A 132,419-nucleotide genomic window follows, 5' to 3' on the forward strand; every position below is an offset into this window, starting at 1 on the left:
TTTTCTGTAACTAATAATAAAGGGATCACAGTTACTTTTTTGTAATCTGATTATGTAATCCTGTTACATGTAATCTGTTACTCCCCAAGACAAATTCAGCATCATTGCATATAGCAGTGTGTGTGTGTGTGTGTGCCAGAGATTAACTACTGTACCTGCTGAGTTGGAGAGCCATGACACCCGCAACCTTTTCATCTCCCTTTCTGCTTGGAGGCCTAAAGCAACGCATCCTTCCACTCTGGCTGACTGAGTCCTACTGTCTCTCTCACTCCCTTCTCGTCTGTATGATCAGCTGTCTCTCTCACTCCCTTCTCCTCTGTATGATCACCACATCAACATCCTCTGAGGCTTTTGGTCCACGGTGGGTGACATCACACGGTGAGTGACATCACACGGTGACAGCGTCGTTGACCCCGCCTCGGGCGTTGTGACCGGCCTAACTGGATCTCAACACGCCCACTGATGCACAGGCTTAGAGAGCCCTTGACCAAGAAACGCATGTCTTCGTCGATAATTGCCACACTGCTGACTTCAGAACAGGAAGTATCAGCGAGTGACACACCTGCCAAGAGGCACTGTGTTATGTTTAGAATGTACCCCGAGAATTTGGATGTAAAAGGAATCTGTTAGACGTTTATGTTTTCTTGTGTTCAGACATAGGTTTAAACTGTCAAGGTAAATAAAAAAACATCTATAAACCTACGTCTGAACACAAGAAAACATAAACGTCTAATTATAAATGAAGACATGATGAACATCATTGAACTAGGAATCTGTTAGAATGCTCTTTTTCATTCATATACTGTTTGTATTTAGAAAGGAGGATGGTGAGGAGCCCAAGTACAACATTAGTTTTTGTCCTAGAAATGATGTCAAATCAAATCAAATCAAAAAAATACATATTCGTATGAAATCACCTCCGCCAGCAGCACTAATCAATTCTCCAACTTGCTGTTACAACTAAAGGCACCATTCCTGTCACTTAAAAATGTCATGTTAAATTGATTCCTTGACGCTGCAAAATATCATTAGGATCGGAACCAAGTCTCTCTATTTAAAGTGTCATAGTTGTGTGTAATCACCTACTGACAGAAATCCCAGATCCAGATCACCCCCAAAATCGAACAACATGTTCCTTTGCCCAAGGCCTTTCTTATCTATCCATCACATTTCATGGAAATCCGATCATAAGTTTTAGAGATAACTTGCTGACAGACAGCAACCTCCTCAACTTACATCAGCGACAATGTTTACAGTAAGAAGAATAAAACTGACTAACTTTACTGTTTTTGTTTACATTACTTTTCACATTATAAAAAACCCCCATCTCAAAATATCTTAAAGCTTTAAACTGCAAACAAAAGAGGCACTTTCACACACAGACAGTCACACAAATATATACAAGACTCTTCCTGTCCAGTTTCTCAACCCAGATGACAAAGCTGATGAAGAAAAAGTGGAATGGCCGCTAATTAGAACAATTCCACTTCCCTCTAAACATTTGCAAACATAAATGTCTCATGTTAGTGCTTATACATTGGCATTTAATTATCTCTGATTTAATCATAAGCAGCATACAAGCGCAATGCACAGATAGATAGATAGATAGATAGATAGATAGATAGATAGATAGATAGATAGATAGATAGATAGATAGATAGATAGATAGATAGATAGATAGATTTTATTTCTGTGTCATGCACCATATTCATGGTGCCCAACCCGTCTGGGCTTACAAGACACAAATCATTCAAGTTCAAAAATACAAACAAGTTAACAAACAAGCTACAAAAAGCTCAAACATAAACAAGACAAGACAGAGTTGTATATTCAGATGAACAACTTCTCCATTCGGAGTTTCCAAGCACTCCCAATAAACCTGGCCAAACTGAAGACTTCATCTCAATAACCATTCCAACTTAGCATCATCTCCTGACCAAAATAGTTCAGGTTTCTTATTTTGCATTAACGGAAATAGAGACAATCTTGGTTCCTCATATAGCGTACAATGAAACAAAAAATTAAATTCATCTTCCACAACACCTAATTCACATACAGTACAAAGCCTCTCCTCCTCAGCAATAGAATTGAACCTGCCAACCTCAATAGCCAAAGGGAGGGTACCCGTTCTCAACTGGGCACATAAAAATCTTCTGGATCTATACAACTACTTGACCCATAATTCAAATCTCAATGCTGTTCCGTTAGGTGAAGCAAACACAAAGCATCTTACTGTTACCTGTGTCGAAAGGAGTACGGGAGAAAAAACTGAAATTGTTTCAGAAAAATAAGTCTCCTTGTCATTTTAGCCGCGATGGTAAAAAACACAGGAAGGCAATGGCATAGTGAACTGACTGAAGGGGTTGTCAGTCTAACTAGGACCAAAGCATTAGACTAGCATTATATTATCAGGTGGAATGTCCTATTACCAGGTGAGAGAGGTATTTATCAAACACTCACATCTGTATACAGCTACTGTACGCAAGCTTAAAACACACAACTCACTCCTACATTATGTTTGCACACAGATATGTACAAACAGCTGCCACAATCTTCTGTTGTTTAACAGCAAATTGGAGGGCGGGGGGGGGTGCATTTACATTTTAGACCGATGCTCAGACTCCTCCCAACTCTGACATCACCAAAATCAGGATTATCCAGGTCACTTTTACTTTGAGCAATGCACCACAGGGTCACGGGATTCCCGTGGGACTCCAGTGGGATTCCCGCAGGATGGGAGTCAATTTCGCTATTCATCACATGACTGGGAAAACGGGAGCAGGCGGGACGGGAATCATAACAACAATAGGTCATTTTATATACTGTATATAAATATATTTATATACTTTATATATTTATATACTGTATATAAATATGTATATATTTATATACTGTATATAATTATGCAGTTCTTGAATAAATGCAGGAACGGGATGGGAGTCATTCTTTGGAATTTGGACGGGACAGGATTTTTTTTTACTCAAGGCCCTCGGCAAAAGGACACGTCTCAAAGGAGGCAGAGCAACTTTCGAGTTACTTCAAGATTCAAGATCATCATCATGGGTGGGGTCGGCCATCATTTCTTTACTTCTTGAAAAGCTGTGTTTTCATCGTGCATTCCTTTATAACTGGGGACTGGTAATCTTACGACTTCAAAGGTCATGAGCTGGGACGGTGACGTCATCAGAGCTGGTATTTCCCATTCCAAACTCGTAGGAGCTTCAGCAGCCCCAACCTAAAAAATCCAAGATGGCTGCGCCGCGCAACAACAGTAGTAGTAATGTTGTTTAGCACTTCTGTTTTGTTTGTGTCTCATTAAATCAGCTGTACACACAGCACTGCCTAACTTCTATCTGTGTGGACATGAGGCTGCAGTGTTTGTATGCGCAAAATGACGCAAAATGCCATGTTGTCAATTGTTATTGCTAACAATGGCTAGCGACTGGATCTGACCAATGAACAGTGAACTTCCCAGCTCAAGTTTTCTGCAAATGGAACGCTAACAAAACGGATGTGATGTCATTTAGCCTCCACATCCCAGTTATTTTGCGATAAAGGAACGCACGATCAGAGTGGGAGACACTTTCTGTGTAGCCCTGCCCTTTTCTTCTGAGAGTCTAATACAGAACAATGGCGGGCATATAGGGCTGCTGGACAATGGCCTGGAGGTATTGGCGGAGGGGGGTTGAATATAATCTAGGCTAAGTAAGCAGCCATGAGCAGCCAGTGGAAGGAGAGTAGGAGGGCAATGAAATGGGAGAATTTGTGAAGGCGGCTGCAGGATCAGTTGTAGGCGCTTAAACGGAGCGTTTGGAGAAGCCATGAGGGAGTTGCAGTAGTCTAGAGTCTAGACTGCAGATAACTAGAGCTATACAAGTCCCTGAGGAAGGATCTCATTCGAAAGATCTGTAATGTAGGGTGAGCCAGAGAAAAAGGAAAAATACACACTAAAACACTTAACTTTTGTTAAAAAAAAATGGGGGGATATTGGTGGGGTACCTTATACATTTCAGGGCCCATTTATTTTTATTTTTTATGATGTAATTATTATTTTATTCATGCACGTAACTGGCCAAACGTAGTCGTGTTGAGATATTTCCAGCACAGCTACAATGGAGTCCGATAGCAGAAACGTTTTCAGCCTTAAAGACATCAACGGTAAACATCCGCTCTTGGTGTGAAAGACTTTGTGTTATAAAGCCTGCTTCTCCATCCTTCAGGCTACCGGCCGCACAGTCTCAGTGCAGACTAGACATGTACCACATTCACACACAATGACGTCCACAAATACACACACTCATCACGGCGGACCTGTCACTTTAGTGAGAATACCAAAAATATATTTAAAGCCCACTAAGGCCATTTGTATTGAGATCACTGCAAGGGGATCCCAAAGTAAGGTCTCCATCTAGTGGCATTACATTGCATTGCCACACAACATGCAACCTAAATACACCCTAGGCCTAGAAATACAAACTATTATGACTATAAGGTTCATGTCTGTTGTCTCATGGCTTATACATCCTTTTTTGGCTTTTTTATAAATAAAGATCAAAACACCTTTGTAAAGAGGGCCATTTTGTCCGTATTTCTGACCAAAAGCAGTTGAATGCATGACGAGTTGTATTACAACTTCCAATCACACAAGTACACTTGAAGGCAGCATGTGATTTACAACTTTCCTAGTGAGTGTGCCAGCACTGAGGCCAAAAGAAGACAGACAAGGCCTACAAAGACATGTTAAATTGACCAAACCATGAAGTGCAGGACTATTGTTTTATATGTCATACCCACATGAGGACACAAACACACATTCAAGTGTCAAAGCCCCAAAATATACATTTCAGGGTGACAAATGTATTCTACAGTGACATTAGCCTTTTTCCACTTCTCACCCAATGGGTTGAAAAAGTTGACTATATTATTGTAGCCTATATGTAATGTAGCATAGTATGTAGGGATCTATGTAACATGGTATATGATCTCATATGAAATGATATGGTAAAGCCCAACAAGCTTGTGATAAAGAGCTATATTATGAATAAACGTGACTTGAGTTTATTTCCATATGCCCTTTCGTGACATGAGGGAGTTTTCACCTGAATGGGATGACCAGACAGTATGGCTCCACCCCTCGGCCAACACAAGCACCACTGATCCCGCATGGATGGGAGACATTTTATAGATATCTCTCACACAGAACCAGCTGTAACAACAGACAGTCGAATGTTTTCTTGAAAACCCCTTGCTCTGGCTAATGTTTTGTGTAGGCTAGTAAAATAAATATAATATATAGCCTATAGCCTCTAAGGGAGGGATCATTCCACACAACATAGCCTACAGTAGACAAGTTGCGTTGTTGTTGACCAGGCTACTAATAAATACAACTTTTGGTGGAGTTACATAGGCTACAAATGATAGGACAGATTAACGACCTTGTGTCCTTGATACCGGTTCGTAGTTCGTAGTTATCTTCTACCGGTGCTTACATCGCTGAGGTCATCACATGCGACATAAAATGGAAGATGGTGTGCACCTCTGCCGCCGGGGCAGCCTATTGTGTCACAGTCTAAATAACACGTAAAAGCTGCTTTAGATGATCTGTCACTGGACAAAATGTGTCGACTACCGGGCAGAATATAGCCGATGTGTCGCGACAGACCGGGCAATGTTATGTGACTCGGATTATCTGGGTTATTATCCTGTCTGTGTAAGCACGCCACCAAGCCGCGTAGCTGCGCTGTCCTCGTCGAGTATATGTTTGTTACCGTGCAAACGTCACTTGCACATTTGTAAAAACATTGAATTTAACCGAATAGCCTACGTTACCTGCATAATTGAAAGGGGGATGCTGCCTCGTCTTGCGCCTGTGGTACCGACATGGTAAGCAGCTCTGAGCTCTCTGGGGTTTGTTGGTCTCGTCTTGCAGCGAGGTTCCTTCCTGTGAAATGTAAAGAGAGACCAGACGGACTCCTCCAGTGTCCACTGGCTGCGGCTGTGGACCAATTATCCTTGAGAAATACGAGTCATTAGGCCATATATTAACCATTATGTAACATGTGTGCAAATAGGAAGTTGCATTTATTTGTTAAGAAAAAAACTGGTGCAGTGACTGGCCCTCCACGTGTCTTAAAATTGAGATTATAAGCAATGTAGGATGAAGTGTAGGATACAGGATGAAGAATATACGTCGGCTAATGGCCAATGACGTAAAAAGAGCTACCGTAATCAAAATCAAAAGGAAAACCATTGATATTCTTGTGTAACAGAAACATAAACCATTGTCATGTTGACCGTAGGAGGGCAGCAGAGACCATAGTTGTTTTAAAAGCACCTAAGCAGAGGCAGTAATACATGTTGCCTGCAGGGGGGCGAGTTTGACCACATCTGTCAGGTTAGATGCCAAGAGGTCTCCAAATCACAGAGTAACGGTTTTTTACACCATAAACAAGCTGTGCGACAGACAGACAGCTGTCATCCAGACCTTTGTTCCACAAAGAAAGGCATATCCATATAAGGGAATATAGCCTATATATTATTTATTGTACGACCATTTATGGTTGCACCTTGAACATGCGCAATTACGCACATGCGTAAAGGCCACTATATTCTCACAATATGACCATCTTCAAATGTGTAGACAAAAGACACCACAAGGATTTACTACGAAATCGTAGTTTTATTTTTAATAATACAATGTTTGCTGTAAATAGCAAAAAATGAACACACATCCCAATAAAGATACTTAATAGAACATATAATGTCTACGAAGTCCATTGCACAGACTCAGGACACTGAAGTCATGATGCAAATTTATATACATACATAAATGACCCGTTGGGTCTTACAGGGCGTTTTCAATGGCCCTTATCACTTAGTTCTCAAAGAGGACTAAATATATAACAGAACTACATACATGCAGATTTTAAAAAGTACGACTGTCTAAACGTGTCAACTTATACAGGACAACAGACTCGTGCGCGAAACTTAAGTATACAATACTCAATAAGATGATTTAACGATTAATTTTGCACTTCATTGACGGAAAAAATACAGTGAATCACTGTGTATATTTACAAGTGATGCTATCTCAGTATGTCGCTTACATATCATACACTTCATAGCTTTGAGCGACTATGCCACTTGAGAAATCTACCAAGGTCTCCACATGCCCGCACTGACACCCTGGGGCCCCGGTTGCGCTCGGCTGGGAGCTGCAGCGCGGCTGTGGGACCGGCTCTCCAGCCTGGAGCTGAGGCTGGACTTGAGGCTCAGGAGTCTCTGCTGGATCTGAGGGAGAGTCCTGGAGCTCTGGGCGCAGCAGTTCAGACAGGATGGGGTAACCGTGGCAGACATGGACTGCTGGATGAAGTCGTTCACCCGTTGACGCGCGTCCTGGTCCAGACTCGTTTTGGGAAGCAGAGCGGTGACGCGCTGGAGACAGGATTTGTAGCCTTCCTTATAACTGTCTGATGATGAACCTGAAAAATGGAAATTAAATGTTAGTTTGTCTTTCATTCAGAATAATACAATATTAACTAAAACAATATAAACATAAATCCAGAACAGAAGTGGAACTCACTTTTGGTGGTAACAGGGGGAATGTCGCCGAGGAACCTCGCAGTCATTTCCAGGATGTCGGCTTTCTCCAGTTTGGAGTAGCGAGTCTTCTGTAATGATGATAAAAGCAAATGTTAAACGTCTGAGCCTACGATTTTTTGGGGCAATATTGTGGTAAATAATAAAGCAAATAGAGGTGGTATTGGAACTTACATCTCTGCCAGTGAGGGGGAGTATGAGGCTTTTCAAGTGGTTGAGGCTGTCGTTGATACGGGCGCGCCTTCTTTTTTCCATCAGAGGTTTCATTGTCTGAAAAGAAGAATACACATTTAGAATACACATCGTGTAAGGCATTACAAAATGATAGAAAAATAAAAATATGTAGGCTGCTGATTCTGAAGATGAATCACAGCTCAGTGACTCCTTACCTTTCTAAGCTCAAGCGCCTCTTTTCTCCTGGCCACAGTTAGCCTTGGAGAAAAAGACGGGATAGTTTCGCAGATCATGTTTGGAGACATTTCGAGCTTCTTCTTTGTGTCAGACAGTGTCTAAAACATGCAGATCTCGGTGAAAATGTGTCTCCAACGGCCACGAGCTTCGGTATATATCCAGGTCCGTGGCGTGGGTCCCGTGCGTCATGGGTACGCCCCCAAGCCGCCACAAAATGATTTGGACAGGGCACCTATTCGTATGGAAAAAAACACAAAAGCGTCGCATTTACCAAGATAACCATCTGTCTTCTACCCTAATCCAAGCGTAACAACTGCAGTGCGCGTCTAAGTTATGATATATATCGAACAAATCAAACAAAATCTGCGTCACGAAGCGAAGAGTCTGTGCGTAAAGAAGCTTATCGTTTGAAAGCACGTGCATGCTTGCTTGAAAGTGTCAGAAATTCTGCAAAAACTATTTAATTTACAATTTACATCATATTATTAAGTCCTATTTCATTACATTTCATTATATCACATACATGTGTTGTGGTATTGGTTTATTTGTGTAAAAAAGTATGGATAGCCGTGCGTAATTGCGCAGTGCCCAAAGGTAACCGTTAAATGTACAATATCAAAGAAAGAAGATACATTGAAATAATTAAGTTCTAATAATAATTTAGCCTGATAATGAGTATCGTTATATCTCTAGAATTTCCTGTTGCTCTTTGTATGTGCTGTTCACATACGCTGGTTTAATTGTAGCCAATGTTCCGTGTAGCCTACTGTCAAACTTTTGTTTATAAAGAATACTGAATATTATTTGCAATAAACATATAACCTATATCTAAGAAATTGGGTGCACTACATCTAACACTGGGATAGGGGTCAGGCTTTGGTAGTGGCCACCGAGATACAGACTACTCCAATCACAGATAGGCCTGCCCAAGCCACGCTGCTTTCAAATAACATCTGCTCGTAGATTTTTGACAACAGTTTTGCATAGACGTTTTTATGCAGTTTATGCCATGTGAGTGAAAAATAACATGCCAAATATTTTTCACTCACAGGCGCATCACTAACAAATAACCATCATGCCAACGCCCAAGCGGCGGCAGGCTGGAACAATGGCTAATAATGATGAAGGTTTTTACAACAATAACCCTAACCCAAAATATAATAGCCTATAGGCCTATTCAAGCGATCAGGAATATATTTCGCCTATTTTACTTACACTGAAATAGTGTTAAGATTCGTGTAGCCCATTTTGGAAAACAGCCATATCTTCTCCTGTGACGCATAATATGTTTTGACGGTGTTGGGTTTTTGCAGATTTTAAATAAAAACTCAGGGCAAACATGACGACCCATCAAATACCACGGCATCCATGGGAACCACGCGCATAGCACGCGCCACGGGCACCAGATGGCCGTCTGCCGAGCCATTAAACCACAACCCTACCCCCACCCGCACCCACACCAGCACCCCTCCACAGCCAATCTCCCTGTCCATCACATGCCTTCCACACGCGCGCACGCACGCACGCACGCACACACACACACACACACACACACACACACACACACACACACACACACACACACACACACACACACACACACACACACACACACACACACACACACACACACACACATACACACACACGGAGCTATTTTTCCACCAACTGTATGTCTACAAACGCACACCAGACCAGACACATGATCTCCAAGCAGGTTTGGCGTGGGTACCTGCATCTGCATATTGCATGTCTGTCGATTTGGTCTGTCCAACAGAAACACTCCGTTCTCGCCCCCTGTTCAGATTCCGCCTATACAATTGTCTAGCTTGACTCCTATTTTAGCGTCCAAGCATAATGCAATGCTTGTTTATCAATATTATGGTGACAAAACGCAAAGCCCAATCTGTTAATTGGGATGCGCTGGTTTGTTTGGAAATGCAGATTTCATTAGTCTATCTATACACTTCTTTCATGTGATCTTTTTGGAGAAGTTATAGCTCACACATTCAACAACCATTTGAGGTCTGTCGCATTGAGGTCTGTCAAGACCAGAACCACTCGCCACAAGAACAGAATACACGTTTTTATTTTTTTTATTTTTTGGGGGGGGGGGGGGACTTGCTGGTGGTTTTTGGGAACATGGACTATCAAATATACTGAAATAGAAAACAGAACTTTAGATTAGACACTGGAACAAAGCGCTTCCCTGGAATTGAGAAGCACACTTGCTGCACGCGCCCCTCTTCGCCTTGGATGGCGCTTCTGACAGAGCGCTGGAGAATCCGCATCTATAAGTTTGGCGTCGGGAACCCATCTGTGCAGGCTGTTGACAGGGAGCCTTTGTCTGAAAATGTTCCGATCATGGCCTCTAGCTAGCCTACATGGGAATTAAGAGTCAGGCTTTTGGGATGAGGGATGAATTGATGACATGATGGAGTCAGACTCAAGACAACTTTTCCAGAGTGAATAGAGGAAACAGACAATGTTTGCCTTTTCCCAGAAGCCAGAATGAACAATATAGGCTACATTTTCCAGAAGCAGGCCAGGGCCTATAAACGAGTTCTTCATTCTGAATTCTCTTCACTATCTGCCATCAAAATGATCCATGTGTCAGCGTCTTTGAGTCATTGAAAAGCGCTTTATATAATAAATGAATTATTATTATTTATTATATAATTATTTGAGACTGGTATTGTTTGTGAGGACATGCTCTGAGAAAGGACACCAAAATCAGACTGAAATGCATGGATTCCAGTCCCAGACAGACAGGCAGGCAGGCTCTCTGTTCATGTGAAAGAAGCTCTCCCTATAGACATGGTCCAGACCAGGTAGCCTAATAATACTCTTTCCTAGGGAACTATGGAGGGAGATTAAGAAACCACTGGCCCTAAGCTTCTGCGCCTCTCCCCATGATGGTTTAAGACACGGCCGCATGGATCCAAAGTGATGATGTCCAACTCTTCTGGAATAACAGCAGGTAGCAGTCCATAATCCTCATGATCAGATGTGCAGGCCTGGCCTGGCCTTTTTTTAGAGTGGTAATGTAATGTAATGTAATATCATTCAATATATATTCAATATCATTCTCAGCTGCCTCTAAAGCTGGTTGGGCATACTCCAGTTGTTGGTCTGCAACGGCTTTCTCATGCCTCAATCTCCTTCCAAAGTTTCTGGGCTTTATCCTTCACTTTCTGGATGGCATCCTTATACCTTTTGAGCAGCTTCCACCTCTTTGAGCACCTTTTTGGCTTTGGCATTTGCTACAACCAGCTCTTTCTCCTTCACTTCCAGATCTTTGGACAACTGAGCCACAGACTCACTAGCCTCCATCAGTTTCGACAACCATTGAATTTATTTGTTAGCAGATGTTTCACTTTATATTATAGTGTACACAAAAAGAGTAACTAATGGAAAGGTAATTAAGTAATGGTTCAGTACTCATGAACTACTGAGTATGATGCATCACTTTACAATAGGGTCCACAAAAAGAGTAACTAATGGACAGGTAATAATTAAGTAATGATTAACTAACGATTATACTCACAATTTCAACATTAACTAACCATTAACTAATGAGATTACTCTACTAAGGAACTGACAACTAATCATTAACTCACAAAGTGACTTTAACTCATGTTTAACTAATGATTAACTAATAATTAACTATACTCAGAACTGACTTTAACTAATCATTAATGAATGATTAACTAATGATTAAAGGCCATTCGCTAATCATTAACTATTAATTAACTAAAAGTTAGTTTCTCATTAGTTTAGTAACTACTATATTATTTGTGTACCTTATTGTAAAGTGTTACCGAGGTTGCAACTTGCAAGACAAAAGGTGTCCCTATAATGATTTTTTACACTGACTAATATGGGACATATACGAGTTTGCATTTATGGTACAACTGTGATATAAGTGTATGAGGCTGTAGTGTAGACCAGTGTAAATGACCAGTTTTATGGGGTTAAAAGTTGGTAGCCACAGTGCAGTGGTAGGCTACTTGGGAAATTTGGTTTGGTGCATGATGTGGTAGGCTACTAGCCTACTGGTCTGAAAAGTTTGGGAACCTCTGGGTAGGCTATTTAGTATAGCCTATTGTAGATATATTTTACGAAAAATAGGCTATACATTTGGGAAGGATAGCCTATATCACAGCAAAACATACGTCCATGTAATAAGCATACAAAAATAGCTATAACGCATGACACACTTTAATACCCTATCGTGATTTTTCGTTAGGAATTTAACATGATATTGCTTGTCAGAATTCAATTTGTGTTTTTGGCCTTTGTCCAATCTCATTGTATTGCACTTTATCTCCCGTCATCCTATGGCTCAGCCTATGTGTCCCATCAGACAATCAGTCCAACTTCTTCCCACCGATTTGGCGGCAGCTAAGAGAGGCGCCTCATACTCAACAATAGAACAGCTGGCTCATCATCAGCGTCAATAGGATGCAGGGCTTTACAAATTTGCGCGCCTTTTCTTTTCTTTTTCCCAACTCATATTATGATCACTGTTTTCGTGCTGAATTTGTGATCCGTAACAACAAAATTCAAGTAACAACACAATTTCAGACGAGTGTGTTTTTATTGAAGACATTTTTGTTATTGACAAAACATTTGAAGCATCAAGTGTTTTTCTACATGCTGTCAATAATAATAACAACCCTATTAACACATAGTGTTTACAGACTTATTTTGCACAGACCAAAATACTTTTAAGTCCATCGTGCAAACCTCAAACAAAATAACCCTTGGGGTTTTACAAAAGTGTTGTCTACAACCCATATCTCTGAAACCCCAAAGAGGATTGCATTTGCATTTAACAAAGTTCACAGACTTTATGGTTTCTTCTATATATCTGTGCTCGTTTGGCCTAGCAGTAAACGTGCAATGAGCCAAATGCTGAATTCAATTCACAGCATGCAACAAATCTTTTTCTTAATCTCTACGGCTATGCGAGTATATACTGGAATACAAAATGCATCAATATAATAGTAAAAAAAAAACACAATCAAACAAAACGCAGGCACAACAGAAATGTCCATCTAATCTACCAAGGTCTCCACATGCCCGCACTGACGGCCTGGGGCCCCGGCTGCGCTCCGCTGGGAGCTGCAGCGCTGCTGCTGTGGGACCGGCTCTCCAGCCTGCTGAGGCTGGACTTGAGGCTCAGGAGTCTCTCCTGCATCTGAGGGAGAGTCCTGGAGCTCTGGGCGCAGCAGTTCAGACAGGTTGGAGTGACTGTGGCAGACATGGACTGCTGGATGAAGTCGTTCACCCGTTGGCAGGCGTCCTGGTCCAGGCTCGTTTTGGGAAGCAGAGCGGTGACGCGCTGGAGGCAGGCTTTGTAGCCTTCCTTGTAACTGTCTGCGGGATCTGGATGGAGAAAAGGAAGAATTTGGTTAGTGGCTGTGATTCAAAGAGCACATCTTGGCTTATATAATTTGTGAAATGTAAGGATAGTCGTCGTTAAGAAAAGATGCTCACTTTTGGCTGGAGTGGAGGGGAGGTCTCTGAGGAACCGGACGGTCATCTCAAGAACATCAGCTTTCTCCAGCTTGGAGTAGCGGGCGTTGTCTTTGCCAACGAGAGGCAGAATCAGGCTCTTCAGATTACCGAGGCAGTCGTTGATACGAGCTCGTCTTTTCTTTTCCAGCATAGGTTTCAAAGTCTGGGGGGAAATGAGTAAACCGGTTATTCAATTGCACTGAGAATCAAATCCGAGTAAAAAAAAAACACGTCCAGTAAGATCAACAGTTGTCTAATTTCTCCCTTTTCCTTACCTTTCTCAGTTCGTTAGCTTGTTTTCTCTCGGCCACAGTGGACCTCGCAGGGGAAGGCTGCTTAGCCTCTGGCGTGATGCTGGGACTCATTTCGCTTGCGCTTGTTGTTGTGCTTTTTGAGGGGAGAGGTTTGCTCTTGGAGTGACTGAGCTGAAGTGTGCCACAGAGGCGGAGAGCCTCCTATTTATGGGACTCCAGCGCGTCAGAGAGGAGGGGACACAAGCCATTGTGTTGTGGTTTTGATCCAAGCGGGGGCGGGGGAGCTTGATAGCGGACTGGATCCGCTGCTATCTATCTGCACCATCTGGTCGTGTTGGGGCCGGTGCTAGTTTCAGTTTGTTTCATGTCGATGGTGATGTTGCGCTTTATTGCGTAAAAGCTCAACGCAAATTCATCCAAACACATACAAATAATGTAGACAACGTCGTTATCTTGACTTGACAACTAGAATCCTATAACATCAGCAATCATTTATCTGCAGTAATATAATATACGGTAATATAATATAATATAATATAATATGCCATAAATATGGATTATATTGCTTTTGTTATTAAATTACGCATTATTACGCATTATTACGCACTTTTACATTATTACGCACAATTAAACGGCCGGTTAAGGAAGGTTTTTTCATTGAGGAACCGCCAGAAAGTATCCTAGCCTTTGTGTGAAATCAATAAGATTAAATAATATGTCAGTCCGTTTAATATAGATTATGCATAGGAGCTCAACCTTTGTCTACCCGCCTGAACTTGGGGAAAACACAGAGGCAGATGAGTGATTCTGAGGTAGCAGCAGGAATCTATTCCCAAAATTAATAAAACAGATACCCAAGCCACGCTATATGGATTAACATCTGCTTGTGAGCCGTCAGCATGCAGCATGTTTTCAAAGTCATGATATCTACCTGCAGCAGAGGGCAGAGGCTGTGGGGGAGGAGACTGGCGAGATGGACAACCTGCAGCAACCCAGCTGTGCGAGTGATGCATGCATGCTATTCGTGGGGAAAGAGCAGGCTGCAGGCTAAACGTATATGCAATGCTTTAGCGTATAGCCAATAAGATCGAGCTTTTTTAAGTGATATTCCTTAAAAATATCCCATAAACATATCAAATAAATATCAGGCTTAGGCTACATGATATATGGACTTTATTATACACGTTTTTTATTTCAAGCACCATATTTCCAGGTTATCTGTTGCTTTCCAGAGTTGAATATATATAACCATGTGGTGCAGTGGGAGGACTCGCGTTCGGCACGCGCCAAAACCGCGCAACAGATGGGCATCATCCCCCTCTCCACCATCCCCCACCCTCCCAGTCTCACCACTGTACAGCCCCGCTCTGCAGCCCGCTGCTCCCATCAGCAGCCCATCTCCGCTCCTGTTTCGTGTCTCTTCACCGTTGAGTTTCAACGTTTTTCTTTCTTTGTCTTAAAAAAAAACGGGAGGTTTTCCCATTTGCATGGAGACGGGAGGAGGGGAGGCTTAAGCGCATATACAATGGTGCCGTTATATAGGTCTATAGGCACTGCAAGATAAAAGAGAAGAATAAAGAGTGGGAAACGATCTATAATAGAAATAACAGCAAAAAAGCAAGTCGCATACATTTAGGCTATATGTTTTAATTAATGAGTTAATATGATAGGATGATTGTTGTTCAAAATATCAAACGGTAACAATCAATGTAGCCTATTGTTTTGTCTTGATTTTGGAGGGCATTGGGTTATATAGATGCCACAGACATCATATTTGTGGTTTTAATGACTTCACTGAAAAACAGACGCTTTACGCACAACTTTACGCACGAGATTGTGGTTTATTGAAGTGCATGGTTTTGCAGGACTCATTTAAATATAAAAGCAGGAATATGTTCAACATTAAAATAAGGTAGACTATTTAATTTGGAAAACAGGGATATTAAACTTCATAAACATCGGCATATGGGGGCTGCTGTCCGGCTGCAAGCTGGTCTGCTAGCTTGAGGGTCTTTTTTTTTTTACAACGATGCAGATACGCGGTTTTGCACGCGTCCTGCCCCCTGGGGCCCCAAATAACTGCCACCAGGTCCAGTCTGGGAACGGGCCCTCCGAGATAAGAAAAAAAAATCAAGGAGGCTTCGGTTAGGAGCCTTTTTGTCCCTGTTTCAGCGTGGGTATCCATCTGTGCAAGCTGACAGGACAGTGACCCTTTGTTGAAGGACATACACAAATGTGGAATCACTAGAGTTTTGTCGGCAACTGGAAAGGGATATGCTTAGCATCTTGAGTTTATGCATAAAATATGCAGGGATTGCATTCAATTCAATAGGCTATAAGCCTAGAAACACAAAGGTTTCCTTGAGGATTATATATCCATGTGGAAGACGCACAGCCCTTATTTTCTCCAAATTAGAGAGAGAGAGAGAGAGAGAGAGAGAGAGAGAGAAGGGAATAATGAAGGCACAGATTTTTTCTTTTTTTTTGTCCAATCATATGGTTAAATATTTTAAAATATCGAATGGGATTGTTGGTCATGCAATTCAGAAGACCCGCAGGCTTTGTGTGGAAATCCAATACCTAAATAATTGAGTGACATTTTCGTGCCAGAAAAAGGGGTCATAGAGGCCTATAAATTTTTTCTGAGAGTGCATCATGGAATAGTAAAGTTATAGACTGAGCACTCAATATATTGTATAGGCTAGCCAAAGTCAAAGATATTTGCAGACCATAGTACTTTTTCACAAAAGTGGGATGATCCATGATCCACGGGCATTATCATCTCTCTCTCCCTCATCCCACTCTCTCTCTCTCTCTCTTTCTCAAGCATCTTAAATTCAAATATTTGCGTGTGAGAAACAAAATAACGGCGAGAAGGAGAATTTAAGTCTGAACTCCCTGAATAAACGGCATGAGACCTACACGAGTCACAGCGTGCAGACAGATGGAGGCATGCAGATTTAGTGAGGCGTGAACCCGCGTCGACGATGTTGTCGCTGTCTTGCTGGAGGTGATCCTCTCCATCACGGACCTACATAGCATCCAGACGTCCAGGACCCACCCCCTCACATCGTGACGGTCGCTGAAAGGATGTCTGGCACCGCAAGCCAAAATCTACGCCATGAACTACAAGACATGATTCTGAATCTGCAGCTTAGAGCTGCTGATGGGGGTTTGGGTTTGAAATCACAAACAAGCAGGGACATCATGAATTTAAGGCAATCTGAAGACTTGTTAGAATGTGCATGATAAAATCCAACTTGTCATTGTTGAAAACTGTATCCAAAAACGTACACCTCAGGTTTAGTCCTAAATAATGAGACATATGAGAAATTGTAAACGAGCATGTGTTGGTCTAAGTTTTATGCTAATTTCACATTGAGCCTGTGACTGGACTACAATTTATTTGATAGCTATGCTAACATTGATCAGATCACTATAGGCTACCACACATAGGCTACTTGACTAATGTTATTATTAGCTACTGGTGATAGTAGCCTACACCAGTGGTTCCCAAATGGTGTGCCTTGAGGCAAGTCCAGGTGTGCTTTGGGATTTTGTGACAACCACACCATCATTATTGCAAATATAGCCTATACAAAAAGTGGGTATGTTGTTGATTTGTAGTAATTTTACAAAGTTTCAAATGAATTCCAAAACAATTTCAAATAAATTGTATTTGACATAAAAAAAAACGTTTAGTGATAAAAGTGACTTGTTAGGCTATTTTGCACAGATACAGTATGTGCCTTGCGATTTTGTCTTGCCCTTTGGTGTGCCTCGATCAAGGGCAAAACGTTTGAAAACCACTGCAGGCCTACACCACACTCAGCATTTTTGCATTTGAGAGTTTAGTGTAATGAGAAATACAGAGGTTTGGAAACTGTCAACATCAATTCCCACAATCATCCTTCTCAAACCTGCGGATAATTGGCAACACTTGACAGTCTTGTTATGTGGGAAGATTTAAGGTAGGCCTAGGTATAGACTGACCCCTAACCAAAACGTTTCCCAACAAAGAAGCTTCTTAAGGAGTTAAGAAGCTTATTAAGGAGTTAAGAAGGAGTTAAGAAGGCTCCAAAGAAGTGTTTCCCAAACGCCTTCACCGCTAAAGAAGGCTCTTAAGAAGGGTTCTGTGAAAGGTGCTATATAAATCCACAACATTCTTATTATAAAAGGAATCCATTCTGATTAGAGGAATATAGCCTACGGTAAAACATTTAAAACACAAGTAACCATGTTACATAGAGGAGAGATTTTCAAGTGTTCCCCAATTTTAAACACTAAAGGGTGCATGAAAGAAAGGAAAAAGGGAAAAACACAACAGTGGACACTATATTATTATCTCCTTTTGCCTGACGCGGCTGAATCTGCGAGTGTTTCGTCGTTAAGAATGTGTTAAGAATGCCCCAGACCCTTCTTACAAAACCTTTTTAACGAAAGATCATCTTAGGCTAAGAAGCAATCGGGAAACGCATTGGCTTCGTTGGCTTCTTAGCCTTAAGAAGGGTCAAAGAAGCTTCTTAGCGCTAAGAAGCTTTTGGGAAACGCATGCCTTCTTCACGAAAGATCATCTTAGGCTAAGAAGCAATTGGGAAACGCATTTGCTTCTTACAGGAGCCTTAAGAAGGGTTAAAGAAGCTTCTTAGCGCTAAGAAGCTTTTGGGAAACGCAGCCCAAGGTCACTGCAGTTTCAAAGTGCCAAGACACTGAGTCCCTCACTCATTGAAGACAGTTTGGACAAGACTAAATTAGCAGCAAAATGCCTGACAAATAGAGTGTTTCACTTCCACAGTCTTTGTCAGTCATCAGCCTTGAGAATCAATTAAAGGGAGAAGGTTTGAGAAAGTGGAACAGAGGAAAAACAGGTTGAAAAAGTATCCTGGGAGGTACGGTGGTGTAGTGGTAAGCATTATCGCCTCACAGCTCGAAGGTCGTGGGTTCGATTCCCGCCTGGGACGATGTGAACGCTGAAGGAATGCGTGCCTGTCCGCATGTCCTCGAGTGCCCACCGCCCAGGTGGGGTCGTCGAAAGGGCCTTTCTGTGTGGAGTTTGCATGTTCTCCCCGTGCCTCCCGGGGGTTTCCTTCATATAGGAACCCCCTTCACAAAAACATGCAATATCCTGGTTGCTAATGTGGTTCCTCCTCTGGTCGTTAAGGGCACCTGTTCAGAGGGAGGGGAACTGGTTGGAATAGCGTGAACCTCCCACGTGCTATGTCCTACCGGTGAAGCTTCCTCTGTCAGGTGAAAAGAAGCGGCTGGCTGACTGCCCATGTCTCGGAGGAAGCATGGAGCCAGTCTCGGCTCTCCCCAGATCGGCAGAGGATGGAGTAGCAACCAGGACAGAGAAATCAAGTGAGCACTAATGGGGGATAAAAATGGGATAAAAAAAATTGGGGGGGAAAAATTATAAAAAAAAAAAAAAAAAAAAAAGTATCCTGGTACCTCACCCACTACGGAATGGACAGGTCACACTGGAAATGAGTCCATCTGCACTCCTTGTTCATTCTTGAACAAAAGCAAAAACAGTAAGTAATGCGTTTGGAAAATAAAATGAATGTTTTGCCTTAAGGTTTCATCAGGTTATGATATTAAACATGCACATGACTGTCTTAAAGGGAGATCTGCAAATGGGTATCCAGGTGTCTAGAATTGGTTGGACCCATAATATATGCCATCTGTCTCAACCCTGCATGCTCATTCTCACAGTTGTATAAAGAATGCTAAGGCAAGAGCACATTTGACTACACCTAAATCTTCACAATCACAATCTGTACAATCAGAAATAAATCTACATGTTCAAATTCATAAAAAGGCACATGGCTTTTATGAGTGTTTGAGGGAATATGCCAAGGTGAACAGAGACTCGGCCACAATCCTTTGTCCAGCGCTTTTGTTGGGGTTTATCAACTGCATTCAAGCCAGTAGTCCTTGATCCATCCGTTCAGGCAATACACAACAATACACAACAATACACAACTGTGTATCGTCCTCTAGCTTTTGGATTGCTTCCTCCAGTCGAGAGCAGCCGGCTGGTAGAGACTGTCATAGTTAAATCCTGCTAAGTTTGAACTATTTATTTTAAGAAAGTGGTCTGATTCTATCAATTTCAAAACACTGTTACCCCCAAATAGGCATTTACTATTAACTACTATTATTCAACTGTTACACGTGGCATTCTTACCCATAATTAACCGCTAACCTAAGCAGCCAGGCTCAGCCAACCATGTGATTTTGGTCACAGCACCAATGTAACAAGGCTCATTCATGCTTGCACGAATGATAGCTTGAGGAAACATGGAGTCCTCTGCTTACATGCACTGCATGGGCAGAAGGCAGGGAAACACTCTAGACAGGTTGCCAGTCCATCATAGGGTCAACGTAGACAGACAAACACACTCACATTCACATCTATGGGTAATTTAGAGTCTCCAATTCACTTGCAGGTCTTTGGACTGAAGAACCAGGGCCGAGATTCAAACCCATCACCTCCTTGCTGTGATGCGACAGTTCGAACCTGAGCCACTTCATCGGATCTGTCAATTGTCTGTACCCCTTTTCAATATGTGTTCTTGTGTCCTCCATGACATGTTTCACATAATATCTAACTGCCGATGGGTTGTAACAGTTGGGAAAATGAACAGCTGTGTGTCTTAAATAATCATATGTGCCCTGAAGCACACAGTCCAAACTCAAAGCATTTCTCTTCATGAGAAGACATGATTCTCTCTTCTTCGGAATAACTTTTTCCAGTATCAGCTTGGCCTTAGGTTTGATGGTCAGTCTGTGTGTCAGGTGAACGCTCTCCATGGTGCTGAAGATTGGTTGTTTTGAGCGGTGACTGCTGTCTGTGGTGCTGGATTCTGGCTCTGTAGCCACCTGTGCAGCCATCACACCAGTAACCACTGGCTACACACACTTCTGATAAAACATGGAGGATAGTGTTTAACTGAATGATTTAAATTAGTTTAGCTGGCGTGTCCAACCTATCATACATCCATTTCATCTCTGTGGTTCCCTAATTTAAAGTGGATTAGGCTACAAAGGACAAGCTATACTCCTGTCGCATCTGCATGTGTTTATGATAATCCATAGGCTATGATATGTTTATAGAATGGAGAATAAAAAAATGCACTTGTCCCTTTATGGATGTCTTTTATGTTTGTTTGTTTGTTTGTTTGTTTGTTTGCTTGGTTGTTTGTTTGTTTGAACTGTTTTTGTTGCTCCTTTTGAAGCTGATGATTATCCCAAATTGTCTGTAGCTTTCCATCCCATGTGGAGAGTCAGGTGTGGATGATTGGCTTCATGGGATCTGTCAATTGTTTGTACCCTTTTTCAATATGTGTTCTTGTGCATTCTCGTGTCCATGACATGTTTCAAATAATATCTAACTACCAATGGGTTGTAACAGGTGGGAAAATGAACAGCTGTGTCTGTTAAATAATCATGCGCCCTGATGCACACAGTCCAAACTCGAAGCATTTCTGTTCATGAGAAGACATGATTCTCTCTTCATCGAAATAACTTTTTCCAGTATCAGCTTGACCTTCCGGTTTGATAGTCGGGCTGTGTGTCAGGTGAACACTGCCCATGGTGCTGAAGATTGGTAGCGTGTTTTGAGCGGTGACTGCTGTCCGTGGTGCTGGATTCTGGGTCTGTAGCCACCTGTGCCATCACACCAACATGGAGGATAGTGTTTAACTGAATGATTTAAATGAGTTTATCTGGCTTGTCTAACCTATCACACATCCATTTGTAGTAATCTCTGTGGTTCCCTAACCACAGAGTGTATTTATGATCATCCGTATTATGTTTAGAGAATGGAGAATAAAAAAGGCACTGTCTTGTCCCTTTATGGATGTCTTTTTTGTTTGTTTGTTTGTTTGTTGTTTTGGCTAACCGAGATTCCTGTGTGTCCCTTCAATAATCAGTCATGTGGACTTACCTTTTCCTGCCTTTATTGATGACTCTCTATAGGTTGGGGATTTGTACAGATGACTGTTTTTACGTGTGTTGGCTGTAGGGCTTCTCTTTGTGTTGCTTAGGGGAGGGGTGGAAAATATTGTTGCATTTTAGCATATAGGCTACACATTTCACTAAATATCCATACATTAATAGATCCAAGGGTGCCTGGTTGGTGTGTATGGCAAATACTAAAAGTAAAACGCATGTTTGTGCAGAAAAGCACAATATTCACTCCCTCGCTGAAATACACTGGAATCTGCATCAATTCTCAATTGTCATTTGTGTGTAGGCTATATAATGTAAGCAATCCTAATAATTTAGGTTAGGACACATTGTGCTCTCAAAACTGTAGAATATGTGCATATAGCCAAGTCTCTAAATCCCTCTTTTTGGAAATGTATTTGCAATGCAATAGCAAAATTATAGACAAATAGGCAGGTGTCCTTTGCCATTTTCATTTGTGCAACGTTGTGTTTGTGATCTGACAGCAGACATGCATGCCATAGTGCCTGCATGGTGTGTGGGGGTGTGCGTGCGGGTGTTCCTTGCCTCTGGGGACACAAAAAAGGTATACTAGACCTATCAAAATGTGCCAAGAAGCTTCCGACGCCTAAACCAACGCCATTTCCTAAAGCATCTGCCACAGCATGACGAAGACTTCAAACTTTTTCCTCCTCACGCACGCATCTGCCTCGGCGTCTTCACGGCTCACATGCTAAATGAAATTCTATTAAATTAAGTTACTATAGCCTAACATATAGCCTATTTCAATGTTTAATATATCACTTAATAAGCCTATAGGTTTACAAGATTTCAAAACGCTATCCATTTCGGTGAAAACACTGAAGTGCATTTAAAATCCTTAATGCAATGATTGATAACCCAGTCGTGAAAGTGTTATAATTTTGCAAGGGATTTTATTTGCTTCCTAGAAAACGCTGTTTAAATAGATTTAGGAAAACGTAGCTATATCAAATTGCAGTTTATTGTCACAAATTGTCTTTGGATTTCGGCACCTCGACCCGTTCTCTCAAAATGCAATGATTAAATAAAGGTTTGAAGGATGTCATGAACAAAGTCGACACACAAATTATATCAATTGGAACTATGTGGGCTCCTTAGCCAAGCCTTGTGAATTTATATTCCAACCCAGTTATAATAAATACAAAACACGTCCAAAATGATGGTATATATCTCGATGAATCGGATAATAAAGCACAATGTGGTTATTTATTGTCTGCATAAAGGATTTTATAAGATAGGAGGAGACTGCATGGGTGCTTCTATCATACTTAATTATAGACGTTTTGCTCTTCATGTTAATTCATTTTCCAGAATGACATTATAGAACTAAAGCGTCTACAACACTGTAGTAAGCATCAAGCCTGGCGTCGTTGTGGATTCAGAGGCGGAGAAAACATTTTCCTAATTGTGTATAAATCAGATGGATAGCTCAGACAGGATTTGAATATCTAAAGAGCCAACCCAAGCCAAAACCCAAGCTTCAAGGTACACATCTGGTGGCGTTTTGGTCTTTCAAAGTTGCCCAAGGTAAAACTATAGCGTCGCATGAGATATTTTCCACCAATAGCTATCGTTGCATGCAGCTCCAGCAGACTCTTTACTCATCCACCTCAACAGAAGCCTATATAGCTACAATATAATATACTTTGCCATGCGGATAATAATGATCAAATGACACTGTAAAGTTCCAAGACAAATAATAAGTTTTCTTTATATTTTCGTTAATAAAGAGCCCATATCGCAGATTAAAGTGGCCCCATGATGGCAGCTCCAGTCGAGGTATTGGACAGCCGGCTTGTTGGCGGGTTTTTTGAATATGGATGTCTCGGGGGCTTTGGGCTGAATCCATTGTGAGGTCTTATCAGGGGCACGAGAACAGCACGAGCCAGCAGAACAATGGCACCAGATGGCTTTCCTGCTCCGATGAATTATTTTGAAGTGACTGAGATATTGGGACCATCATTAAGACTTGTTGAGGGGTGGGGTGTGTCTATCACAAAAAACATGTTATTCTCTATCAACACAATGTCGCTGTGATGATAAAAGCGGCCTATATCGATGATAATAAAGGCTTAGAAATAATATTGGTAGGCCTATATATAAATAATACAATTCATATTTGGTATAGGCCTACTTTCTTTTTTTTCTTTACCCTTTACTTTTGTATATTTGCGAGATGTTTATTTATTTATTTGCGAGTTTTTGATTTATTTAATGAAAATGGCAAGTATAAACAGGTTATGAATGTGTGGTCTAATTAGCCTGCTGCAAGCATGCATCACTTTTATCATCTAGCAAAAATAAATTCAACAACTGACATTCTTAATATTCTACGTTTTGCTGTATTGTTGGTCCAAAACAGATCACTTATTATGATCACAGTTGTCGACATGCGGCTGGAGCCAAGCTGAAAAGAGGGCGTGGCCTGTTCGTGGTGTCCGCCCACAGAGAAAACGCCTGTCTCTCATTTGAGCCTCAGCCTCGTGTTGTAAAAGGGCGCTCAATACAACTGCAGATGTCAACCAGCTTCAACCTGCAAGCAATCCTGGGCTTTAAATGATGAGCAGCGCTGCTACGAAGTCATATTCTGGTAGGTTATTTTTCTACTTTAAAACTTTCATGAGTATTTTTACAGAATGGGACTTCGAAATGACACCTAATGAAATCAATTTGTAGCCTAATAATGAACAAATGTTTGACAGCTATGAATGAAATATGGTTATACTTGACTGTTAATATAGGCTAAACTGTCTGTTTCTTATAGTTTTGCGTTTACTTCACTGCATGTTAACTTTGATGGGACTTTGTTTACGTTTGTATTAGTTCTTAAAATGGTTATGCTGAAAGGTTATGTTGCAAAAACAATAGCTTGCAGTGTTGCATTGTCATTAAAGGCATATGTTATATATTTTACACAAACACAGTAGGCTATTATTATTATTATTTTATTTTTATTTACATTATTTATTTATTTATTTATGTAGGCTATACAAACATTTCCAAAGAAGGATTCGGCGACAACGTTGTGTAGCTCAAACATTTTGACTTCCCACTGCATTGTTGAAACGTCTGTCTTAATTAGGCTAGCAGTCCTGTGTCTTTCTGTCGCTAATGAGGCCGAGTGTGAGAAAGTCTGACCGTCTACATTCTCACTGCAGCTCACGGATGACCGGCTCGCTGTGGGAGAGACTCGTCTGCAGAGTGAGTTGAGTTGAGTTGGAGGTGACTGTGCATGAAAGAAGTCGTCTCAGATTGTGATTCAAGTGAAAAGGAGTTTATGGACCGTTGTGACATAAGACAAACGACTAACATCAACAAAATCAATAAAGGCTGTATACTTTCAGAAAAATCATTAGCATAAATGTATGGTTGTTTTTGTCAGTTTGATCTTTACATGTCAGAACCATTTATGTCAGAATAAACTATACATAAATATTGTCGCTAAAATCTTGGCTAAAAGCAAAAGTTATGGATTTATTGTTCCTGCTAAATTGTAATGGTTTAAAGGAACATGCCAACGTTTTGGGAGACTTGCCTATTTGCCATCTTCCCGATAGTAAGACGAGAAGATAGACGCCCTTCTCTGCATGTAAAAAGAGCAGTTAGCATAGCACAATGAATGGTAGTCAATGGTACCGGCTAGCCTACCCCATACATGCTTACCTGGCAGAATAATTTTCCACAAGCCCTGAGATGCCAAGTTCACTTGAAAATATGTGATTTACACCCTGTTTAAGCGGAAATCTTCACGGTAGCCATGTGCTCCGTTAAGAACTTTTGCAGTGGAGCTATGTGAAAATTTCAGCAGGTAAATGATGTATTTTCAAGTCAACTTACATCTCAGGAGTTGGAGACTTGGATTAGGCCAGGTGAGCAGTTTGGAAGCTGATTTTTTGTTTGTTTGTTTGTTTGTTTTTTTTACATTTTTGCTCATGTTAACAGGGGTGGCTAGCTGCAGTACCATTGACTACCATTCATTGTGCTAAGCTAACTAGCGGGAGCTATGCACAGAGAAGAGAAGGGCATCTTCTCGTCTCGTCTACAAACGGGAAGATGGCAAATGGCGAATCTCCCAAAAATGTTGGCATGTTAATGATTATAACATGATCATATGTTATTAATATATTGTTAATATTTGAAAATGTTAATGATAGACTACCATGGACATAGCCAAGATGACATTTGTTCATAACTTGAAGGCTAATGTAAAAAGAGGAAGCTTAAATGAAACTTAATGGCTTTTCAATGATTCAATGATTTTTGAGTCTGAAAAAGGTTAATCCAATTCACTGGAAGATCAGTGAGGAAAGTTTTACTATAGCCTATCAAACAGAAAATTGAAAAAACTGTGTTGCCAGAAAATAAATTAGACACATTTCTCTTGATCAGAATAGCTTCTCAAATCTTTAATAGGGCCTACAGAATTTGGAGCACATTTCGCATTGCAGCAGTATAGGCCTATCATTCACGAAGAGTGTTAAAAAAAATAAGCTATGTTAGAATGTCTGACTGTCTGTATACCTGATCAGTGCATGCTATCAAAAATTGCATTAACTGTAAACCTTACCTTGAAATAGAAATTCGTTCAGCTGTTTTCTTAATGTGATTATGAATGTGATAATACATATGTCCCGAAAAAGAAAAGGAAAGAAAGAAGAAAGGGGGCATGATGCGAGAGAATAAAGAGGTAAAAAAAGAAAGGGGAGAAAGAAAGAGAGAGAGAAAAGGGTGAGAGAACAAGATAGGCATGGATGCAGGAAAGAAAGAGAGATGGCACTTTCTGCACGGGTGAGAGAGACAATCAAATAAAGCCTTTTTCTCTCTTTTTGTGTTTGTCTTCTTTATAAACTGCGCTGCTAAATAAAGTTTTTTGTCTGGTCTCGTTTCTCAACAGCCAATGCAGAACAACAGTTTCATTGTTTTAATGGGTTTTAGTGACAGATAAATAACCGAAACAACTATTATTATTATTATTATTATTATTATTATTATTATTATTATTATTATTATTATTATTATTATTACGATTATTATCATCATCATTATTATTATTATTATTATTATTATTATTATTATTATTATTATTATTATTATATTCTTGTTGTTATTGACATTAGCTTATTAGGCTAATAATAATCATTATTATGCCTATAGCCTATTTATATCGGTTAGTAGTAGCATCAATCTTAAATTATATTCGGGTAGACATATACTTTTCTTATTCGGCTATTGTTCAAATCAACACGGACGGCCTCCTCCCTGCATGCGCCCAGGTTTACTCAAGCGAGAGCAATCATGCACGCGCCAAACAGCTGAGCCGTTGGACAGATGGGTGCGAGGCTACAGCAACAGCGGGGCTATACTGGAATTTCACAGCCTTCTTTTATACTGGCTAACTATCAAGCCTTCGATGGTGAATAAAGAATATTATTTTTATTTTCTAAACTGGGCATAGGCCAGGGCACAAAAAAACAACAAACATTCAACTGATGATGCCTACTACTAGCTATAATGTTTCTCTTATAAGAATACTAATAAGAATAATGTTTATCTTAATATATAGGTTGTTATTTCATATGTGGTCTCAAATATACACAGCAAATTATCCAGTAAGTCTTTTATGTATTTTAGATTTGAAAGGTTATTTATTTTTGAGTTGAAAACGGTTGGTTGTTTGTCCATTCATCAGTTGAGATATGACTCTGGTTAACTCTGAGGTATGGCTGTCTGATTAAAACAGTTACGGGTGTAAATTTTGTTGGTTTAGAACACTGATAATTTATGAATAAATTCACACATTGTTCATTTTTTACAACGCATTTAGGACTAATCTGAGTTTCTCTGGTTATGGACATTTTGAACGAGCAGTGCCAAGCAACATGATCTTTGATTTGAATGTTCCCGCCTGCAGCAACAGATGCGACGACAATAGAGGTCACGCACTGAATAATTGCGACCAATTTGAATAACTGTCGCACGTCTGACGCGTGCAGGAAATATCCCATGCAGCTTTCCCAGGCTTTGGCTCCGCTGCTGTATAGGAAAACCGTTGGCAGGAGCTCCTGCTATTCTATTCAATGGGGATTTACTCATTGCTGAAGTTATGGGAGCGTCTAAAATGAACCATGGGAAAAGACTCCGGATAACCTGTTACCACACATGATTAAACCCTCTGTCAAGCTATATTAATTTAATTATAGCCTATACACAGCCCGCTGCTGCACAAATGAAAGAAGCAAGGTGCATAAATTGTTATAGTTCTATTTATATATATAGCCTATCAATAGCTCATTAAAAAAGCCTGGGCCTATAGCATAATGACGGTGGTTTCACACGACCAAAGCAAGGCTATACTAGGATAGGTATATGAACAGATACAAAAAAAAGTCATAATATAGGCTTAAATATAAAGAGTTAATTTCCAAAAGGCTATATATCCACATTATGGGCAAAAATAGGATTCAGTTTGCTATTGGCTAATGAACGAAACTATAACGAAAATTCACTAAGCTATCCAATCTATAAGAATCTATAAGGCTATCTGGTAGGAGCCAGTGGTCTTTAATAGTGTTATTATAGCCTATAGGAGGGGTCAGCCGAGCAGGATTTTCTTAAACAAACCCCGTTTCCGGGTGGAAACTGCAATGGGACTATGGAGCTAGCTTTGAGTGCTCACTCTAGCCCCAGCTGTGCGGTGTACATTTTAAAAACTGCGACAGTTCACACAACTTTAACTTGACATGCATATAGCCTACATCAAACTCTTGACTCAAGAGAATCTCAAAATATAAGCGATGTCATGTAGCCTATAGTTTTTGAGATATTAACGTTTGTTTGGCACAACTCATAGTTAACTGCCGCGGTTCCGGCCGGGTGTTTTGCGCATTGCGGTGATTTGTTGTTGTGACATCACGCTGATTCCTCGTATAATAGCATGCCTATCTATAGCCAGATAAGGCCTGCTATATTATTATATTAATAGGCCTACAGCATAGTTCCCTTCTCAAATGTAGACTGGATTAGTTCTTATGGGAATTGTAGACCCCTCGTGGGAATTTCTCTGCCCTCCCCTGAATTAATATGGCGCGCGCGCGGTGTCTATGACAGTTGGACTTGTACAACAGATGGTCCGGAGGCACGCGCCGTGCACGAGTCGCCCCCCCCCCCTCCTCCCCCCGGACGGACCCGCAGGCGCTGCAGCACATCGATAAATGACGTGAAGTGACAGTGAGTGGCTGACTGCTGTGATGGAAGACGGACATGGCGCGTTTTGCTGCGGCTTGTTGTTATTGTTATCTCGTAAATCGTAGGCCTATTCTATGCAAATACAAGAAAACAAAGAATGGATATAAATGAACACGAGAAGCTGTTACTAGCCTACTATTGTTATAGGCTAATTGATATAGCCTATTTTGGCAGTGGACATCCTTCTAAGTTGAGAAATGGCCCAACTAATTTAGGCTATAGGGCCTATAGTTAGTGAATTCAGTAGCCTATAGTTTTACTGTCCTTCAATCAGTGTACGAGGTGACATAGGCTATTAAATAGCCTATGAATCATGCACTCGAAATAAACAGACTCCTCCTGACCACCTCTACAGGTGCACCTTTGTGGATATATGCTTTCCTGCCACCGTTTGGTGATGGCAAGTATTGCAATTCATCAACGTCTATCATACAGTCCATGGTCTCTATGCTACTAATGGAAGACGACTGCATGCAAACAGGCCAACCTGACAACTCAGATACGTGTAGGCCTACGACTATAAGCCTATCTAAACTCATATGGATGAAGCGGTTCATTTTAAATAAAATGAATTGATATGCATAATGTAAAGTGAGGAAGCACATGCCTGCAGAGATTTAACTGAGGAAATTCTAAAATGTTTTGTGTAGGCTTGGACATTTTGATTTTCTTTGGTTATAATGGCAATCACCTTTACTTGAAATGAAATGAAAGAATAACAAAGACGATGTATTAATAATAATAGCATAATACACTAGGCTACTACTACTACTATTAGGCTACTACTTCTACTATTACTACTAGGCTACTTCTACTACTACTACTACTACTACTAGTAATAATAATAATAAAATAATAATAATAATAATAGGTTCATAATAATAAAACATGCATTTTATTTGTACCACGTGTTTCATTCACAGTGAATCTCAAAGTGCAACATAAAAAAGCATGCTAATCAAAAATAGGCTAATCACAAACAAAAGTTAACATGAAAAAGGTTTATGACAGTCTTAATTTTTTTGTATACAATTTCATAACCTCTGCTCATCAGAAACAATCACGCTATCCTGAGCGAGGTCTGCCAAAGTGTCCTTGAGCACGACACTGATCCTCTACTACTCAGAGTCATGCCATTGCTCTACTCCCCTAAATATCTAAATACCAAAACCTATTTTGCAGAGTTGCATTTCTCCCCAGAGCCACCAGGTGGCCCTCTGTAGTCTGCTGCAGGCGGTGGATTTCCACGGATGGACTAAGCTGCTGGTTTCACTGTAAAATTAATGCGGGCGAGGAGATGCAAACAAGACTGGGCGTGTGTTCAAAAGCTCCATTGCTGAATGAGTAGATTTGGCCGTAGAGGCTACTTGACTCCCTAGTAGTGCACTTGGTAACTTTCTCTCTCACTCTGATGTAAGTGCTTCGTTCCTCGTAGCTACTGCCCCTTTAACTTTGAGCCGATTCCCTGAGCCCAACAACAGCTATCCTCCCCCTGATGGATTATTTAACAAGCGGTGAGTCCCATGTCGCCATCTGCGATAGGAGGGGAAAACACTACGGGATATTCTCTGAAGCACATGCTACGCAGCAGCAGTAGGCTAATGTGGGAGAAAAACGAACACGATTGGTTTTTACCTCAAGAATACAAACTAAAGTAGCGGTATGGATTTGCAACAGGTGTTTATCATCCTGCGGGCGAGAAAACAGGCGCACAGGTGAGCTGCATCCTCGAGAAAGATAGCCTAGTAGCCTATTGAAAAGGCGCTCGGGTTTTCGATCAGGTCTATGGGTTAAGATAGGCCTATGCGCATTTTTCTCAACATGTAAAAAATGTGTTTTGGTAAAAAAAATTGTGAGGGGAAAACGGCACACGCTGAAGAATTTACCAACCGCTTTTCATGAGACTCTCATGCGGATTGAGAGTTTTACATTGCCCCTAAATTAACCGGATGACTGAACCACAATGCTGACCCCCATCTACACGGTGAACTAATCGGGTTTAACGCAATCAGCCATGGTGGTGGAGAGGACGCTGCTGGCCGCCAGGCAGGGCGACGTGCAAACCCTCAAAGTGCAATTGGCGGAAAACGTGCTGACCGGCGACGTGAAGGACGTGCTGGGGGCTTCACCGGTCCACCACGCCGCCCGGGCCGGGAGGCTCACCTGCCTGCGGTTCCTGGTGGAGGAGGCCGGGCTGCCGGGGAACTGCCTGGCCAAGAACGGAGCCAGCCCGGCGCACGACGCGGCCGCCACCGGCAACCTCGCCTGTCTGCAGTGGCTGCTGACCCAGGGAGGGTGTCGACCTGCGGTGAGTGGTGGTCGTCGCTTTGATGTAAGAGTTGCTGGACTAGTAGCTGAAGGAGTTGACAATAATAATGTTGTTTCTTCTGACATGATGGCTGCCATAGCCGATACATGTGATCGTTGTCAGGGAGGAGGGGACTATGAAACAGCATTTACTAGCCTACATCATGGGATACTAAAGTTAAAAACCCTCCACTGAAATCCAGTCTATTGAAAGTGTTTTTAGGTGGGCAGCTCTTGAAGGCAGGGTTACCCTACTGTGCCTAATGTAGTAGTACACATTATGAAGAATTAACTTACAAAAACATGACTGAACAATTCAATGTCTGGACCTACATAATTCTATGTAGCTGGAGTGGAGTCTGGGAGAAACCTACCTCCATCATATTGCCAGTGGATCACATGATGATAATAGGCCAGGGGTTTTCAAAGTCTGAGACTGGGGGCCTCCCCTCAGACGCTGATGATTAGGCTATGTTATTTGATCCCATAGATATACACTCAACAATTGAGCCCAGATAGCCCAAGACTATACCAAATACATAAGAAAATGTGTAGCCTATCTGAAGACATTTGACTCTGGCAAAGTGGGAAAAATAGTAACATCCCCCCAAACGTCAAATATCTGAACTATCTCTTTAATGAAATCACACACATTTAGGCTATTCTATGTGCACCTTTTGATAACTTATGTAATAACTAAAATGTATTTTTTTTCACTGCCATTCACTGAGCCTCACTTCAAACTGTGTGGCGCCCCCTGAGGAGGCTTGTCTCCCACTTTGAAAAGCCCTGTAATAGGCCATTATGTGATTCAGATTCAAGATTCAAGATTCAAGTTTATTATTATTTGTCCCCGAAGGGCAATTTGTGTGCAGCAGACATAAAAAGCATAGCGAATACATGAAAAAACAGAACATGAACAAATTAAAACAAACATGGAGCATGGCAGCAGTTTTCCAGCAGAAAAAGGATCAAGTAAACACAGGATAAAATAAAATAAAAACAAAAATAAAAACACACCTCAAAGGATCTGTACGATGTACTTAAAAGTAGTAAAGACACGTACAATGTACTTAAAAGTAGTAAGAGACACGTGCATGAACTTAAAAGTAATAAGAGTCCAGGACTATTTGAGCTCACATAAATAGGTAGGTAAAAAATAAATAAAGATATATCTCGAATATAAAATATATAAAGAATATTTATAGCAGCAATACCTACCTAAGAAGAGAGACAAGGAGAGAGAGTGCATCATCTCCTCCGCCCAGCAGCGTTTAAGCTGCACGAGAGACAGAGAAAAGAGAGCGAGACAGAGAGAGAGAGAGAGAGAGAGAGTGCACTATCTCCTCCTCTCAGCAGCATTTAAAGCTGTTATGGAAACAGGAACGAAGGACAGTTTATATCTGTTTCTCGTAGCCCTCGGAACCTTTAGCCGAAGGCCCGAAGGGAGCAGCACATACTCTGAACAGAGAGGATGAGTATCGTCCATGCGAATGGACATGGCCTTTTTAAGCACCTGTTTGTTAAAAATGTGGTCCAGGCTACTAAAATTTACTCCGGCTATTTTTGATGCCGCTCTCACGATCCTCCCGAGAGAGTTCCTCCCTTGAATACCAAGGTTTCCATACCAACAGATAATAGAGAAAGAGATTACAGACTCGATATAGGCACAATAAAATAGTTTCATCAGAGTCCTGTCAACCTGGAATCTAGCAAGCTTCCTTAGGCAAAAGAGACGTTGTTGACCTTTTTTGCACAGCATTTCACAGTTTAGATCGAACTTCAACTTGCTGTCAAAAATAGTGCCAAGATATTTATAATTGGTCACCAAGTCTACTGGTTGCCCATGGACAACACTGTTCTGGGGAACTGGGGAGGATCGTCTAAAATCAACACAGATCTCTTTAGTCTTTGAGACGTTAAGTTGGAGGAAGGCTTCTTCACACCAGGACAGAAAATCATTTAAAACCTGGCCATGACCGACCTCATCCCCATCAAGCAGGCTGACAATAATAGAGTCATCAGCGTACTTGATGATGAATCTGTCGGCATGACGGCTAAAACAGTCATTTGTATACAGAATATACAAGAAGGCAGACAAAACACACCCTTGTGGTGAGCCGGTCGAGGATGTTAAGAAGCTGGACAGAGTTCCGTTTACTTTTACTTGTTGTGATCTATTTGTAAGGAAGTCCAAGATCCATCCAACAAGACCTGCGTCTAAACAAAAAAGGCGTACAAGTTTCTCAACTAAAATGTGAGGCTGGATCGTGTTGAACGCTGAAGAAAAATCCACAAAAAGCAGCCTGGCGTGGTTCCCACTGCCTTCTAAGTGCTTACAGACAAGGTTGAGTAGGGTAGCTGTGGCGTCTTGTACACCTCTCTGTGCTCTATACGCAAACTGAAAGGGGTCGAGCATGTGCTCAGTTTTTGCTAGGAGCTCTGCTTTAACTAGCTTTTCAAATTGCTTCATAACCAGAGAGGTTAAAGCAACAGGCCGGAAGTCGTTCAAGCTTTTGGGACTGATTATTTTAGCCACGGGCACCACTATGGATTGTTTCCATAGGGATGGCACCTTCTGCTGAGAGAGAGACAAATTAAAAATGAAACTAAAAATAGGACCAAGCTGGTCAGCACATGTTTTTAGTAGGCGACCGCTAAGTCCATCGGGGCCAGGACTTTTCCTGGGCTTGCACTTTTTAAAGCCACAGATTACATCGTGTTCATCAAAAAAAGGATTCAACGGTGGAGCCAGCTGGAGATTGTTTCTGATCTCGGAGTGCTTATTGTTAAAATCATGAACATCAAAACGAACATAAAAATCATTAAGGCATTGAGCCAGCTCAGCGTCTGAATTGTATTCCTTGAGCTGAACTTTTTTTCTACCTGATTCTTTGGTCCCCGTGATCGTTTTCAAGCTGTCCCAGGCAGAGCCTAGATTATTCATTCTGAGCTGAGACTCAATTTTATCTTTGTATTTCAGCTTACAGGACCTAATTTCACGTTTAATTTCTTTCTGTAGATTATATAGATCTAGCCTATTCCCTTCTCTAAAGATTTTTTTCTTCATATACAGAAGCTTTTTAAGAGACTTTGAGACCCACGGCTTACCATTGGGATAGGCTTTCACTAATTTGTCAGGAATAATACAATTTTCACAATAAGAAACCCAACTGCTCACAACATCAGTCAGCTCGTTTATGTCATCGGAGGAATCTTTAAACATGTCCCAGTCGGTCTAACATATACAGTACATGTATCATTCATTCATTCATTCACTGCCCTCTAGTCAGCAAATCCTTGAATGAAAGTTTCTCCAATAACTTCTTCAACCATGAACCATAATCCATATTCATCTCACCTACAACAGGTTGAGTTTATCAGACCTGTTGGTAGTGTAGTGACCTTATAAGTGGGACACACAGACACACACACACACACACACACACACACACACACACACACACACACACACACACACACACACACACACACGTGACACACACAGCTGCCTTTCAAAGAAAATATGCTACAAATCAGATGAGCCTGACATTATTACAACTTTTGTTGCCATTTTGATGAATCATCTTGAGAGGGAGCATACCCTTGCATACGCACACGATGATGATTATGATGACAGTTGATTCATAACACCAGATTCCAAAACATGATAATTTGACCATATTCAAGGGTCATTCATAAAGACTTGAGACTGCTGTTCCTGAGGAAATCAGGTAAAACGTCGTCACCACACTAAATCTAGTTGCTTGTGTGATAGTTCTCACTTTAGAGTAACAATGATTTGGCTGGTTTCAATTATTTTCCAAGCTGATCACCCGGTGGATTGGAAATGTTAAAACTTTGCACCCCTTGGAAACGTGTGAGCTTTTGACAACAGTCAGTTACTATGTTGCACTGCCTCATATTAAATTAAGTATGCAGAAAGATTTGCTTAAGTTTAAACCATCTAGCCCATGAAGAACATAAATGCACAATAACAGTTGCATTTAGCATGATGGGGGTGGGGGGGGGGGGGGGTACTGTGATGAGAGATTTACATGCTGATTTAGGCTGATGGGCTCTTCTCATTCAGTTACTTCAGTCCCATGCTGCTGCTGGTTGAAAAGCAGGAAGTATTCACACACTGTATTTATTGATGGCCCAGGTAAGGAATACAGCAGGCACTTTGAAGGGCTCCTACTAAAAGCTTACAAAGGACTACAAAGTGTTCCCCAAAGTAAATCCCAGTATGACATTAACTTTACCACAAAGTCCCCAAAGTACCACAAACCTTCAGAAAGTTGCACAGAATATACTACCAAAAGTACAGCAAAGCACCCAAGAGTACACGTCTATTAGATCAGCTTTTATTCCATGAATCGTTGCCTCTCTGCATGTATTTCTAAGCAGTTGTCGCCCCCCTGAACGGTTAATAATTCCACAGAAGGCCTATAGCATTGTGGTCCAGTTTACCCATTTTAGTAGGGCTACCATAGGTTGAGGCCACGTCTCGTCATAGACGCTGGTTTAGCTGGCTCAGCCTGGCTGGGGGCGTGGTCAGGGTGGGGTAAAAACCCCCATTCTATCCATTCGGCAAAGTTAGAATTTAGCTGATAGCCCAGCCCAGGCAGACACGATTGGGGATTTAACCACCGCAGTAAACGCACATCTGAGCAGGCGTCTTGTGTTCTGCTCTAGAACCCCCAAACCTGTAGTTTAGAGCCGCAGCACCGTCTTTTGGTGAGTCAGCCCATGAGATATATATGGGTGGTTTTACCCCACTCGTGCGCCAGCCGTTTAACATTTTGTGGGCGTTCCCACACATGCCGACTGTCTCTATGGGATTAGTGTAAAAAAATATGAGCTCAACTCAAAGAGGATGTAGTACAACATGTGTCAACATCCTCACCAAGAACCAATCAGGCACTCTATCTGCACTCGTGTCGTCTGTGATTCTAAATTTGAAGCTTGGAGTAATAAGAGCTCTTTCTTCTACTATTTATTGTCCCAATCACTTTGAAGGACTGAGTGCCTGATAGAAGAGTGCACCCACCGTGACGTGACCACGCCACCGACCGACCAGCTGATAACAGACTCTCAGTTACCACTATAGCAATGCAATCTATTTGATGGGTGGTCTGTGTGTGTGTGTGTGTGTGTGTGTGTGTGTGTGTGTGTGTGTGTCGTCGGTTCATATGCTCCACCGCCTCGCCACTGCACATTTAGCCGCTGTGTTGTTTGAAGGCTTAACTGAGAGTTTCAAAGTAGGGATGTAAGTAGTTCAGTAGTTTTTGAACATTTTCAGCAATTCTTTATGAATACCGTGATAATACGATAACCGCGATAATTTTGGTCACGATAATCATGATGTGAAATTTTCATACCGTTACATCTCTATTTCAAAGTCCCTGTTTGAGTAAGAGTAGGATGACAACAACCTTGCGAAAAGCTATATGTCTATCTTTCGGCATTATCTTCTTTTGATCAGTAACGTGGTCATAACTCGTTTTGGTGCTTCCAACCTTTAGATAATGTGACCATCTCCCCTTTTCTGGATACATTGGTTTGCAGATCAGATCACTCGTTACTTTGGGTGCAGTCATCAATAGTGTGAAACTCACTAAGTTTAGTGTTGTGTGAGTGGACACACTGGTAGGGCTTTCACACCGGCAGGGCTCCGTGCCGGTTCCGGTTCCAGAACCGTAATCTGAACTGGCCGGCGCGTTCAGACCGAAAAAATAATTGGTTCGGAACCTGAAAAGTTGGTTCTCAGCGGAACCAAAAAATAGTTGGTTTTCCTTGGGAACCGTGACATCATCAGTGGGCGTGTCTCATTCTAGGCTGTGAAAACGAGCAGGAAGGAGAAGAAGGCAGTGACAACACAGAGAAAAATAATTTGCAGTGGTCTCCTGAGGAAACCAAATGTTTAGTGGCGATTTGGGCATCTACCGAATCTCAAGAAAAGCTAGAAAGCAGTACAAGAAAGAGCAAGTCATATGCCGAACTTGCAGAAGAGAGGGCCAAGGCTGGGTTCACTCGAACGCCAGACCAAATAATTAATAAACTTAAAAAAATAAAAAATAAACTGAAGAAGGACTACCGAATAATGTCCTCCCACTTTGGTTCCGCTTAAACTGGTGTGAACACGGGCTGGTTCGCCAGAAAGCACCAAGGTTCTGAGACTCCAGAACGGAGCCGGAGCCAGAACCAGAACCGTGTCTGTCTGAAAGCGCTAATCTTGTCTCAAACAAGCCGGGACACAGTCAGCTATAAGGACCAGGTTAATTTCCTCCATAATTCAAATATAAAAGAGTTTTAATCTTTGAACCAAATCGACCAGCTGCAGTGGTTTTCCGAACAAATTATTCCTCCCGTACTGCACTGCAAGTGATGTCATTGATTCTGTTTCCCTCATTTTCATCTGTGCTACAAGAGAATAATATACTGCGTACTGTAGTGATTATGGCTTTGTAATGATTTTCATTTGATGCTCTTCTTCTCATCCCTAAGAATCATGCCTGTCGGTAAAGGCATTGCTAGCAGCACCAATCACTGACACAGGTTCCTAGTTGGCTAACGTTACTTCCTTGTGCTCTGGCTACTGACCATGGGCAACTTTGCCAAAGGTAACGTTTCTATGGCAACTGTGACGGCTCCGATTGATGGGAATTGGGAACTCATTCAAACTTGTGGCTACTCGTGTTGTATTTCACATGGAACTCAGGAATAAAAGCAGGACAAAAACCTACATTCTTAATGAAGTCGGAAGTAGATTGACTGATAGCTTCTAGCCTGGTTAAAGGCATGTTGATCATGTGAACTAGCATTCTGTTTCGCTCCATGCATCCGTCTGGACTTCCACCCACCCCCCAGTGATTTCCAGAAGTTAGAATGTAACCAATCAGGGACTTGCGCCGTGGTTGACGACTACGTAACTGGCCAATCGGGGACGCTGCTGGCAAAATGTTAATGCCGTTTCCCGAAGCAAGGAACGGTAACGTTAATATTAGTAGAGTAAACATAGCCATGAGTGCAGTTATTGCAGAAATAGACTCGATAACTATTAAACAAGAACAAGAGTGTGCACCACCAGCAGAGTTTCTCGGCGGAAAAGACGTTTTCGCAAATTCTTTGGAATGGATTTAGATCAGATTTGATGACGCTGATTGGCTGAAGGAGTTCTCTGTCAAGGGCAGGCAAATACTCCCGCCCACTGAAATCGATGTGATCAGCGGCTGTAAATTCAGACTGATACATAGAGTGAAAGAGAATTTGAGATCACGTTATCAGGAGGGGTTTCACCAGGCTAGATAGATTCTGCAGTAACATAATATAGTAGTGTCACATTCTTTGTTAAAGCATTATGGATAATAGTCCAAGTTCTGAATTGGAAAAAATGAATGGAAAAAAAATTGACTTCCAGATGCCGATGTTTGTTCCAGGACAGGGACAGTTCCGGTGCCACCGTTCTCCACCTGGCGTCCCGCTTCAGTCACCACGAGGTCACCGACTGGCTCCTGAAGGGCGGGGACGTGGACCCCGGGGCCTCCACGGACACGGGCGCCCTCCCTGTTCACTACGCTGCTGCCAAGGGAGACCTGCCCTCCCTCCGCCTGCTGCTGGGTCACAGCCCAAAGTAAGAGCACACCAACACAACACGATGCTTTTCTCCTTCCAACAGGCTACAGTCCACTCTCTTCATTTGGGAAGGATTCTAGGGACGCTAATACATGTTCACCACGCACGCCATTGTCCTTTGGTACAGTAGTTTATTTGTATTGACATTGGGAGGAAAGGGAGGTGATACAGGCAGGCAAATAGGGCTAGCTGTGGTTGGTGTAAGATTTGATACCCATTCGCCCAGGGAATGTATCTGCTAATGAAATTTACCGCACATACCTTATTCAAATGTAGTACTGTATGATGTAATGTTTAAATGTTATTATCACTGCTCAAATCTATAGCCTCTCTGTGTGTTTTCCATCTGATTTGATTGATGATTTTCTTTTGGTATTTTGACTAATTGAACTTTAGAATTCTATAAAATAAAGCTGATTTTGTTGCAGTCCCATTTTTACGATTTATGATAACGTTAGAATATGTCTATCCCAATAAGTTTATTTATACTGCATACTGTATGATACAAATCTAAACATTCTTAGTTTCCCCGTCGTTGCATAACACCAGTGTTTTCCTCATTGTGCCTGAAGCAGATAGCCAAACGACTGCTCTCATGGTTGCCACTGAAATCCACACTTTTCACTTTCTGTGAGCTTATCTGCCCTTAGGACACCATAAGGACACCAGCCCAAATGATTCGATTTTAAACGAGCCTTTCGGTTATATGACTGCTTTAACTTCAGCACTAGTCTGTTTTCCTATTTATCTGTAACTGAAACGGGCTGCTGTGGATCGGCTGGTCTGGATTGGAAGATTCAGATTTCAGATTGCTGCCACTTTAGAAGTCTGACATTGTTAGCTGAGGTGTCAGATCTGAGATCTTCAAGGTCAACCAGTCACTGCTTCTGTCTTCTTTCCAGGAGCTTCTTAATAAGCTTTCCAAAGCAATTCATGTTGTGTTGTGTGCTGTGTGTGTGTACTGTACTTTTCATGTGTGCAAGCAAACCTGTGAAGCCGAAGACAAATTTCCACATTGTGGACAACAATGAATTGAATTGAATTGAATGTTAGAGGAACACGGCAGCCAGAGGTTTGGTCAATAGTTTGGCGTTTATGGTTGGTTGGTTTGGTTGTTTATACAAAGGCAGGGCTTAGGGAGGATTTACATACTGCGCTGGGGCCAAGGAAGGAATCTTGTGTGTGTGTGTGTGTGTGTGTGTGTGTGTGTGTGTGTGTGTGTGTGCTTGAGTAGTAGCCAGTCTATCTTCAGTCTGTACTTCAGAAGGTCAGACCATTCAAATTTGGACAGCGGAAGTTGTTTATATTACATACACTTCCTGAAATGCATGGACTTCACACATGACGAAGATCTGAATCAAAACCCTTTGTCTATTAAATGTTGTCCATGAAAGCAGAAGGAAATCTGTGTCGCGCGAGCCCTTCTTTCTCATTTGAATCTCTGCTCTTGCAGTTTGGCTCTGCACATGTTCAGTGTAAAGTTAAGTGTTAAGTGGAAGTTAAGTGTTAAGTTACGTGTTAAGTGGATGTGTGTACTGTGAGTTCCTCGATACTTGTTCTTGAAAGTGTCCAAGGATGGGGGGCATTGCAGATCTGGCAGAGAGTTCCAGAAGGTGGGGGACGCCACACTGAATGCTCTGGTTTGCAGGTGGGTGTGGGGGATGGAGAGGAGACCAGTGTCTGAAGACCTCAGATTCCGGGACGGGGTGTTAAGGCTGAATTATACTCGACCAAGCTCGTTGGGGGTGGGGCCCCGCAAGTCTCCGTGCAGACCCCGCGCTGGGGTTGATGCCATTATACTCAGAAAGTGATCAGCATGTATTGTACAATGGTAAAATAGTGAGAACAGCCCGTGGAAAAGTCGCAATGAAACGCTATTATGTGCAGTACTCAGTGCGCTTTCACTCTCAAACGACCCCACATCAGCACATAAAGGAATCACCAAACTTGTTTTTACTGAATAGCCGTTTTACTTCTCAGCCCTGATTGCCTACTCTGTGATGCTTTTAATCTCTCTCAATGCTCTCAACACAACACATTTACTTGGTGAAATGACTAAAAACAAACAGTTGCAAATCAAAGTTTATAGCCTACCACATGGGTCAAGAAATGTGGCGAAAACACAGCTCAGTGTTCAGGGCTCAGTGGCTTGAAAGCGGCCATGTTTGGAGAGAAGCCGTGCGCTGCTCGCGCTGTTAGAAAAAAAATCATGCACAAGGCGAGCGCCCGACGGAGCTAGCGAATAACCACGCCCAACAAATTTACGTCATTTGACGCGCCCGGCCCGCGCTCCACCCACGCGCCCTTCACGGCAGGGTGAGCATAATTCAAGCTTAAGAGTGGAGGAGGTTGGATAGGTACTGGGGGGCAAAGTGCAGGGAGGGATTTGTACGTGAGGAGCAGGATTTTGTAAGTGATGCGGGACTTGACCGGAACCAGTGGAGGGTCAATGGATGAGGGTGGGGGTGATGTGCTGCCAGGGCTTGGTGCAGGTAAGAACCCTGGCAGCTGAGTTCTGCACATATTGGAGCCTGTCCAGGGCTTTGCTGGGTACCCCGAACAGGACTCCATTGCAGTAATCCAGATGGGAGGTGATGAAGGCGAGCGTGAGGGTCTCAGCTACAGAGTCTGAAAGTAATGGCCGAGGTCTGGAGCTGTTTTTGAGGTGGTAGAAGGTGGATTTGGTGATAGCTTTTATGTGTGAGTGAAAGGAGAGGGTGGAGTCAAGGATGACACCCAAGTTGCGGACTCAATAGTTGTCAGGAGCATTTGTAAATTGCGGATTGCGAATTGAGAGACTAGTGCTTGAGAGTTTGTGGGTGACAGACTGCTTTATGTGTAACCAAAATAAGGTGTGTGTGTGCGGCGCGCGCGTGTGCTCGTAGGCGCCTGAGCTTGCGTGTGAGAGTGATGATTACCCCTAGATGATGATCATGTCATTGCTAATCAGTGCTGTCAGAGGTCCATCATGCCCAATATAGATAACACCTGGCCATATGGCCCATATGATCGGCATGGACACAGAGAGGCATCATGGACACAGAGAGGGCATTCAGGTGCCGTGCTCCAGCAGGCATCAGCAGTGCTGACAGGTTGAGGACTGGTTAATGTCTGATGCAGAGTCTGCATTGCAGAGTCATCAGTAAACAGCCTGGTCATTTTCACGTATTACCTAGTCTCTCCCCAGACTTGAACATTACGCTGAATCGTTGCGCTCCGCATACTGCATAAGTGAGTCTGTGCCAGTTCACAGCCACTGCTGGTTTTTGAAGGCGGGTTGAAATTGAATGAGTGACAGGTCGTAGGTAGCACCGACGAGAGAGCGAAATTCTGTTTCAACTGCTGCTACAAATGATCACGTGCTGTTTCCACCCGGTTTAATGGCTGAAACCACAAGTCAAACTTCTTATCTTTCTAGAGACATCTTGTTTGAATCATTCACTATAGCTGTTTCCTTCCCAGAGTCTGGGAAATGACGTTATTTCTGGTGAAAAAGCTGCGAGCTGAAATCCCCAAATCCTAGCTGATTTGCCCAGCTAGCTGAGCTGATCCCCATTAACAAATTTAAAATATAATGAAGGTTTCGAGGCAGATTCAATCAGAGGTTGTGGGTGCTTCTGTAGCTAGGCCCGTCTTCTCCAGAGCTTCTAACAGTGAGTAAACAGATAGGGTTGAGTGTCTTCTCCAGAGCTTCTAACAGTGAGTAAACAGATAGGGTTCAGTGTCTTCTCCAGAGCTTCTAACAGTGAGTGAGCAGATAGGGTTCAGTGTCTTCTCCAGAGCTTCTAACAGTGAGTAAACAGATAGGGTTGAGTGTCTTCTCCAGAGCTTCTAACAGTGAGTAAACAGATAGGGTTCAGTGTCTTCTCCAGAGCTTCTAACAGTGAGTGAGCAGATAGGGTTCAGTGTCTTCTCCAGAGCTTCTAACAGTGAGTAAACAGATAGGGTTCAGTGTCTTCTCCAGAGCTTCTAACAGTGAGTGAGCAGATAGGGTTCAGTGTCTTCTCCAGAGCTTCTAACAGTGAGTAAACGGATAGGGTTCAGTGTCTTCTCCAGAGCTTCTAACAGTGAGTGAGCAGCTAGGGTTCAGTGTCTTCTCCAGAGCTTCTAACAGTGAGTAAACAGATAGGGTTCAGTGTCTTCTCCAGAGCTTCTAACAGTAAGTGAGCAGCTAGGGTTCAGTGTCTTCTCCAGAGCTTCTAACAGTGAGTAAACGGATAGGGTTCAGTGTCTTCTCCAGAGCTTCTAACAGTGAGTGAGCAGATAGGGTTCAGTGTCTTCTCCAGAGCTTCTAACAGTGAGTGAGCAGATAGGGTTCAGTGTCTTCTCCAGAGCTTCTAACAGTGAGTGAGCAGCTAGGGTTCAGTGTCTTCTCCAGAGCTTCTAACAGTGAGTAAACGGATAGGGTTCAGTGTCTTCTCCAGAGCTTCTAACAGTGAGTGAGCAGCTAGGGTTCAGTGTCTTCTCCAGAGCTTCTAACAGTGAGTAAACAGATAGGGTTCAGTGTCTTCTCCAGAGCTTCTAACAGTGAGTGGGCAGATAGGGTTCAGTGTCTTCTCCAGAGCTTCTAACAGTGAGTAAACGGATAGGGTTCAGTGTCTTCTCCAGAGCTTCTAACAGTGAGTGAGCAGATAGGGTTCAGTGTCTTCTCCAGAGCTTCTAACAGTGAGTAAACAGATAGGGTTCAGTGTGTTCTCCAGAGCTTCTAACAGTAAGTGAGCAGCTAGGGTTCAGTGTCTTCTCCAGAGCTTCTAACAGTGAGTAAACAGATAGGGTTCAGTGTCTTCTCCAGAGCTTCTAACAGTGAGTAAACAGATGGGGTTCAGTGTCTTCTCCAGAGCTTCTAACAGTGAGTGAGCAGATAGGGTTCAGTGTCTTCTCCAGAGCTTCTAACAGTGAGTAAACAGATAGGGTTCAGTGTCTTCTCCAGAGCTTCTAACAGTGAGTGAGCAGATAGGGTTCAGTGTCTTCTCCAGAGCTTCTAACAGTGAGTGAGCAGCTAGGGTTCAGTGTCTTCTCCAGAGCTTCTAACAGTGAGTGAGCAGATAGGGTTCACTGTCTTCTCCAGAGCTTCTAACAGTGAGTGAGCAGATAGGGTTCAGTGTCTTCTCCAGAGCTTCTAACAGTGAGTGAGCAGCTAGGGTTCAGTGTCTTCTCCAGAGCTTCTAACAGTGAGTGAGCAGATAGGGTTCACTGTCTTCTCCAGAGCTTCTAACAGTGAGTGAGCAGCTAGGGTTCAGTGTCTTCTCCAGAGCTTCTAACAGTGGGCAGATAGGGTTCAGTGTCTTCTCCAGAGCTTCCAACAGTGAGTAAACAGATAGGGTTCAGTGTCTTCTCCAGAGCTTCTAACAGTGGGCAGATAGGGTTCAGTGTCTTCTCCAGAGCTTCTAACAGTGGGCAGATAGGGTTCAGTGTCTTCTCCAGAGCTTCTAACAGTGAGTAAACAGATAGGGTTCAGTGTCTTCTCCAGAGCTTCTAACAGTGAGTGAGCAGCTAGGGTTCAGTGTCTTCTCCAGAGCTTCTAACAGTGAGTAAACGGATAGGGTTCAGTGTGTTCTCCAGAGCTTCTAACAGTGAGTGAGCAGCTAGGGTTCAGTGTGTTCTCCAGAGCTTCTAACAGTGAGTGAGCAGATAGGGTTCAGTGTCTTCTCCAGAGCTTCTAACAGTGAGTGAGCAGTGTCTTGGTCAAGGACACTTCACTAGCAAGGCTGCTGATGGGACGCCTCTCCACAGACACGCTGCTGTAACCACAAAGTGAAGACAGGACGGAAAAGCAGATCCGACTGAGTAGCATTAAATAAGCAAGGCTATTGGCACTGGATATTGCTATTGATTTTCAGTTCAGCAATATTGATAGCAACACCTGTCACAGTTATCAAAGAATCAAAATGCAAACTACATAGATAACTGTTGAGCATGTGATGGATGTTCTCTGCGTGCTGGCGTGTACTTCAGTTATCAACAGTGGTCACTGAGCGCTGCCATAAAGTAACGGAGATAGAAATGTAATTAATTGATTGCACGGCCTTCCAGCCGCCATGTTTGTTAAACTGCTTTCACTCTGTTGACCTGAGGAGGAACCAGGAGCTTGTCCAGGCGTGAACCTCGGGCTGCGCACCACCTCCCAATACTGTGGGCTCGCACCCCAGACAGCTGCACTGCTGCTGAAAATTTAATGAGCCCCAGGGACACGCTATAGCTCCCTGATAGCCGCGCTCCATTCACCCCTCTCCACCTCCCCGCCCTCCGCCGCTGTTTACCGCCATCTCCACGGCGACACACAGTAGCACCAACCGGCGATAAGATAATGAGGAAAACAAATACGTTTGAATAGAGAGGCTGCTTTGTCGCCGCCGGCCGGCTTTGTTTAGGATAGAACTTTGTGCCGGGGGGAGATAGCTTTCTTGTTTCAGGGTTTATTACAAGCTGTAAATGTTGTCTTGCTAAGTTTTAAGAGGTAATTGGAGGGTTTTTTGGAGATTGTTCTACTTTAGACATCACAAGGATAGCATGGTGACAGGTGGCCTAATAGCAGTACAAACATTATGAGTGATGAGGGGTAACGGTTCATACGCTACTGAGGAAAAAACTTTAGACAAGCTAGAATGACAGCCCACAGGTTTCCTTCCATGTTTTAACAGCCTTTAGGCAGTGTTGTAGTCAAGTCACTATATATCTCGAGTCCAAGTCGAGTCTAGAGTCCCCAGTTTTTGAGTCCCAAGTCACCGAAGAAGAGCCACTCCCCAAGTCACTAAAGAGTCTAGGTCAAGTCCCAATTCCCTGAGTCCGAGTCCAGAGTTAGCCTACTGAACATGAGCGGGAATCCGCATGTAGTGGAACACGCGTGCCTGCCCTTGCACAAAATTTAATAATGTCACAGTATCAATATAGCAATCAATATCTTCTGTATCAATATAATATCTTATGCATCATCAATATAATATCTTATGTATCAATATAGCGATCAATATCTTATCTATCAATATAATATCTTATGTATCAATATAGCGATCAATATCTTATGACAAATTATTATTATTATGATCAATATCTTATGCCAAATTATTATTATTATGATCAATATCTTATGCCAAATTATTATGGCTGCCTATTACAAAAAACAAGAAAAAAAAGAGGGGGGGAAACAGTTAACAAGTCATCTCCAAACGAATGCATGAATGCGGGAGTCCAAGTCCGAGTCATCAGTGCTCAAATCCAAGTGGAGTCACGCATCCTGAAAATGTGCCCAGGACTCGGGCTCAAGTCGCACTCGGCTCGACTGCAACACTGTCCTTAGGACACTGAAAGACTTCCTCACACTTGACACTGGGATTTGATCAATCAAGACACAGATAGTCAATATTTTGCCATTTTCATGTAAAAAGATATTACCCGAATTTCGTGCCTCATAACTGTATCCTTGACAAAACCATACTGAATGAAATTATTTTAGTTGTAGCAGCTCCTTAAGCCAGAGTGACCAACCACATGCATTCAATAATAGGGGAAACTCTAACTCCAACCCTTTTAAATGAATAAATAACTTACAAAAAAACATAGCTGCTGAACAACTATCCCTCACAAAATGAAATGCACAAAGACAATCGAATTTAATTGCCTCTTTTACAGACTGTTATGTAACCATAACTGGCCGCTATCTGCTCTTTATTGGGCTTACCTTACTTGCAACATCCACAGACAGCATTGCACTCAACATTGATTTATCATATAATTATTATATTCCTATCAAAGGTGTTTACAAATGCTACACAGTGTCTTTGAGAGAAGGCCTGCTAATGGCTTACCCTGCATGCAGACAGGTTTACTACGCTCTGTGAAGTGATGCCAGGAGCAGCGACGAGTGCGTCACCATAAACATGTCACAGTGTCCTACTGTCTGCAATGTGTTGCTCTTTAGGGCTGGCATTGTTTTGTCGTGGTACAATTTGGACGGTCACAGATGTTGGATTTGCTCGCAGATAGCGATTGTCGGATTTACGAGTCACTTCTGAATCAGTGTTTTGTTCAACCCGTCCATCCCAGTGAAGCTAAACCAATAGGCTAACGCGCTGTGTCGCCGCCGATAGCCTTGCCACACAAAAGGCTGAATGAATGAGAGAGAGAGAGGGGGGGGGGGGGTAGAGAGAGAGAGAGAGAGAGAGAGAGGGGGGGGGGTAGAGAGAGAGAGAGATGGGGGGGGGGGCGTAGAGAGAGAGAGAGGGGGGGGGGGGGGGTAGAGAGAGAGAGAGAGGCAGATTATGCAATCAATTAGTGCAGATTAAGATTTTTGGCCTCAGCATAATTCCAGCATGAGGTTGAGAAGGGTACAATTGGAATATTTTACAACAGGGGCACACACACACACACACACACACACACACACACACACACCTGCTAACATTAGGCTGTGAAAAAGAGGACCCCTTTGTAAAGGTTTTTTTCCCCCTCGCCAAAATGTAGCCTAACTGTTATTTAGCGATCTTCCTGACAAACTAGCATGACATGGTTGGTGCAAATCGATTCATTAGGTCTCCTAGTTTCATAGGATACCAGAAACTTCACTCTGGCTTTAAAACTGAGCCTGCTGCAGTCTCTGAAAGAAAATGTTCCCAATTTTGATATTTTAGTGCAACATTTCCGAAAATCTGCCCAATCCGGCTACTCCTCAGGGTTAATGTGTATTATGTAAAAACAGTTGAATTGAAAAAAACTGTTGAATTGAAAAAAAATGAAAAAAAACGGTTGATTTTCTTTCTTTTTTTTCTTTCTTTTTTTCAATTTTCTGGCGGACCACCAGGTGGAGCCCCGCAGACCACGACCACAGTTTGGGAACCAATGTTCTAGAAAGTGAGACGTTCAAACCGTATTGTTGGACAAACGTCTTACAGGTTGGACTATAGCTGCGCAGGGAAATCGCCGGTTTTAGGATTAGCCTATGAGCCTTGGAATTTCCCCACCTCTTCTTTAGCACACTCAGCACTAAAGGAGAAACCCACTCAAATGGTCTTCACATGCTCTAGGATAGTACGGTTTGTAATGTAATAGGAAATGCTTACATAATGTACCCTCAAAAAGGAGATAAGTCCTCCCAGAGGTTTATCTTGCATACAAGCTTCTGATGCTGATAGAAAATTAGACAACGGTGATAAAGATGCCCAGAATATGAAGTCAGTCTGCTGTTTATTATAATGTAGCAGCTCAGAAAGGAGTCTTTTTTCTGTTGTTTGCAGCTTTGGGAGAGTTGTTCAAGCTCACGAACGTGGACTGAGCTAGCGCAGCAGCAAGAGGTCTAGGCCTACAGTATATGCATTTGTAAGTTGGGTGGTGTTTTGCTTTAAGCTGGAAGAGTATGAGAGGAAGGGGCAATAACAGTGGGTACTTTATTTCCTTCAGGTCTAATCTTCTTACTAACGTCTTGGTACAAGTTGGGGTAAAACCTGCTCAGTTCTGCCTCACAAGAGGAGTGAACTCATAAATTGCAACGTAACACATGCTGATGGTTGCTTTTATGCAAAGTGCTTGTATGTGCCTTGCTGTTGATGATTTACATGACATTATATTAGGGCTGGGCGATATGGTTGAAATCAATGTCATGATAATCATTATGTATTTTTCTCTATCAGAATACATCATAATATGGTTCATGTATGCAAATTCACGTACTGTATACTGTATTCTTGACATCATCATGATATGATTCCACTGAAAGACGATCAACAATTTATTATCGCCCAGCCCTACATTATATTACATTACATAATTTAATAGACGCTTTTGTCCAAAGTGACTTACAGTAAGTGCATTTTGTCAACAGTATTCAATCCAACTGCATATCTCATAATCGTCATCAGCTAAACCTTTCATAGGAATGGGAATTTTAACTTAAACTGAAAGATTGCATTTTCCTCTATGGGACACTTCTGCAGTGGTTGGGTCTTTGAAAAGCTTTCAAAACCCACTGGATCTGTTTTCCCTTAGTTCCTGAAAAGCATATGTGCTGCTGGCGATGATGACGATGACCATGTCTCAGCTGGAAACATCCCTCTAACCCTGGCAGCCCTCGACACAGACAATGAGGATCACATCAAATGTCTTGTTGTTCTTCATGTATCTTCTGAGATCTCTAGACTTTGGAGAAAACTGTTGCGCCTTTGTTTGTCCCTTGTTCTGGTTTGGCTGCAGGTGCGGTGGTCCAGAGAATATGAAGGAAAGCTGACAGAATAGACTCGCTCACTGCATAGTAATTTAAGGAAGACTCCTTAGACTGAGACTTGCGAAAATATAATTTTCTTTTATTTGCCCATAAAGTGCTCGGTGCTCATAGTGAAAATAAAAAAGCAAATGTTTCGGTCCTAGGACCTTCGTCAGTGCTTGGTACCAAGCACTGACGAAGGTCCTAGGTCTCAGTCTAAGGAGTCTTCCTTAAATTACTATGCAGTGAGCGAGTCTATTCTGTCAGCTTTCTTCTGAGATCTCCCCTGTTTTGTATGGACACTGCCTGGTTGATCTCATTCTGTTTTGTATTAGTCTTGCTGGCCAGCCTCCCCTCCCTACAGTGAGAGGAGTCTGGCGCCGCAGGTCTCCATAACTGGGATAAATCCTCCCCTGCTCCCCTGCTCTACTCTGCTCTCCCATTGGAGCGACTGTTTCAGTCGCTGCCGGATGTCCGCTCCCAGGTTATTACAAGCTCTGTCATTGGCTCCGACCATGTCAATCAGAGCGGCTTCCGCTCCCTCCTCCCTGTGTGTCGCTGTAAATAGTGCCCTGCCGTCGCAGTGAAGACAACAACGCTAACTAGCTAGCAAGCTAACGGCAGAAACCTACACGCTAGCTCGTTGCTACACGCTGAAAACGGCAAGTTGGATTGTTTGAAACTATTTTCCAAGGACACTGCCGCTAAGCGCCGCCCATCGCAATCCCACTATGGAGACCTGCGGCGCCAGACTCCTCTCACGGTAGGGAGGGGAGGCTGGCCAGCGAGACTAGTTTTGTATGGACACTGCCTGGTTGATCTCATTCTAAACTGTATCTAGCCTCAATCGGAAGATATAAAGGCCAAAGAGAAAATGAGAAATAGTATATTGCCATAGTGGATTCTACAAAAACACACTTATGTCAGACTGTTGAGGATGATTCTTGTGGTTGGTGCAAAGCATAAAACTGTGTCTCACGACCACGCCACTCTTCATTATTGAGACAGAAAAGCAACCAAGGAGGCAATAAGCCTGAAGTTATCATGCGAGGAGACCATTAGTGCGACATCAATTACTTTGCTCGTAATGAAGATAACCTTAGCCTTTGTCTGTGGCGATGGTGGAGGGGAGGGGGACAGTGTGTACAGACAATTACTGAGGTAAATTACTCATCGGAGCTGAACTGGAAATATATCAAATGTCTTAATACTTTGTTACTCGAAGGGGGAAAAGAACACACGGTCCAAAGTGAGTGACGAGGTATCGGCCGTCGTGGCACTTTGTCTTTGTGTCGTCACACAAGGCTAACCTCTTTCATAGGCCCTTTGAAAGCTACACCTATACTTTAAAAGCACTTCTTTAGCAGTGTTCAAGCCTGTGTAACTCTGACAACAACAGTGGTGCTTGAAGAATGGTATCAGTTTGACCATGGAAACCCTCGACTTGGTCATTCCCGCTGTCTTATGTGGTTTGTATGAATGATAATAAATGTGAGGTTCTCCCATGGTTCTGCCATGTACAGACCCCAATGTGCAGGTGAACTCCGGGCCCACTTTGGTTACAACACTCATGAATAATTAACCCATCTGCCAACTTCCTGATGACAGAACCGCAAATGACTTCCCCCTTCTTATTCTTCTTATTTTGAAATATTTAAGAAGTGCTTAATTTTAGATGGGTCCTTTCCCTCAGTCACTCGCCCAAACATTACTCGGCACATTTTTGTAACCCTTTTCCCCCCAAAAGACACGGAGCTGTTCATGCCTCAACCACATGTCTCATTCAACTTAAGTCTGTGTCAGCATTATCTGCAAAATACATGTTATTTCAAAGCTGTGCGTCTCCTTTCTGACAGCAAGCCAACGCAACCACTGGCTGTCCAGGATGCAACACTTCACCAGAAATAAACAGAGCTGCTGCTTAAAGTGTTGGATTTGGACCAGAACGTAACCTCATCCACACGTAGAGTTACTGCGGGGTCTTTAGTCTGTGCAGTTTTTGACCTCCACCTGCAACCTTTTCAGGGAAAAGCTGGCAGGGTCGTCTTGGTGTCTGCAGGATCCGCCCCCTTCCGCTCAGCCCTACCCTTCATCATCTTCATCACCTTCCCTCTGCTGATCTTCCTCTTGACCCTACTCACTCTCTGTCGGGCCATTTGACGACACTGTGTTAAGCGCAAAGCAAGGCGGGCCCCGGGCAAGGCCACTGGAGTGCTGCTAATCCTCTTACTTAGGAGACACCTTTGCTTCTTTGTCCGTGTCCAAATAAAGCATGGCCTTATGGGCTTTAGAGTCCCTGACCTCCCGGCTGCCGCTGTGACTCGGACAAGAGGGTGAACCGTCACTGGATGAGCTTCCCCAGGGCAGACGGGGGTAAGGACCTTTAGATATGAGGGCTTGATTTGGCTGTTCTTACTGTCTGCACTCAAAATAGCTCTGTTGTGTATGTTGAGTTCAACAGCGGCACATGTTTCTTGTCACACTTTCCCGCTGCTACCATGTAAGCCTTTAATATAAACCAGACATTAGCCAGTCGGTGTAGACCAAAGCCTTTAATATAAACCAGACATTAGCCAGTCTGTGTAGACCAAAGCCTTTAATATAAACCAGACATTAGCCAGTCGGTGTAGACCGAAGCCTTTAATATAAACCAGACATTAGCCAGTCTGTGTAGACCTGACCAAAGCCTTTAATATAAACCAGACATTAGCCAGTCTGTGTAGACCTGACCAAAGCCTTTAATATAAACCAGACATTAGCCATTCGGTGTAGACCTGACCAAAGCCTTTAATATAAACCAGACATTAGCCAGTCTGTGTAGAGCTGACCAAAGCCTTTAAGATAAACCAGACATTAGCCAGTCGGTGTAGACCAAAGCCTTAATATAAACCAGACATTAGCCAGTCTGTGTAGACCAAAGCCTTTCATATAAACCAGACATTAGCCAGTCTGTGTAGACCAAAGCCTTTAATATAAACCAGACATTAGCCAGTCGGTGTAGACCAAAGCCTTTCATATAAACCAGACATTAGCCAGTCTGTGTAGACCAAAGCCTTTAAGATAAACCAGACATTAGCCAGTCGGTGTAGACCAAAGCCTTAATATAAACCAGACATTAGCCAGTCTGTGTAGACCAAAGCCTTTCATATAAACCAGACATTAGCCAGTCTGTGTAGACCAAAGCCTTTAAGATAAACCAGACATTAGCCAGTCGGTGTAGACCAAAGCCTTAATATAAACCAGACATTAGCCAGTCTGTGTAGACCAAATCCTTTCATATAAACCAGACATTAGCCAGTCTGTGTAGACCAAAGCCTTTAATATAAACCAGACATTATCCAGTCTGTGTAGACCAAAGCCTTTAATATAAACCAGACATTAGCCAGTTGGTGTAGACCAAAGCCTTTAATATAAACCAGACATTAGCCAGTCTGTGTAGACCAAAGCCTTTAATATAAACCAGACATTAGCCAGTCTGTGTAGACCAAAGCCTTTCATATAAACCAGACATTAGCCAGTCGGTGTAGACCAAAGCCTTTCATATAAACCAGACATTAGCCAGTCGGTGTAGACCAAAGCTGATATGATGGAGGTGAGGATATATTATTCACCAGCTTCAGATGTGGCAGCTTGTAAAACCTGCAAGGAAACCTCCCTCACCAGTCATCATGCCTTAAGGTGCTGATATGATAACCAAATTAAAAGACCTTTGTTAGTATGGCTTTCAATGGGGAATTTCACTGTTCGATGGTTGACATGGTTAACAGCCTCGTAATTTGGAAATATTGGTACTGGCGTCAAACATTCGTATCAGTTGAACCCTAATTATAGGAGATGGATAATGGATACTGTACATTTTATCTGACCGTTTCCAGGCACAACAAAGAAGCGACATGGTGTTTTCTTTCTTTGGTATCAGTCGAACCCTAATTATGAATCGGAGATGGATAAATGATACTGTACGTTTCATCCGACTGTTTCCATGCTCAACAACAAAGAAACAAGATGGAGTTTTTGCTTTCAATTATTTAAATGCTGTGTTGTCATTTGCAATCCACGCAGATGTTGCATGTTGGTTGGGATCATCTCAATCATAAGCGACCACATGTCTTTATTTGTGGGTGTCTCAGATCTAACTAGTTTTATTATAAAAGGAGGATGGCTGCAAATAACTGAGCATTTCATTCTGATCCAAACTTCTACTGGCAAAAGTACAGAGTAAATTATGGATTGTCACACTGTTCATTTGCTGTACTTTTAAGTGGCTTGTATGTTAATTAAAACTCTCGTAACGGACAAGCCCGTCTTTTATTGTCACACGAACACCACAATACATGCATGCGGCCACAACACACTCATGCTGACGGTGGCCGGTGAAAAGTGTCCTCTGCATTTAACCCATCCAGGCATGTCCTTTCCTCCGGGGGGCAGGCCAGGAGCAGTGGTCGCTTTCTCGTACAGCGCCCGGGGACCAACTTCGGATGTTGTCGTCACTGGTCGGATGACGATGACGATCTGATCTTCTGCATGTTTTTAGCGGGGGCGTTATATACGGAGGAACCCCCTGGGGGGTACGGGGAGAACATGCAAACTCCACACAGAGAGAAAGGCCCTTACGACGAGATAACCCACCTGGGCAGTAGGCACTGAAGATATGGGGGGGAACACAACCACAGCGCTCACAGTGTCCCAGGCGAGAATCGAACTCAGGACCTTCTAACTGTGAGGCGACAGCGCTACCGACTGCGCCACCGTACCCCTAATTAAACACCTTATTAAAACCCCAATGCAACTCAATATTGTTGGGGTGTGTTTATGTCTTATTGTGGCTTGTCTGTTTTCTGATGTTTTTATGTCTTGCTTTTTTGTGCGTTTTACTATTTTCTGGTCTTGTGTTTTTACATCTTGTTTTTGTTCATGGTCTCATTTTAACTATCTTGTGAAGCTTTATGACTCTGCTCTGTGCAAGGTGCTAATTGCTTTATGACTTTGCTCTGTGCAAGGTGCTAATTGAACTTGATTTACATAAATTGCACACTGGAGTTTAACCAAGGTGCTTTGAACAGAAAGTTCGATACACCACTGGCCACCTGCTGCTATGCCACCAGTCCCAGGAGCTTCTTCATACAAACAAGGTCCTCATCTTCCTCTTCCTCACCTTCCTCTTTCTTTTCTCCACAGTGTTGTCAATTCCCAAACAAAGAATGGTGCCACACCCCTCTACCTGGCCTGCCAGGAGGGTCATCTGGAGCTCGTCCAATACCTGGTCAAGGAGTGCGGGGCGGATCCAAGCATCAGAGCCAATGACGGCATGACGCCGCTGCATGCCGCCGCCCAGATGGGCCACAACACTGTCATCGTCTGGCTGGTATGTGTGTTGGATAAAATTGAGTAAGGGCTCTGTCTGTCTGTCTGCCCCACTAATGGATGTCATCAGTGATGTCATAAATTGTGACATCATCAGTGATGTCAGAGGCATCCTCCTCCTGGTCGCTCGGGGTGCCTGTTCAGCGGCTGTTCCTCCGCACGCACACCCCCAAATCAATAATAATAATAACAATAATAATAATCATCATATAGATGTCTGATCTATTGGCTCTGAAGCAGCCATTTTGGATGTCATTGAAGTGATTGTCGACTAAGCATACTTTATATTGTAATTCTGTAACCCTGACAACGGCTATACAGTAGTTGTAGCTGAAACATGCGTTTTCATCCCTGATGTTTCAGAAGCTGACAGTCATTTCTCTCGACCATCAGGTGAGCTTCACAGAGATCAGCCTGGCGGACACAGACAGCGACGGGGCGACGGCCATGCACTTTGCCTCCAGCCGCGGCCACGCCAAGGTGCTCAGCTGGCTGCTGCTGCACGGCGGCGAGATCACCACCGACCACTGGGAGGGGACTCCGCTGCACGACGCTGCCGAGAACGGGGAACTGGAGGTGTGTGTGTGTTTGTCTTAACCCATTGATACCTGATGCACCATTTGTGTGTGTATCCCTTTAAGACCGCGAACCGCGGTCTTAAAGGAATACACACACAAATGAGGGATATACACGCAAATGCTGCATCAGGTATCAATGGGTTAATACTACAGTGTTGAGCGTTAAAACAGACTTCATTTCATCGTCACTCTTGAGACACAGATAGCCCAAGTTTCAGTTTAGAAGTGGAAAGAAACATGGTCAAGCAACCAGATGGAGAGGTTCCTCCCAAAGTGCTTAAAGTGAGGTGCAACGCTCTCTCACAGTGTCCAAACCTTCAGAGTTAATTACGTCAAAAACGTGATATTTTTGATCAATTTTGGGCCTTAAATCACCTAAAAATACAAGAAGGAAAGGGTTGTACAAATATACTAGGGCTCTTGGTGAAATCTTGAGTCTTGTTATCAGTTTGCAGTTTATCTGTAGATGTTAGTGTGTGACTGTATAAGCATGTTGCATTTTACATGTTATGTTGTGGATGGTGTTTGATCAGATGAGTTTTTAGCAGACCAGGGAGTTTGGGCAAAATAGGCTATTGTTCTTTATTATTGTTATAATTAGTTGTAGTAAAAGCACAAATGCATACTGATATATCCTAGAAATAGCATTGCTATTTATTAAGTCTTATAGGTTTAATTATAAGATATACCTTTTTACCTGCCACAGTAGGGTTAGCATTATGATTCTGGCTTCGCTGTCATATTTGGTTTCACATAGGACCATCTGTTTTGAATGAGCCACTGGCCGATGGTTTTGCCACAAACCTGCTGCTTTGACTAATGTTTAGTTGTATCCTGGTCTGGTCAGTCAACAATATCAACACAAGCTTGACGTAGTGAACCTAGAGAGAACGCCATTCACTCTATGATATTTGCATTGTAGCCTGGCAGCTAAAGGGAAGTGACCCTGACCCTGACATGCAGAGTACTGCTCCGGGTTTAGGGGATTCATTGAGGTGGTCGTTTTCAGAGGCTAACTGAAACATCCGTCACTATGGCAACACAAAGCTCGTTCAGTCTGCAAACTTCCCCCCCCCCCCCCCCCCCCCGATTTTTTATCCCATTTTTATCCCCCATTTGTGCTAATTTTAATTTATTTATCCTGGTTGCTACTCCACCCTCTGCCGAGAGCCGAAACTGGCTCCATGCTTCCTCCGAGACATGGGCAGAGACATGGGCAGTTAGCCAGCCGCTTCTTTTCACCTGACAGAGGAAGCTTCACCGGTAGGACATAGCACGTGGGAGGTTCACGCTATTCCAACCAGTTCCCCTCCCTCTGAACAGGCGCCCTTAACGACCAGAGGAGGAACCACATTAGCAAGCGGGATATTGCATGTTTTGGTGAAGGGGGTTCCTATATGAAGGAAACCCCCGGGAGGCACGGGGAGAACATGCAAACTCCACACAGAAAGGCCCTTTTGACGACCCCACCCGGGCGGTGGGCACTCGAGGACATGCGGACGGGCACGCATTCCTTCAGCGCTCACAGCGTCCCAGGTGGGAATCGAACCCAGGACCTTTGAGCTGTGAGGCGACAGCGCTTACCACTGCACCACCGTACCCCCCTGCAAACTCTTTTCAAGTTCCTTTGATTGCCAAACAGCCAGGCTTCGTGTCAGAACAGACAATGATTTTCTCTGTCATTTACAAACTAACCAAGTGAGTCACAACAAACTTATGTTTCACACCCGCACTTGCCAATGTGGCTGTTTGATGGACTTTTGGCAGGTGTGTCTGTTTTGCTGTTGGGGAAGATATTTAGTTTCCTGTCCTCAGTGATAATTAATGATCTATACGAGAGATTGTTTCCTGTGTCAACGCTGCCTTGATAAGACTCGTCTGATAATAGCAAATGAGATGGAGGCACACGTCGGTGGTGGTGCATTCCCAGCCGTAGTAGAAGAGGCTCAAATCACTCGAATCACATACAAGCACGGACAAAAGCACACCCTGCTGATCTGAGGTCTGTCAAATGTTTTGATCATTGTTTTCATTATTTCTATCCCTGTTTATGTGCTTCCACATTTGAGCAACTTCCACTAATCTACATTTTATTTTAAATGACCAAGCACTGAGGTCGTTCAAATTGGGCAAAAAAAAAATCAGTAGGGCAATTTCCACCAGCGATGAATTCAGTCAATTTTTCTAATCACCCTTCAGGTCAGCACTTTGACTTTCAATCTGAAATGTGTCCAGCAGAAGTAATGATCCACATTTCACCCCCCCCCCCCCCCCCCCCCATCTAAATTCCAATCTTAATTTCATTTGTTAATTTATTCTTGTTTAGATTTATTTAGGCCTACCGGTAATAGTTTTTGGGAAATAGGCTAAAGAACAGTTTAAGTTGTTATCCATGTAGGCTACATGTTGTTTTACTGTTTAAAAGGTGACATAAAAAATTGGGCTATAAGAGGTTAAATAAAAAAATATATATACATATGTCCTGCCTCTCTCATTATTCAGACAAATCCATTATCCAATAGCCCGACGTCGGCAATTCAAATCTTGCATGATCAGAATAGTCTCTTATTGATTTTTAAATGCTCAAAAATATGTCCCCATCACTCTCTTGCATTGACTGTTAATGTGGTCGAAATAATCACTGAAGATATTCTTATTTTTATTTTTTATTGATTTGTATAGAATATTCGTATTGGACAGTCGAATCCGATTCGACTGGCAGAATCCTGAGTCGAGGACAGCCCTACAGACGCTCACATTCTCTCACACTGTTGTCTCCTCCATCCACTCTCTTCTCTCTCCTCTCTCTCTCTCTCTGTGTCTCTCTCTCTCTCTCTCTCGCTCTCCCTCTCTCTGCCTCTGTCTCTCGCTCTCTCTGTCTCTCTCTCTCTGTCTCTGTCTCTCTCTCTGTCTCTTTCTCTCTCTCTGTCTCTCTCTCTCTGTCTCTCTCGTTCTCTCTCTCTGTCTCTCTCTCTCACTGTCTCTCTCGCTCTCCCTCTCTCTGCATCTGTCTCTCGCTCCCTCTCTGTCTCTCTCTCTGTCTCTCTCTCTGTCTCTCTCTCTCTGTCTCTCTCCTCTCTCTCTCTCTCTCTGATTCCCTCGCTCTCCCTCTCTCTGCCTCTGTCTCTCTCTCTCTCTCTGTGTCTCCAGTGCTGTCAGATCCTTGTGGTTAACGGAGTGGACCTGGGCATCAGGGACCAGGATGGCTTCTCGGCAGCCGACCTGGCCGAGTACAACGGCCACTCGCAGTGTGCCAAGTACCTGCGCACCGTGGAGAACATGGTGAGACGCAACCATCCTCCACATGATGACCTGCTCATAGCAGCAGATTGCATCAGTACAGATGCTGATATACGCGACAGAGCCTTTCAAGACCCAAGTCATTTAGGCAGCTGGGACACCGTAGTAGGTGACTAGGGAGGATACGGCAATTTAATCAGAGGAGGGAGTTTTCCTATTGACAAATAAAGTATGTCATCATATTGATTGACACTAATGGCTCCAGTCTTTACATAACTTAACTGAACACTTACAGTATGGGAGCTTATTGGGAAAAATCAACAAAACACAAAGTTGTTTTCCAGTGGAGGAATAGTGTTGCATTCCTCCAGCAGAGTCCAGAATATGTCAAATCAATTCCAGGTTGAATTGAATTGGTCTGGTGCTTCATGGTGGATATTAGGACAGTTGATGATGACTTTGAACTCTGTTTATTTTGACATGTATGTTACCTGTATATGGGGAGCCATATAGCCAAAATACCACAGTACTATTGACTAACAGGGCTACTTTTCATCTCATTTTTCACAAAGGAGGAGGGGAAGGAGGATGAGGATGAGGATGAGGCACGGTGGGCTAGAAAGGATCTGTTTCTAGTAATACATAATAGATACTGTATATAGCAATTCTTATCCACCTTATTTCTACATGCCATGATGCCTTACGTGAAATATGAGTGCGTCTTCTGGTGTAATCCTCCCAGCCCAGGCGCCCCCCCCCCCCCCCCCCCGTTACATTGTTAACACAGACACAACATACATGTGTATTGTGTACATACATGTATAGCCCGTAGATCTCCGTGAAGTGAGCGACAATCTCCCACAGTTTGACTTCCGGTTTAGCGATTTGTAACCCTAAACTCCCGTAGCGCGTCCAGCTTGGCAAAAATCTCGTCAATAAATATCCAGAGTTCAAAGAGCAACAGAAATAGCGGATGTGATAGATACAATTATTACATTCCCGCAAATAAGTCGTCAAACGAGTGTATTTATTGTGACAAGCAACTCTTTTTTTCCCACCGTCGGGGTTTTAACGAGGAAATGCGCAAGCTGCAACAATCAGTCACGTTTGAACCAAACCTTGCACCCATCATTATTTTACAGCGAGGCATTCAAAAATAATAGGTGGATATAAAAAAGGTTCAGCTGATGTACACAAACACGTTCAGCCCTCGACTCGTAATAAATCCAGAGCAGCGAATCCTCTGTTCCCTTCACACCAGCTTATTTGATGATGTTTAACGCCATGGACGCAGCGCCCAGGCCGACAAGTCCCTCTGTTGGGACGCAGCTTAATTATCTCCTTCCTCCTCCTCTGGTTATCTCTGCCTTCTGCTTCCTCCTCCTCTGGTTATCTCAGCCTTCTCCTTCCTCCTCCTCCGGTTATCTCAGCCTTCTCCTTCCTCCTCCTCTGGTTATCTATGCCTTCTCCTTCCTCCTCCTCTGGTTATCTCAGCCTTCTCCTTCCTCCTCCTCTGGTTATCTCTGCCTTTTCCTTCCTCCTCCTCTGGTTATCTCTGCCTTCTCCTTCCTCCTCCTCTGGTTATCTCTGCCTTCTCCTTCCTCCTCCTCTGGTTATCTCTGCCTTCTCCCTCCTCCTCTGGTTATCTCTGCCTTCTCCTTCCTCCTCCTCTGGTTATCACAACCTTCTCCTTCCTCCTCCTCTGGTTATCTCTGCCTTCTCCTTCCTCCTCCTCTGGTTATCTCAGCCTTCTCCTTCCTCCTCCTCTGGTTATCTCAGCCTTCTCCTTCCTCCTCCTCTGGTTATCTCTGCCTTCTCATTCCTTCTCCTCTGGTTATCTCAGCCTTCTCCTTCCTCCTCCTCTGGTTATCTCTGCCTTCTCCTTCCTCCTCCTCTGGTTATCTCTGCCTTCTCCTTCCTCCTCCTCTGGTTATCTCAGCCTTCTCCTTCCTCCTCCTCTGGTTATCTCAGCCTTCTCCTTCCTCCTCCTCTGGTTATCTCAGCCTTCTCATTCCTTCTCCTCTCGTTATCTCAGCCTTCTGCTTCCTCCTCCTCTGGTTATCTCTGCCTTCTCCTTCCTTCTCCTCTGGTTATCTCTGCCTTCTCCTTCCTCCTCCTCTGGTTATCTCAGCCTTCTCCTTCCTCCTCCTCTGGTTATCTCTGCCTTCTCCTTCCTCCTCCTCTGGTTATCTCAACCTTCTCCTTCCTCCTCCTCTGGTTATCTCAACCTTCTCCTTCCTCCTCCTCCGGTTATCTCAGCCTTCTCAGGCACACAGTATATTTTTTACTAACGGTGGATCAATGTCGGTCCAATTAAGTTCTTTTGTCATTGGCACAAACACGCAACACTTCCAAATTGCAGCCTACATTCTGCGCAACATTAGTCAACCACAGTCATTGTATTTAGGTGTTCTAGTTCATGTGTTTAAAGTGAAACCTTGAGAAAAACACGTTGAGACTGCGCGCCGACAGCAGCGACAACTGACTGAGTCAACATGTCCCTCGACTGACACCAGCTCCTCTCTGCTAATTAGCAGAGCTGTTGACACATAGCGTACTCTGGCTCTCACGACTCTCTAAAGAGGCATGAGAAATAACAACACCTCCACTTAACTCACTGTGCTGTGTGCCAAACATATTTGGCCCTCGTGCGCTCGGTCCTGTGGGGGAAGATGGCAAATTGAGTTCTGTGCGTTGGGAAAAGCAGAAAGGCCCCAGAGTCTCTTTGATCACCAGCTGTGTCATTAAAGTGCAGTAATTAAACCCATAATGCAACTCTTCCCCGTGTGCAAGTCATCTGAGACTGAGGCATAGCGACAGTTAAGAATGTGCCCATCCGACTCCTTACAGTGCTTTTGAGACACTAGAAATCCCATGCGCTATACGCGCACTCCATTCCTAGGCGGCCGCGCATACGCCATTTGGCCGCTATGCGGCCTCGCCCGCAGCTCAGATGCTGCGTGGCTCAAGGGCCTGCTCAATTGGCATGCACAGCGCACAATTGCTCAACATAATTGCATCACTGATGACATCACAATTGATCAAGTGCTCATCACTGATCACATCATGGAGTGCTCGAGCAATTTAAAACAGCACACAATTTTCGCATTTGTGTTTCTATCTTAGGAACTTAGCAAAGTTGATGTGAACGCTGAAACATGCCTACCTTGTTACAGGTGCGTCAGAGTCGGCCATTACAGACATGCAGGCCTACATGGACATGCTGAACCCAGAGATAGGCACCGAGGTGTCATTAAAGTGCAGTAATTAAACCCATAATGCAACTCTTCCCCTTGTGCAAGTCATCTGAGACTGAGGCATAGCGGCAGTTAAGAATGTGCCCATCCGACTGCTTACAGTGCTTTTGAGACACTAGAAACCCCATGCGCTACGCGCACTCCATTCCTAGGCGGCCTCGCATACGCCGTTTGGCCGCTATGCGGCCTCGCCCGCAGCTCAGATGCTGCGTGGCTCAAGGGCCTGCTCAATTGGCATGCACAGCGCACAATTGCTCAACATAATTGCATCACTGATGACATCACAATTGATCAAGTGATCATCACTGATCACATCATGGAGTGCTCGAGTGACGTCACTCAGCGCAAACAATTGCTCAACTTCGGCCTCGCCCACAGCTCGGCTGCTGCGTGGCCTTGCCTGCGCTATTGGCATGTGCAGCGCACAATTGCTCAACTTTGCATCACTGATGACATCACAATTGCTCGAGTGACATCATCAGTGATGTCACTCGCTTATATAAGTTTAATTTTGGTCAATAATAATGTGAAGTCGATCTTGAAATATGGGAAGGACAGGCAGACAGACAGACAGACATACAAAAAATGTGTTCTTTTGTGCGCTTATAGAATTAATAAACTTTTGCATTCAAGGTGCTTCATAAATATACCGTTTATTTATTTGATTAATCTTTGGATCTTTCCCCACAGTTTTTTTTTTTATTATGTATAAGTCATGTTCACAGTCACATAAGAGAATTGAGTTAAGATTTTGTGGCACTTTGAATCATGACCCTCATCCTCTGACAGAGTGTGGAGCACCGTGTTTTGTCCCGGGACCCCTCGGCGGACCTGGAGTACAAGCAGCCAGACTCGGGCCTCTCCTCCCCAAACACCACCATGCCCCCTGCCAACCAGCCGGCGCACTTTGACCTCTGTTCACCCTCCAGCTCGCTGTCCAACTACGACTCTGCCAACTCCAGCCAGACCAGCACGGGCGAGAAGAGGAGCAGCTTAATGGCCTCACGCGCCCCGCCTGCACAGCTCAACACTGTCACAGGTCAGGGACAAATGGAATTAGAAATAACCTTTGTGTATTTCAACATCCCAGAAGTGATACAGCAAAGTAAATATGTCATACATTGATTTTGTTACTCTTGTTTTTGTTAGTCTTGTCTCATTCATTTGACTTTGATTAGAATAAATGTTCTGTCAGGACCACTATAGTCAAAAAATCAACTTTTATTGCCATATGCAATAGTTATATTTGGCGGTATGGCTCTGATCTGGGTGTTCCCTACCCTCCCATGTGTTAACAATGGAAAGCCTAAGGCAGGGAGAGCAGCAGCAAAGGCCCCCCCATGTACAGAACAGAGCAAACAACAATGACAACAGAAATGACTGATGAAGTCAGACACAGCATGTAACGAGGAGCTGGAGTGGAGGTGGGTTGCAAACGGCATTAAATAAGGAGAGATATATAAACGATATGAGATTTGCCAATTGAAGGGCTAGAAGGAAATCAGCTGAGCCATCAGCTGATGTGAGCTGGATTTGTGAGCTAAGCTTGAATCTGTGGCCTGCCAGAACTAACACTATGCTCAGTTTGTGCTTTATGTCAATTTAAACAAGCTGCTCAGTCAGTATTTTGGGTGAAACAAATCATGTTGTCTTGATCTATCAGTATTTTGTGTGTGTGTGTGTGTGTGTGTGTGTGTGTGTGTGTGTGTGAGAGAGAGAGATAGATAGAGAGAGAGTGTGTGTGACACAACAGTGGTGGGAACCTCCACTATTCACCAAAGTGGAGCTATTAACATGCAACAGTTTGCATTCTTTTGTTAATTGTGTCACGGTTGCGTGCCATACTGGTGCTGCGCCCTAGTGGTCTGTTGGCAGACAGGTTGTTTTGGCTGGAGAGGTGGAACTTCATTAGTTAATTTGAATGGTGGTTGAGTCAATTGAATGTAGTAAATATTGAACGCTTTCCTAAATGCGTTGATGCGGCAATTTAAAACAACAGCACACAATTTTTGCATTTGTGTTTCTTGTCTTAGGAACTTAGGAGAGTTGATGTGAACTTAATGAAACATACCTACCTTGTTGTTACAGGTGCGTCAGAGTCGGCCATTACAGACATGCAGGCCTACATGGACATGCTGAACCCAGAGATAGGCACCGAGGTGCCCAAGAAAGACGAGTCTCCCCCGGGCGCCGCCTCGCCACTCCCGCCACCACCGAGTTACCCTCCCCCGCCTCCCCCTCAGGGGCCTCCTCCGCCTCCCGGCTACCCCGCTCCAGAGCCGCCGCACGAGCCGGCGTCCGCCGAGTTCCTCCAGGTGAAGAGCAACCTGCGGCACGTGGACAGTGACGCCAGCAAGAAGGAGGTGAGGGGGCAGAGAGAGATTGAGAGAGACAGAGACAGAGAGAGAGAGAGAGAGAGCAGCGTCCACTCGGCCCTTTACTAGATGAAGCTATTCGCGACTCATAGCTGCATCATGGCTGTCTTCATCTAGAGGGAAGCTGTAACTCTAAAGAATTAGTTTCAGACTAATTTTCTTTTAAATTAGCAGAGAGCAACACAGGCATAAACACTGAACTTATTATTATTATTATGGAAAACCAGATTATGATGAAAATCAAACACTTTTGAAGAGAGAGTGTATGAAATAAGATTAGAGCTGGGAAGCACATAATGCATTTTGTTGGTGGTATAAACACAAGACAGCCAAATCCAACAATTTCAAAAATCCCATCTCTTGCCACCAGGGGGTGCTGCAGCACCCTCAGCACCCACCTTCCAGCTCCCTTGGATGTGTGCTTGTCCATCAAGCTGCCTCACTGTACAGAAATAGTTAAGACTCTTATTTTGTTGTTCATCTTTAGTTGGGAGACAACTATGCGTTTTCCCTCACGCACCACTAATCCGTTTGGCTGCTGCTGTTGTCCGGATGCTCACAGTGTCACAATGTTGTCATTGTGTTAGCACGGATTGTGTTAGCACGGCTAACGAGGCTAGCCAAGATGCTCACAGTGTCACAATGTTGTCATTGTGTTAGCACGGCTAACGAGGCTAGCCAAGATGCTCATTACGGAGGCAGCTAGGCCTCTGAGTTGGCACAGACATGACAGTTGTGATGGGTCTGATGTTAATTCCAGTAATGATTCTGGCCACAGACGACTGAAAGTGTTTGAAGAGTTGACCAACAGGTTGAGACTCACCAAAAACTGTCACTTCCCAGCTTGAAGGGAGTAGAGTTGTTTTTACTCTACCTTTAGTCTTGCTCATGTAATTAAGGGTTATTATGATCCAATTAAAATTGCCTGATATCAACGTTAAGGATTCTGGTGCTTCTGTTCTGGTAAATGGTAAATGGCCTGCATTTATATAGCGCTTTTATCCAAAGCGCTTTACATTCAGTAGATACATTCACACACCGATGGCGGCAGGTTGCCACGCAGGGTGCTGGCACACCAACGGGAGCAATTTGGGGTTCAGTGTCTTGCCCAAGGACACTTCGACATGCAGACTGGAGGAGCCGGGAATCGAACCACCAACCTCTTTTATCCAAAGCGATTAGTGGACGACCCGCTCTACCTCCTGAGCTACAGCCGCCCCTGCTGTGAAGTGCATTCCCAGGGACATCTTATTTGTAACTAACACGCTGCGCTCACTCCTTTCTCGCATCCCTCGCCACGCCCACTGAACTGGCAGTGCTAATTGTTACCTGATGCCTCCTCATCCTTGTCCTCCTCCTCCTCCTCCTCCTCATCGCTCATTTCTACCGTACCTCGTTGGTTTGCCCTCGAGTTCTCGCACGCTTCCTTGGGCTCACAGACGCAGCTCAGCTGCTACACGGCCTCGCCTGCTCAATTGTTGAGCAATCGTGCGCCGTGCCACGCCACCGCTCACTAATTATACTAGTACAGATTGTCACTTCGAGTGTAGGGAACGTACGACTAAGATAACAATTCCGAGAGATCGGTTTCACCTCATGATGCATTCATTTCCCGATAGTTACCATGTCCTTATCGGCAAGACACAAATCAGCTACCCAGCTACAGTTACAGTCATTTCAGGTGTATGTCTGTGGTTTGGCTTTAACCAGAGAGCATCACAACTAAGCATTTATGGGAGATTTTGAAATTGTGTCTGCAAACATGTTTTCTGTCACCATTATATAGTTGTTGACACCAGATGACCATTTATGATAAATATGCTGACAATCATCTCCATTCGTGAAGCATCTTCAGTGTTTGTGTTGTTTTGATTATAGCTTGTACTTGTCAAATGACAAACCTGTTTAAACCAGAGTGATTAAAGCTTGTCCTGAAAAGAATCAAATAACATTAGAAGAAAGCTAAAAAGACAAATGTATTGAAAGAACAAGGATATGTTTGCTCTCTCTGCTATACAAAGTCAATTGATAGTCGTTGTTATAAAGGCCGCAGGCTGCTATTGTGACTATAGGCTCTGGGGCTGTGTCCTGTTGCCATAGACTGTCTCCAGGGTGAGGTCACAGTCGTGTGTGTGTGTGTGTGTGTGTGTGTGTGTGTGTGTGTGTGTGTGTGTGTGTGTGTGTGTGTGTGTGTGTGTGTGTGTGTGTGTGTGTGTGTGTGTGTGTGTGTAATCAGTCATGTGGGGGAGGGTTTTTAATTAGTGACGCCCCCTCTCTTCTCCCCGACAAGGTGACCAGCCCGGGCGTGCCCTCATTAAGAATTAAACAAAATTCTTGCCTCCCCTTTGAACACACACTCTCTCTCTTTCTCTCTCTCTCTCTCTCTCTCACACACACACACACACTCTCTCTCTCTCTCTCTCTCTCTCTCTCTCTCTCTCTCTCTCTCTCTCACACACACACACACACACTCTCGCTCTCTCTCAGAATAAAGATCTGTGTGTGCAGTGCACCATATACTTAGGGAAAAACAATCTGCCCTGGGCACCATAGCAACAGGGCAGTGTAACCCCATCCTGGGATACAGCAGCTCAGATGGACCAGTCTAACCTGTGGACTCGGTAGAGCCTGAAACAATCTAATTACAATCTAATTAGAAAAGACATCAAACCGTTCAATCGGCCACAATTCACTTTAGCAATTTATTGATAAGGTGCAAACAACTTCGTCTCGACTCCTTCAGAGTCTCACAAAAAAGACACGGGTGTAAGAAAGCTGTTGAATGTGGGCATCGGCGAGGCTTGAGTTTTAGTGTTTCTTCTTCACGACATGTCATTTGTCTGCGTTTGCTTTGTGGCAAGTCAAGTGTGTGGATACATACAAATGACTGCCTTGCCTCCCGCGTTTCTTCGCTTTCTTAGACCTTTCCAGCCTGAAAACTATATAGACAACTATTATGGAGTTCGGCCATAAACGCCTTTATTTTGTGGCATTCGTGCTGCTGATTCACTAGAATATTCTGCTAATCCGTCAAACCTGAGAGCGTTGAGCGCAGCCGGCTGCGGTGAGGGCAGCAGCACCTGGCTCTTTGTCTGCGTGCTTTGCATAAGAGGCGGTGGTGGGCGGGGCCCGGGGAGGGGAGGGGCGGGCCCAGGCCGGTGGGCCGGTGCGGGTGATATCACCGTTGCGACCGCTGTGGCCGGCCCGATAGCTTATTGATGAGGCCCGTGGGTAAAGTGAGAGGGCGGCTAGAGTGACAGACCAGCGCCGAGCCCGAGGAGGAGGGCGATCTGGTGACAGAGACTCTCGCTGCTCCTCTGGGCTTCTTCTGGCTGAGGCTCCGTCAAGACCGGAGGAGAGCTGCGGGAGAGGACTGTTAGCGCTAAGGTAAGGTGTTTAACGGGGGGCAAGAAAACGTTGTTGACAGTCATGTAGGAGCTTGTGCTCCAGGTAGCCAGATCATACAGGCGGAGTGAGAATTCATCGTATTTCCAGATACTTGAGCTGTATGAGCTGCGAAACGAGCTGTACGTTGGACGTTGAATGTGTATTGTGCAGGCTGTCAGTTTTGAACTGTGGCTGTTTCCTTAGCTGTCTTGTCTTTACAGTATAAGCAGTCGTATAACTTTTCAATGGTTCTTACTGTACATGATGCAAACATAGCATTAGCATAATATGACCGTTTAAACATTGATGCTCATGCTTAAAACCACATGCAAATGTGTTGAACCATAACCCACAATCCACATCCAAGCTATACAGTCTTTAATGCTTTTGAAAACATGAGACTGAAAAAAAGGCAACAATGACTTTATGCTGACAGACAGATCTGTTTAATGGGGAGGTGTGTGTGTGTGTGTGTGTGTGTGTGTGTGTGTGTGTGTGTGTGTGTGTGTGTGACGTGTGTGTGTGTGTGTGTGTGTGTGTGTGTGTGTGTGGGCGGCTGGCTGACATGCTTTGTACACTGGCTATTGTTGGCCCGCCTCCCAGGAGGACGACAATCAAACCATCTGTAGCGCTCCCCTGCTCACGTTACCCTCCCACCTGATGACAGCTCCTTTGACAGCGGACATGAGTCAACAAAACGAAACAGGCCCATAAGAACTCCGAACACGACACCACAAAGGAGGAGGGGGGAGGTCAGGGGGTTGGCCCTCAATTATTTCCGCTTACGCTGATATTACCTCGGATGCGGGGACATCTGCTTGACGTCTCAGTCCCCCGTGTCTGCGTTTCGCGACAAGTCGTGGGAGGGGTTCAAAATGGAAATGACTACATTTGCCAAGTCTGTATGCTGATGGCTAGATTTGACAGGCAAAGTAAGTTCACTAAGATGGCCAAGGCCATGCGTGCAGTCGACGACTTCCTCTTGTTTATTTCTGAGAACGGAGCATAGGAACAACCTTCTTCCTTATTCGCATTTGCACGTTTTTTTTATACACCTTGTTGGAAAAAATCAGTGGCTTGGAAATATAAATAAAATGCAGAGATATTTGAGCTTGGAGTACATTAGGAAGATCCACTGAATTTTTAATATGTGCACTCTGACTCACATGTGTACTAATGAGTCAGAGATGTCTTTCTAAGGTTTAGGACTTGAATCTGGATCTGCTTTTAAGCAGCAGGAGGTCGAGGTAAAGCCCGGAGCGGAAAGTGAGAGTGCCGGAATGGACTGAGTTACTGACCCCTGACCCCCGCTCTGAGGACAGAAGGGTCTCTCTTACATTGGACCAAAAGCCACACGTGAATGCCTATGTTCTTTACATGCAATATTAATGGCCATGTTTTACTGGAGCTGAATAAAAGCCCAGTTGTTCTATTCTTGTGATAAAGCTGCTTTGGCTCTGGTCACATGAGAGAGCTGATCTGGAGAGAAAAGCTACTAGTAGTACACAGACCTACACAGTGTATTCAGCACGCAAATGAAGAGTTAATTTGCAAAAAATAATCTATTTTACACAAGGACTTTAGCCACTCGCCTTTCATATCATAATCTGTTCTCATCTGCTATTATCTTATCTGCTATTAATCACTTTTTCAAATGGTGTATATCTTTTTGAAACAAAACGATTACTATGTAAGATGTCATAATTGCATATTTTGCATAGTGTGGATTATGCATTTTCTATTTAACTTTCCATTTCCTGTATTCAAAAGGAATTTGCTATAAAATTCATAAAATGCAAAAAAAGAAGAGAAAAACAGAGGCAGATTTCTCTTGCAAAGCTTTTTCTTATGCAGAAACGGACTGAATTAAGATTTCTGATATGTGCACCAAGTGATCCAAACCATTTGCCGAGACAGATATTTGAGATATTTTGAGATACTTGCAGATGGAAGCCAATGAAAAGTCAGAACCGAAGCTAGGAGCACTGTTCCTTTTTAAGTTCATCTTTTCACACTCATTTATGTATTTTTTTTTTATCTCTGGAGCAGCTGAATCCTGGAGAAAACCCTCAAAAGCTGCGGCGAGTGGACTCCAACAGGAAGTCGAGAAGCTTCAGCAAGCAGCCCAGCACTGGGGATTACTACAAGACGCTGGGCAGCGACACGGCTGAGCGGCGCGGGAGCAGAGGCATGGCACCCAACGAGGAGGTAAGCATACCACTATATATCACAATATGTCAAACTTAATAATCCAATTATCATATTATCATATATTATAATTACCTGGCGATATGATGCCACTGAATAGACAAACGATAGTACAGAATTATCGCCTAGCCCTCGGGGATACAGCCGTTACTCATTTTGCCCGGGCCACTCTGCCAGAGACCTTTTAATATTAGAGACACCCCACTCCAGGCTCCGCCAATTGTAACACCTCCTGCACACCAACAAGAGCGATGAGCGTAACACCTCCTGCACACCAACAAGAGCGATAAGCGATGTACTCGCACTCGCCCTGTCAAGCGCTGCCCCGCTGCTGCAACATGGTTGGGTGCCTTGCTGTATTTCCGTCTTCATTGGTCTATTGTGATTTTTGCCCCTCCTCTCGTCTTGTCCTTCGCGATGTCCTGACGCCAGGTACCCCAGCATGCTTTGCAAGGTGGTGAGCGACGGGCGGCAGCGAGGAAAGGAGGGACCATTTTTAAATCGACAAATTGAAGAAGGAAATACAGCAAGGCAGCCAACCAAGCCGCAGCAGTGGGGCAGGACTGAAGGGGGCGAAGGCGAATTGATCGCACGTCAGACTAGGTGGTGTGCAGGACCCATAAGAAATGGAACTCTTCCGGGCTCCTAAATGGGTGTGGTTCTCGGCTTGTGATTGGCTGTGTCTGTCAATAGTATGAAACTTGATTGGCTGACCAGTCTCCTAAGGGGGGCATGGTAGTGGCGAAACCTCCGTGGCACAGATACAGGAAGTGACTGCAAATTGGGGTGTCTCTATCTATATTAAAGGTCTCTGACTCCGCTGCAGCACCAGCGTTTTCTGTGAAGTTCTCCTTTCACGACATTCACAGAAATATTTGAAGCCTTTTTCATTCAGGGATGCTGCCACCATCTTGCGCCACTATTTTCTAGCAAGCAGGTGTGGTTCGGTCGAAAAAGAAAATAGTTCTCACATGAAAATGCTCACAACAAGGTCTGTGGATTATCTTGATTAACTGGGTCATGATTTCTGGAAAGAGACATTGTTGTTGAGTTTTTCAAATGGATTTTTGGGGTGCTTTGAGCCCCATAAGTCGAGTGCCATCCCAGTTCCATTGTATTGGAGAGAAGGCAGGAATCTCTAGGGCTGATATCTCCAAAACTCAGGCAACTAACACAAAATGATCTAGATGGATAAATAGCACTACGGGTGAGAGGAAAAATATATATTTTGGATTTTAGGGTGAGCTGTCCCTTTTAAATTCAGCATACATTCTACTCCTAGTTGTACTGTTTAGTGTGAAGTTTGGCATCTCAGTGTCTTATAAGGTACAGTGATTTTCAGCCTGGGTATGGTGCGTTGGCATTAGGTTACCACACACACTCTGCGAGTTACATAATCTTGTGTCCTCTTGAGCTCTTGTTTGGCACCTGATGCAAACTGTCCCTCATTTCCATGGCCTCTTGAGTGTGTCCACACCCCCACTGTGTCAACTGTCCAACAGCCTGCAATGACAACAGCTGACGGCAACAAAGTATCCGCTTAGCAGCGATTGAACAATGATCAGTAGTGCTATAAACGTTTTTGCTACAAGTGCTATAAACCAGTGGTTCTCAATTTTTTTCACATGAAGGACCCCTAAACGGACAAAAATTAGACCACAGCCCCTTATTTGATAGGGTTTTGTCCCACGGACCCCCATATGATAATAAGATTGATGCTTTTAGATGTTTTATTACAGAAAGTGTATAAAACCCATGATCAAAATAGTCATTGTGTTACTTATAGAATGTAATTATCGCAAAAATAAATTACCCCCCTTTTTGCTGGGGACCCCCTGGAACCCCCTCAAGGACCCCTGGGGGTCCCCGGACCCCCATTTGAGAACCACTGCGTATAAACCAATATGTTTAGTTTAGCCGATAGAGCGACCCTGCAAGCTACCCGGCTGATTATCGGATCAGCTGTGAACCGCACGCGATATAAATAGCACAGGGTGTTACAAAGCGCTATTTTCTGCACCTTCTTCTTCTTCTTGTCAAGTTTATTTGTATAGCCCTAATTCACAAGCATGTCTCACAGGGCTTTAGAGAGAATATGTCTATCTAAGTCTAGCTAAGCAATATCAATAAACAGGATAGAACAATCTCAAAGAGGGAGAGAGCGAGAGAGAGGGAGAGAATGGGGGAGAAGGGAGAGAGGAGTGAGAGAGCAGGGGGGAGGGAGGGAGGGGTAGATGAGAGAGAGCATAACAAACACGGTATACTGGGGCTCGGCAATATGGTTGAAATCAAGGAAGGGGGATCAACTCCCCACCACTCAGTGACATTTCACAGAGCAAACAACCAGCCGAGAAACAATCGCTAGACCAGACCAATCAACAATGAAAACAATCGTCAGTTGCAGGCAGCTCTAGAACCATCGTCCAGTCCAACTCTCAGCTATTGATATAAGCTAGGTACAGTATGTCCCCCATTTGGATGTATAAACCTCAAGTCTATGATGCATCCTATAAGACAAGTGCTCATATGCCCCAACCTTTCCCGGTTCACTGAGCCATGCCTGCACGGAAGGTCCCCCTGTTTTCCTGTCTTGTAACATTGTGAATTCACAAGTGCTGTAAGTAGATAATGGAGCCTGTCTTTGAGCTGTCCTTGGTTGCTGTGGATCTTATAACACTGTATTAGCTTATTTTTCGAGAGACCGTTTGTGTGAGGATGAGATAAAGACAAAATAGATTTTCTCAAAGAAAACATCCTCTTAGAAAATAAAATTAATTGCATTTTTATTTGGCGTGAGCACAAACAACTTCCAAGTCAAGAGGACAATGACTTGTGTCTGTCTGTCCATGACTTTTCTTTTTGTTCCCCCAAGGGTATTTGCTTAAACCACCTGTTTGCTCACACATAGCTGCACACATCATTGAATACACAGTGTAACACTTGGGTCAGCGTCCCCTGAGGGTTGTTCTCATTGGGGGGGGGTGTGTGTGCTGGGTCAATACGGGGTATAATCTACATTGATCCAATTAAGGCCTCAGTGGGCCCCTCCTGGTCCCAGCGCCTCCCTAACAGATGGACCGGCTAATCGAAGCGCAGCTCCGGCGCGTGCTGCCGGAGACCCCCGTCTGGACACCCCGGCCCACCCCACCCCCTCACACACCCCAACTCTCTGGGGGGGGGGGGTTAAACAAGGCGAGGGAGCTACAATGACGAGCACGCGTCTAAAGAAGAAAGGAGAGGGCGGGGCAGTGGGAGGGAGGGAGGAGTCGGGTTAAATGTCACGGTCCATTAGATTGCTCCCAGCAGAGTTCTGGCACGCTCGCAGATTGTGTCCGACGCGTGTGTGTGTCGTGGGGGGCGGGGGGCGGCGTGGGGGGAGGGCGTTGTGACAGATGGCTCCCCGTCCCACCATTTCCCCTGGAGATCCAGATTAGGACATATTAGCTCCATTATGTCTTTATGAGATGATTGAAGGCGGCAGCAAGCAGAGGGAGGACACATCGCTGGTGTCAACTCACATCTGTCACCCTCAGTGCAGCTGACATGCCTATACAGGCAGGCCACACAGCCTCCTCCCTGACACACCATCAAGTCATGTGACCAGACGGACTTGACTTTTTTAATTGATAAAAACAATCATTACTGGTTAATTATTTATGGAAAATAATCGAGTCAACTAAAGGCCGGTGACATCTACTTTGAAGCAACAAATGTGTATTTGTTCAGAAATGTAATGAATTAATATACCGGTAATTCCTTTAGACAAGGTCAAAATGTGTCTTTTTCTATGAACAGGGTAATTTAATCAATTGACTGAAGTATTAAAAACTAAGGGGGCTAAATTCATGTTATTCATGTTGTCTTATGTGTTTATCTTTCACGGATAAGTTGAACAAAACAGATTAGTCCTCAAAGTTTTACATCACTTTCTGGTGTCTTCTATACATTTTGGAAAGATGCGTTTGTGAAAAGTTACATGAAAAGTATTTTCTGGAAGGCTATTGATTTCTTTCTATTATTTGACAGCTGAACACCCGAGACAAGTCATTCAGTTTAGGAAATGGCCTATTTCTCAGTGACGACAAAAAGGAAGCAGCTTAATTTCAGTCAGTCACATCCTAATTTGGTTCCATGTGCTACATGTGCAATCCGTATCATTACTGACCAATATCAGCTAGGAGACAGTCATACAAAAGTGTGGTTGCAGGTAGTTTGAATAGACATTTGTGGTGGAGGAATCCCTACAGGAACCATTCATAAATATAACTACCGTACTTTCCTAATGACCTGTGATGCAGTATGGAGTGTTGACTGACTCATCCTCTTCCATCTTCCCCCTCTGACCTGACCAGGGCTCCACGTTATTGGAGGAGCCTGCCGATAGCCCCGCCCCCAGCCAGGAGAACGGCGCCATGGAGGAGCTGGCCCCGCCCACACCTCCTCCTCCGCCCCCTCTCCCCCCCAGCAACCCGACGCCCACTCCCCCTCCGCCCCCGCCGCTGCCCCCGGAGACGGCCAGCAGCCAGAACCACCACTCTGCCGCCAGCACCACCGCCAACCAGCGACGCCCGTCGACGCCCTCTTCAGGAAGTGAGTTCACTTTCATTTGGCATTTCTGTGTTTTTTCTAGGGCTCCCACGGGTCCTTGAAATCCTTGAAAGTTTGAGAATTTGAGGGGGGGGGGAATCATGCCATTGAACATTTTTGAAAATAGACACGGGCCAGTGGATAAAGGCAAATAATAGAACAGCTAGAACACTCTGGTAAGTTCAGAAAATGATATCACTTTACTGTAATGCAGCCTTTAAAACCAGGAAAGTACAACACTTATGCCATATCACAATATTACGATATCCAAATATCTAGTCTCATATCACGATCTCGATATATTGGCCAGCCCTAAATAACACGTCACTGTATAATTATTCCTAGAAAGCCGAGTTCCTGGTATGAATGGTCACACTGTAACCTCACTGGGTGAAGATGAGCTGAGTCTGAACCCAGCATCCCAAAGAACTGATTATAAATTAATGGCGCGGGGCTACCGTTACCCTGAGAACTGGTTTAGTTTTCAGCCATTTCCTTAAGTGCCCCTCTGCTGCTGCTGTCTGACATGTACAGCTGTTACGGCTTTACAGGCTGTTCTAGCTGCAAAAACGGACTATTTTGTAATGATGTGAGCTGCAACCCACTTTTTAGACAATAAATGGGGCTGTCCAAGGTTCGTGCAGGCCTTGAAAATCCATCCATGAAAGCTTTTGCATTTGAGGGGAAAAAGGACGCAATGGTTTACCCCAAATAAGTCAGATTTTGAGTGTTGAATTTCATCAAACAAACAACTGACGGAGGAAGCTTCAAGCTTGTTTTTTTACTGTTCCATCATTTACTGTTGTTCATGTCTTCTAATAACACTCTCTAGCCCTGCCTGTCTTCATCTGTCTTCTACTAGTCTCGCTGGCCAGCCTCCTCTCCCTTCCATCCGAGGAGTCTGGCGCCGCAGGTCTCCATAGTGGGATTGCGATGGGCGGCGCTTAGCGGCAGTGCCCTTGGAAAATAGTTTCCAACAATCCAATTTGCCGTTTTCAGCGTGTAGCAACGAGCTAGCGTGTAGGTTTCTGCCGTTAGCTTGCTAGCTAGTTAGCGTTGTTGTTTTCACTGAGGCGGCAGGGCACTATTTACAGCGACACACAGGGAGGAGGGAGTTGACATGGTCCGAGCCAATGACAGAGTTTGTATTAAGCCGGGAGCGGACATCCGGCTGCCACCGAAACAGTCGCTCCAATGGGAGAGCAGCTGTAGAGCAGGGGAGGGTTGATCCCTGTTGCCTGTTTCCGCGGCGCCAGACTCCTCGGACGGAAGGGAGAGGAGGCTGGCCAGCGAGACTAGTCTTCTACTAACACTCTCTAACCCTGCCTCTCTTTCACCTTTTTGAATACATTTGCTTGTGTGTGCTCCTCCTTTCTCCTGCTCCATCTCCACCTGTCTCTTTGTTTTTGTTTTGTTTTGCCTGCTTGCTGTGGTTTTTCTTCACTGCTGCTCTGTCAAGGCGGCAGTCTTGTCTCTGTCTCTGAGGCAGAAGGAGGGGCACCCAGCCAGATGAAGAGTAAGTTCAAACCACTAACCGTCCTCCAACTGATCAGTACAGTCCATCAAACATTAACCACTAACGTCCTCCAACTGATCAGTACAGTCCATCAAACATAACATGTGCAATTTGGAGAAAACTATACTTGGGCCCACCAACACTTTGCTTGAACAAAAAAAAATCAGGGAAGCAGACCGACATATGCCAGCTTCTGAATAATCAAGAAAAGTGACGCAAAGCCAAATACTAATTCAGGATTTAAGTTTCAGTGAGACTATTTTCATGGACACAGCATGGGATGTTCATTTTTAACAGTCAAAGGTTTAACTGAAGTTTTAAGCGCAGTGTAATATGAGTTCAACTTTGCACAAGAGTAGACATGCAGTTCATAGGGGTATATTATATACACCATCCTTTGTGAATCACTAATACTGTAAATAACATCAATTTGTTAACTGTCCCAATTGTTCATTTGACTATGCCTGGTTTTTACAAACGGTTAATCTTTAATCTTTTGTCACCCTTCATCCACGTGACTCTGTATTACGCTCCACCTGTAGCCTAACAGAGTATATAGTAATAAAACACTTAGGACAGCTGAAGAATAGCATCTGCCACTCATTTCCTGATTGGTGCTATAGTACTGCCAGTAATAAACAGGCAACAAACAATCAAATGAAGGTCATAAAAGGAATAGCTACCATGATGGATTTACAGCTCGGGTCCTTCATGAGAGGACGGTGACACAGCAGGTGGCTCATTGAAAAAGGCCCTGTGACATTTAAGATGGTTACAGTTGTGGATTGATGGACATGGAGGAGGATTATTAGACTTCTCCATCTGCAGGGCTGTGTGGCAGAGTGGCCCTAACAGCTGCAGGGCTGTGTGGCAGAGTGGCCCTAACAGCTGCAGTGCTGTGTGGCAGAGTGGCCCTCTGTGTGGCAGAGTGGCCCTACCAGCTGCAGTGCTGTGTGGCAGCACTGCAGCTGTGGCCCTAACAGCTGCAGTGGCTCCGCCCACTTGTACATTTCCAACCTACAGCTGTCAACCTTTTGTGGTGTGATTTGTCAAATGTTCTGTACCTGTCATAGCTCCACCCTCCCTGCTGCTCAGTCCACACCCTTATTAATGCACGCGCGCACACACACACACACACACACACACACACTGTACACGATTGTGTACTCAGAAAGTGTGCACATAATGTCAAGGTGTGTGCAAACACAACACCAGCTTCGGTCTGCCAGTACCTCCTTCGTCCTCCAAACTCATCTCGTTTGGAGCATTAGCTGTTCTGCTGCTCTGCAATGAAGATTTGTGTGGGAGAAATGGCTGAAGGTAGGCTATATGGGGTCATATACTACTAGATTAACAAGACATTCATATTAATAAAAAAAAGAAATAGTCTATGATTTTTACATTTTCATTTTGTGAATGTAATCGGGGAGAGTTAATGTATTGAAAATACTGTTTTCTTACCTCAGCAGTTTGACACAACTGTTAATGCAGATTTATTGAACATGTGTTAAGTAAGGGTTAATGCACGATGAGGTGTACATTATCAGACATTTTTGGACGACACGGAGGCGTGAACCTGCCTCCGCGAAGTAGTAGTACACTTGTAGTGTCACTGTCCACTACACATGGCATGTGTAATGTGTAGTCAGTGTGTCCACTACACATGGCATGTGTAATGTGTAGTCAGTGTGTCCACTACACATGGCGTGTGTAATGTGTAGTCAGTGTGTCCACTACACATGGCATGTGCGTGTGTCTGTGTCAGGTTTGGTGTGGTGAGGATTGGTCCAGGACAGTAGACCAAGAAGCTGTGTGTGTGTGTGTGTGTGTGTGTGTGTGTGTGTGTGTGTGTGTGTGTGTGTGTGCGTGCGTGTGTGTTAATTCCGGCCCGGCTTTCCAGTGTGTAGCTGTCACCTCCAGTTAGCGCTGATTCCTTTAGATTTCCCTCACACTGTGATGATGGGTCTTTAATGGAAAGCGGCTCTCTCTTCCGCTGGAGAGAGAGAGTGAGAGGCAGAGAGAGAGAGAGAGTGAGAGGCAGAGAGAGGGGGGGGGAGAGAGAGAGGCAGAGAGAGAGAGAGGGGGGGGGGGGGGGTGGCACGGCAGAGAGGCTTTATGTTCAACCAGTCTATTGTGGTTGCCTGACAGCGAACGCTTTTGCGGGAGGCTATTTTGCATTCCCCCGAATAGAAAATGAGTGCTGCTCACTAAGGGAGTGAGGAAGTCCACTTCATAGGAGTTTGACACTCGCTCAAACAGGTGAGGTGGAGCCGCTGGCTCTTTGCTTTATTTGGGACAAAAATGTGTGGCACTGAAATGTTGGCAAATAAATAAATGTGTGCAGCTGCTGGAATAGTTTGATATTTTTGTGCATTTTTTTCTTATTATAGATCAGACGTTCTTTGCATAGTTAATAATGGCTTAATAATTGTCATTGCTGCATATTTTAGTTCTGTCCCTTTGAGATCAAAAGCATTGTTGTTGTGTTAGCGTGGCCGGTAATATGTTAGCTTTGTAACGGAACACATTTTTGCATTCATATCAGGAAGTAATGTATACAAGAATATATGTGGCTTCACAGTGCTACAGTATGTCGACTTTGCTCGATTGTTGTTTCTCGTCTTTCTTTATTGTCTACAAAATGAATACAAAGTGTCTTTGTCATGGCATTACCAAAAGAGACCACCGCTGAAATCTGCCTGATTTTGTAGCTTTGTTCAGTATAAGAAGATTAGGGCCCTTTAGAAGCAGGATGTATTTGAGCCCAAGCCTGCTTGAAAACGTTTTGAACCTCAGCTGTAGTTTTGTCCTGTCCATTTATCTGCACTGACACTTTGGAAAAGATTGTGTGCCTCTTCTCTTTGGATTCACTCTAGTGAAATAATGTGGAGTCGTTACTCGCGGTCCTCTCCCATCCCCTTCCAGCACATTGCAACTCTTCATTCATTCGTTCACTAATGGGCTGGATTTTCACCGGCCTGTTTGTGCTTTTGAAACTGATCCGAGGGTTGGAGGTGGGGAGATGTTTGATGAATTCAAGTGGTATCCAGCAGTCTCAGAGCACCATGCCTTTTGTTTTTTTGCAAAGTACTTGTGGTAGTTTTGTGTGTTAAACTTGGTTAATGATACAAATTGTTCTTCGATCGTTCAGTCAAATCAGATTCTAAGTTGCAGTGAACGTAGATACATAGGCATGGTGTTTCCATGCTGTTTAAAGTATCTTATTGACAGTTTAGACAAACGCTTTAGATGAGAGTAATACATGATCTATTTACAAATATTGCTTGAGATGCGACTCACTGATCAAATTGTATGTCCTGTATAGCTGGATGTCCTGTAGTATGTCCTGTATAGCTGTATATCCTGTAGTATGTCCTGTATAGCTGTATGTCCTGTAGTATGTCCTGTATAGCTGGATGTCCTGTAGTATGTCCTGTATAGCTGGATGTCCTGTAGTATGTCCTGTATAGCTGTATGTCCTGTAGTATGTCCTGTATAGCTGTATGCCCTGCAGTATGTCCTGTATAGCTGTACGTATATCCTGTAGTATGTCCTGTATAGATGTATGTCCTGTAGTATGTCCTGTATAGCTGTATATCCTGTAGTATGTCCTATATAGCTGTATGTCCTGTAGTATGGCCTGTATAGCTGTATGTCTTGTAGTAAGTCCTGTAGTATGTCCTGTATAGCTGTATGTCCTGTAGTATGTCCTGTATAGGTGTATGTCCTGTAGTATGTCCTGTATAGCTGTATGTCCTATAGTATGTCCTGTATAGGTGACAGTTGAGGGGGAAAAAACACATTTGACCTGGACTTGGAAAGTGGCCTGGGGTGTTAAGGTTTAGGAAGACCATCCACTAACCTCAAGTTCACGGGTTCAGTCCTATCAGCCGCTTTCGATCCGTCGAAGTTTCCTTGAGCAAAACGCTGAACCCGCAACCTGGGAAGCTGCACTCTGACCCGTCTGCTGAAATGGATGTGTGTGTGTGTAACAGAGTGACAGTGAAGGATACAAATTTAAATGGCTGATGAAGTGTCCTAAAACGCCTCAAAAGAAACCTGTCAAGCCAACCAGTGACAGAGCGTGACTCAATACGCCTTCTCTCCACACTGACCTCACATCACTGACCATAAATGCTCCAGGTCTGCATTGTTACCTGCCAGGCTGGATGAAATATTCAACGCTAAAATGCCACCCAACCCCTCTCTCTCTCTCTCTCTCTCTCTCTCTCTCTCTCTTTTTTCTTCTGTGTTTTCCTCAGTCTTCTCTCCTTCTCTCTCTCTCTTTCTTTCTTTCATTGTACCTGGTCTCACCTTTGTGCCCCACCTTTTTGTCCGCAGGCACAAAATCTTTCAACATGATGTCCCCCACCGGCGACAACTCAGAGCTGCTGGCAGAGATCAAAGCGGGGAAGAGCCTGAAGCCCACGTCTCATCAGAGTAAAGGCTACACCACTGTCTACTCCAACAGTGGACCCAACAATGTAGGTCCACCTACCGTAGGTCCCCACTGCTGATCATATATTTACATTATAGTCTGTGAGCCAGTAGGGTTGGTCGGTACCATGTTGAGGGGACTAACTTCCATGTTATTTTTGACAAGGTAATGTATACACCCCTACTGCTAGAAAAGTGGCTCGGGACATCCATTTTCAATGTATTAAAAAGTTCTCTCCGTGTTACAAAGTGATTCGCTTTATCTCCGGTTTCACTATGGAGGATAATTACTACTTGGTGATGTTAGTTAGTGAAACCATCTGTAATGCTTCCTTAATGGTCGTATCAATGTCCCGCTTAGAAATCGGTGTTTAAATATAAATTCATATATATTCAAATATAATTCATTCAACATAAAGAAATGTATGGAAAAAATAATTTGGTAAGTGCTGGTTTTCATAGGTTTTTGGAAATTGCACACATTTGGAGAAGTATGGAAAAATATTCTCCTGTGTTTCATCTACACACATGTAGCATATATTCTGATACCAAATCAAGAAAACAAGGTCTGGGAGAAGTATGTAATTTTTTTAAAATTGAAACAGTGGGATCCCTGTGCTGTTCAGTCCACCCTCACACAAACACATTTGGCTGTCGTTTGTTAGGCAATTATTAATTACAGTAGTTAATAATACTAAATTACTCTGTTTACTCGCCTGAAAATGGAAAAACCATAGTCATCATTTTACGCATAATCTTGCTTTTTAAGCCAACTTCAAGTGGAAAATAACAGAGCCAGGATGCAAACTTCAAACTTATTAAGGTAGAATGTGCTTTAATAACATCCCTATTCTATTACAAAATAAACTGCTCACACAAGATTGCAAATATTTGGATCAAAAATGCCCTTCTTAGTTCCATTTAGAATCAACAGAATCATTTCAACCTCTAGCTTGAATATTCTCTGTTTATAATATTGTCCTCTCAGAGTTCATCAGTCAATTCCTCTTGGAAAGCCTCTTGGAAAGCTTTGGGAAGCAAATAGTTCCCAGTTGAATCATCAGACAAACACATTTGCATTTTCGCATGAAAACCACAGTGGTTTGACTATGACCATTGCTCTGACACACCCTATTGCATTACTCCTGATAAACCGTGTGTACTTCTGCACTGTTTCCATTGGTTGTTTAAGGCCAACAAGGACCTGGGATTTCATGACCTCGTTCACTTGACACACATGACACAATGTCACCATTTAGCCTGAATGAGTCAGATGAGTCAACATGCCATGTCCACTTGAGGTGTTACTCAATGCCAACTCTGACATAAGCTTGAATTCAGTGACTGCGACTGTTCAGTGACTCAACTGATTAGAGGGAAACAACCGACTGGAGACGATGTTGTTCCTTGTCGGCTGTAGCATAACTATTTAGATGATTTGTGATGGATCTAAAGGTGTGGTCCTCCCAAACATGACACAAAATAATAATAATCCCACTTAGAATGACCACTTTAGAGTAGTAGGTTACCAGGTACAAAGTAGCCACAAGTTGTGTGTGTGTGTGTGTGTGTGTGTGTGTGTGTGTGTGTGCGTGCGTGCATGTGTGAGGGAAGGTGTGTGTGCGACAGACAGCAGCAGACAGGCAGCTCTCCAATTATAATAGTAGGATAGGATATTAGTAGTATGATGTATAGTTGTAATTATGGTCAGGTCTTAAGAGTCCACCATACTGTATATCAATCTTCCCCCATCCCTCCATGTGTTTCTTTGCCTCCAGGACACCGCACCACCTCCACCAGTGACTCGCACATCTAGCTCGCCGGCCAAGCCCCCGTCGACACCGCCCTCCAACACCGGTGTGGCCTCCTCAGCGCCCGTCACCCCCAGTCCCAGCCCCGGCCCGACCGGTGGCTCTGCCAAGATCCTGACGTCCTCCGTGAGCTGCGAGCAGCTGCCCTCCAACTCCGTCGTCAATGGGAACGGCAGCGCGCTGGTGGCGGGGCGGAAGACGAGCCTGGCAGAGGTGGAGGCGCTGGTGCCCACTCACGACGAACAGGGCAAAGCCATCCCCGAGTGGAAGAGGCAGGTGATGGTGCGGAAGCTCCTGGTCAAGATGCAGGAGGAGGAGGAGCACAAGCGCAAGGTAGGTGTGGCGTTAGAATTGTTTTCGGTGTGTTTCGGTGATCCCCTTTTGTGCTCCTGTCAATTTCAATTGCAGCCTAACCTCAGTGAAATACGGTTTCAGTTTCAAATGATTTACGACACAAAGGGGGATGGCTGACGCTTGCATTTGAGTGTGGATTTGTTGTGATTTTGGAATGCAGTAGTGTGTATGTATTTAGGGTATTAATGCATGTCCAAGGTTTTGCTGTTGCTTTGGTTTATCACTTATCACGGCAGCAGTGTTTCATAAGGTCCGTTGATGCTTTATTGACAAAGTATTCGCCCTAGATTTTAACTTTCATCGTCAATATAGTGTTTCTGTGTTGTCACACTAGCCTCAGTGAGAGACTGATTCACTGTTGGAAGCTTTTCTGCAGTTGCATTACCATCACCTGCCTGATACTGATACTGATATGGTCTATACTGGTATATGGTCTATACTGGTATGAGATGGTCTATACTGGTATGATATGGTCTATACTGGTATATGATACTGATCAAATGCACTGGTGTCTGAAGTGATTCAGTGGGTTTTCAGTCAGTCCCTTGGAAGTTTCTGTGTGAGCCAGCTTTGTATCTAAACGTAGTGATTTGGCTTTAGAACAGATGATACAGTATAGTGTATATATATATATATACATACTGTGTGTATATATATATATAGATATATATCTATATATATATATATATCTATATATAGATATATAGTATATCTACCTTGGTTTATCTTCTGATGAATAGTTGTGTGTCTAGTAATATTATGTGTATATAGGATATTTAGTCATATTATGACTTGATAATGCTGCTGGCTGTATCAATCTCAATAGAAAAACCTCTTAAAATATTAGTGTAATACAAGGACTCAATGCACTCGGCCACTGATTAATGAATTATTGATATCAAGGGTTGCGATTCTATTCTCTTAAACAATGGTCGTTGAAGCAGGCAGAAAGCTCTTGTTAGGGTTTCCTGTAGTGATGTGTTGACGTGTAGCTTTGTTTTCGGTTGAAATGCAGAAGCGTCATTATGTCAGAATGTCAGGTAGAAAAGGTAGTTTGTGTTTTCTAGCGTGTAAATTCAACAAATGAGTTGAGTGCTATATTTTCCCCTGTAATCAATAGGCTATCACAGTGTTATTTCTTAATCAATAGGCTATCACAGTGTTACTTCTTAGTAATCACACATATGAAACTGAAATGGAACTAGCTGGCTCTAAATGTAGACATTTCATCTGTTCGCATTTTTTATGCATGTGTTTTTTCTTCACCATTTTGATCATCTTTGTAATAACTAGATTACTTTTGGAGTGCAGTGAGTTGGATACTTGGCTACTATGCCCATCACAGAGCATTAACACACTTGACTCATGGGTTCACAGTGTGAGCTGGTGTTTGGTGATGGGAGTGTTGCGGTTCCAAGTTGTTACATGCTGATTCAGTGGTGTGAGGCCGGGCCCATTCACACTACAGGTCAAACAATAATAAAGAAAATACTAACAAAAATGATAAAAAAAAAAAATCATAACTATATTGGTATAGCACTTCCCTTTCTAAAGTTACAAAATGCTGCAAATAAAATGTGCACGCAACGTCGATAAAACCTAAATCTCCATCTCTTTCAGAGAAAATGTCTTTCCAACCACTTCTGATCCGTTAAACTAACTTAGAAAATAAAATATTATTTGTCAAAATGGGAGAGGGAATTTGTGGAGAAGGATAAAAACCCCGGTAATGGATTTGCAGTGCCAAGTGCCTACAATGTAAGAATGTAGACATGCTGTAAACCTGTAACATATTGATCAACGGTCTTCTCATTAATATCAATATGATCAATATCTGATTTCCACGCTACTTTCAAAAAGGACAAAGCTTTCTTTGTCTTCTTTGATTTCAAACGAATGTAGGGGGTTTGATGCTTGTAATGAGGCAGTGCCATTGCACCACTAAATCCATGTCAATCCTGTGTGTGGAGGAGGATTTGCACTGAAGTGTGTGTTCAAACCAGGAACTCCAAGCTGAAGGAATCCCCCCTTCCTTCCCTTTTCTCTTGTCCTCTGGTCTCCCTTGATCTCTGATTCAGTTTGCGGAAAGTGGCCACTACCAGCCTCAGGAATGGCACTACTCCCATGACCACAATGCCTTCTTGGGTCCGTTTGGGGAACTGATGACAGAGGCCGACCTCATCCGCATTGAGAAGCAAATTGGGAAGATACAGTTCATGCACAAGGTGTCCGAGATTGAGAAGGAGCTGGAGGCACTGGAGCGAGAGCTTCACCAACTCCTACCGGTTTCTGCTGCCCTCAACCGAGAGTACTTCTCTGTCCATCCAAAGCAAGTACATGGCCAAACTGAGGATCTGCCAGCCTGGTGCGGCAAGATTTCCACCCTGCTCAAGAGTATGGCCATTATTCTTGCCACCCTGGGGGGCAAACGGATAGACATCTATGAATTCATAGCTCCTCAGGAAGAGAGCATGAAGTCAGGTCAGTCTCCAGGAGCTCCAGGAGGTTTTGCCACTGGATTTATCGCGCGGTCTCAGTCCTTCTCAACAAGGGAACATGTGGAGCAGGAGATCAAGCAGTGTGGAGTTTCAGTGAAGAACCTCAAGGCTAACTATGAAATTCAGAATCAGACACCGTTTACAGATAAAGGAGGTAACAGGGTGTACAAACGCAAAAGATCACTCCCTGTGGTAAGTGAGTCTGGCTATCAGCCTGAGACAATTCCCAGGCATAATGTCCCTTGTCCCCCTGCTGAGGTCCTCCCATCCCAAACCAATGGACATTTGCCTCCAGTGGAGGAATCAATCGCACCACTTGTTGAGGAGCCTCTAATCACGCCATCTCATGCTCCTCTGACATATGCACCCTCTGAGGTAATGGTCCAGACTAACATGGAACAGTTCAACCAGGTTGTGTATGCAGACCCCATTCTAAATAATGACCAAATGACCAGAACCTTGGAGGTGCAGACAGATCTAAGCTATGTCCAGGAATGCATTGATATGAGGAAGGAGAGAATTGTCTTCCTATTTCTTGAACACTGGCGGAAGTACACCCTCTCTGAGTCTTACCGGCCTAAATATACTGGCAGGAGAGGAAATGATCTAGATGTAGGGATGGACGACTTTGGCACGCAAATGAATGGGGGGATTCAGAGTGAGGACGATAAAACCCTCCTCTTCATGAAGTCAAAGCAGGTCGTAGGGAATCTGATTGGCCATTGGAGAACAATCATGAGCCAAGTGCCCACGCGGCAGATCCGCAGACTCAGCCGTGCGCAGATGATCTACTGGCCGGAGCACTTCTTGCCACACATCAACGGGTCACCAGTCAGCTATGAGAGCCTAACTCTTGACCTCTTCATGCTGGGATACTTCCAGCTACTGGAAATGAGCATGTGTCGCAACGAACGCAAGTTCCGCCACCTCTTGTGCTACGAGATGTTTGACCGCCTCGGCAGCCAGAAATGGGAGGTCATTCGGCAGTTCCACAAGGAGGTCATGGAGGAGATCGAGAGGGGGAAGAGAGACTGGGCGGATGGCTTTGAAGACATAAAGCTCAAGTATTTTGGGGACTCGTGTGATGGGGGAGGCATGATGACTGCCTCTCTGCACCCCATGCCTCCTGACACGTCCGTTACGCCAACGCAGAAACCTCCGCCAAAGCAGGAACCCCCGCCTCCACCAAAGCAGGAACCTCCGCCAAAGCAGGAACCCCGACCTCCACCAAAGCAGGAACCACCGCCTCCACCAAAGCAGGAACCCCGACCTCCACCAAAGCAGGAACCCCGACCTCCACCAACACAGGAACCTCAGCCAATGCCTCCACCAATGCAGGAATCACCGCCTCCACCACCCATGCATCCTCCACCGCCTCCACCACCCATTCATCCTCCACCTCCTCCACCACCTTCTCATCCTGCACCAACAACCCTACCTTCATCGCAATTAGATGATTCCCCGTCATTGCCACCTGCTGCTGCACAGAACGGTGTGCCTGACCCCCTGAAGGACACATGGGGGGATAATGCTGGCCAAATGTCAGGTGAACCTGTAGGTTTTAATGGCACAGCACGGCACAATGTGCAGAACTCAACAGCAGAAACTGGTGTTGGTAAACCCCCACCTCGGGAAGAGCCCAATGAGGACTCTATTAAAACGATCTATGAGCTGAAAGAGTTCAGCAATGAGGAGATCATCCGATACATTGACCGAAGCTTTGCTTTCTGGAAGGAAAAGGAATCTGAGCTTTTTGACATCTGACAACTCTGTGGACTACCTACCGGTGTGAAAGACGAAAGGTAATTCACTCTGATAGAGCAGAGAGGAAATCCATGAAGGGCAGGGTCAAGGGAACTGACCTCCACAGTGAGAGAGAAAGCTAATCTTGTGTGTTAGCTTTGAGGCCTCATGTAACATAAGGGACTTAACGACAGTAACGCAAAGGACATCGACTTAGCTGTGCTGTCAGTAGTTCAGCTAACGTTTGCATATGCCTGTGGATGAAAAGGCAACCTGATGTCAAAAGACGTGAAATTGCTACGACCATTGCATTTTGAAATGCATATGGATGAGGAGCTTTATACATTTTATTTGATTGATTGCCATGGTACTTTGCTTTTAAGAGGATAACTTTTTCAAGGAAACTATTTGCCATAAAAAGTGATGCAGTGTGTTTGTTGTTGGAAACTTTGAATGTAATGAAGACGGAGACAACTTTGGTTAACTTTGCATTCAATGTTGAGATAGCCTCAATGCTTCATAACATTTATCTTGGGAAGGCAAGGCATTGACTATTGAATTCCAAAGACAGATTACTTGATCAGATGGTGACTTGAAATAAATTGATGGCTTAATGAAACTTAACTTTTTCTGATTGATACCCAATGGGACAGAGACAGCTACTTGTTGCTCCTGGAAAGTAGGCCTTCAGTGTTCAGTTCGCAAGAGTTTAAGGTTACCCAATGGCTCACATGCTGACTTTGTTCTGAAGCCTGTGGCCTTGGGATTATGTTAATTACAATGTATCGATTACAAAGATTATTGTAAACATATGTTCTTTAGAAAAAACTAAACATTTGTTACAAAATGTTTTTTCTTGAGTAATTGAAAATTTGACAAATAAGTTTGGATTAGCAAATTGAAGGAGTTTATCTGACCAGGTTGGCATCAAAATGAATACTCAAATAAATCAAGAGTTGATAACTTATGATATAAGTCTGTTTTTTGTTTTGTTTTTGTTTTTTACTCTGTTTATTATTTGATATAGATGTTTTTGGAAATAATCGATCAAATTTTCCATATTTGAATTTGTGTTCCTTTATATCGTGGTTTCTAAAATGCTGGCTAGAAATAAAGTTTGTTGACATTTTTGTGATTATATGAGCTCAGTAATTCTGTGCTGCAGGAATTCTACATTAACTGTAACAGGGAGGAGTTGCTCTTTTAGCGCTTTACTCAAACACATGGCTAACTCGACACTGCAATAATCTGAATGAAATAATACACTAAACACTGATAAAGTAAAGCAGAAGCCAACGTGAAACATTCAGCCTGTGAATGTGTAATCGTCACTGTGAAGACCCACAGTATTCTCATAGTGTCTCTTCTCCAGCCTCAAGATTACCTGTGAATAACCCTCTTAGCACCAGCCGCTGTCATGCTATCCGTGGCTTACAGGAGCTACTGTATGAGGAGGTTACAGTGACTCTTCATCTACTCTTAGATCAGCATAGAGGTCGATATAAATGATATAGATTTGTATACAGGTTACAATCAAATATTAACAGTAGACTCACAGCAATGAGTGTGGTCACTTATACCTACAGGTGGAAAGAAACTAAGTGTATTTACTGAAATACACAATTTTGAGGTACTGGCCTGGCACTTTACTTGAGTATATCCATTTTATGAGACTTTATGCTTTTACTCCACCATATTTCAGAAGGAAATTTGAATTACTGTAGTAAGGTTTTTTAAATGCAAAACATAGGATGCAAGATGACTTGGAGACTTTTAAAATGAATAATATCAATATGATCCGTGATGGACTGGGAAAGTGTCTTGCTGCCCTGCACCTACGGCATTGGTTCTCAAACTTTATCAGGTCAACCCCTAAACTGACACAAATTAGACCATGCAGGACCTCCATTTGATAAGACTTTGTCCCAGGGACCTCCATCTGATATGTTTTTTGCTTTTAGATGTTTTATTACAGAAAGTTTATGAAACCCATGACCAAAACAGTCATACATTCTTGTGTTATTTATAAGTGGAATTATAGTGAAAACAAATTATTTCCATTATGCTGGGAACCCTCTGGAACCCCCTCAAGGACCACTGACCTAAAGCATGTTGCGACGGGTTCCAGCTCCCTGTTAAAGGATAATTACATTTTTTTTCAACCTGGACCCTATTTTCCACACTATGTGTCTAAGGGACTCATCGAGACATCATTTTTTCAAATTGGTGAAACGTGGAATGACGGTGCGCAATTGCCCGACTGGGTGACACTGGTAGTTGTTTGACGATATTACTCGAGCTGTAAACAAGGCTATCTCAGTGAGTACTCAACCAATTTGAAAAAATTATGTCACGAGGAGTCCCTTAGATACATACAGTGTGGAAAATAGGGTTGGAAAAAAATAACAAAATTGTCCTTTAATAACCCGTAAAGCCCAGTTCACACCAATGGATTGCAAAGCAACAAAACTGTGGTAGACCAAAGTTACAGCGGTCTGAACTCTGAACAGACCTGTCTTATCTCGACTCCAGGCATTTTAAAGGTAGCCAGAGTTGCAGAGCATTGCAAGCAGTTGCAAGTTTCTACTCATTGCGTTGCGAATCATTGGTGTGAACTGGGCTTTAAATAGAATGAATGAATACTCCTGTATAGCTCTCAAATGGGCAGTGCATGACAGTAACACTGCCACAGTTTGGTATTCAGTTTCCACAGGCGCCACCGATAGGGTTTCACTGACCGTAATCACTACAGTGTCACGTAAGTTGCTTTGGATAGAAGCATTTACCACATGGCTTACACTACCTTGGCCATTTGTTGGTTCAATTCCACTCTTGATTGGTTCTAGCTTTTTCCTCATTATGGCATATTGGCAAGTGCATGTATGCACTTACAGCTGGCTGTGAATTTGTTGGGCTAAAAAATGTACTTCTCTATTTGATGACTGTTCCAGATTTGCAAAGAAACAACTTAAATCACTGTAAAAAGCTGATTAAATGCCCCAAATTCTCAATTACTTGATCTTTGAAAAAAGTGCCCCACCTTTGTTGACCAATTACAACTAATTTTACATAACCTTGGAAGGGATTCCTTGTCATTTTGAATTTAAGTCTTTTTTTTCTGACCAGACGCTTTCTTACGATATGAGAGAAAACGTTCCTTCCTACTTCAATTAACTGTAAAATGAGACATTGATGAGGCATTATTACCAATCCTCATTATGGGTACTGCTGTCTGCACGCTAACAAGCTACAACTACCCATTGGTTTAATTGAGGTATGCTAACACTGCTAACAAGCTGTGTAGTAGTAGAAGAGTAGAAGAAAGACAAATGCAGAAAGACTTTTTCCCCACAATGTGACAAATGTCTGAAGAAAAATAAGTGCCTGGCTGACATTGACTACATTTCACAACATGATTACAATTTCAAATGTCAAGGAAGCTGCTCATGTAGGCCTGTGTAACGCTCTTTGATTGTTATTCATGTAGGCCTGTGTAACGCTCTTTGATGGTTATTCATGTAGACCTGTGTAACGCTCTTTGATGGTTATTCATGTAGGCCTGTGTAACGCTCTTTGATGGTTATTCATGTAGGCCTGTGTAACGCTCTTTGATGGTTATTCATGTAGGCCTGTGTAACGCTCTTTGATGGTTATTCATGTAGTCCTGTGTAACGCTCTTTGATGGTTATTCATGTAGGCCTGTGTAACGCTCTTTGATGGTTATTCATGTAGGCCTGTGTGCTCTTTGATGGTTATTCATGTAGTCCTGTAACGCTCTTTGATGGTTATTCATGTAGTCCTGTGTAACGCTCTTTGATGGTTATTCATGTAGTCATGTGTAACGCTCTTTGATGGTTATTCATGTAGGCCTGTGTAACGCTCTTTGATGGTTATTCATGTAGTCCTGTAACGCTCTTTGATGGTTATTCATGTAGTCCTGTGTAACGCTCTTTGATGGTTATTCATGTAGGCCTGTGTAACGCTCTTTGATGGTTATTCATGTAGTCCTGTGTAACACTCTTTGATGGTTATTCATGTAGTCATGTGTAACGCTCTTTGATGGTTATTCATGTAGTCCTGTAACGCTCTTTGATGGTTAGTGATGTAGGCCTGTGTAACGCTCTTTGATGGTTATTCATGTAGGCCTGTGTAAAGCTCTTTGATGGTTATTCATGTAGTCCTGTAACGCTCTTTGGTGGTTATTCATGTAGGCCTGTGTAACGCTCTTTGATGGTTATTCATGTAGGCCTGTGTAACGCTCTTTGATGGTTATTCATGTAGGCCTGTGTAACGCTCTTTGATGGTTATTCATGTAGTCCTGTAACGCTCTTTGATGGTTATTCATGTAGTCCTGTGTAACGCTCGTTGATGGTTATTCATGTAGGCCTGTGTAACGCTCTTTGATGGTTATTCATATAGGCCTGTGTAACGCTCTTTGATGGTTATTCATGTAGGCCTGTGTAACGCTCGTTGATGGTTATTCATGTAGGCCTGTGTAACGCTCTTTGATGGTTATTCATGTAGGCCTGTGTAACGCTCTTTGATGGTTATTCATGTAGGCCTGTGTAACGCTCTTTGATGGTTATTCATGTAGTCCTGTGTAACGCTCTTTGATGGTTATTCATGTAGGCCTGTCTAACGTTCTTTGATGGTTATTCACATAGGCCTGTCTAACGCCCTTGGATGGTTATTCATGTAGGCCTGTGTAACGCTCTTTGATGGTTATTCATGTAGGCTTGTCTAACGTTCTTTGAGGGTTATTCATGTAGGCCTGTCTAACGCTCTTTGATGGTTATTCATGTAGACCTGTGTAACGCTCTTTGATGGTTATTCATGTAGGCCTGTGTAACGCTCTTTGATGGTTATTCATGTAGTCCTGTGTAACGCTCTTTGATGGTTATTCATGTAGGCCTGTGTAACGCTCTTTGATGGTTATGCATGTAGTCCTGTGTAACGCTCTTTGATGGTTATTCATGTAGGCCTGTGTAACCCTCTTTGATGGTTATTCATGTAGTCCTGTGTGCTCTTTGATGGTTATTCATGTAGGCCTGTGTAACGCTCTTTGATGGTTATTCATGTAGTCCTGTAACGCTCTTTGATGGTTATTCATGTAGTCCTGTAACGCTCTTTGATGGTTATTCATGTAGGCCTGTGTAACGCTCTTTGATGGTTATTCATGTAGTCCTGTGTAACGCTCTTTGATGGTTATTCATGTAGTCCAGTCTAACGCTCTTTGATGGTTATTCATGTAGTCCTGTGTAACGCTCTTTGATGGTTTATGCATCATGGCGTGTGTATGTGCCAGGTGCATTAGAGGATGACAAAGGAGAAATCTGTAGACTCACACACCGTCTTAATAATTAAATTAATAATTTGATTAAATGACAACATTGTTTTGTTCAAGTTTAAAGTTTGAGTCATGCTACAGTTGCTCACACTCAGATAGGGAATAATTTAAATATAGAGACATTATACAAAGCATAGGAATAGACCAAAAAAAACAATAAAATAGAATAGAATAGAAGTTAGGTAGCGTATATACAATAAAGTGTCACAAATGTGTGCCTTCTCCTACAATCTTTGTCCAATGTGAATTGTCAGAAGTCCACAGTTAAATGTCCACTGGTAGTCCTTAATTTGTCAGGTATTTCTTATTAGGTTATGTGTGGTGGGTCCCTGCTGTGTATCATTGTAAGAGACAAACACAAGGAAAGCTCAGACCCCTGCCCAGATGTAACTGATGGATAAACATGGAAACCTGAAGTGGTCTGGTCCCATTCCAAAGCAACACAGTTCACATCTGACCATGTCAATGAGTGAAGAAACCTTTGGCTCACTAATCTGTCAATTGACATTGTTTTTATTTTGATTATTTTTATTTTTTTCATGTTGTGTAATTCCCAAGGGAATAATTAAAAATTGATTGTATAGATAACCTTACCTGGATACTGTTTGCCAGGGCAAGTGAAATGCCTCAGTAAGAGGAATGCAAAAGGGTAATGTATCTAGTCAGCCGAAGATGAGAAATCCAAGATGGCTGCGCCCCCAACCCCCCTGCTCCACCTCCGATTACACCCTGAAAGAGAGAAAAGGATCCAGTTACCGTGTGCGTGTTGTCTGGGATACGTCCTGTGTATGTAAAATGCATTGTCATTTTAAAGAAACAGAAAAAGTCTCTGTTGTGTGCTGTGTTTGTTGTTTTAATCCATTGATACCTGATGCAGCATTTGCGTGTATATCCCTCATTTGTGTGTGTATCGCGGTCTTAATGGGATACACACACAAATGCTGCATCAGGTATCAATGGGTTAAGTGCAAATTTAAATGCAGGATTGGGTCGTTAAGACTTCCACTAATGTCAGCTCTCCAAAATTGTACATTTGAGTGTGCATGAACGTATTCCACATAGCCTACATTCATGCAAATATTACATTCTAGTTTATACTTCTCCATGCAGATTATTCTCTGCTCTCTAATTGGTTTAGAGACTTTATGTCAGTGGTTCTCAAACTTTTTCATGTCAAGGACCCCTAAACAGATGCAAATTAGACCACGGGCCACTCATTTTTTATTTGAGATGTTTTATTACAGAAACCCATGTATGAAACCCATGACCAAATAATCATGCATTCTCATTCTCATTGTATTACTTATGGATGGAATTATAGTGTAAATAAATGATTTCCCTTTTTGCTAGGGACCCCCTGGTGGTGCCCGGACCCCACTTTGAGAACCTCTGTGAAACACTGCAGGCATGGGAATATTTTCTATGGATTTGGCATTTGGTGAAGTCAATTTTGGATAAACCAGTCCAGAGATGTGTGTTTTTTTGGCATTTCACCATTTTCTGTTTGTGTGTTATTTTCATGATGTAATCAACTGCATTTGTTATCAGTGTTATCAACCCTTTCCAGGATGTCAAACTTGTAGATTACTATTTAAAAAAAAATATTTAGCTGATACTCTTCTCCAGAGAGAAGGGTTCATGTTACAACAGGACAGGACAGTTGATGGACACACATTAGTTGTTGTAGCGATTGAACCTGTGACCTTAAAATCACAGATTGGTGAGGTCTCAGGCCACCCTGCTACCCTACAACTTCTATAACTACATAACACAACTGTTACATATAACACAACTGTTACATATAACTGTTACATATAACATAACTGTTACATATAACTGTTACATATAACACAACTGTTACATATAACACAACTGTTACATAATAACACAACTGTTACATAATAACACAACTGTTACATATAACACAACTGTTACAGGGCATTGAGACATTGTGGTTTACTTTTGTCTCCCTTAGCAGGAATCTGTCTTGATCAGAGAGACACTTCTGCACAGTAAAATACATCTCACAAGAGTCACAATTCATAGAGCCACAAAAACATCAAAGAAATCACATAAAAAGGACCTAAAACATATATCCAACACAAGCATACTCGTGTAATTGTATGTCGTTGAATCTGGTTCCTTAAGTCCTAAACAAAAATGCACAGTTTTGACGCTATTGCATTAGCAAAAAATCTGTCTACAGACATAAATACCTGGCAGTGCTTAAAACCGCTTCTGTGGTAGTTCCCGCTACAATAGGTGTCTCCAGGACCACATTTGATGATCACACACACACACAAGCTGAAAATACCAGCCAATGCTATCACAGCTGGTAACGCTGTCGCGGCTATATATTTTATTTTACTAATAAGCCCTTTTGTATGGATTGAACCTGTGATCTTTCTGTTACAGGATGGGGACAGTCTCTCTGTTTGCCCACTCTGCTGCACTATAAAGGCAGAGGCAACAGAGCTGGACACTAGCCAGTGATTTAGAGCTGGAAATATTTCCTATATCCCAAAAAATTTGACTAATGATCCTTTTATTGACTGTCATCGGCTCCTCTGTCCCTCTCCCTCTCTAAACCCCCGCTCGCCCCGCCCCGCCCCTCTACCCCCCTCTGCAGGCCGAGGAGGAGGCGGCCCGCCTGGCATCCATGCCGGCCTGGAGGAGAGACGTCATGAAGAAGAAAATGAACGAGGAGAAGTGAGTGTTCTCTGCACATCTGTCTCTTCCTCCTCTCTGTCACCGTGTATTAAACTTTACTACATGCTGTCAGTCAACACTGCATTGTGTCCATTTTGTCCCTGCATGTCTGTCGGTCTGTGTTTTGGCTGTCTGTCCACCAAGACATCCTTGAAAGGGCCTGTAGAAAAGGGCCCATAATGGCCCACCGTCAAGCCTGTTCTTGGGGCAGTCGATGCCCACCAGCCGGCGCGCCACGACGTAATGACGATGACATCATCAACAATGACACCGATGATGTCATAGCATAGAGCTCACCTGTGAGGTCATCGGCAATGTCAGACATAACATCGATGATGTCATAGCTCCCTAGAACGTTGTGACATCACCAATGACGTGATGTCATACACCGAAACGCGAGCATATAAGCCACAACTGGGATATTAACCTTAAGGCGACTCACTTCCAGCTTGACTAACCTCATCCAAGAGATTCCAGCTTGACTAACCTCATCCAAGAGATTCCGGCCTCACCCGAGAGATTCCAGCTTGACTCCAGAGATTCCCTTTCCTTCACGATGTCAACCATTAGCACGACCAAACCCGGACCCGAACTGAATCCTGGCCATCTTCCAACCGGCCAGGCCCTGGTGCCTGATTGCCTTACACCCAGTCATCCCAGTGGTATTTCAACCGAGTCCCAGGACCGACAAGTCGGTCCCTACCTCCATCTCCGTGATTCTGACCGATCAGAGCGCGTGAGCCCTCATCCACGATCCAGCACACTTCACGAGGCAAGCCCAAACGCTTTGCCTCCAGCAAGCCAACAAGCCTCGCTACAATTTGGTCCTTCGAGCGGATCAGAGGACTTGCGACGCTCAGAGATGGAGCAGGAGTCAGGTGAGCTCGCTCTGGTAACGGCACCCCACCGACCAGAGGAGCAACCCTTCCCCCACCAGATCGATACTGGATACAGCCAAGTATCCAGCGTTCGGAGTAGTACTAAAGGGCGAGACCCCCTACACTCTGACCAGAAGATCCACCAGGGGCAGGAACTCATCCGCAGCCACCACCGACTCCCCGCTCAGGCAGCCCAGACAAGGGCCGAGTTCGAACATAAGATCGCGCGCAAAAGGGAGACCAACCGGGACATCACTGAATACTTCAAGGAGATGATCGTGGCGACTGAGAACCTTCGCCGCCAACACGCGGAGGAGGAGGAAACCCATGAGCAGTACGACCGGCTGACAAAGCTCGCCAGAGAGTCCCAGCGGGCCCATAAACGGGTCCAAGAAGAGGCTCAACGGGTCCAAGCAGGGGCACCTTGTCAACGGGTCAAAGCAGAGGTCCAAGCAAAGGCCCAACAGGCCGAAGAGGAAGGCCAGCAGATCCAGGCACAGGCCCTCCAAGCTAAAGAGCGGTTCACCCGCCGCCTGGAGAGAAGCCGACACCTGCGGGAAGCTGAGCTGGCCCACCTCGAGGCCCGGGTTCGTGCCTGGCTGCAAGTCGAGCAGGAGCACGTAGCGGCCCGGCCTCGCGCCCGTCCACTTGCCGGGGACCCGGCAGTTCCACCTGTGCCTCTCGCCCCCCAAGACCAGAGACAGGCGTGCGTACCGGCCTCAGGGCTAGCAACCCGGAGGGCGCCACCCACCTCACCTGTGCCTCTCACCTCACCCCAGGGTCGGGTCAGCACGGCGGCTCCAGAGCCAGCGCCCCAGGCTAGGGAACCCCCGGTTCCACTGCCCAGACAAAGGCAATGGCCATTACAGATGCCACCAACACCCGCACCCAGGACACGTCCGCCGGCAAAGGTTGCCGACCCTGAGCATACCATAGAGTGCAATGGGGCGGCCAAGCCCGCCACTGAGATGCACCAGACTCAGGTAGGCACGGCGAACGTTGGGACCAACAGCACAGGGCACAGTCAGCCGGACGGCATCAACCACCCCAGGATAGCCGAGGTCGAGAGCTGGGACCCCCCCAGAGGACAGGACCAGCCATCTCAACTGCCTATTCCCAGAATCCACCTCCTGGCCCTGCCCGGGCTCACGGAGACGACTCCAGCCAAGACCCCCAGGGAGGCCAAGAAGTCCGAGCAAGTGGAGCAAGTGGACATGCCTTGGCGGACGGCGAGGCAGGAGCCCCAGATGTTTCACGGGGCGGCCGTCTCCCTCATCGTCTCGCCGGCAAGTCGCCCAGAGCAGACCTATTGCACCAAGAGAGCCCTTGCGGAACCGAACCTTGGTCTAGGCGAGCAGCCCTGCCCCATCACCGCCCTGCAGCAGGAATCCCGCCCGAGGAGTTTGCCCCTCCATCAGTTCGGGAGGATCCATCTTGTCCTGCTCGTGCACCACCGATGGAGATGGGAGCCAGGCTGGGATGGTCCAGTTCTACCTGAGACGCTGCTGCAGGCCTGGGAAGAGTGGGAGGACGACCCACCGCAATCACAGGTAGCTGTTGTGGTCGACACTGCGTGGGGAAGGCCTCTTCCCGCACTCACCACCAGCAGGCGGGGTTGCAGATCCCCCTTCCCTCTTCTCAACCCAGACAGCTGGCCAAAGACACCCCCACTCCACACGACTGCGGATAAGAGCGAGGAGTTGAAGCCGAGTTACGGTGGCCTCAGGTCGGCTCCCCCCAAGCCGGAGGAGTGTACGACCTTTGGTGCCCTCAGTGAGGATGCCACACCGGCGCTCCACGGGGCGGCCAACGGGACACTAGGGGCAGAGGCCTCCCTCCAACGAGGGCAGACAAACTGCTTCCTCACCGACCCTATGCCGCTGAGGTTCCTCGACTGGAAACTCAAGCCACCAGAACCAGAGGCTCCTCACTACCGCAGTAGCTGGGTAGGATGGGTAGGATGGATAGACCCCTGGCTCCTGAGCGGCTCCAGCGCTGACCTCACGCCGCTGAGTTTCGTCAACTGGAAGCTCCAGCCCCCAGAGGCCATTACCGCTCGCTACTGCAGTGGGATCCCACACACATCCTGGCCAACGAGGACAGTCACCAAATCTTGGCTCTTGTGATGTACGGGACTGGGCAACGGCGCGCGGCCGGTGGCCAGGCGGACCACAGCCCCCCTCACTCCCAGAATAATCAACCAAGCCCTGCCTATACCAGGTGGGACTAGAGGGCCATTCCGGCCATTTCTGGAAGAATACAGATTCCCCACAGGAATCTGGGAGCGGCTGTAGAAAAGGGCCCATAATGGCCCACCGTCAAGCCTGTTCTTGGGGCAGTCGATGCCCACCAGCCGGCGCGCCACGACGTAATGACGATGACATCATCAACAATGACACCGATGATGTCATAGCATAGAGCTCACCTGTGAGGTCATCGGCAATGTCAGACATAACATCGATGATGTCATAGCTCCCTAGAACGTTGTGACATCACCAATGACGTGATGTCATACACCGAAACGCGAGCATATAAGCCACAACTGGGATATTAACCTTAAGGCGACTCACTTCCAGCTTGACTAACCTCATCCAAGAGATTCCAGCTTGACTAACCTCATCCAAGAGATTCCGGCCTCACCCGAGAGATTCCAGCTTGACTCCAGAGATTCCCTTTCCTTCACGATGTCAACCATTAGCACGACCAAACCCGGACCCGAACTGAATCCTGGCCATCTTCCAACCGGCCAGGCCCTGGTGCCTGATTGCCTTACACCCAGTCATCCCAGTGGTATTTCAACCGAGTCCCAGGACCGACAAGTCGGTCCCTACCTCCATCTCCGTGATTCTGACCGATCAGAGCGCGTGAGCCCTCATCCACGATCCAGCACACTTCACGAGGCAAGCCCAAACGCTTTGCCTCCAGCAAGCCAACAAGCTTCGCTACAGGGCCCGAGGCACACAAAAATAAATAATTGCCTATAACTCCACTTCAATTCACATGTATATCAAGTCATGGATGGATCTAACAAAGTGGTGAAGCCTGAGATCTTGGTCCATGCTGACAGTGTCGCACTGCTGCTGCACATATTCACGTTGCGTATATCTCGTTCCCTCATTAGCTGATATCTGGGATGTTCTCGCAACCATCTTGAGATGATGCATGCCTCGTAACATGGCACATTATCCTGCTCTAAGGATCCATTTGCAAAAAGGAGCAGACTGTGAAGGGATGCACCTGGGCAGCAACAATGTGCATTTCATTTAATTTAATTTTATTTCTTTGACTGTGCCACAGTTAGCCAGAGGTGAATATTTGTCTCTTCTCTAGTCTCTGAACAAGTAAAAGCTGGAAATACATCATAGAGAATGTAAAACAGTATTATTCAGCAGCACAAAAAGGTGTTATAGATACACCAGAAGAATTGCTAAAAACATCAAGACAACACACAAGGGCCAATACAAAAAAAGTTCAGTTATGCTCTAGGGCTAAGTGTTCAAAGGTGGTATTTTAAGATGGGAGGAGTTAGGTGTTGGTGGGCAGACAGGATCTTGAGTTCCTCTGAATTTCTTGTTGTTTCTTATCCTCTGTAAAAACCCTGAAAAGGCAAGCTGTTTATAATCTGTTTTAACCTTCTGCTCTATCTTCCAGTCTACTTTCACGCCTCTGCTGACTTCATGTATTCTCTTGTTTTGAAACATATTTAGTGATCTGCTTACATGATTTTTTATTTCATATTATTTGTCCTATATAGTGTGTGTGTATATATATATATATATACACACACTATATAACACACTATACAATATACTATACACTATAATAGTGTATAGTATATCTATATAGAGGTTTCCAAAGTGGGAGGGGGGCCACCCCAGCTCCAAACAGTTTCAGAGGAGGCTCAGTGAATGGAAGTGAAAAATATTAGTCACGTTACTACATTAGTCATCAAAAAGCAGATCACATTGGGTTAAGAGATAGTTCAGAGATACGGTAGTTTTGGGAAATCTAACCGTTTTTCCCACTTTCCCAGAGTCAGAAACAAATATTGCCTTCAGACAGACCTTTCTTATGTAGTTGATGTAGTCTGAAGTGTGCCAAACAGCAATATCAGCTTTGTTCCTAGCTTTGTCAGGGGAGGCCCACAGTCTCAGACTTTGAAAACCCCTGCTGTATATGTGTTGTCGTTATTAATATTATTATTATTGTTGTTATTTATTAATAATAATATTGTAGTTATTTATATTATTAATACTATTATTATTGTTACTTTATAGAAAGATGGTTGGATGTAAATGATTGTTATAATTTCTCTGAATTGTGTTAACTTGTGGACTATTGCTGTCATTACTACATTTCTTGCTGTGCTTTCCTTAACCTGGTCGGGCAGGGAACTCAAAAGGTAAGAACAAACTTACATACACCAACACCATAATGCTTCCATAGCATAGAGAGCTTCCATTCAAAATGTATTCAATGGTGGGAAGACTAACTTTAATCATTTGACAGGACAGACTGTGAATCTGAGGTCAAGGCTTCCATCTAGTGGCCAGAAACTGTCACATATCTTCTATTGGGATAAAGTTTTGCAGTTGAATTACAGATGGCTGTGAAGATGCATCAAATTGATACAATGGAAATTATAGTCAGGATACTTGTGATAATCAAACTAAAATACTAATTGATATCACTGTGCCACTGTACTGTATCTGTATAGCAATTAATTGTCCGATTTATTTTGGGCACCGGTTTAGTGTAGCTTCTGTTAAACTAAAGTGATCATTCTGAAACTGAAAATTCTAATGGCCCATTTCCTATCAAGAAAGCCTTGTGTTACCATTTTGTACAATGCTATCTTCTGTTTCTTTTTTGCCGCTGGTCCATCCCTTGTGGCGGATACGTGCAGAAAAGAAGAGGAGCAGGCGAAGCAGGCCAAGGAGATGGAGGAGAAGACAGAGCAGGAGAGACTACGGACCCTGGGCTATGACGAGACCAAGCTGGCCCCCTGGCAGCGACAGATCATCTTGAAGAAAGGGGAAATAGCCAAACCGTGAGCCTGGCCGCTCCCCCCGTTCATCTGCTCCCCATCCCCCCTATATGCACACACATCCCACGGCCTTCATCGAACGCCTCCCCCCCTCCCCGGTCTTCCCCTGTACTACGCACTGGAGCACGGGGAAGCGCCTCTCTCCTCTGACCCCTGTCTCACACTTTGGCCTCCACAAACACAGGACCACAGGCCTGAAACGCAGTGGCTGCGACCCTCTGCCACCCACTGACCGTCTCATGGACACACTGTTGCTCTGTTAGCATTGTCGAATTCAAAGGACTACATTAGCAAGCGGAATAGATGCGCTCCTTCTTACTCTCCCCTCTCAAGACATTTGCTTAAACTAAACGCATCCGAACGATATCAAGATTATCCTTAATATCAGATCTTTTACTGACACTATTTGCTTCACTGTTATTAATAGATGCTATTCACATGGATGTCTCTAGATTGACTCAAACAGGTTTGTGATAGACTGAGCGTGTGGGGGAGCCGTCATTGCATTCATGTTCTCCCGTATTCAGCCACACTCATCAGCATGGAAATCTAACCCCACAGCAGTTGTGGGTCATATTTTTATTGAAAGATGGCACGATGATCAACAGCAAACCGCTTATTACAACCTGAAGCAGCTAATGCATACTGCATGTACACAATGTCACAATCTCCAATAATATCATGTTATGTACTTTGCTTAGTGACGCGATTTTTTTTGTATTGAGTTCATAGCAGCGTTTTCTAAATGGCTTCATTTTACTGCCAGAATTGTAATTCTTGTAAGAAAAACGGATCCTAACACTGCTCCAATAATTAATCTGTGTTTCTCTAGGTCCGCTTGTCATTTCTCTGTGGATTTGAAATATTGATATATCCTATTTCGAATCATGTAAAGTTTATGTAGTTGTGCAAATTTAAATGAATTATCGTTGGGCAAAACAAAAGCCCAATGTTTCCATTTCATTTTTCTATACATGTCCTAAATTTTAAGCTATTGTGATCATGAATGTGAATGTTGTGTGCATGTGTTGCGTAATGTTTATCATACATGTTGTGATGTATTAAGCACATTTTATTTTAAATGGGGGGGGGGGGGGGGGTTTACGAAAAACAAAAACACACGTCACGCACACACACAGTCGATTCAATCCTGCAAGGTTTCTATTTTGATCATGGCCTTTTTTTAAACAAATCAAGTTCACAGGAAGAGCAACATCTTAGTTACACCAGACATCTCATCTGCACACTGAATATTGCACAAGTAGAGAAAAGACATCAGTTAGTCGTGCGTCTTATTCCGGGCCTTGTCCCACTAACCTTTGGGGCTACATCTTTGATGAGCGGATCTCCTTACTGACTGAAGAGAGTGCTCTCTGTCTGCCAGAGACTCGTGCACGCACGACCACGCCCAGCCTGAGCGTACGGGTTCATCATCGTTTTCATCAGTCCCTTGATTTCACATGTTTTAAGCAATCTGGGACTAAACGTTGGGCATGTGGGAAATCCGTTTTAGATGTTTCCATAGACATGAGGCGACACATTTGAGATCTCTTAGTGTAGAACATGAATCTGTGCAAAGAACTGGACCTCAGAATCGTGTCTTTCTGAATGTGAATATAAACAGACGGGCATCCCCGCATGATGGAAAATATGCTATATGTTTACTTCATTTATGTCGGATGTACATTTCTGCAAATGTAGCGTATCAAACATACACATGTTAACATGAAATACATGGTCCTGGTTGGGCAATCATTTGGAAATTCAATTAATTCACTGTCATTGGATGCCATATTGTTGTTGAAATTGAAAAAAATGTAAACGTCATTGCCATTTTATTTTCTATATATATATATATAAACTGTACATAGTAACTCTCTAAATGTTGTTTCATTGTTTCCATATTACATTATATTACAGTTCTCAGCCTTTCTTAAATAGAATGTTGGCTAATGTATATTTTCAAACTGTCAATATTGATGAAAATAAATCTTTAATCACCAAGCGTTTTTACTATGTGCTTGTCCTGGTTATGTCATTGTTACAACCACCCAGCTCTAGGTTGTAACATAGAAGGGAGTCACACACCAAAGTAAAAGTTACAACTTTATTTAGGCTACCAAGACTAAGGACTAAACAACACAAACTACTACAAACCAAAAGAACATAACAAAAAGGTGAGGAGGGAGAGACTGAATGGTCTGAGTTGCGCCCAGGTGCACTCAATCAGCCTAATGACCCCAACACTGCAAGACAGGGCCAGGAGTGGGAGGGTCGCCAGTCTTCTACTGTATGGTGAGCATTGTCATGTTATATGTATGCGTACATACATAAGGAATGTTGCCATGCATGCACTTGAAACTAAAGATTTGAATCAGGTAAAAGCCATTATCCCTTATTGTTTTCCCTTATTAAATCAATACCAAACACAAAGGAGGAGATGCAGACAAACAAGCAGGCGAGTTGGAAAAGGGATTTTTAAGTTTTGAGACACCTGAGGTGTGGCTTGTGCAAAAGGGGCTGGTTGCAACTCAATATCAGGAAGGTGTCCCTTATCCAGTAGGCTACAGAAACTGCAATGTAACACGTTGAGCAGCAGAGGGCGGCAAAGAGTCATTTGTTGAACAGGTAGCCAAGATGTATGTCACAGGTAGAAATACATTTGAAACAATGGAACATACAGGAGATTAACACGTTGTATGGTCATATATTTGCTCAAAGATTATGATATATCTATGTGGACAGGAAACAGCGGATATTTGCATTTCTAACTGCATTTGATAGAAAATTGAAATATAATATATAGCCTATGGGCATGTCGGACATCTCGTAAACTGTTATCAAGGCGTGGACCAATATGAGAGTGCTGTCTTGTAAACAGCTGGCAAGTCTGTTTTAATTGAGGTTTCGATGATTGATTGGCACTCACCTGTGGTGACGTCAGCATCACAGAGAGGGTCCCTGCAAAACAGAAGAGGAAGTGAGTGAGTGAGAAAATGTGTGACAGAGTGGAGCGGAGGACGCCGCACTGAACCAACAGACTGGACAGCCGCTTCTGGACAACTGCCGCCGCACTGCGCTCTGATTTCAGCTCAGAAAGCTGTTAATGAAGGCATCTCCAACAGGTAAGGCTACTTGTTCTAATCATCACAGTGCGGAGTGGAGTGTGGGTGTCGTGTCACTTCGCTGTTATGAACCGTGGGAATGTGAGGCAGACATTTTCCCCCTCCTCCCTAATCCGTCTTTCAAGCAGTGAAGTTATTGGAAAATGAAGACTGCGGTGGAAATCTGGTGGGGAATAGGACCTATATACGGTAGTTGAACAACTTCTTAATGTGAGTATTATGGCACGAGGAACTACATTTTGAAGCTCAACACGGCAAATTGATTGAGATTAAAGTTATTGTGGGAGTAAGTTGCCATTATAATTACATGTTATAATAGTGTGGCCGCCTACCTGCTTCTGTAAAAGCGACTTTTTACTCGCTGTGTTTTTTGTATGCACAATTTAGCTACCACACAGCTAATAGCCTAACATGCAGGGCCAGTTAAAAGCATTCAGTAAGTATGAACATGCGTTTGTTGAATTCGTATTCTGGGTGTAGTTTCTGCGGAGCGTTTTGCTGGAGCAGGTCTTCTGTGTGGGCAAGTGTGCAGCGTTGTTGTGTGGGAGGCAGCAATGAGTCACGGGTTGGTTCGTTCCCTTGATAGGAGCTTGACTGGTCGCACTCTTGAGGGGGAATGGGATCGGATCACGAGTTCTTCTCAGATGGGGAGAGATCTGGGAACCCCACTGTAGGCAGGGATAGCGGAACGCATCTGAACTTGGGGGGGCCGGGGGGCGTGTCGGGGGGGCGTGTCCCCCCGTCGGGGGGGCGCGTCCCCCCGAATCTCGGCAGCGCCGAAGAAAATTTTATGTTTTTTGGACTTTTATCCATATTTAGAAGAATATTTAATTTTAAATTAACATTAGGATTATACTGTTGTGATGTCATTATTCAGTATCTTCTCCTTTTCTATTATTAGTATTAGTATTAATATTAAATACTGAGTATCTCATGAAAAACTATTAATATTGCATCTTTTGTGTTTCGCTCCGTCTCACAGCAGGCCCGGCTCCAGAACCAAATTACAGAGGGGGCCTGCCCCTAGCTTGGGGGGGCCAAGGGGGGTCCGGGGGGATTCTCCCCCGGAAGAAGATTTTGTACATTTTAAAGTAAAATTCGTCAAACTGGTGCATTTGAGAGCAAAAGGAAGAGGCTAAATCTATGAGGAACTACACACATCTCTAATGTGTTGTGACTTTACAAATAGGCCTAAACAATTAATATTAAATGTATTTACACATTGTGCACAAATTGCATTCATTGTGACAAATTTACAATAGTTAATTAATATCCAGCCAGAATCATTGCAAATGGAGGTTCAAAGTAACAGTTAGCAATAGCATTCAGTTAATCAATGCCTAATGACAGCCAGATTCCGTTTTAAACTTTAAAACAGAAAAACGGAAAAACGTTTTTAGCACACACAAAAAAAAAAAAAAAAAAATTGAATGGGGGGGCCAGTTTAGGGAATGGGGGGCCCGGCCCGGTCAGGCCCCCCTCCAACGCCGGGCCTGTCTCACAGCATTGTAACATTGTAGTGCAGCCAGAAAGGAAAACTACTGTAAACATTTGAACCACATTTCTTGTTTAGAACCTATAGCTAGCAACATCGCCATCTCCTGAAAAACATTAATATTGCACCTTTCTTGTGGCTACATCACAGCATCTACTGAAAAACATTTATAGTGGATCTGACTTGTTTAGTTCACTTTAGATTCACATCACATCTGAAAAACAACCAGTCGAGTGTAATAAGTAAATGAGGTTTAATTGTAAAAAAAAAAAAAAAAAAAAAAAAAATCTAAAAAAAAAAAAAAAAAAAAAAAATTTTTTTTTTTTTTTGGGGGGAACTGAAAAGTACCCGGGCCGCGGCCCGGGTGGCCCGGGCGGTTCCGCGATCCCTGACTGTAGGTCACTGCTGGCATTTGTGGGTCATTGAAACAAAAACACTCACACCCCCTTTGCTTTTCCTTGTATCCCCATTGAAGGTGCTAGTTGTATAGATGATCTTAAGCAGACAGACTCCTGGTTGTCTCCTGTTCATGCATGTCATGTGTTTTTGTCATGTCATCTTCAGACTCCTTCCATGCTGTAGATGCTGAAGAGCTGAGTGGACCAGGCCGAGGTCACAGGCGGGGAGGCCATGTCCCATAGACAGTCAGACAGCAGCATGGGCGACCAAGCCCCTCTCCTTCTGGACAGCCGCTTCCCAGACCTCCAGATAACTGTGACAGACAATCATTTCGGCCAATCGCAGCGCTCCCCCAGCCCCCAGCCCCACACATCAATGACCCAGCCAGATACAGAGTCAGCGGCTGGGCTGCTGTTGGTGCCTCAGCAGGTGGTGTTGAGCACCCGGAGTCCCGCGTCGCTGAAGCTGGGCAGCCAGCAGCTCATCCCCAAGAATCTGGCCATGAGCAGCCGGCCCAAGCACCACCACCAGCGCCACCACACCACAGTGGTGAGCTTCCCTGTGGCGCGGGAGAGCAGCGGGGCCCGGAGCCGTCACTCCACCGCGGGGCCCGACGTGTCCTGGGAGGATTACGACAGCGATGGGGAGGGCTTGGCTTGGAGGAACCGCAGGAACAAGTCGTACAGAGCGGCTGTGACCAGCATGGACTTTGAGGCGGCCATGGAGGGGAGGGGACGATCGGCCGCCGCCACGCTCAAACCCGTCAGCGAGGACCGAGCCCCCAGTCCGAGTCCGGCCCGCAGCCCCGGAGGCAAGAAGGTACAGGGTCCTGTTGTCCTCAGTCCATTTACCGTCAAGTAAAAGGAATTGGACAGGTAGTCCAGGCTAAATTCAAGTTGAATAGGCCATTTACTTTTCAGGCCTAGTACAAGATTCTAATGACAAAGTGAGTGTTGGATGGGTGTTGAATTATTAAAAGAACGACAGAAGTAGATAGAGATGGGAGTGCTGCATTGGGTCAATGAACCAGAGTTTGTAGAGTATAAATCAGAGTTTGTTAGATAATAAAAAAATCAAGGATGGGGCAAAAATATGAACGGAGATTTAAAAAAAAAACTTTGAGTGTCCAGAGTGTGAAGGAGGTCCACAGGTGTAGGCTGCAGCCAGGAGAAAGGCATCCGAGGCACTCTGAAGTAGTTCTTACAAATCCTTTAATACAGCAGGGATAAGACCAATGTGCTTCAACTCACAAAGTCTTCATCAGGGTATACAGTAAATGCAATCACGTACAGGTGCTGGATTTAAAGCCTACAAAGAGGTCATGTGATGTGGTGGAGTCACATGGGTGAGATGTTACCTATTTAAAGGGACCACCCAGTAGAGAAGATGAGCAAATGTAACAGTTACACACACACAATAAAAACAAACAAGGAAAAGACAATAGAATAAATCTTTTATCTGAAAAGGAATGGGCTGGGGTGAGCTCAGATAAGTGAACTGTCACATTCAAATATAGCCAAATCACACTTTCAATAAGAATATATATACATGTGTGTGTGTGTATAGATATAGATATAGATATAGATATGTTAGAATGAATGCTAGGTCGTACTATACAAAAGCATCATAGTAATAGGTGAGTCACACAATACATGCATGAATCATACAATACAATGATAAGAAAGAAAGAAAAGTGTTAGAGAAAGTTTTAAAGGAAGGGAGAGAAGTCATTGTCCTCAGTTAGACCAGGAAAGACCGTGGCTCTGAGCGTCTTGATCCAAAAAGTCTCACGTTTAAGAAGGTGCTTGAGTCTGTCCCCTCTTCTTTACATTTTTGGGGGTGACCTCTAAGGCCATGACCATCAAAGTGTCACGACTGGTGTGGTGTTAGCTGGTGTGGCCTACAGTCTTGTAGTGCTGAGCCATGGGGGTAGTTGGTCCTGATGGCGGACTTGTGTTGAGCCAATCTCTCCCTCAGCTTGCATTTTGTGCGGCCAATGTAGAAGCCACACACACATTCAAGTCTGTAAACCACAAATGTAGTAGCCTATTACAATTTGCAAAACTTCTACATTGAAAAGTCCTAGTCCTATTATACAGTCCATGCCTGTGACTGAAGACATCCACAAATGTATGGTCTCTCTTCATGTTGTTGCAATGACTGCATGAGGCACACCTGAAGGTGCCAGTAGGTTTGGGGAACCAGGTGGTGGCTTTGGGGGCTGGTTGGTGTCTCCTCACCAGGCTGTCTCTCGGTGTTGGTGACCTTCTGAAAGAAAAGGCAGGAGGCTCCGGGATGCTGCTACAGAGGGAGGGGTCGCTGAGTAAGATGTCCCAGTTCTTAGTGACGATGTGCCTAATGTCATAGGCCATGTTGCTGTACTGTGTAGTCAAACAGATTCTAGATGGCTGTTGTTCACGGGGTCTCTTGTTCAAAAGTTGCTTTCTGTCCCAAGGATAGAGCTCTGGTGAGAGCTGGATTGAGAATATTTTTTATTGTAATCCCTCTGTGCAAATCTAGAATACATATCATTGGCTTTGTGTTCAAAGTCACTCTGTGTCACAAATCCTCCGAAAGCCTCCGACACTGGCCATATGGTATATCCATGGTGATCAGTGTTGGGGGTACTGTAACTCATTACAAAAGTAACATATTACATGTAATTACTTTTAGCAGTAACTCAGTAATGTAACTTATTACTTATAGGATTTCAGTAATATTATACCAGTTACTTTGTCAAAACTCAAGTTACAAATTGAGTTAATAAAAAAAATAAATCAAAGCACATATTTCAAAAAGATACAATCATTTCCTAATCTAACTGTGTTTTTATGCAAATAACCACTATAAATGACAATAACAAAGGAAAAGTATAACATTTAGAATTTTGGATTGTTTACAGTACCTACTGACTTCAAGGCGGTTGAAATTATTTTTCGGGATGGTTCCGGGGCAGCGATGTCATTCTGCTGCTGCTGTTCTTTTGGTAAAAGTAATGCAAAAGTAGTGTAATAAATAAGTAACGAGTTACTCTACACAGACAGTAATATTGTAAATTAACTTATTACTTTCAAATGAAGGTAACTAGTAATATGTAGTATATTACATTTTGAAAGTAACTTGCCCAACGCTGATGGTGACCAGATAAGCGTTATAGTAGTAGATAGTTTTTTTAGCACGTGTGGTGTCTTGGAGGTATGCTTTGAGGGAACTGGTGAGTGGTTTGATGAAGAAATCAATATATTTGGATGCTGGAAAGGCATTGGTGTTGTAAGTGGGAGCGTAGGAAAAGACCTTTGGACAGTATACAGTCAGTAGAGAGGGGTGTACCTGAGATACTGATCACTGTCTCATGGTTTGGGGACCCATATTGGTCCCGCGGTCATAGCTGGTGGTCTTGTGTGCGTCCTACTCCTTGGTCGGCCGTGTCCTGGGAGGATTACGACAGCGACGGCCAGGGAGGGCTTCGCTCTGAGGAGGAACCGCAGGAACAAGTCGTACAGAGCGACTGAGACCAGCCTGGACATTGAGGGCATGGCAGCGAGGGCACGAGCGGCCGCCACGCTCAAACGCACCGGTGCGTTTAAGCAATCCCCCGGAAGCGAGGTACAGGGTCCTGTTGTCCTCTGTCCATTACTATAAAGTCTGAACTCGCAGTAAAGGAAAAAGAATTGGACAGGTAGTCCAGGCTAAATTCAAGTTGAATAGGCCATTCATTTTTCAGGCCTAGTACAAGATGATAATGACAAAGGCTGAGTTTCCCAACAAAGAAGCTTCTTAAGAGTTAAGAAGCTTCTTAAGGAGTTAAGAAGCTTCTTAAGGAGTTAAGAAGGCTCCAAAGAAGTGTTTCCCAAACGCCTTCTTAACAGTCGAGAAAAATAAAAAAAATAGAAGGCTCTTAAGAAGCATCTTAACTGGAGCGGCTCACTTGATGGCACTCTGAGCCCAGCAGTGGGCCACGACTCAGTGGTTGAGAAACACTGTTAACACCTAATCATGGTCATGTTAAACTTTATTAAACATTATTTATTTCAGACATGGACTGCAGTTCAAATTGCTTTATATACACAGCATACAACAAAACAGAGAAACACTACAGAATTTAAGCGACCTTGGGTTCTGTGAAAGGTGCTATATAAATCCACAACATTATAAAAGGAATCCATTCTGATTAGAGGAATATAGCCTACGGTAAAACATTTAAAACACAAGTAACCATACATACAGGGAAGATTTTCAAGTGTTCCCTAATTTTAAACACTAAAGGGTACATGAAAGAAAGGAAAAAGGGAAAAACACAAGAGGAACAGTGGACACAAGTATCTCCTTTTGCCTGACGCGGCTGGATCTGCCAGTGTTTTGTCATTAAGAAGGTGTTAAGAAGGCTCCAGACCCTTCTTACAAAACCTTCTTAACGAAAGATCATCTTAGCGCTAAGAAGCTTTTGGGAAACGCAGCCTTCTTAACAGAGGATAATTGGAAGATAATTTTAGGCTAAGAAGCAATCGGGAAACGCGTTGGCTTCGTTGGCTTCTTACGGGAGCCTTAAGAAGGGTCAAAGAAGCTTCTTAGCGCTAAGAAGCTTTTGGGAAACGCATGCCTTCGTAAAGAAGCAATTGGGAAACGCGTTTGCTTCTTAAGGGGGCCTTAAGAAGGGTTGAATTAGCTTCTTAGCGCAAAGAAGCTTTTGGGAAACCCAGCCAAAGTGAGTGTTGGATGGGGTGTTGAATTATAAAAAAAAAAAGAGAGAACTTTTCTCTCTAAAAAAGCAGCCATATCAAGCAATAGATTGTCCTTTATTTGTAGTCTCCACATGCATTGAAAAACTGATTTAGCTCTGTGTCGTATGTATCTCTGTGTCGTATGTATCTCTGTGTGACTTCCATATGATTTAGCTCTGTGTCGTATGTATCTCTGTGTCGTATGTGTCTCTGTATGACTTCCATATGATTTAGCTCTGTGTCGTATGTATCTCTGTGTCGTATGTATCTCTGTGTTGTATGTGTGTCTGTATGACTTACATATGATTTAGCTCTGTGTTGTATGTATCTCTGTGTCATATGTGTCTCTGTGTCGTATGTATCTCTGTGTCGTATGTGTCTCTGTATGACTTCCATATGATTTAGCTCTGTGTTGTATGTATCTCTGTGTCGTATGTATCTCTGTGTTGTATGTATCTCTGTGTCGTATGTATCTCTGTGTCGTATGTATCTCTGTGTTGTATGTATCTCTGTGTCGTATGTATCTCTGTGTTGTATGTATCTCTGTGTTGTATGTATCTCTGTGTTGTATGTATCTCTGTGTTGTATGTATCTCTGTGTCGTATGTATCTCTGTGTTGTATGTATCTCTGTGTTGTATGTATCTCTGTGTCGTATGTATCTCTGTGTCGTATGTATCTCTGTGTCGTATGTATCTCTGTCGTATGTGTCTCTGTATGACTTCCATATGATTTAGCTCTGTGTTGTATGTATCTCTGTGTCGTATGTGTCTCTGTATGACTTCCATATGATTTAGCTCTGTGTCGTATGTATCTCTGTGTCGTAAGTATCTCTGTATGACTTCCATATGATTTAGCTCTGTGTCGTATGTATCTCTGTGTCGTATGTATCTCTGTGTGACTTCCATATGATTTAGCTCTGTGTTGTATGTATCTCTGTGTCGTATGTGTCTCTGTATGACTTCCATATGATTTAGCTCTGTGTCGTATGTATCTCTGTGTCGTATGTGTCTCTGTATGACTTACATATGATTTAGCTCTGTGTCATATGTATCTCTGTGTCATATGTATCTCTGTGTCGTATGTATCTCTGTGTTGTATCTATCTCTGTGTCGTATGTATCTCTGTGTTGTATGTATCTCTGTGTCATATGTATCTCTGTGTCATATGTATCTCTGTGTTGTATGTATCTCTGTGTCGTATGTATCTCTGTGTTGTATGTATCTCTGTGTCATATGTATCTCTGTGTCATATGTATCTCTGTGTTGTATGTATCTCTGTGTCGTATGTATCTCTGTGTTGTATGTATCTCTGTGTCGTATGTGTCTCTGTGTCATATGTATCTCTGTGTTGTATGTATCTCTGTGTCGTATGTGTCTCTGTGTCGTATGTATCTCTGTGTCGTATGTGTCTCTGTGTTGTATGTATCTCTGTGTCGTATGTATCTCTGTGTCGTATGTGTCTCTGTGTCATATGTATCTCTGTGTTGTATGTATCTCTGTGTCGTATGTATCTCTGTGTTGTATGTATCTCTGTGTCGTATGTGTCTCTGTGTCATATGTATCTCTGTGTTGTATGTATCTCTGTGTCGTATGTATCTCTGTGTTGTATGTATCTCTGTGTTGTATGTATGTATCTCTGTGTTGTATATATCTCTGTGTCGTATGTGTCTCTGTGTCATATGTATCTCTGTGTTGTATGTATCTCTGTGTCGTATGTATCTCTGTGTCGTATGTATCTCTGTGTTGTATGTATCTCTGTGTCGTATGTGTCTCTGTGTCATATGTATCTCTGTGTTGTATGTATCTCTGTGTCGTATGTATCTCTGTGTTGTATGTATCTCTGTGTCATATGTATCTCTGTGTTGTATGTGTCTCTGTGTCATATGTATCTCTGTGTCGTATGTGTCTCTGTGTCTTATGTGTCTCTGTAGGACTTCCATATGAGAGAGCACCAGAACTCTGCTTGATCCCAAATATCATATCCCAAATATCTGAACGATTTGGGGGAAAATATCTAATTGCAATTTTTCTGACATAATTGCAATTTGATTTTTGCAATATCTATTTTTTGTTAAATCAGGCTTCAGTTACAAGCTGATGAATAAATGAAGTCTGTGAGCAGAGGAGCCTGTTACGCCCAGTTGATAACCCACATGGCTTGGTCTCTCACATACAGTAGCTTCGTAGGTCAGAGTCAGCAGAAGCCCATGGAGGTGACTTCTGTCAAATTCTCCTTGAGTCATAGTCAACCCCTATGGCATGTTTCCACCACTGTTTCTTATCTTCCAGACAGAATGGCGGTGTTGAGGAAGTCCACGTAACCACTCATACTGTCGACTATTACTAGAAAATACATGAAAATCCAGCATTTAGGGAGGAAAAGAGGCCGTTCTAGAGAGAATTCAGGAGCAGGGGAAGAGAGGGAGAAAACTACAAATGGAGTGTGTGTGGAGGCCCATGCATTCCACAGTGATAAAGTCAGGCTGTGCTGCTGTCTCCCCTCTAGAGAACCCTGGGGAGAAAGAGGAACCAGAAGCATGGCGGATCCTTCAAAGATGGTATGTGCACTGTGTGTCACTGTGTCCACTTCCCTACATTTTGCTCATGGGAATACAAATGACTTGGGAAAGAACTGCAACGTTTGTCTTCATCTTCTTCAAAACGTCAGAGCTTCTCTGTGTCGGCAATTGCCTGTATCTGCCTGTATCTGCAAGCGAATTGCTTGCAGCAGCATTAGCCTGTGTGAGTGGAGGAGGAGAGTATGAATTGGGATTGATATGCGGATGGATGACAGAGAGTCGCTATTTCCTATTGCAGAGATGATGCAGCTGCAGCAGAGGAGCAAACAGGAAATCATTCACTCTGTGCAGGATTTCTCTGAACGTCAGAGTGTTAGGTCCTGAATTTTGAGATTTTTAATGTCCTGTACTTTCCCATGGCTAATGTGTTGATTTTTTTTTCAGTGACAGTTAGCCAAGTGTTGATTGGAGTGTTGTTTGTCCACTCATAGAGCTGGGATGATGCTGGGGTGGCTGTTCAAAACAATCTAAAAGTGTTAAATAAATTAACTCTGGATGTGGGTGGATGTGTATGTATGTAATTACTGGCTTATAGTATTGATTTTTACCCTCATAAGACAAAGACAAATGAACACTGATGATTGTACTGTGTAGTGGCCCATGAGATAAGTTTATGTCCCGAAGGAGTGTTGTGCAAGTGTGGTCAGCTGATGACCGAGAAAAATGTGTTTTTGATTTCCCCTACTGTCTGATAAGATAGCTGATCAAATACATGATACCTACTTGCCTGCTGCACATGTTAGACAGACACCTTTGGGCATTGTGGGGATTGCACCTGTGACCTTTCCCTTACACAGCGCTCTACCAGCCTCCCCAATAATGACACTGCTCCAGGCACAACTGTGCTTTTCAACCCAACTGAAACTCAGCTCTGTTCCAGAGCCCAGACTGATGCATTCTCACCTCCTACGCTTCAATTCCCAATGTGACCTGTGTTATTATGTTGACACATTTCAACAGTGGTTATTATATTTGTTACAGAATACCCATAAGTACTTCTCTCAGCAAATGTGACCGATTTATGTTTGAATAATAACAGAAGCCTGCATAATATAGCAGGAGAAATATTTCAGATTAGTCCCATATTATAAATACCTTTTGATAGTCTCATATTATCAATACCTTTGATAGAAATCTGGTATTTCCAGAAAGTAAATGTCTGAACGTCTTTCAGGGATTTGCAGTGTATTTTTTGCAGTGTATTCTCAGTCGTTTGTCTTGGTCCCAGCAGACTCATGAAAGTACAAAACCATCTGAATTTGAAGTAATGTTTGCTGATGTCGATGCGGTCCTCCTCAGCTACGCCGCACCTCTACCAGGAGATCCGTGAGCGAGGGCTGCACTCCACCAACCAGGACGAGCTGCTGGACGACTTTGTGGTGGTGGAACTTCCTGCGGAGGACCAGGGCATCGTGGTGAAGAGCTACCGGCCAGCACAGCTCACCTGGAGCCAGCTGCCACAGGTAAACCTATTCACCTTATGTAGAAGAGACAGTCTGGCGTGAGAGACTAACAGGAAGTGTAAACACAATCGGAAGTTCTGATTGTGTTTACACTTCCTGTGACTCATAAACCTAGTCTGACTAATTACGTGAGTCAAACTAGGTTTGACCAGGTGAGTCAGATTAGTTTGAGCAGGTAAAACGGCTGTAGCTCAGGAGGTAGAGCGGGTCGTCCACTAATCGCTTTGGATAAAAGAGATCGGTGGTTCGATTCCCACCGCCTCCAGGCTGCATGTCGAAGTGTCCTTGGGCAAGATACTGAACCCCAAATTGCTCCCGACGGTGTGCCAGCACCCTGCGTGGCAGCCTGCCACCATCGGTGTGTGAATGGGTGAATGTACCTACTGATTGTAAAGCGCTTTGGATAAAAGCGCTATATAAATGCAGGCCATTTACCATTTAAAACAGCAGGCGTTTTGAAAAGGAAGTCGTGACACAATGGGTCAAGTGGGCAGGGCTACATAAGGTGAATTATTCTATAAATTATAGAATGAATGGGGACAAAATTATGAAATGGGTATGTAAAAACTGAAGCCCTTTGAGGGTTTGGGCCTGTACTGATTGTGTGTGTGAAGTGTACAGTCACATGCAAGAGCCTAACTTTGCTTTTTGCTCGTGTTTTTGCAAAGGTGAAGAACTCCGACATCCTGACAAGGATCACACCTGAAGCGAGGAAGAGACAAGAGGTCAGTGTGTGTGCAAACTGCAGAATGCGATAGATATTGTGCTTTTGGAAATGTTTTTGTAGTTCTGTGGATATAACTGGTTATATTCCAGCCCAGGCCTAAAACTTAAATGGTAAACATCAGGTTGTGGTGTCAGTCCCTCAGAATCAAAGAGCAAGCATTTTGCACCGATGGAGAAATCCATTGTCGAAGAGAAAGCGACGAATCTGTCCTCCAACAGCAGCCTCAATATACCCAGAATGCAATGCAACCACATGTTCTGCACGATGGTGTGATCGTCATCGTCATGATCAGATATGATCATCAACATATATAACCTACAGCTGAACAATGACACTATAAACCTGTTTATACTTATGTCCATACAGCCACCTTTACACTATAAACCTGTTTATTATATGTATGTCCATACACCTACCTTTGAGCAACAAAGGAACAAGTTCAAACCTGCTTTCTGTCAGTTGCTGAAAGTCATTCAGGGAAATCACTAACTGAAGTACAAGTAGATGAGGCTGATTGAGGAGTGGGTACAACAACAAAAAGTCTATTTGATCCCAAAAGAAGTCCTGTAATGCACGGATCATCACAAATTGATAAGAGTGTAAGAGTATCTGAGGGTGATGGTTCCTTTAATGAGTCATGTTAGCAGTCTAAGCTCCTGTGTCAATAGCAAAGGTCCACCCTGTGCGCTCTAGTCTTCACACTATACAGCGCCCTGAATAAAGACACACCCTGCTAATGTAATCAAGGCCGGTCCCTTTCCTGCAAAGGGGCGTGGCTAACTCTTTTGTATCTTTAGCTGGCTCATAGGTGTACTTCTAGTGCTTAACCACTACACTGCAAAATGGTGCAGCAGCTGTCCAAAGATGGGCTATGAACGCATGTGGGTGAAGCTTGGGACAAGCTGGATCAATTAACAACTGAGAAGTACTGCTGTTCCACCGGACATGCTGTAATGTCAGGGATTTGAGGTGCCCCATGGGGGTTTCCTTCATATAGCACCACCTACTGGCAACACAAAAAAGCAATTTTTCCCGTGAACCGTTCATCCAATCGACTTCAAACTTGGGAAGTGCAGTGCCCAATTTTGGACACGCGCATTGTTATAGCACCACCTAAGGCAACACCCAACTAAGGTGTGCCAACTGTGCTAACTGCCATCGCAGCTACGTTCCTGAGAGATGCTGCAGAAGTTATTGCCCCCTATGTCACACATCATCATCCTCCTCCTCTATAAAAGGGAGTAAGTGGGCTCTGTGTCCGTTTCAATTTTTGTCCCATTTTTGATGGTCACTCGAGCAATTGTGATGTCACTGATGATGTCACAATGTCTATGACATCATCGGTGATGTCACTCGAGCACTCGATGCAAAGTTGAGCAATTGTGCGTGTGCCAGTAGAGCAGGCGAGGCCACGCAACAGCCGTTGAACATCACAGATTGATATCTAACAGTGTAAAAGCATCTGAGGCTGGATGTTTGGTTTTAAAGTTGAGGCTGAAATGAAGGATGTAAATGTGAACCGCTCCTTCACATTCGATCTGTGTACATGTGACTACAGGCCATCTTTGAGATCATCACGTCGGAGCACTCGTACCTACACAGTCTGGCTATCCTGGTGCGCCACTTCCAGAGCAGCGACGCCTTGAGGAAGACCATGACGAAGACCGAGCACCATCACCTCTTCTCCAACATCGCCGTCATCCACGGAGTCAGCAAACGGTCGGCACACTGTGTGTGTGTGTGTGTGTGTTTGTGTGTGTGTGTGCGTGCATGCGCGTGGGCGTGTAAGACGCAGGAGGGAGTGGTCTTTCAAGTGGAAATAGGCTGATTTAAAGTTTCAGCGAGAGCATTTCTTTGTCTTAGCATGTCTCCAGTATCCTGTGGGCTCCCTCAGCATGTTGGAACACGCTGGACAAACTGGTTCTGCTGCCTGCTTGGTTTGAGGTTTTGAGGTATTCACTGGCTTTGAGATGATAATGTCTTCTGCTCTGTGTCAATCAGTCATAGCTTCCTGGGTTGGGCTGGTGTTTGGGTGTCATTTTACCAACAAACAAAGTGTTTAGAAAAAAAATGCCCGCTTCCACACAGCTAGAAGTCAAAATCATGTACATCCTATTATTATCCACCTTATTTTTTTATAGGCATCATGGCCGCTAGAAATAAGGTGGATAAGACTAAAACAGTCTTTTGAATTTAAAACCGTAGTCAAAGCAGTTCAGCCTACACAGTATGCCCTCTCACAGCCTTGAATGCATTGGTTTTGATCTCGCTCAGGTAACATGCCTGTGGGAGGAAGAAGAGTCCTCTCACTCCCTTGCTGTTCTCTCTCTCTCTCTTCCTCTTTGTCTCTCTCTTCCTCTCCCACTCCAGGTTTTTTGAGGACCTTGAGCGGCGTCACCAGGACAACGTAGAGATCCGGGATATCAGCGATATTGTGCAGAACCACGCTGCACACCACTTTGAGCCCTACATCGTCTACTGCTCTAACGAGACCTTCCAGCAGAGGACGCTGCAGACGCTGCTGTGAGTAGCAGACAAGGGCTGCAGATTGCTAAGATGCAGTTGATTCTCTGCAGTAAAAGACAGCAGAATTTATCTCCCCTCTGTCTGTCTCTGTCTTAGAGGCAGTAACACTGCATTTAAACTCTGTCTCTGTCTTAGATGCAGTAACACTGCATTTATAGTCTGTCTCTGTCTTAGAGGCAGTAACACTGCGTTTATAGTCTGTCTCTGACTGTCTTAGAGGCAGTAACACTGTTTAAAGTCTGTCTCTGTCTTAGAGGCAGTAACACTGCGTTTAAAGTCTGTCTCTGTCTTAGAGGCAGTAACACTGCATTTATAGTCTGTCTCTGTCTTAGATCCAGTAACACTGCGTTTAAAGTCTGTCTGTCTTAGAGGCAGTAACACTGCATTTATAGTCTGTCTCTGTCTTAGATCCACACTGCGTTTAAAGTCTGTCTCTGTCTTAGATCCAGTAACACTGCGTTTAAAGTCTGTCTCTGTCTTAGAGGCAGTAACACTGTTTAAAGTCTGTCTCTGTCTTAGAGGCAGTAACACTGCATTTATAGTCTGTCTCTGTCTTAGATCCAGTAACACTGTTTAAAGTCTGTGTCTCTGTCTTAGATCCAGTAACACTGCGTTTAAAGTCTGTCTCTGTCTTAGATCCAGTAACACTGTGTTTAAAGTCTGTCTCTGTCTTAGATCCAGTAACACTGCATTTGAAGTCTGTCTCTGTCTTAGATCCAGTAATACTGCGTTTAAAGTCTGTCTCTGTCTTAGATCCAGTAATACTGCGTTTAAAGTCTGTCTCTGTCTTAGATCCAGTAATACTGCGTTTAAAGTCTGTCTCTGTCTTAGATCCAGTAATACTGCGTTTAAAGTCTGTCTCTGTCTTAGATCCAGTAACACTGCGTTTAAAGTCTGTCTCTGTCTTAGATCCAGTAATACTGCGTTTAAAGTCTGTCTCTGTCTTAGATCCAGTAACACTGCGTTTAAAGTCTGTCTCTGTCTTATATCCAGTAACACTGCATTTAAAGTTGGTCTCTGTCTTAGATCCAGTAACACTGAATTTAAAGAGGCGCTGAAGCAGATCGAAGCGAGCAGTGAATGCAGAGGCCTTCCTATGATCTCCTTCCTCATCCTCCCCATGCAGCGGGTCACCAGACTACCTCTTCTGCTGGATGTCAGTCTCAAGCCTTCTTCTCCTAGATGAATGCTTCTCAATCTTTTTGGCTTGTGACCCCCAATAATAATAATAATAATGAAGTGATACCTTTTCATGACAGTGTGTTGCAGGAATAAACTTGGAAAGTGCTGAACTTTCCCACTAAATTATCCTTTCCCCCCATTCTTGTGTATTTTACTTGATTGGAAAATTGGGAGAAGCTGAAAAATACACAAGAATAAAGCATTTATCACAAATATTAATTAAAAAGATAATAATTAAGTTGTATAATTGAAATATATTTTTTCTAATTATATACAGTAAATGTGTTTTTATGGTTGAAACCATAAAATAATCTCTCTAGCCCTCTGGGGAGTCATGACCATCAGTTTGAGAACCACTTTTACTTTTTGTATTACTGTCAATGTGTGTCCATTTTGATTGACTGACTGACTGACTGACTGACTGACCGACGACCCGCATGACAATTTTTTGCCTGTTATTCTAATATAACCATGGACTCAGTAGTTGTGGTTTATGACTTTCATGTTATTCCCTTTTCCCAATCTCTACTCCTTTTCGAAATCTAATATGAGATTCCCCATAGATGAATTCCCAAATGCCATAGAATTCACCATCCGTTCACCACACATTGCAGCCAGTCATTTTGAATCCTCTTGGATAGTCTGATGTGATTGTCAGATTCAGATGGATGTCTAAGAGCATGGGGCCCACGGGCCAAGTTTGGCCACCCCCTGTTTGTTTTGGCCCACCAGGGATTTGACAAGGGGAAAAAAATCCTCTAATATGACTGTGTTTTGGAGGCTGTGTGGGCTCATTTTTAAAGCTAGCGTGATGCTTCTTATTTTATTTTTATTTTATTTAACCTTTATTTAACCAGGCAAGTCATTAAGAACAAATTCTTATTTACAATGGCGACCTGACAAAAGGCAAGCCTCTTGAGGGAGAGGGGTAGGGACTAAAAGAAAGAAAAGAAAAAAAACATTTAAAAGGACAACAGCACATATCCAACACATCCATTCGTTTACAGGTATTGAGTGACAGGAGACATTACATAAGAAACATTATACAATCTAGCACACACGCAACAGCTAGCAGACCAACATCGAATGAAACTACCATATGAAACTAGAAGACCGTCTGTGCAACCGTCTAAGACTTAGAGGGTTGCACAGACAACTGTTTGGACTACAGAAGTGAGTAAAAGGTACTTTGAGAGCGTCAAATCTGTTTCCTCCTCACAGACCATCTGCCAGAAGACTCCAGACACGACAGCAGAGTACTTTTCTGCAGTCTGGGCCCTACATGCCATCAGCAAGGTAGGGAGGCTGACTCGGACCAACACATACAACCATGGTGATCCTCGTTCAAGTTAGGTGGCTCATAACCTACTTCTTCTCAAATGTACACCCCCTGACCCCCTCTGGTCAATGATCTATTGTCAGACCAGTAGAAGTGTCTTACGACTTGTAGGGAATCTGATATAGTAGTACCACTAGCAGATCTCAGGAAAATAGCAGCCAAGACAATTTCTCTTTAGGTCTGTGTTTCACAAGTCAAAAAGTGAATAAAGATGAGTGTTGCCATGGTCTTGATGATGTTGATGATGATCTTAACAGTTGGTCGCTAGCTGCAATGATGGGGCGAGGAGGATGGAGAGGACAGAGCAGATGTACACCATCCAGAAGCAGATGGATTTTGGTAAGATCAAGGTAAGGTATTGCTGCACACACACACACCTTCCATAAAGATTACGCTTTTTACATTAGCAATGGATGTAGATATGCGTTGGATGGAATACATTAGAAGTTGGAAACTACCCCCCCCCCCTCCTCCTGTTTGTTACTGCCCACTACAGAAACATTTCTACATGAGCTGTATACATTGCCGTACCCCTCTTAATACAGACTGCACATTATCTTGATTGGTGACGCCTGTGTCCCCAGCCGTTTCCTTTGGTGTCGGCGTCTCGGTGGCTGAGGAAGCGTGGAGAGCTGGCCATCTCCCCCGAGGAGCTCAGCATCTGGAGGGCTTTCAGCCACAGGAGCTACTACCTGTTCCTCTTCAACGACGTGCTCATCGTCACCAAGAAGAAGAAGTCAGTTTTATTTTTTTTATTTTTTTGAAGACATTTAATTTTTGGGAATAGGGCTGCAAGATAATGACACAATTGGTCATGTCTGCGAGTGGGAAGCCGGATAAAGCATATGTCCTGGTTGCTGCTAGGCTAGGTCGCTGCACTAGCGCCGCCTCTGGTTGGTCCAACAAAATCACCATTTTTTTACAATTAAAAAGCACGTGGTTGGGTAAAGTTGTGGTTGGATCGAGCAGACAAACTTCCCGACCACAAGAAGCAGTCTTCTAGCATTTTGCTTGTAGTTTAGTAGTTATTTTCCACCCGGGTGGTGACCCTGGTGGGCGTTGAGCAGACCCAGCTGGTGGCTGGCAGGGAACATGAGAAGCAGCAGAGAGCAGGACAGAGCGAGGAGGAAGAGAGCATGGATAGGTGCATGCTTGGCATTCTTAAGTCTCACATGCAACATGTCAGACACAGCTGTGTGTATGTTTTGACTTAAGGGAGAAATCAAACTATGTCAACTAAGAAGAAGGAGTTACCCACAAGATTAGGATCACTTTCAGCTTTTGAAATTTGACCCCAGGCCACAGGTCAAGGGTCACAATAGTTAGTAAGTGCTGTTAGCAGATGCTCACGGAATGTGTACATGTGTTAACATAACAAAACACAGAGTTGGATGCAATGTGGATGCGGGGAATATGCAGTTGGCTCGTTGTTAATACAATCTCTTCACTTCCATGGTGATAGTCCAGCTGAAACGGCATTGCGAGAGTATCTCACTTCTGTATCATGACGTACTTAAAGGCACATTTCACTAACGGTCTATGTTACAAACACAATATGATGTGAATCCTGGCTGGCTCTCTGGTTCTCCCCAGGCAGACAGCCTCTTCCCGAAGAAACGAGCCATGACAACGAGAATAGAGCCATTTCTAAAATGCTGCGAGTTATAATGAGCCAATTACTTGGCCTTTGCATTAAACAAAAATATGGAGCTTTTTTCTTGGCTTATTTGTGCAGATATGAACATTTCACATGTGCCACCTTTAACTTCCATGCTGTTTGGTGCCCGGTGTGGTGCATCGGGCATGTGACGTCATGCACATAGCAGCGTGAGCTGTGATTGGTCTACTTTGGGGGGGGAGGGAGGGGGGGGGGGGGGACAGACAGAAAGACAGACAGACAGACAGACAGACAGACAAACCATGTTCTAGATGGCACGGCCACATGGTCTGTGGCAATGTACTCTATTTGCTGGAACACGCAAAATGTAAGAACACATTCTCAAAAAATAATACAAAGGTAGTCTACCTTTGTATTATTTTTTGGCATGATTAAAGGCATGTGTAAGCCGGAAGACGAAGGCTCTGATCTATCTCTTTTCATAATAAGAGCAATTGGAAGCCTCTAGTCTATTCTCAGCATTAGTCATGGCTGGCAGTCCCACTCAGCCTTGCTGTGAGGAAATGTCTATAGAGGGGCTATAGATTTGATGTGTGTGTCTGTCCAGTGAGGAGAGCTTTGTGGTGATGGACTACGCTACCCTGGAGAAGATGGAGGTGGAGGAGGCTGTGGAGGCCAAAGGAAGCTCCAACCATCTGTGTTTCAGACTGCTGATGAGCAAGAACAGCGAGGGCAGAGCGGAGCAGATCACCCTGGTGGCCGAGTCCAGGTACTGCTGCTCTCAGCCCCGTGCTCATGTTTTCATGATTAAGATTAGCTTCACAAACTTTAAAATACTGCTTACATGTATGTCAATAAATCAGTATTAATATTTATATATATATATATATATATATATATATATATATATATTTACTCTCTAAATGGGGACGATTTGCATGAGTCTGTTTACTTTGATAGTCTTAAGTACATTTTGCTGCCAATACTTGTACTTTTAAGATTTTGAATGCAGGACTTATATTTGCAATGGATCTTGTATTACTGCAAAGAATCATGTTATGAATAAAGAAGAAAACATGTGCCCATCCAAAACACTTCCTAATATAGGTGCTGGATCAACAACCAAAAGTATAGCGAGAAAGGTAGAATCCACACTGTATTGATAAGCTCCCAATAGTTTTGCCATTAAACTTATCGAGAGCTATGAAGTGTGCCGATTCGACCTCTTTCTCTCTCTAAAGACAGTCTTGTTGATATTTATTGATTACAGTATATGCTGTCTGGGAAAGTGTCCACAATGTGATTTATTTACTTGTATGCTTTGTAGTCTAGCTCCATCTACTGACGGAACTCTTCCATGCACTTTGTTAAGATTCAAAACAAAATGGACATAATTTTCCCCTGTATGATCAGATGGACACTGTGTTTAGAGTCACATGGATCTAATCCTGTTGTTTTGTCTTGGTTGCTCAGGGTGGACCGGGCTCGCTGGGTCAGCGCCCTCACAGAGCACAAGCAGGCAGGTGTCGTGACTAGTAAAGATGGTAAGTCTGTTTACCAAGGGCCTCATTTTTTTAAATGCTCTTTGAATTAATCTTGAACGTCATTTTCACAATGCGTGTACATCTGACTCATAAAAATGACAACTCGTGATCAATCTGTGGACCCTTCTTTTATGTATTATTAAGCACCAGGATCTGCGCCAATCTCAAATTTCTATCTTGGTCACGTTTCTATCAGAACTGAGATACAATGTTTTCCCTACTTTTCCAGACTCTTGTACAGATTCTCAGATTCTCTTGGAAAGTATCGAATCAGTTTCTCCAGATCTGTCAATGAACCAGAGCAATACATTATTTATTTTCAGAGTGCACCCCTCCTTCCCCTCTTGATCAGATTTTTAGTATTTTCTTCCTTGCTGGGGGTAATATTATTTAATTATGGAATAATACATTTGCACTGCACATTGCCAAATAAACAATTAGTTTTAACCCATTTTCCTCACTGCTGGAACCTGGCAGCAGCCGTCACAGAAGAGGATGGTGCCATGTACCCAACCAGTCCATCTTCCACTCCCCATTCTTATTTGTACAGTTGTGGTTTTGTTTTGTTGTTGGTTTGTTGGAAGCTCTTTTCTTCGACTGTAAGCTGCGTAGTGCCACCATTTTCTCTGCTCACATGCCTGCTTCACATATTTGCAGTGACATTACAGGCATAGAGTAGGGAACTGTAACGTTAATGAATAATTCTGATGTCGACTTCGACCCTCATAAAATGTTAAGATTACGCTGTCAGGTGAAAACCTTGAACCTCCTAAATATGACACTTTCCAGGTATAAGCCTCATCTTTCGATTGAGAGTGGTGACTATGCAATTCTTTTTATCAAATGGGTTTTGAAAGGTTTTATAAGCCCGGTTTTCAACCCATCAGACCATGTGCCTTAACATTTTTAATTCTCATCTGACTATAGGTATACCAAATATTCCATTTTGTTTCTAACAATTAGTCTAGTTGGTAACACATTTGTTCAGCTGTTTGTAGCTGCTTCATGTTGTTGCTCCTTTTTATGACCGTGAACCACAGTGCTTGATGTGAATGTGTTTCAGGTCTGCCACAGTCTGAGGCCACAAAAGCCTACATGCCCAAGGAGCTAGATGAGCTGGGGCTGCAGCAGGCTGAGCTGGTCTACGTCCTGGGCAAAGAGGAGGGTGAGGCAGTCTCCTGCATCACTCACAAATATCTATTTTAACATGCCATCCAATTCAGGAGTTTTTAATATCCAACTACATGCGTCTCATTTTCCATATTTAACAGCAACTATGTAGAGCTTCTGAACTGAAAGAATCTGTATTTTCTGCTTTTAAGACTGGTGCCATGGGGAGAGGATGCGGGATGGAGAGAGAGGCTGGTTCCCTGCCAGCTGTGCCACAGAGATCACCAACCCTACTGCCATGGAGAACAATGTGCAGCGTATGAAGCGCCTACGCAAAGAGACCGATGTTTGAGTGGCATTATTACAGTACATTGTACATGGCATCAAAAGAAATGGACATTGGCAGGATATAGTCCTGAAGGGTGGTGACTGCCAACTCAACTTGTACAGATTTGTCATGTCTTTTTCTTGTGTAGAAATGTTGGTCTACCTTGAACTTAATTGCTGTAGTAATTAATCTTATCAGACAATCTTTTTTTACAACGTGCTAGTGTCCACATCCACAAAGTATCAAACTTTTAAGAGCCCATTTCCTACACCGTCCCTACTCTGGTCTTTGCCTCATTCTAGGATCAGGAATGTTAACTGTTGGAATCATTACATTGTAACAGTAACTTAAAAGTTGTCATAGCACAAAGTATAGTGCTTTAAGGAGTTGGTTGATTTTGTAAAATCTTAATGAAATTACTTTTTGTGTCTATGAATATGTATGTAAGCATGTATTGTGACCGCCTATTTTTGCTGTCGCCCCATTCCCAAGACTTTGTTGAATGTCTGCTGCTCCCCAGTGTAGTTGAGTTATTCAGTGAGATTAAACAAATCCATGGTTTGTGTCAATGTAAGAACCCATATATTTGAGAGGAATAAAGCCAACAATCAGGACAGTTCTCCTTTGACTTTTATTTGAGCTTGCATTTTGTTAAAATGTTTGAATACATAAAAAGTTATTTAAAAATGTCAAACTGACCAGATATCAAATCCATTTTTTTTTCTTTAAAAACCATTTGGTGTAAAAACTTAGGACCGATTTAGAAAAACATCTGCTGTTTCCCCAAAACTTTTTGTAGCTGTCACGTAAAAATAATGGAAAAAAACAGGTCTGCATAGATTCTGCAGGCAATCGGTGGTAATCTGGTCAAACGCATGGTGCAAGCTTGTGACGATCGTCAAGTCAAATCTGTTTCTTATTGCTCAGATCTTTGATGTTTCTTCTTGTTGACAAAAAACTGTAAGACAGAAAAAGAAGGAAAATTAGGCCCGTTGCATTCAGTGTTGCGAATAGTGAAGTCATGCAGCACACCGATTGGAAATCTGCATCACTATCGCCAGATAGCAGGGAGCGAGTAAAGCCAAAAGAGACACCTCATACGGTAGGTAGCGAGACAATGGCACAGAGGACTGCACTGCCAGACAGTTTGCTTTATCAAATCCACTGCATCACCTCATGCTTTGGATCATCCATCACAGAGCCAATGAAAAGTGTGGATGGCAGACTAGGCAGCCTTTTCTCAAAAGAATCAGGCACAGCGGTTACAAATTTATGGTTTTAACTTCAGAGTATGTGATGTTGACATTTTTTTTTTTACAGTCTGCTCTGGGTTAAATTAAGAGAGCACTCCAAATTTTTCTTGTATCCAGCTCTCCTGATCATAATTTTACAGTTATTTTTTTCTTCTTCCAGAGTTGTATTTATGTCCAGATAAATTGCTGGACAAAAATGAACTTTTTGTATAATTTCCCCCATAAGATTGTGTTTATCCTGTTGCCTATTTATCCTGATATGTTCACAGCATAGGTTGAACATGTGAAATTAACTACTCATTACTGTGCCAAAAATCTAATCTGGCTTTCATGTCCCTGCATTATATATATATATAAAAAAAAAGAGAGACTACAATGGCACAGAGGCCACAGCAATTCTACAAAGAGAAAAAATAATGAGACCGAGAAATTTAAAATAACCAGAAGTGCAATTCCACAAACTCTTGTTCCATACTATATATTTTACATGAGGATGACATACAGACATCAAAATACTTTGCTACAAAAGCAAAAACATGATCATGATGGTGCAATCCACAACCAAAGCAATAAGAAAAGACAGAAAGCAAAGCACTCCTTTTACCATCTGGACTTGAAGGTCAGTAAATGAAGCGCACGCTAGCTGACAAGAGTGAGCAGAGCGGAACAGCTCAATCAACACAAGATGGACAAAGCACATTTGCAGAAGACTCACCCGACGATGGTAAGAGATGGTAGGTGCCGGTGGGCGGGCGGTTTCCTACTCAGCCCCGCCCTGCTGGGCCTCGGGAGCGGACGTTTTCGCTGCGGATGGTTCGCCTTCTGCCTTGGCCTCCTTGCCTTCCTTGCCGGGTGGTTTGTCGCCGGCCTGAGGGCGTCTGCGGCGGTAGTTGAAGTTGCGGCGGTAGCGTCGCTGGCGGGGCTCTTGGTCTTGGCCACCCTCACCGCCCTGATTCTCCTTGTTCTCCTCACCGTCCCGCACCGGTCTGGGACGTGGTGGACCTCTGGGTGGGGGCAAGCACAAAGGAGGAGAGAGTTTAAAAACATAGAGGCAATACAGCAACAGACTGGGATGCACTGCATCTCCAGCCGATTGCATGGCCAACAACTAAATCAATGTCAACTCTTGCATACATTTTTGTGCATCACAATGAATTCCAAAGTCACACGAATTTTTGTTAAATAATAAAACAGTATTTGTATGTGCGGCTGCCATTCGAGGTTAGGCTGCAATAAAGGAGAACGCAGACTTCTCTGAATCAGAGTGGCATGAATTACTTTAAGGTCAGTTTTAGTGGGAAAACTCCCAATTGGTATCAAAATCAGGTTTAAAAGTCAGTCTAGCCTATTGTGCCGTTCTCTCCCATGTTGCAGCCTGGTGTCAATGAAGCCAACATGCAAACCTTGGACTGAACCTTGGTCGGAAGCCTCTGTAGTAGTTCTGCCTCATTGGTTTGTTTCCCTGGTCTGGACCTCCCTGGTTCTCGTCACCTTCAACTCCACGCTCACCTCCGCGCTCGCCTCCACGATCACCTCGCTCACCTCGCTCACCTCGCTCACCTCTCTCACCTCCTCGCTCGCCTCCACCTCCCTGAAAGCAAACAGATCAGTCAAACAATAACTTTTGGGCGGCTCCTTACAGAGCCAAACAGGGAATTTCCACTCGGGCTCAAAATAAATGTGAAGACTCGTTACTAGAAATACTCGTAGAGCAGAGACGAGGGCCTGGGTGAGTCAATTTGCGGCATATTGGCCCCCGATACACCAAGATTTATTGTCCAAAAACCACGTGACCGTTGGAAAGGAGAGGGTTGAGAGTTGCGTATGACATCACTGGAGTGCCTGCTTCAGGATAGTAGCCCTGTGACGGCGTACCTCAGTCATCTCTCCCTGTGGTGCGTTGGTGTACGGGGGCCGGCGGCCGTAGCGTCTACGTACAAAGTATGGCGGGTAGCGCCGTCTGCCACCAGGGTATGAGGGCCTGCGCTGCTGTGGCTGCATCTCTCCCTCCGGGGCGCTCTCTGCCCCCTCGCGTCTACTCTTCTCACGGCCTTCGCTGCCTGGTTCTCCCTCGCCATCGCTCTGGTAGTTCTCTGGGTAGTCTCCGGCACGGGGTGGTCCTCTCCTGCGGGGATAGCGCCTATAGCGGTTCCTGTCAGCGGCATACTTGCTTCCCTGGACTGGAACGCCTCCTGGGCCGGTGACATTTGCCGCCTCTGCTCCCTGTACACATAATTAATATTTGTTTCTCCATTTTATTATTTATTAATTATAGGTCCCAGTGTCAAGGTCAATTAACGCAAACACTCATTTAAACCTTTGAATAAATTAAACCCATTAATAACGATGGAATTATGTCTATATGCTGCTTACCTTCTCCCCTTCAACCACATCAAATTCTACAGTTTCTCCATCTCCAACACTGCGAAGGTATTTCCTTGGGTTGTTTTTTTTTATGGCCGTCTGCAATGATACAATTACAGATATGAGATTTCACATTGGAGTTAATTTATGAATAAAACTTAAAGACTGGCTATGGTTTCTTACCTGATGTACAAAAACGTCCTCTTTTGTATCATTCCTAAACAAAAGAAGAAAATGGGTTTCAATGATATCCAGTCAGCAGGAGTCCGCTGAGCCACATTGTATCTGTCGACAGATTGTCACTAAACCAGCAAGTGTAAAGACTCATTAAGTACTGCATGTAACAAGAGCATTGTGACCGGCAGGTCTGGTCAGCTTTGTAAGCAAATCAAAGCCATAATAGGATTGGGACAGATCATGTTAGTGGCAGAGATGGGGGTGGGGTCCACCTACCTATTGATAAAACCGTATCCATTCCTGACGTTGAACCATTTGACTGTACCCAAGACTTTTGTTGCTGCAATGAGACACAAAAAAGTTTAACCAGGATTCATTCCGTTTTGATTTGCAAACCAGCTCGATCATCCTTCAGATCCCCAAGGATGATGAACAGTAAAGGAATGAACAAATGACCAGACAGATTATGAAAAACTGAGGCCAGAGATTATGTTGAAGTTATATTTAACCCCCAACTGTCACCCTTTTAATAGAGACTGATGCTTAGGAGTGTCCCATGCCAGCTGCACTTGGTCTGAGGCATGGACCAAAAGCATTACCTAGTAATGACTAACGTTACAGTAGTTCTGATCTCGCCTGGACCCAAAGCTTCCTTAACTCTGTATTTCAGCAGGTCCATTTGAGAAGAAACAATGTGTTGGAGCCAATAATGTACTGCGGGTGAGCATCACTATGGTCACTTGTGTAAACAAGAGGTGATTTGTGGGTACAACTACTGGAGACCTACTGCCCCATTTTAAGCATTGCTAGAAGTACTTGTGCGTTTACACGTGGTGGTGGTGTCGCGCCCTGAGAAGCTAGCAAGCAGGAAGCCGAGTTGGCTCGATAGCATAGCCAAGTGGCTAACTGAGTCTCAACCATGTGGTTGGATTACAGCCAGCAAGCAGAAACCGTCGTATCAAATCAGTTAGCATTTCTTGTCGCTAACCGTAACGTCAGTACAAGAAAACAACGGCCCAGATCTGTTGCCAGAATGGTGTCAACGATTCAGACAACTAAAGGGCGAAAGACACCCGAAGAATATCACGGCGGACATTTTGGGTGTCCCCACCAGCCATGTATATAGCATGCTAGGCTAGCGTCGTTAGCCAGCAGGCTACCATCGCGGTTAGTCGGCCATAATAATAGCTGTTAATCCAAGCGAAATGTGTGAACTGCTGGGACAGTTGTGTTCTGGTGAATTGATAAGACATCCTTAATAACGTTATAATAATTTAGCCGATCACACCAGCTATGTGGGTGCCGACAGTCTTGACGCAACTAAAGCACATCCCTGTGAACAAAGGGATACCCGCTAGCTAACTTTAGCTCGCTAACGACGCAGGCAATTGGTAGCCGTGTGAGCTGATTTCATATTCACGTCATGTGTGCTTCACGGTTAGAAAACGCTAGATAGCTATCCTGGCTCGCAGTATAGCTAAAATTGATTGGCTATTTAGCAAGTGATTGGTAATGCTAGCGCAGATAGACACGTCATGTCAAGGCCAGAAACAAGTTAAACTGTCGGCATGGCATTCTATGGTCGTGCTGGTTAGGCCAATGAACCGGCTAACGTTAAGGGATTAGCTTGATCTATCCTATGTGCTCCATTGGAATTACCAGTAAGAGCCGTAATGCGGATATTAAATATGTGATACTCGTAATTCTAAGCAGCACATAATATTGTCTTACAGTCTATGTGGTTGTCAACGCCATCCAACGTCCAACTGACATTTCCAATATAACGTTAACGTTGCGCTGCTAAACTGCTATGTTACCAATAATTAATTTAACGTTAATGAACCATTGTTCGGTTTTCGTTGAACACATTTTATTCAAGAATGCCAAAGTTAGCTGACGCTAGTACAACAAACATCGCGTGGTTTCAGAAAAATGTGAATGATCTTAGTTTCTGTTTCGCCTCGCTACTAGCCAACTTCAAGCAACGTAGCGTTATAGCTAACGTTAGTCGTTATGCGATTCAGGCGAGTCAGTTAACGTTAGCTAGCGGTTAATTAACGTCGTTCCGCATAACCAACGGTTGCCTAATTAACGTTAGCAAACGACGCTTGGGCGCATTGGTTTGACGGTGACCGAAGACACACACGTCAGCTAGCTAACGTTAGCTCGCTAACTTAGCGTAGTTTCAAGCAAGCTTACCGATGACCTTCTTATCCGCCGCGGAAGCTGCGGCTGTCGGGCTGGATGGGCTCTCCGCATCGGCATCGGGCTGCGGTGGTTGTTGCGTCTCGGCCTCGCTGCTCATGGTTACGGGTTGGTAATGGGCTTGTGCCGGCGGTGACTCTCTAGTATGTTTCCCGGTGCTAGATGGTAACCTGGGCCGGCGGTGGTGGGGGCTGCTGCCTTCGGGCTCTCTGCTTTCCTCTCTCCGCTCCCGTTGCCGATCGAACTGGGCAGAATAAGAAATGATGCCAGGGAATATTCGCTCATGGGTCCGCCCAACCCCTCTTCCAATTGGCCAACGACTTAGAAAACACGCGTTTATTGGTTGAAGACGCTGTCCGTCTGCTGAGAGAAGCACTAGCTGAAAATGATTGGCCAAAGAAATGTACCTGTCCACATGGTTACCGCCCACACACAGTGATGCAAAAGCCAGACGAGCCACAGACAACAGAGTACTTTTTCTCGGACAGAAATTGTTTCACAAGACTGACATTGCCTTTAATCAAGCACATCTTTAGACTCGACAGAATACTATGCAATACACAAACACAATCGCTTCCGGAATTTGTTTTGTCTAACAAAGAAGGCACCTATTCTGCTGAACAAATAAATACAAATAAGTCATACATAGTGAATTCAGCTAGAATTTGATTGGAGATAGTCCACTGCTATCACTGTTGACAAAATATTAATTATTAAATGGTAGTAGACATGGCTGTAGTAGACATTCAACATAGCCCCACCCATCTGTGCAGCCCTGTGGAAATGTCAGGCTATAGTGGGATAATTGCTGACCTATATTAAGGGGAAGAGTAGGCTATACTGAGCCTCAACATTTTATTTAGGCTACTGAACATGATATAAAGCCCGGGTATACTGTATTATTATGATGACATTCTCACATGTGTAATACTTCTAAAACAGGGGTGGGCAACATTTTCTTCCAGAGGGCCATACTGATCAAGTAGGCTAAGCGAAGGGCCACACATTGGAGATCATACCTCCAACACAATATAATATACTAGTGTACAGTAGTGTAATACTACTGTATACTGTATTGTAATTTAGTGCACCGTCACTTGACTGTTTGTCCTAATCGTCATGTTACAGTGTGTGTACAGTATCTCTACAGGGGAAGTAAGCAGCCATGATGCACATTAACCATAAGTCCCCTTACAATTTAAACACTATTATTGTATCCTGGAATCAGTGGGGATTTACAGAGGATATTTCAAATATTGCATGCCGTACATTTCCTTTACTCAGATAACCCTTCTTACATTATAAGGGTATACACACACAAAAGCCCAAATAGTCACACAAAATCCTTACGTAATTACATCAAATTTGCTTCTCCAATCAAATTGCCCTGCACAGTAAGGCTTTAGCCAGTGAGAGAGCCTCGGCGTCCAGCAGCATGGTGCAGACAGACCCAGACTGAGTGCGAGACAAACCCCACCAACCCCCCACCCATTGTCATGTTAATGCTCCACTGGCACTGTTTATGAGCACTGGTTGATGTGTGAAGAGTTCGTTGTTAATGGTCGAGCCCTGTTCTCCCACACAAAGATGGGTTTTAGCATTGACCCCAGAAAGCCTCCCCACGAAGAGACGGAGGACCCCCCCACACACACACAAAAACCTCTTCCTGCCTCCATAAGAGAACAGAGCCTCCATCTGAAAGGATTCTTTTGTGCCAGGGAATGGGGTCCGAAGCAGCAGAGGGAGAGCCCGGGTGGGGGAGGG

General features: G+C 43.8%; 5 protein-coding genes across 8 annotated transcripts in view; 2 read left to right on the forward strand and 3 right to left on the reverse strand.

Moving 5' to 3' along the window:
• Positions 1–5,936, reverse strand: part of acot7 (acyl-CoA thioesterase 7) — an 87,297-nt gene extending 81,361 nt beyond the window's left edge. The window contains exon 1 of one of the 2 annotated variants that reach the window (XM_083641038.1): positions 5,830–5,936. In XM_083641038.1, the coding sequence (XP_083497164.1) occupies positions 5,830–5,882 (53 nt within the window). In that variant the 5' untranslated portion in view covers positions 5,883–5,936. Of the gene's footprint in view, positions 1–155; positions 322–5,829 lie in introns of those variants that run through there. The other variant, XM_083641037.1, reaches the window with a different exon arrangement.
• A 1,216-nt stretch (positions 5,937–7,152) lies between these two features.
• LOC310780746 (uncharacterized protein) lies at positions 7,153–13,898 on the reverse strand (the record flags this gene model as incomplete). Its single annotated transcript, XM_083641254.1, has 7 exons — positions 7,153–7,481; positions 7,583–7,670; positions 7,774–7,869; positions 7,989–8,108; positions 13,106–13,401; positions 13,513–13,696; positions 13,809–13,898. 7 exons carry the CDS (start codon positions 13,896–13,898, stop codon positions 7,153–7,155), a joined length of 1,203 nt encoding a protein of 400 aa, XP_083497380.1.
• A 17,140-nt stretch (positions 13,899–31,038) lies between these two features.
• espn (espin) lies at positions 31,039–86,540 on the forward strand (the record flags this gene model as incomplete). The annotated part of the gene is made up of 13 exons (XM_083641255.1): positions 31,039–31,332; positions 38,774–38,967; positions 54,343–54,529; positions 54,922–55,104; positions 58,257–58,388; positions 62,393–62,642; positions 63,692–63,966; positions 69,412–69,573; positions 73,926–74,167; positions 75,627–75,676; positions 80,018–80,160; positions 81,892–82,257; positions 84,357–86,540. The coding sequence occupies 13 exons, from the start codon at positions 31,039–31,041 to the stop codon at positions 86,538–86,540; spliced, it is 4,662 nt and encodes a 1,553-aa protein (XP_083497381.1).
• A 16,874-nt stretch (positions 86,541–103,414) lies between these two features.
• arhgef16 (Rho guanine nucleotide exchange factor (GEF) 16) lies at positions 103,415–125,598 on the forward strand. 2 transcript variants are annotated; one of them, XM_083642279.1, is made up of 15 exons: positions 103,415–103,625; positions 105,685–106,338; positions 112,747–112,798; positions 114,119–114,282; positions 114,951–115,007; positions 116,568–116,728; positions 117,380–117,532; positions 118,562–118,691; positions 119,939–120,013; positions 120,314–120,406; positions 120,641–120,792; positions 122,282–122,443; positions 123,148–123,218; positions 124,282–124,383; positions 124,541–125,598. In XM_083642279.1, exons 2-15 carry the CDS (start codon positions 105,751–105,753, stop codon positions 124,678–124,680), a joined length of 2,100 nt encoding a protein of 699 aa, XP_083498405.1. In that variant the 5' UTR covers positions 103,415–103,625; positions 105,685–105,750; the 3' UTR covers positions 124,681–125,598. The 2 variants fall into 2 exon arrangements, with proteins under 2 accessions (XP_083498405.1, XP_083498406.1); XM_083642280.1 differs by lacking the exon at positions 103,415–103,625 and adding an exon at positions 103,700–103,835.
• On the reverse strand, positions 125,269–130,916 carry ybx1 (Y box binding protein 1). 2 transcript variants are annotated; one of them, XM_083642282.1, is made up of 8 exons: positions 130,650–130,916; positions 128,727–128,790; positions 128,457–128,490; positions 128,283–128,372; positions 127,848–128,132; positions 127,313–127,500; positions 126,625–126,913; positions 125,269–125,614 (listed from the first exon to the last, which is right to left on the reverse strand). In XM_083642282.1, the coding sequence occupies exons 1-7, from the start codon at positions 130,753–130,755 to the stop codon at positions 126,670–126,672; spliced, it is 1,011 nt and encodes a 336-aa protein (XP_083498408.1). In that variant the 5' UTR covers positions 130,756–130,916; the 3' UTR covers positions 125,269–125,614; positions 126,625–126,669. The 2 variants fall into 2 exon arrangements, with proteins under 2 accessions (XP_083498408.1, XP_083498407.1); XM_083642281.1 differs by having other exon boundaries at positions 127,325–127,500; positions 130,650–130,894.
• Between the last annotated feature and the right edge of the window lie 1,503 nt (positions 130,917–132,419).

This window comes from Poromitra crassiceps, assembly GCF_964638095.1.
Source record: "Poromitra crassiceps genome assembly, chromosome: 8".
Taxonomy (NCBI): domain Eukaryota; kingdom Metazoa; phylum Chordata; class Actinopteri; order Beryciformes; family Melamphaidae; genus Poromitra; species Poromitra crassiceps.

Bases quoted from the DNA above. Each gene is read 5' to 3' on its own strand.
- arhgef16 (XM_083642279.1), top strand. From the start codon at position 105,751: ATGTCCCATAGACAGTCAGACAGCAGCATGGGCGACCAAGCCCCTCTC. The intron at 112,799-114,118 runs GTATGTGCACTG...GGTCCTCCTCAG, and splicing joins TGGCGGATCCTTCAAAGATG to CTACGCCGCACCTCTACCAG. The intron at 124,384-124,540 runs GTGAGGCAGTCT...TCTGCTTTTAAG, and splicing joins CGTCCTGGGCAAAGAGGAGG to ACTGGTGCCATGGGGAGAGG.
- ybx1 (XM_083642282.1), bottom strand. From the start codon at position 130,755: ATGAGCAGCGAGGCCGAGACGCAACAACCACCGCAGCCCGATGCCGAT. The intron at 128,491-128,726 runs GTAGGTGGACCC...TCTTTTGTTTAG, and splicing joins GGATACGGTTTTATCAATAG to GAATGATACAAAAGAGGACG. The intron at 127,501-127,847 runs GTACGTAGACGC...GTTTGCTTTCAG, and splicing joins GGCGCTACCCGCCATACTTT to GGAGGTGGAGGCGAGCGAGG.